At 44.5% G+C, this 144,179-nt stretch overlaps 1 protein-coding gene across 1 annotated transcript; it reads left to right on the forward strand.

The window, feature by feature from the left end:
- The first annotated feature begins 3,889 nt into the window (after positions 1-3,889).
- Positions 3,890-120,025, forward strand: Lamc1 (laminin subunit gamma 1). The gene is made up of 28 exons (XM_087906424.1): positions 3,890-4,647; positions 79,050-79,354; positions 83,577-83,707; positions 86,147-86,313; positions 89,343-89,531; positions 90,609-90,726; positions 91,038-91,136; positions 91,226-91,362; positions 91,747-91,869; positions 91,960-92,149; positions 92,566-92,678; positions 94,252-94,473; positions 94,589-94,777; positions 96,056-96,301; positions 96,759-96,912; positions 97,323-97,465; positions 99,010-99,188; positions 100,166-100,322; positions 104,764-104,969; positions 105,842-105,921; positions 108,272-108,409; positions 109,528-109,672; positions 110,540-110,689; positions 110,877-110,991; positions 111,999-112,198; positions 112,383-112,541; positions 115,080-115,179; positions 117,185-120,025. Exons 1-28 carry the CDS (start codon positions 4,236-4,238, stop codon positions 117,439-117,441), a joined length of 4,824 nt encoding a protein of 1,607 aa, XP_087762550.1. The 5' UTR covers positions 3,890-4,235; the 3' UTR covers positions 117,442-120,025.
- Positions 120,026-144,179: the final 24,154 nt, after the last annotated feature.

Below are 144,179 nucleotides of genomic sequence, written 5' to 3' on the forward strand. Positions count from 1 at the left end.
GAATGTGGAGGGACTGGGAAGTGAGCAGGATTGGGATGCGAAATTCCCAAAGAATCAATAAAGAATTATGTTATAAAAAAGATGTTTTGATTCTTATGTTGATATACCTTTTATTCTTCCTTGTAAGACCAGAGTCACAATTTAGGATAGCCTGGATTTGATAACATAGAACTGAATGGGACTGAGGAATCTTGTTCTTCTTTACCTGAGCTACATAAGGCCTCTTATCTTGTTAGGCTAGAATTTGTACCAAGGACACAGACAGGATCTCCAAACTAACCCAAAATACCATGTGTAGCTACTGTAACTTTGAAGAGAGAAATTTTAATTCTTTTTTAGTACCACTTTAATTCCTCCTCAATTTAAACTCCTATTTGATAACTTGAGAAACCTTGGCTGTGGAAAATAGCACTTCATTCCCCCTCATTCCTCTTATGATCTTTACACGGCAGAAGAAGGAAATCTCTGTGCACAGAGAGCCAGAGGGGCAGCCTTTGTCCTGTTTTATTTCTTACTTGGGGTCAGAGGTTACTTAAACCTTGTGGCTTAGTTTCTTCAATGCTACAGAGGCAATTGCATCCGGTGCTTCAGAGAAAATCTGAAAAATGAAAATAATAAATACAGGCTAGCATCATATTATTGTTATTAGTTGTTGTTGATGGGTGGCATTTCTAGACACAAAGAACAAGGCAGAGAGTGCAATGGCCTCCCTCACGTGTGGAGACAATGGACTCGGTGATGAGGTCCGAAGGACTGAAAACTGGAAGAGTCAACACAGGTAACTGTAAGGTGCTAAAAACCTAACAAAGGTACAATCTTGAAAGACCCGTACACATTTTAAATTAGTTTTTAATTATATAGTTTGCTCTCTAGACCCTTAGGTAGCAGACATCTGTTGATTTCTTTTCCCTGCCTTGTAACCTACTGGCAGCAGCAACCTTTCCCCTGAGTGGCTTTGTCCCAGTGGACTGATGACCAGGTGCAGTTGTTAAGTTTGATAGGGGTGGGCATGCCTATAGATTCCCAGGTGGTCAAGCCGGTGAGCATCCCCCCTTGAAGTTATTCAGATATATCCTGAAAGGACAAGTCTCTTATGCTCTTATGCAGGTTCTTTGGAAGGCTTCCATTTTGTATAGCCACATGCCTTGATCCCACCTGCCTTGCTGCCTGGAGTCACTTGTGACCGGGTATTAAAAGAATCTGAATTTTACAATCCTGAACTTAATTTTCCCTCATAAATAGCAAGTCTGTTAAGTATATAGTGGAGTTTCGAAGTAGTTAAGACTGTGTATTTAAAAAGAGAAGGCTCTGGAATCTTTTGACCAAAAACCAAAACACACAGAAGAAGAAGGAAGAGAAGGAGGAAAGAAAGAAAGAAAGAAAGAAAGAAAGAAAGGAAGAAAGAAAGGAAGAAAGAAAGAAAAAAAAGGGTGTAACTTTTTACATACATTTTTGAGGGGGCCAGGTGAGGAAGATAGGGTTTCACTGGCCTGGAACCAAAGATTCTCTTGCCTTAGCCTATAGTGGATGTAAGGAAATCTCAGTGAGGAGCCATCAAGTTTGTTTGTTTGTTTGTTTATTTATTTATTTATTGCTAAATAGCAAGTCTATTGATAACTGTGATGCCTCCAGGTACTTCAAATACTTTGTTACCATCCAACATCCAGTGTCCAGATTTCTCAAACTGTCTTCAAAATTGTATTGCAAAGTCTTTGGTTTATTTGAATCAATACTCACAAAATGATGACTGGCATGGTGGCGCATGCCTACAATCTTGGCATTGGGGAGGATGAGGCAGGAGGACTGATGTGGGAGCCAGGCCATCTGTACTATTGACTGTCTCATTCCCTGTCTCTGCCCCCACCCCATCCCCCAATCCACTTAATGAAACAAAGTTTTATCATCAAGCACATTGGTTGGATACAATTTATTTCTTAAAAAACTAAACAAAACAAAAAAACCAATACTTTGTTACTTTAACATAGTCCAGTGAACAACAGCATTTAGACTTTACTTCAAGGTTCCTTCATGTGCTTCACAAGTAACAGATACCGTGCTTGTGATGAAGTTGCTTGAACTTAACTTTGGACATCAGAAGCCAAAAGAGAGTAATGAAAAGGACACACACCAATTTATTTGGCGTGTTTAACAAGCGGAGACCTCATTCCTTCCAGGGATAGACTGGTTTTGCTTCAACCTTCTAAAATGTCATTATAGCTCCCATTTTTTTTTCTGCAAAGAGTTCCAAGGAGTAAAGAGTTAGAGACCTTTAGCACACATAATCTCTACCATCTCATCAAATGAGGCAGGCGGATGCATTCCCAAGTAGGTTCAGTATTACAAGTTTCCTGAACAGTAACCCCTACCCACCACAGTAGTCCATTAGCCTTAAGGCCCTCTTCATTAGGACTCGCGGCCCTAACCCTGACCCTAACAATCAATACCTATCGTTTACTTATTTTATTGTTTCATATGCGCACTACTCCTATCTTTAAAAAAAATTACATTTGTTTCTTTAGTTGTGTGTGTTTAAATATGTTGGCACACAAGTGCCATGGTGTGGTTGTGGAAGTAGGTATGTGTGGTCCCTGGGGATTGAACTCAGGTTATCAGACTTGGTGACAAGTGCCTTACCCACTGAGTCATCTTGCAGATATCAATATCTCTATCTTAAAAAGACTCCTGAAGCCAAAATCGTATTTATTGTTATCACTGTATTATTAAGTTAGAAAGTTTTTAAAAACGCGTCCAGAGCGCTCGATTTATGGGTCTGCTTTGCATCTTGGGTTGAAATTCCAGCAGTGTGCGGCCACACCCGGCTCTCAGCTTGGTCATTTTTACTGCAACTTCCCTTCCGCTGTCTGCTTGTTCTATCAGACCTGTAGGTAGTTCTGATGTGGGACTGAAACTCATGATCTTTTGGCTTGGGCTCTGCCAACTGAGTCATTCTGGCACTGACAATATTCCGTGACTCAGCAGGTCCGAAAAGGAGGATGTCAGAATCCAGATAATGTCGAGTCTTTTAAAGGCAAACTTGGAAGCACAAACACAGTGGAAGAATTTCAAAGCGAGTCTGCATATCCACGGGGAGAATGTCATTCCATTCCCAGCCTTCTCACTTCCTTCCTTGCCAGGGTAAATGACAGTTACACTTTAATTTAGAGCAAGGAAATCACGAAATTGACTCGGAAGCTGAGATTGGACCCAGCCCCTTGGATAACCCGGGATGTCTCTTCTCAGCGGGGTTAAGCGCTTGTTCGGCGCTTCAGGAGGCATCCCAGGGACTGTGGCGAGACCGAGGTCACGCAGGTCGCCGCACGATTGCGGGGTCATTCAGGCCCCAGCGCCAGGTAGTGGCTGGGCTATACCGTAACGACTGACACCTGGCTGGACCACGGTCCAAGTCATCGTGAAGTCAAAAGACGGATTCCAAGCCACCTCACCCACCCGCGTTGCCCTTTAAGAATCTCCTCTTAGTCCCCGAGATCCTCCAAGGCAAAAGATCCTTAGGACGAAGAACCAGGGGAAGGATTCCAGAAGGGTGCGGGATCTCCACCGAGGCCCCTGCCCTCCCAGCATGCAACGCCCCGGGTCCCACACCCCACGCCCCGCCCTCCCCCCCTTCACTCACACTCCCTCCCCGCCCACCTTGGGCCTCTCCCTCTTATACCCTCGCCCAGCCCACCTCTAGTCACGCCCATCCAGAAGCCCTCCTTCTTGCCCCCTCTCCTCTTCTATCTCGCGCCCCTCCCTCCTGCTCCCTCGCCCCGCCCACCTCGTACGCCCCACCCTCTTGCTCCCGCCCCGCCCACCTCCCTTCTCGGGCCCACCGCCCTCTAGGGCCGGAGCGCCAGTGGTTGCCCCTGCCGCCGCCGGGAGTCGCTGGGGAGGACGCGTAGGGCGGGGAGCCGCTCCCGACCCGCGTGAGCTGCCGAGGAGGCCGGTCTTGGGTTTTCTCCTCCGCCAGATCCCACCCCACCCGGCAGACCCCACCCCCTGCTCCTTCCTCCTGGGGCGCGCTCTCGGGTGCGCGCTCGGAAGTCGGGGGTCGGCGCACAGTGCGAGCTGCACACCGGGAGGCAACGGAGGCAGCGCGGTCTTCGCCCAGGACGCCCACCCATCGGCTTTGCGCCCGGTTCTCGGCCGCCAGCTCGGTCCACAGCCCAGCCTCGGCCCGCAGCGGAGGAGCAGCCTCGGGGCACCCCAGCCTTCGCCGAGGGCCCGAGCGTGGTGGGATGACGGGCGGCGGGCGGGCCGAAGTGGCCCTGCGGCCCCGGGGGCGGCTGTGGCCGCTGCTCGCTGTGCTGGCGGCTGCGGCGGGCTGTGTCCGGGCGGCCATGGACGAGTGCGCGGATGAGGGCGGCCGCCCGCAGCGCTGCATGCCGGAGTTTGTTAATGCCGCCTTCAATGTGACCGTGGTGGCTACCAACACGTGTGGGACTCCGCCCGAGGAGTACTGCGTGCAGACTGGGGTGACCGGAGTCACCAAGTCCTGTCACCTGTGCGACGCCGGCCAACTCCACCTGCAGCACGGGGCAGCCTTCCTGACCGACTACAACAACCAGGCCGACACCACCTGGTGGCAAAGCCAGACCATGCTGGCCGGGGTGCAGTACCCCAACTCCATCAACCTCACGCTGCACCTGGGTAAGCGGTGACAGCCCTGTTCCCCACTACTTCTCGTTCACGGCCCAGCTCCGGGGCTCCCTCCATGGAGCCGCTGGTCCGGCCCGAGGGGCCTGTCCAGCCGCGTGCTGACGGTCTGCTCTCCAGCGTGGGCCACACACAGAAATTCCTTTCTCCAACTTCTCAAATTCATCTATCTCGCTTTGAACATCCGGTGAGGGCCACCATGTCCCACTCTAGCATCTCTATTTTCTTACTCTTTTTAACCCAACCGAATGCTTATTCCGCTGATTATTTTCTATTTCAGCAGTCAGGATCTTGGACCAACACCCCCACTCCCCTTTTTCCACCTTGAAGTGCTAATGAAGCCCCCATCCTGGCAGGACCATCACGTATCATGCTTGCGTTAGAGTCTTGAAGGTCTACTTTAAACACTTGTCTTTAAAATGTTTAGCTGTCTCTCTCCTCTCCGGGGTTGAGAGTGATTGCTCTTAGCTCTGATAAGAATGTCTTTACTGCCGGTATTGCCTATGTGTAATTAAAGTAGAAGTTCACTTTTAAGTTACTGTTCTTTAGAGCTGTTCAGCCTTAATTAAGAGCTATTTCACTGCTAATCCTGGTGGAGAGAAAACAAAAAGGTAATGAAGACACTCACTGTAATTGCCGGGCAGTTTTGTTCCGCTGTAAAAAGCTCTCCTCGCCGTCTTCCCTGTTGCTTTGATCCAAGCAAGTGTGGAAACGTGCATCATTTTAGAATTCAGGAAAGGGGTGTATAGTGGGAAACTTCACGGCAGAAGCATGGATGGGAAAGGCCGATGATGGGATGGATCAAAGTTCCTGCTTGATCCAGGAAAGTTTTTCTTCGTTTTTGAGACGTACAAGCAAATAGAAAATTCCGTTGTCGTGTTCAACAGTGTAATAATGTAAGTGTGGGAAACGGATTATGGATGTGTAGAGCTTCCATTGCCAGTGCATTTGGAGCACATGAGTGGCTGGTACTAAAGAACTTCCAAAGAGAACAGATTGCCCCAAGCCTGTCCAAAGCGTGCAGAGCAGTTCTATAGAGCTAATAATATCTGGGATATTTGAAAGGGACATTTTGTTGGCAAAGGATTCTTTGATCATGGTTTTGTAGTTTTCTCCTCATTGCCCTCTAGCACACCAAACATTTTCTCAGGATTTCAGAGAAGGACTATGACTTAACAGAAAGTGCCTTGAAAAGTGTCAATTACCATCTGTGGGATAAGTTTTAGAAAAGCACTATTTAGTGCCTTTGTAATAAACACCTTTTTATTTGTGGATGAGTCACCGGGCAGATGGAACATTTTGAAAACAAGTTCATAAAATGAAACTGTGAGGCCTTTGCTTTTCAGTAACTAACTAAACGAATGAGTTGGGTTATTTTAAAGGCCTTGAAACAGTACAGAAGTGCAGAAGTAGAGTCTTGGGGCAGGTGCCTTTCTCCAGACAGTGGGAGACCTTCAGGGCTGCTCACGGTCTCGCGAGACTACTCTTTTAAGGAGCTTGAAAGTTGTTCAGTTGCCCAAAATGAGTTTTGCAATTTATGTTCAGTTATTTTTAACCTTTTACTTAATTTTTTTTTGTGTTCAATTCCGAATTCCCTTGAAGTCTTGCTTAATCCACCTTCAGAATGAAAAAACAAAAACCCAAAGAAAAGGCCTTGATGTTCCCCAAGTGCCTGAGATGCAGTTGAAAAGTTCCGAACAATGGATGTCCGTCTTGGCTTTCCTCTGCTCTAGGCTAAGGAGCGGAGGTTTATTTCAGGTGCTTGCAGAGGGATAGACTACACCCTGGTCAATTCTCTGTTTCCGAGACAGCGTGCTAGGGTTAGAGAGTAACAGGTTAGGTGGCTGCTGTTGGGAGCCAAATAGGCTTATTTTGGGCCACCTTACTAACAAGGTCAAAGGGCTCTTTCACTTCGTTCGGACATTGTATGCTAGGACTTGATTTTGCTGAGAAAGTCTTCCATTGGTTGCTAAATGGCATTCATAAGACAGGGTCTTATTCTAGCTTTCCTGGAATTTGCCCTGTCAATCAGGCTGGCCTGGAACTCACAGAGATCTGCCTGCCTCTGCCTCCTGACTGTTGGGAGTAAAGGTATGAACAACCATGCCCAGCAGGTTTACTCTTAAGAAAAATATTTACAATATTTTTATAGCAGTCTAGTCGTTGTAAACACGTGCTTTCCACATTTCAGTAGGATAGTGTATGAAGTCTTGACCGAACTAACTGTTCTTGTTCTTGGGTTGGGCATGAGGCCCTGGAGGAAGTGTGTGGGGAGGGAGAGCTTTACGTGTCATGGGGCTGATCTTTCGGGTTTCTGTCCTATCTTTTTTTTTTTTTTTTTAATGACCGGGTATATATGCATGCATAGATGCTGTGCTCAACAATTTCGGGCAAGTAGGCCAGGCCTGGCCATCAGAGTGTTTTGATAGTCAACGTATTCATTTCTTGACTCCAGTTACTCTGTGGGCTGTAGCTAACTAATTATTTCCCATGGAGTCAAGTACCATGACTGTTCTCTGCATCCATTAAATCTCTCCTCCAGTTCAAATTTCACATACCCTTAAACAAGTGATGCATACTGTGCCTTGCCCCTCCAGAGCCTGTGAAACCCAAGGGAGCGGTGTGAAAGAAGAGGCCCAGCCGCCGCTTTGCTGGCCTTCCTTTTGATGTTGTACTTTCTTCACCCCAAAACTTAAATCAAGTCTAGGGCTAGGTATGCTGGAGCACTCTGGGAGGCTGATGTTCAAGGTCAGCCTGGCATATACATCGCAAGTTCCAAACCAGCCAGAGCTACTAGTGAGACCCTGCCTTACAATTTATGAAGTCAGAGCACACTTAAGAGGCGTGCAGTATGCACATTTTGGCGATGATCACGAGTCACTTTTTTCGTATGAAAATGAAACATGATGAGATGTATTCAAATAATACATATAGCAACAAGCCATTGTGTCCTTAGTTGCTAAGCTCCCCAGCTGGGAGACCACCGATGGCAGGTTTTTATGTAACCCTTCATATACCAGACCGTATGATTGTTTTAACTGGTACCCTTTTTGGGGAGGCTGAATTGTATTTTAACATTTGACAGGTACAAATTAGATCATGTATCACTTCATGTAAAAATGGAGGAAAACCAGTATGGATTCTGACAGCTGCCATTACTTAACTTCCATTACAGTGACATAGGGTTCAGGGCACAGTGTATCTTTGGCCATGAAGAGTTGAAGTCGCTTTGTATTTTCTGCGTGTTGTGGAGGGAAGTCTCTGTCAGGCACCCGTTCCCAAAAAGTTCTGTTTTGCTTTCAGCTTACAGATCTTTGCTGAGTACTCTGTATAGGTTTCTTAGCTGCTGTTTAAAAGTGTAGCTTTTACAACAGATGATAATGTGAGTGAGTTTGTAGCAATACCCAGGGACCTGTTGAAAGCAGTGCTGTAGCTGAGGATTGGGTTTTTCTTAAACGACCCCTTTAGTTAATTTGATAATTATTGTGAATGGAAACTTGGCAGACAGGGTTTTGATCTTGCAAAAAGGTAGCCTTTTCTCATTCTTAAAACAATTAGGTTAAGAAACTGGGTTACAAGAGCAACCCTGTCAAAGTTTATGGAGCTTCCAAAGTTAGCATTGCACCCAATTCCCAAGCACTTCATGAGCTTTTCTAGGATGCTCTTTAATCTGTATGAAATGTCTTATGTGTATAAATCAGAATCAGCCCATAGGTGACTTGGCCCTCCCGTAACATGAAACAAACAGCAAATTTTCTGTTTCTCTCGGGAAAACCTTTGTAATATGGGCTCTGACTCTGTCGGGGAGTAGCTCAAGCTGGTGACTTCACTGTGGTATTTGTGCACCCTGAGGGGACACTATTTTAGTTTGTCTCACAAAGGCCTGATTTACATTTGCAGGTTCCAACTTGCGACGCCAAGGAGCTGTTCTTTAATGGCCAGTAGTTGAGCGGTTTTATAAACGTTGCTGATGGCTATTTCCTTGTTCTACACTTCATTGCTTTCTCTGCAAATTCCTTCTCCCATTTTTCTAAGGCACCCAGAAGAAAACGTATACATGAGAGGAAAAGTTAGACCTCTGAGGCATCCCTCTCTGTCAGTTTATCCTTGGCCATGTTGGTGTGGGAGGAGTACCGCTGGGTTATTTCAGTTCTAAATCCTTTTAGGAAGTTGGGTATGCTTTTTACCATGTACCCCCTCTCTGTGTGCATACATTCTCAGATTACTGCCAGATATTCCCACAAACATTTTTAAAATACCTAAGAAACACATACCTTAGTGCTTGATAGAAAGGTGTGGAAGATTGAGGGCCCTGCCCTAAGAGCTGATACTCTTCTCAGTGGAGTTTAAATTTGTAGTACTTTTACCATATGATAACAGGAGGGTCCTTGTAATAACTCACCGTTTCTAAAGCCTCCAGCTTGCCAGTGGTAATGTCATGCAGCTCCTGTAGGTGTGATCCTGGAAATCCTGCTGCAGCTAAGTCTTGGACACCTTAATGAATGAATTAATAGTTTCTCTAACAAATCTCTTTAAAATGTCTGGATTATTCCTTTTGAATAAAAGCTCACATGCAGAATGACTTGGAGACACCAGACTCCTTTGGTTTTCTTCCTTGATTTTCCTTAGGCCGTTGTTCCTTTTTAACTTACATTTCCAAATTCTTACACCTATGGTCCGTGAAGGAACATCTTTTAGTCTCAAGTCTTGTTTGCTACTTGTAGATGAAAGTTCAGTTTTAGGTTAGCTCTTTCTTTGGATCCAGTGACCTGGATACAGTTAATATGGGATGACGGGATGGAGCCATGTTTAAATTTACTTGTTGCCGTCTTGTCCAGCTCAAAGAGAACAAGTGTGGCCCCTCATTGAATGCCACCTGACTAGTGCCACATCTTGACAAATTTGTTTCAGTCTCCCATTTTGCTCCTTCTACAGATGTCTCTCAGTTTCCAATAGGGTTATGCCCTTAATGAAGCCATCATAACATGAAGGTGTGTCTGGTGCAGCTAGCTTCCTGGGCATCGTCCCTAGCACGGGTGTCCTGAGAGGAGTTGTTAACTCCTGTGGTTGAGTGGAGTGGTGGTTCTCTCCCAGGATCGGTTAAGGGTACTTACATTAGTTGTAGCCCAGGGAAAGATCAAGTCAAAATCCAAAGTCTGGTGTTTCCTAAATACTCATCAGTTATTCCTCACTGTAAACTCACAAAATTCCCAGTCAGCCCACCAGGAGTTGGGAACTGTCAGGATTGGAGTCACCATATTACAGAACGACCAGTTGATCCAAAGACATGTATCTTATCTATAATTTTTTAGTGAAAAGTTCCTCAGTGGCTCCTCAAGTTTTCTGACAAGATGTCCAAAGCCTTTGTCCTGTTGGGCCAGGTGCTATAGGCTCTGGACATTTTCGATAACTAGGTTTATCTTTTATCGCTTCTGTCCACAGAGGGCTGGAATTGGTTTGGAACACTTCTCCCAGCTGTCAGCTACTCAGGCAGACAGAAGTCCTTCCAGGTTTCTCTGCCGCCCTTTGTCTGTCCCCACTTCCTGGCCTGGGCTGTGCCTTCTCTCACACGGCCCTGGCAGTCTCTGTCGTCATATACCACCATCTCTTTCTTTACTTGCCCTTTCTGCCTCTAGGCTGCATTGGAAGGTTTTGTGATTTTGTTTTTAGTTTGAGGAAGGGTCTGGTGATGTTGCTCAGACTGTCCTGAAATGCCTGGCCTTAAACTTCTTCCTGCCTCAGCCTCCCATGGGGTTGAGATCACAGGTGTGTGCCTCTTCTCCCAGGTAATGGGAAAATCTTTGAAGAAAGTCTGGTACTTAGTCATCATTTAGTTAAGTACAATTAACCCTTGTTGATTGCTTGCTGTGCCTGAGCGCCATGAAAACCTCTGATGGACAGTGAGTCCTGGGGCCTAGCCCTGGCCTCCTGCCTATCTGTGGTCTAGATGAGAAATCTGTGTCCTTAGATTTGGGGTAAGAAAACCACAGCCCTCTGACCCAAGTCTATCTCAGGCCTGCCATCTAGTTTTGTAGGAGCTGTAACTTATACTTTTTAAATTGGCTACAAAAAATGATCAAAGAAATAATATTTGTGACTTGAAAACTACATGAGATTCAAATCATAGTATGCACCAAACTTTATTGGAACAAAGCTCATTTAATAACATTGTTTATGACTGTTTTTATTGCTACAAAGGCAGAGCTAAATAACTGGGACAGACTATATGTTCCTGCTTATTGAAGTTGAAGCATTTACTGTCTGGCCCTCGCTGCACAGTTTTGGTGACCTCTGTTTATGTTACAATAAGTTTTAATTGATAAATGCAAGGACAGAGAGAGTCCACTTGACCATTTGGGTGGAGACTGGGGCTCTTGTGTCTTCAGTGTCTCAGCAGCGAGTCTGGTAGCATGTTCAGTAGCTGTTGGTGGAGTAAGTGACGGGCTGAATTATGCATGCCCTAGAGAACTGCACATTAATTTACATTCTTCAGAGCAGCACCGTTGAGCTCCTGCGTGTTTTTATCAATGCCATCTCTGCTTTCCCAAGGCGTGTGTCAGTGTTGTATCTGAAATGAACTGTGGCACATACTAATTTTATTTCTATAACTTTGAAAGTGCTAAAGTATTGAAGTGATACAGAATTGAGAAAACTACATCATTTTATTTTTTCTTGCTTTTTGAGGCAGGCTCTCACTCTGTAGCCCAGGCTGGCCTGTAGTCTAGGCTGGCCTGTATCTTGGAGCAATCTTGCCTCTGCCTTCCACTTCAGGAACTGTAGAACTACTGTACCTACTTCGATCTGTCTTTTTTTTTTTTTTATAAGAGAAATTAACACATGACTTGAAGTCAGCAGGATTTCTATTTTATGTGTAGGAGTGTTTTGCTTGCATGTATGCATCTCACCATCTGTATGTACCTCTGAAGGACAGAAGATGGCGCTGGATGCCCCGGACCTGGAGTTACAAACAGTTCGGGGCTGTCGGCTGGGTTCTGGGAACCATACCAGGCTCCTGGAAGAGCAGCAAGTGCTCTTAGCTGCTGAGCCATCTCCCCAGGCCCCAGTCTGTATAAATGTGTATGAGAAAACTATTCATAAATGTTCACATGTAAATGTATAGTTTTGAAATTGTTAACTTTCTTCTTTTTTAAGAAGTGGTCATAAACAGGTTTTAGCTAAACATATATATGCGCCTGTCTTTTGTTGAAAGAGCTCCCTGTGGAGGGTTATCAGATCATTGGAGGGAAAAGGGGTGCTGCGCTGTCTCGCTTGCTTTACATGTATGGATTGGTTTGAGATTATTTAGAAGGCGAGCAGTCTGGGCTGTTGGGGTGATCTTGAACAGCTCTAGGTGCAGAGCTCTAGGCTGGGCAGGTGGACTCAGCTAGTTTAGAGCTAACAGGAGGTAGAATATAACCTGGCGTTGCTTGCCTCTAATCTCCAGCTGCACTTAATTGACGGCTCTGCCGCCATTCCCTGGGTTTTAGGGAGAAGTATCAAAGTTCAGAGCAGAGCTGTTTGTTTGTTTTTACTGCTCAAAAATCCCGAGACTTAAAAATAAGGGATGAGCCCGTCTTATCTTAAATGGTCAGTTTCAGCGTAGGGTTTCAAGATGGCCGTGCACCCGTGTGCTGTTGCCCTGTCTTGGTTGCTCACCTTGAGATTTGTAAGCAGGTCCTTCTGGGGTTTGCAGGCTCTTTTGTGTGTAAGATGATAAAGTAGATGCTGGTTCATTTGGACTTAAAATCGAGAGGCCCCCAGAAAGCTCACTGGAGTCCATCTGCATTTCTTCCTGTGCCGTCTTCCAGAGGCCAGCCGAAAATAACTGGGCCCAGTCAGTCTGGTGCCCTCGCAGCTACATATTCATGACATAAAATAAAGCCTCTATCTCTTTCTTGGACAATGCACACTCAGATCTCTTGTGGGAGGAACACCTCTGGTTGAGCTGGGAGGTGAACTAGGGATGTGCTTTGTTTTCTTCTAAAGCTCCAGGGAGTCCAGTCCCTCAGCTCCTCCTTTTATTCTGTTTTCCAGCTGTGGAGCCTCCCTGCTGGACTGAGGGCAACACTGAATTATTGTTTCGTTTCTTGGATTTTTATCACATCTTCTTGTTTTGAAAAAACTGGTGGAAAACTTAATTTTCGGAATAGGTCTTCTCCATGTTTCTTCCTCCCTCCCATCCTTCTCTCCTTCCTTCTAGAGAACGGGATCTTGCTAGCCCAGGCTAGCCTCAAACTCACTATGTAGCTGTGCTGCTTAGCCTGGCTTTGACTTTGAAGCTGTCTTCCTGCCCCTACTTTCCAGCTGCTGAGATTACAGGTGTGCTTTTAACTAATGCTAGCACATAATATATAGGTGATTTGTTCGTGGAATTAGTCTGGCTTAAGTAGGCAAGCACAGGATTTGGGAGAGCCAAGAGACATTTTTGTTCCTTTCTTTTCCTTCATCTGGAAGTTGCTGGCATTAATAGTGACAATCAATTTCTGTTGAGGAACAAAGGAGCCAGCTGATTCAAGTTGCCTCTGTCAGTTGAGGTTCCCAGGGAGCTGCTCTGAGGGCAGGCCTCAGAGGCAGAGCACAGGGGGTGTGCAGGGTGAAGGGACCTCTTGGTTCTCCTCATTTAAAGAAGGCTGTGATTTGGTTGATGTCCCAGGTGGTGTAAAATTGTAAGCTTCTGGTTGTTGACCCAGGTTTAGAGTCTTTAGACTTTAAAGATATATGTGTGATGTCCGTGTTGACCGCAATGTCAAGGATTTATTTAATTACTTCTTTTTAAATAATGGACTTTCTGATTCCCCGGATGAAAACTCAATGTTCTGCGAATATTCTCTGCTGTGAAGACTTCATCTTCTTTCCTTTAATCTTTACTAGGGTGTGACTTGTCATGGAGTCTGTTAGATGTAGTAAATCCAAGCTCGAATTGTGTGGCTTTCTTGGAGGAGCTTGTGATGCTTTGGGACATATTTCTAGTTACGTGAAGAGTTTTCCCCACTTGAAATGACTGAACTTGTTGCATTGGGTTTCTATTTGTTGGACAAAGACATTATTTAAATGGCAGCCAGGGAGAAAAAATTTATTTAAGGGTATTGTAATGTGTAATGGATACTGAAGACACTGAGACACTGTGTAACGTGCTTGAGGGGGTAAGACAAAAACATTCATCCATGCGAAAAGTGATTCAGTTGAACATTTAGAAAGTACTAGAAGTGCCTGTGGAGCACCTTAAGAGGCGAGAGAGAAGTCAGCCAGGGGAAGCTTCCTGGGTCTTGAAAAAAAAACCCAGTGGGTATGAATGAAGGGCTTTCCTGGAAGGCTGAATTATTTGAACAAGCTCTAAGAATAATCAGGTAACTGTGAAGGCATTGCTCACCTTGCATGGGGTAACGGACACGGTCTCTGTAGAAACTGGCTAACAGCAAGCAGAAGATTGTTTTTCAGTTGTTCTGGCTAAGAGCAAGGGCAGAAGGTAGTGTATTGAACCTTGTGCTGGCTGCCTCTCAGTTCTTCAGTCTCCAGAGCTGTCTCTGAAGAACCAGGAGATTTGTGGTTTTTCTGTGGTCACGCAGGTGGGTGTTGGTGGACTTCTGCGCTGACTGCTTTGCTTTATGTCCTCGTCACTCTGCCTCCTGAGAGCAGACTTGGCACACGAGAGGCAGTGGATTGTAGAGACCTTAAATTGGGCAAAGGACTAAGTATTTCACATCAGAGAGCTAAGCCTGGTATCTCTGATTTTGCTTGAAAAAGTCTGGATTTGAATTTTTCTGTTAAAAAAAAAAAGGAGGGCTTTGTACCTATTTGTGAAGGAGATTCTCTTAAAGGGGCAACTGTTAGGTTCGGAGAACTTTAGTTGTGTAATATTTAGTCTTATGTCACTTGGAATGTCGAAGGAATTTATTGAATTTCAGAATGAGGCCCTGGGTTTTGTCAATGTCTACTGATAGGAAGGGGAAAGCCTACCCTCTGCTATTCTGAAGGGTGGTCAGTAAACTTACATTATGCAGGGGAATGCCACCTTATCTACTTCCTACCTTGGCCACAACTCTTTTCTGGTTGCTGAGTTCGGTTCACCTGTTCCCTTTATCTGACATCACTAAAGATAAGGCCTGAAGGCGGCCTGGTTGATCTCCAATTCTTTTCTGTTTCTCCTCTACTCCCAGTAAATTCTGACCCTTCCCTGGTGGCTTTGTGTGTCTGTCACTCAAGTTTGCCAGCAGATCTAATGTGCTTTTTTATTGGCTGATAGAGAGATATTTGCTGTACCCCAGGACGTTTCCTTTGTCCCCGTGACCATCTTTCAGGCTCCAGAGTGTGCCATTCACCTTGATTTCTGTATATGCAAATTTGCCAAGCAGTCAACCCCCCCTTCTTTCTAATCTTTTGAGAGCATCACTGCACTAAGGTTCACTTAAAGGTTACTGTTGTTTTGTTTTGTTTTGGCTCTTATTCCTGAGAAGGGGTGTCATAATTTCCCTTTAGGACTAGTGTTTGCAGTGTTTTGTTGTTGTTGTTGTTGTTGTTGTTTTGTGTGCTGCTTCCTGTCATAGTCCACTTCCACTTCTAGAATTTAGTATTAAAACAAACAAACAAACAAGCAAATGCAACCCAACCCAGCCCAGTCCCAAATACTTCTAACTAGAGTTTTCCATGAGCTGGCTGATGGGTTTCCGTCCTGTCTCTGCCCCTTGTCCTTTCTGCCTGCTTTTCAGACCTATTTCATTCTTATCTTCGCACTTGGGTGGTGAATGTGGCTGTGCCACCCCAGGAGGAGCTCCGATGCCTTTTAAAGGCTTTGATCAGCCTCCTTTCTTGCTGGGATGGTGGCACTCCATGCTGCATGGGACAGGGGTGAGTGGTGAATTTAAAGCCCTCACCCCCTGGTTCTCTCCCCCCCCCAAGTTGGTAATATAGAAGCATAAACATATTCTCAGGGGTATTCTATCAATTTCTTTCTAAGAGAATGAAAATGCCCTAGTTTTTCCAAGAGAAGAGCTTAGAAAGGGTGTGTGAACGTCACCAAATGAGTTGGCAAGGACTAGGAAGTAATAATTTCCCTGCCTTCAGTTCACGTTGTAATTAAAGGCAGGAATAGTCTGCCTGCATATTTCCAAAATCTGTGACCATCTTAGGAATAAGTAATAGCACCTTGGCAAAGTAAAAATTAGTTGATTGATAGGGAATTTAAATTTTGTGGCCTTCACCTACAACATTTAGAACCTTAGTTTCTAGAACGTGAGCACATTCAGGATATGCGGTTGTTGTGGTTTAAATGTGTTTACCAAGTTCATGTGTTGGAAACCAACCCAGTGTACCAGTGTTGAAAGGGAGGCGGTTAGTTTATGAAGAGCTGCCATAAAGCCATAAATGGCCTCCTGTCTTTGGCGTGGTTGTAGGTTTATTATGAAAGTGAGTTTGGCTCTTCCTATCTTATTTTTGCTCTTGCTGCTTGATGCTTCCACTATGTTCCACTCCACAGAGAAGACCCTTACTAGGTAGGTACCAGCAGGCTTTGGGACGTCTCAGTCTCCAGAACCATTTCTCTTTATTCTAAATTACCCAGTTTGAGATATTCTTACACAGCAGAAACAGAAAATGGATCAAGATAATGGCTAACTAGAATAGTAATAATGAAGTTACAGAGTTCGTGAGGAATATAGGCAAATTCTGAATATGACTGTAATCCAGTCACCTGGAATAGAGGCAGGAGGATCACAGGTTCTGAGTCATCTTTGGCAACATTAGGAGCACAAGACTCAAACAATGACAGGAAGTCCTCAGGAAAGTTTAAACTCTTAGAAAAATGTTCAGGCAACTGGGCAGAGGTGGCACACGCCTTTAATCCCAGTCCTTGGGATGCAGAGTCAGGTGGATCTTTAGTTTGAGGGCAGCCTGGTCTACAGAGTGAGTTCTAGGATAGGAAATAGGTATACAAAGAAACCCTGCCTCGAAAAATAAACAAACAAACAACAATAAAACCCCCAAAAAAGTTTAGGCAAAGGATTCTAGTTTATGCTATTTTAACCTCTTATTGAAGAAATTGGGACTGGTAAGATAGCTCACTTACTACACAAGCCTGGGGACCTGAGCCTGATTCTTGGAACTTGAATAATGGTGGGAGGAGAGAACTGACTGCACAGAGCTGTTCTCTGGCCTGCAGACAGGCACACATCCACATGATGCACCCACCAATGCATCACGGAGACATACACAGTAATAGGTAAAAATCTAGGAAGTTAATGCGGGTGTAGTTGCCTCAGCGTGTAGTAATCTGTGGAGGCGTGTCCTCAGTCCTAGCTACTCATTCCATCAAATAGTCTGACGATAGGGCCAGTGACTGTGCTGGTCACTTGTGTGCCTGTGCCTTTAGGGGTTGGGGTAGAAGGGAGTGCAAAGTCCCCTGCCATAGGCGGTAAGATGCCTGAGAGAGGTGCTAGGAACCAAACCTGGGTCCCCTGAAGCAGCAGCAAGTGTTCTTAGCCTGCCTTACCATCTCATCAGCCCCTCGGCTTGTTTGTTTTGAGATAGGGTCTCACTATGTATTCTTGGCTGGCCCAAAACTCACTGTGTAGACAGGCTGACCGCCACCTCCTGAGTGGGATTAAAGTTGTGCACCCTCATGCCAGATGATTTTTTCTTTTAAGTACCAGATCATAATCTCATACAAGTAAGCATCCTGGAATTTTCCTTGCAATGTTCATTTTGGACGTGGGAAGAAGCTGGGGTCCAAGAATGAAGATTATGAGATGGGGAGTGATCATATATATTAGATGCTTTAAGCCTTTGTGGGAAAAAATGCTGTATTCAGGAGACTGCATGCCCAGATGGACTTTGTAGAGCAGTTTTACACAGGCTTGGAGTCTATAGGGAGTATCGTAGATGAACGCACGCAATAGAAAATTCACTAGAGACTACAGATTCTTAGAATTTTACAGACTATGGAAGTTTGTGGAAACATCTGTAATGCAGCTGTGATAAAATTTGTTTACTTTATTAAAATTGCTTTAGAATTCAAGCCTGTTTATTACTGTTGTCAATATTTTTACCACATGCCAAGAAAGAAGTCCGCGCTGACCTCTGGTGGACTTGGGAATCACTTTGAGAAGTCTTTGGTTTTAGGTCGCCTCCCTTGTAAAGCTGGGATGGATGTCCTGGCCCAGGCGGCGGTGGTGGATGCAGACTATGACGTGATGACTGACAAACCTTCCAGATGTCTGGAGAATGTGGACTTGTTGTCTTGAATCTGTATCTGTCTCCTGTTGTTACTTCATCGTAGCTGCCTTACAGAAGGGCATGAGGGCCTGCTTTTTAGATTGGGAAATAAAATGGATGTTAAAGTTTTTGGAAGCCTTTTAGTTGGTATTGGCTTTTCTGTGAGAGAAAGGAGATGGAGAAGCAGGCTTGGTCCCTTGGGCAGACTGTGGGTGGGGGTGGTGTTGAGGATGTGGCTGGAAGTAACTAGAAGCAGATTCATCCATGGCACTAGTGATCTTTGGTTATGAAATGGACCTCCAGTGCCTCAGTCAGCAGCCTGTTAGCCATGCCTGACTAAATAGTCCTTGTTTTTGAAATTCGCAGTTTGCCTGGATCCCCACTGTCTGTTTGGCCTCCTGCTCATATGCAGCTGTTTCTGTTCATACATCATTTTGTGTTTAGCTGGCTGGTTACTTCCTCAGTCCCCTTTATGGAGAATAATGGACACATGGAGCTTGAACACCCAAGTGTGTGGTTAATCAAACAGGAAGTCTCAAGGAAGCCCAGTAATGTTGTCAGAGAAGCTAAAGACAGGACCGGAAAAGCCATTCATGATTCTAGGCTTCAGACATCCGCAGGAGGAACATTTGACAGCTTCAGACATGGCATCATGAAACTTAGCAAGTGGAATGTTTAATGTAGCACTTGCTCCATTTTACTTATGCATTGGGAACATTAAGTCTTAATAAATTAGATAGAAATGAAGGTGAAGAAAAAAGAAAAAAGAATGTGGCATTCTTGGCTTTCAAGCAGGGAGGTAGCTCTGACCATGGGGTGACTGTGGATCTCAGAGGCTGTGGTTTGTCCTGACTGGACCAACAGGGAAGCTGCGTGCAGGATGAGTGAGTGGCGGGGGACTCTAAAAGCGGCTGGAGGTGATGGGCGGGTTAGAAGATGGCCTTCAGCATTGTCTGGACTGTACTGGAGGGATCAGAGGTAAAAACAATACAAGACAGGTGGAAACCGAGGAGAATGTAATGGTGTGGATGGCTGTAATCCTAGCAGGAGGATTTAGAGTTCCAGGCTGATCTGCACAGCTAGACTCTATCTCACGGAACCGAAGAGAAGAGAGAAACCACGTGGTCTAGTGGGAGAACATGCGCATCAACGGCTCCTGAGCCTAACCTAACCCTGATCCTGGGACCCTCTGTGGCAAAGACAGAGATGCCATGAGAGCGACAGAAACTCCTGCTACCTACAGACAGATGACGCCCCATGATTCCTACCAGTATTGAGACTCTTTTATTCTGTGATAGGTCTGACAGAAGTAGCCATTTAAATGCTAGCTTTCTATTTAACAGTGACATTAAATCGGGAAGCTACGGAAAGGGGAATCTGTGCTCATCAGAGTTCACATTAAGCACATGGGGTGATGCAGATGCGCAGGAGAGCAGCGTTGGGCCTGACTGATGGAAGGTGAAGCAGCCGAGTGGCGTGCCTGTCTCTGCTCTGCACTTCACACGGTGAGCATGTGCACACCGCAGAGGCACCCTCCTTCCTGACTCCTTCAGTTGGTGTGGCTGCCACCTCCATGCTGTAGTGGACTTCCAGCCCCTTCAGGAAGACCATTGGTTTCTAACTCTTCCGGCCTGTCCGAGCGTTTGCCATTATGATGTGCTCTGTCCGCAGTTGGTCTGACTCAGTTCGGTGGGAACGTTTCAGTTCTCTGAGATGAGAGGTGCTGTACGGTGTGCTCCTACTGGGTGGATTCACCGAAGCTAACTTTATACCCAGTGATTTCTTAGTCCCTCTAACAAAAATTTAGAAAACAAATATAAAAATATGCAAAAGGTCCTTCGAAATACTGGGGACAAGGCTGAGAAGCTCTGAGCTTAAATTCCTGGCTAAAAGTACCGTATAGAGGACTTGACCTGGGAAAGGCCCACTAACTGTATCCTCCATTGACCTTGTGTCTGCGGTGCATATATAGCGTAATATCCTTTGTCTGGTGGTCAGCGCTCAGAAAAAGCTTGTAGAATGGATGAATGAGATCTATGGATTCTTCTGGAGGACCTCAAGAATCTCCACAGAATGCAGGAGAGTGTAAGAAGCAGCCGTTTTCCCCAGGTGGAGTTTGCCTTTAGATAGGGTTGACTTTGGATGTCTATAATGGGATGGAGTGAGTAGCTTCCTGGTTAGCATGGCACTGTTGGGTAGACACTAAGCCTCTGTCCCAAAGATCCCCAACAATGAAGTCGTTTACAAAGACACTGATATTTGTTTTTCTTTCATGTGGTAGGACTGTGGTAAGTGCTCAGGGCCTCAGGGTAGCTCTGGTCTGCCAGGCGATCTGGGACTCTGGGACATGGGAGCTTTTTATGGTAATAATCTGCCATTCCTTACGGTGCTATCTTACGTATGGTTGGTTTTGAGGGCTAGGCGCTTCTCTCTTCCTAATAGGTCCACATTGTTAAGAAATGTGTGTCTAAATGTTAAGACTAAGACCTGAATGTGGCCCACGTCATTTGCACTGTTATGACAGGGGAATATATGAGGGGAATGAGAGCAGATTTTGGCAGACAGCTCTGCATGCCAGCGTTTCCCCCAGAGCTGTGCTTGCCAGCTCCTGTGCTGCAGCTCCCCTCCCCCCACGTTGTAGTCTCGCGGGCGGAGGCTTCTTCAGAGATCATCCTGTTACAGGACAGCAGCCAGCATGTTCTCAGTGAGCCCTAACAATCCTAGATCTCGGAGAGCCCCCCAAGGAAGGCATCCATCCTCCTCGGGCTCCCTGAGCATGACTCCCCTCCCTGCCTTTGCAGAGTTCACTTCCTTTTTTAAATTTAAAACTTGTTATTTATTTATTTTGAGAATTTTATATATGAGTTTTCCTCTCTCCAACTCTTCTTCCCACCCCCTCTCAAATTCACGGTCTCTTACTTAATTATTTTATACACACACACTTTATAAATACAACCTGCTGACCCCCAGTGTCCGCTGGCATTGGATAACCCATTCGTGGGCTTGTCCCTGGAGAAGGCTGATTCTCCCTCTTTCTGCAGCCGTCAGCTGTCTGTAGTTCTTCATCTGAGTGTGGGGCCTTGTCAGATTTCCCCCGTGCATGCTAGCACATTGGTTGGTATTGCTTTTTTCCAGGTCTTCTTTAGGCTATCCTGTTGTTGAGACATCGTGGGTGCAGCTTCCCGGTCATAGAAGACACAGTCTCGCAGGAGACCCTCTGTCTCGGTTTTCTGCCTCAGAATGCACCTTTTCATGTGATGTTTCCGCTCTCTCCTAGCTCCTCTTACTGGGCTGGTGTGCGCCTGAACTGACAGGCTGGCCATGGCATACACGTCTTGTGGAGCATATCTGTCCACATCTTGGCAGAATACCTCCATACAGGACAAGTCTTGATTTAGCCAACAGTTCGGATCCTGTTTACCTTCAGCAATGATAGATGAATCAGGGCTGTTTTAAAATCCAGATGTGTTTTAGAAACAAGATTCCTAAGGTGACAAAACACTACTCATTAAATCATTTGTTGGTCACATGACCATACAGTCTTATTTCTGGAATCTTAGAGTTAGAAACACATGAAATCTGCAAATGTAGTAAAATGGGTGTATATTGCTATATATATTGTATATACAATATATTTTGCTTGAAAAGTGTGTTCACATAAAATAAGATGATTAAAGACTGGGATAGTCTCACACAAGGACGTATTTTGCTGTTCAGCAATACATCTGTGTTTCCGAACTTTTTAAAATTTAGAGTCACATGGGGCTGGCGAAATGGCTCAGAGGTTAAGAGCACTGACTGCTCTTCCAGTGGAACCGGGTTCAATTCCCAGCACCCACATGGCAGTTCACAACTGTCTGAAAATCCAGTTCTAGGGGATCTGACACCTTCACACCAATGCACATAAAATAAAGTTAAATAAACTATAAAAAATATTTTAAAAAAAATTTAGAGTCACAGCTTAAGAGTCATGGCTACGTACTGTAGCATTTGATTACACAGTGCTAGCTGTGAGGTGTACCATTTCTATAGTTAGTGGTGCAAAAAAGTTTAACACAGAACCGGCAATTGATAAATTATCCAAACAAATGGATAAAATTCTTTAAAACACACTTCTGCAGGGCTGGAGAGATGACTCAGCAGTTAAGAGCACTATTGATCTTATAGAGGACCTGGGTTCAATTGTCACCATCTATATGGTGACTAGCAACCAAACTGTAGTTTCAGGGGATCCAATGCCCTCTCCTGACCTCAAGGTACCTGGCACACGTACATACATGGAGGCAAAACATTTATATGCATAAATAAAAGCCAAATGGATACTTCATTTTATTAATATTTATTTATTTATTTATTATGTATACAATATTCTATCTGTGTGTATGTCTGCAGACCAGAAGAGGGCACCAGACCCCATTACAGATGGTTGTGAGCCACCATGTGGTTGCTGGGAATTGAACTCAGGACCTTTGGAAGAGCAGGTAATGCTCTTAACCTCTGAGCCATCTCTCCAGCCCCCAAATGGATACTTTAAAAGGATGGAATTTATCATTTCTTTCTTTCTTTTCTTTTTTTTTTTTTAAACAGAATATCAGCATGCAGCCCTGGCTAGCCTAGAGCTGACTGTGCTGTGTTCAGTAGGATGGCTCTGAATTCAGAGATCTGTTATCCTCTGCCTCTAAGGACTGGGATTCAAGCTGTGTGCCACCATGCCAGATGAAAGGATGAATTGTAATAGATTTATTTGTCTTTTGGGTAACTGAATTACTAAATATAAAAATTATATACTTTAGGAGAAATATTTTTATTTCTATCAGACCAGAGGGTTTTTTTTTATTGTATTGGTTGTTTTTTAATGGTTTTGTTTTTACTTATTTGTTTTTCCTAGGATTTCTTTGTGTTCTATGACAGTCCTGACTGTCCTCGAGCTTGCTCTGTAGACCAGGTTGGTCTCAAACTCGCAGAGGTCCGCCTGCCTCTGCCTCATGAGTGCTGGGATTAAGGACATACTCCACTACCACCCAGCTGTTTGTATTTTTTTTTTTTTTGAGAAAGAATTTCACGTAACCCCGTCTGACTTCAAACTGGAACTCTCTATGTGTCTGAGGATGATCCTGAACTCCTGATCCTCCTGCCTCGATCTCCTAAGTGTGTACTCCCAGGCGTGGGATTACAGGTTTTATGTGTTGCTGGGGCTCAAACTCTAATACGTGGTAGGCAAGCCGTCTGCCACCTGTACAAGCTCTGTGTTAGTGTTTGTTTGTTTGTTTTGTTTTTACGAAGAGGAAGTTTCATCTCTAAAGCCCTGTATAGTTTTTGAGTGAAGCCAATTTTGTGATATCTGTGTACTCCGTTCTTCCCATTATAGCTTCCTCTTTCTCGCCATTAAACTTTTTTTTTTTAATAAGTCAGTGTTTCTAGGAACCCGAAAGTCTCCTTTCTCACCGATGACTGTAAATGCTCTCACCAGCAGTAGGTGCTTTTAGCCTGGTTGCTCTTTCTAAAAGATTGTGACCTCTTTGAATTGACATCTTTAAATTCTGTTTTCTGATCTGGCTTTCTTTATTTGCCGAGAAGCCTTTACTGTCCCTTTGCTCAGAACATCCCGTGTGTGGTCTTCTGGTCTTTATTGTCCCAGCTTCTTTTGGAAGGAGATCCCCTTCCCCATAAATCCTTACCCACACTCTACAAGTGTGAAAAAGCAGCTTATTTTGTCACTCATTGGTCACGTGGGCATGCTGTCGTCATTGAGGATCTCTTCAGTGTGTCTGAACTGCGTTATTGATCTTGTTTTCCTGTGCCTGCACTGGGGACAGGAGCTGCGGTGGGGCTGTTGGGCCAGTGGTTTAGAGCTCACCCAGGGCTTGGCTTGTGAAGCAGGAGGCATCTGATGGTCTTCCCTTGTCTTGGTGAATCACTAGTCTTCGTTCTAAACCTGACAGTGAAGCACAGGGGTTAAATTGGACAATTAAACATGTCCAGACCCTTCATATTTTGTCTCTCTTCATATTTTGAGGAGAGAAAGAGCTGCATTCATTAAGCTTTGGAGACAGGCCACAGAACGACTTTCTCAAAGCTGAAGACTCTCCTCTTTGTTTGTTCTGCTGCTCTTTGCTCCCAGAACAAGGAAAGCGCTGAAGCTAGCTGGAAACTTCTTTCCTTTAAGAAGCTTTTTTTTTTTTTTTTCCCCCAGGACCCATAGTGCCAAGTTTCTTTTTTTAGGATAGTAAAATTTCTAGGCAAAGGCTTTCTGTTTCTGTTTTATTGTCTATAAGTCCTAGGCACCGGGGGGGGGGGGGGGGGGGGGGGGGTGGAGCTCATTGGTCGAGTTTGTGTTTTATCTTATCATCAGGCCCTGGGATCAGTCCCCTGCACTGCCTCCTCCACCCACGACAGACGCACACACAGACTCACAAACATGTACATACACAGACTCACAAACATGTACATACACCCATACATTCTAAATTGGTGCCTAAATGTGCATGTGTGTATGTGTGTGTATTTTGAGACAGGCTTGGAACTTGCTATGTAGATCAGGTTGGCCTCTGCCTCCTCAGTGCTGGAATTAATGGCATGCTCACTATGCCCAGCCACCCAAATATGTATATTTTTGAAGTAAAGTTCACTAAAGATTTTCCATGTTATTTAAAGATTAGAACAATGTAGTATTTCCTTGTTCATTCTTAATCCTGATCACTAGTGACCCTGGGAATTATTCTTCACAGGGCAAAGTGTAGTCACTCACAGTGCTTGTCTAGTACTTACCGGCAGATCGACTCATCCCTGGAGTTCTCTCGACTTTAAATATATAAATATCTAATAGTGATCTGCAGTTGATTGTATGGCTCGTCAGTTTGTTCTTACAGATAATACAAGGTAAAATCATTTTTGCTCAGCAGTACAGTTTCAGTGCACAGGAATGTTTAATAGGACTGTGAAGGACTTCCTTACGGCTGGGAGGTGGTGGCACACGCCTTTAATCCCAGCACTTGGGAGGCAGAGACAGGCAGATCTCTGAGTTCCAGGCCAGCCATGGCTGTTACATAGAGAAACCCTGTCTCAAAAAATCAACTCACCACCAACCAAAAAAAAAAAAAAAGGCAACAGTACCCCCCCCCCCCTGCCTCCCCCCCACACAAAAGAAAGAATCAAACAAAAACCCTTCCTTACAAAGATGGCGCAAATTCTGGAGCACCCCAACCTCCAGTGGGATTTTGTGTTTCCTTCTAACATTTGAAAGAAGCTGGTTTTGTCATCTCTTCTTAAACAGCAATATACCACTTGGCTTTGTGCTTTATAGAAATACTACTGTATATGTAATCAAGGGTAAATTACGCCTTTACAGGGTTCACTTTCTACAGTTTAGAAAGGCAGCCGGTTCCCATGTCATGTCTGTCCCCTGTGACCGTCTGTGCAGTGAAGGTTGACCTGTAGCTATATCATCCTGCTGACTGGCCCTTGGATGAATGGTGCTGCCGTGGATAGCCTCCTGCATGCTCCCGGTACCCACCTACGAGAGTCTATGCAGCTTGGTGGTGGAGTCACAATAGTGGGTGTCTTCCCCTGGGTCGGTGCCTGTTTGCATGCCCACCAGCAGTATTGGCAAGCTTATTGGTCCACCCCTTACATTGAAATTCTTAAAAGATACCCATTCATTAGTATAAAATTATGTCATAGTGTTCTGCATCTAAAGTTTTCTTCCCATGTATTTCTTGATCTTTCCTGATTCTTTTCCTGTAGAATGTTCCTTCATGTTTTTTTCTCTTACTGATTTGTAGAATTCTTAAGATATTCTGGCTCTTGATCCGTTTTCAGGTATATATTGTGTCTATCTTATTTTCTCTGTTTTTGGACATTTTCTTTTCTTCTTTCTTTTTTTCTCCCTTCCTCCACTCCTCCCTCCCTTCCTTTTTTTTTTTTTTTAAGGCAAGGTTTCTCTGTGTAACAGCCCTAGCTAGCTGTCCTAGCTCTGTAGAAGTACTGGCCTCGAACTCACAGAGATCCGCCTGCTTCTGCCTCCGGATTCCTGAGATTAAAGGTGTGTGCATCACCGCCTGGCAGACATTTTCTTTTTTAAAAATTTGTTTTTTACTTTATGTATGAGTGTTTTGCTACAGTTAAGTCTGCACACCACGCACACATCCAGGGCTCCTAGAGGTTAGAAGAGGACTCAGATCCCTTGAAATTCGAGGTAAAGACGAATGTGAATCACCGTGTGGGTGCTGGGAATTGAACCCAGGCCCTCTACAAGAGCAGCAAGTGCTCTAACTACTTGACTGTGTCCTGTCTCCCTGGACACAGTTTCTTAATTTCAGTATGACCATTTTTATTAGTTCTCTGGCAGTTAGCCCTTTTGGGTCTTATGTAAGAAATCTTTGTTTCTTTTTGAGATCTAAGGTTTGGGTTTTCATTGTGTGCATTGTCATTATTGGCTAGGGCAAGTCCTTTTCAGATGTGTTCTATTTTAGAAAGCGCTTAGCTATATTTAGGCCTCTTCCCTGTAAATTCTAGAATGAGGTTCCTCAGAAACCTCTATTTGTATTTGATTTAATTCATACTGACTTTATGCCCATGTGTTTTGTGTTAGCATTTGGATACTATATTGAGCTTATTAACAAACATCTTATAATTTACAAGTTTTCAAGTGAATTCCAATAATATTTTATAATTTCATCCTTAAGTCTTGTTTTCTTTCTGTTGGATTTATTCCTAAATCCTAATGTATATATTAAATAGTAGTAAATAAATATATAAATTTCTAAATCCTAAATATAAATAATAATATTTATTATTTTTGAAAAGAGGAGCTGCCCTTGGTTCCCAGTTTCCTTTTCTTTCTTTCTTTTTTTTTTTTTTTGGAGGGGGGCAGGGTTTGAGACAAGATTATTCTATGTAGCTCTGGCTAGAACTCTGTCTGTAGATCAGACTGAGCTTGAACTCAGAGATCTTGCTGCCTTTGCCTTCCGAGTGCTGATATTAAAGGTGTGTGCCCCTATGTCCTATGGCTATTCCTGGGTACTTTTTATTGTTGACTTAATTTCAAAGTAAATCATACTCCTTTGTGGTAGTGTGCAAAAAAATGTAAATTTTTAAATATGGGTTTTAAAATAATTTGTTTAATTCTCTTGTTTTGATAATTTGTCTTTAGATTCTTCCAGGTGTTACATATAGGCAGTCATCCATAAATAATGGTTTAATATCTTCTTGCTAATCATTTTCCCTTTCGTTCTTTTTAGAACAGCATACAAATATCTGTGTAGACTTTCTTCTTAACTGAGGTGACTGTATACAGCTTTTCTAATTGGGTAGGTGTAAAGTTTTTGTTTTTCTTTACTTTTTAATTTTTTTAAAATTATTTTATTGATGTTTTGCCTGCATGTATGTCTGTGCAAGGATGTTTGATCCTGAAGTAACAGACAGTTGTGAGCTGCCATGTGGGTGCTGGGAATTGAACCCTGACCCTCTGGAAGAGCAGTTAGTGCTCTTAACCGCTGAACCATTTCTTCAGCCTGTTTCTCTTTTCCTTCCTTCCTTCCTCCCTTCCTCCCTCCCTCCCCTCCCTTCTTCCCTCCCTCCCCTCCCTTCCTCCCTCCCTCCCTCCCTTCCCTTCCTCCCTCCCTCCCTCCCTCCTTTCAAGAATTATTTTATTTTTAACTCTATGTAAGTGCCTTTGTGTCTGTGTCTGTGGGTCTGCAGCCCCATGCTTTTTCTTTTGAGACAGGGCCTCACTATAAGGCCCAGGCTGGTCTTGAACTTGTAGCAGTCCTGTGCTTCGGTCTTATGAGTGCCTGATTCTGAGAAATGTTTTCCAGTTACATCTTTTATGTAATTGCTGAGGCTTTATTTCTTTGTCTTTGTGGGATTCGATCAGGGTCTGATACATTTTAGCCTGGCCAGTGCTCTCTGCCATTGAGCTATACTTCTAACCTCTTACATTTGATTTATTTTAATTAAATTCATTATTTTATTTTTAACTTTATGTGTGTGTGTGTGCACATGCACGTGTGTGTGTACGCGTGTGTGTGTGTGCAGGCGCTTATTGAGGTCAGTCCCTTTGGAGTGGAGTTACAGGCAGTTGTGAGTTATCTGACACAGGTCCTAGGAACTGAACTCAGGTCTACTGCAAGAGCAGCAAGCACTCGTAACCACTGAGCTTTCTTTCCAGCCCCTAAGTTAACTTATTTTTGAGATGATGTCTTACTGTGCTGTCAAGGCTAACCTCAGTCTGAAGCTTCTCCTCCTAAGTAAAATCCTAGGGGTTTCTAGGTGAGGATCGCTGCACTTGGTTTGAGGACATTTATTTTGTTGTATATTATTTTTCTATAAGTTTCCAAATTTATTTATTTTTTTTTGTGAAAAGCTGTGGTGTTAACACAGAATTTCTTTCCTCTTAGTTTTCAATGTCTTGCTATGAAACCATTTTAGGAAATGCTTTTAAATACAAATTTCAGTGAGTTAACAGTTCTACAATATTAAATTAAGTGACATATAGCTGTTACTAACCTTTGCTGAAATATCTAGGTCGGTTTTTCATACTGTTTGGCACAGTAGGTGGTATTTTGGAAAAGTGCAACACTGCTTGTTGATAAAATTCATTGGTAATTTGCCAAAATCCAGAGCAAATCAAACTAGGAATTACCCTAGGAAACACTGATACAAAATATTTGAGTTTGGTTTGATGTTTATTATCAAGTCATTTATAATTTTAGAGTTTGATAAATTTTTCTCACTCTGAGGTATCTTAGGTTTTCATGCTCAATTTTTTTTTTATTTTATTAAAGATAGTATCTCATGTATCTCAGGTTGGCCTAGAACTATCTTATAGCCAAGGATGACCTTGTATTTCTGATCCTCCTGCCTCCACCTCCTGCGTGTTGGGACTACAGGTATGTGTCACCATTCCCAAGTTTTACTGTGCAGGGTTCAAGCCTAGGCCTGCATGCGTGGTGAAGAAGCATTGTATCCACCAGCTACATCCTCATCCCTGTGTCTTCGTATTTCACCGTGATTATTATGGTCTTAGGCTTTAAGTTCTGAAATCTTGTTTATAATCTGAGAAGCAATTGAATTTAAATGACTTGGCACAAATAGCGGTTAATCTAGGCTGGGTATGGTGGCAGACTCTGACTACAACTCTTGGAGATGCAGGCTAGGGCATCACGAGTTCAAGGTCATCTCAGCTACATTTAAAGTTGAGTCCTGTCTCTGCAGACAACAGCAAGAGAAAAAGAAACGGACAGAATTGTTGGCTTTGTAGAGACTTCTAGACAGTACAGTATGTGTTAGCTCCGTGTTAGATTGTAGGTTTGGGGGATAGGGAGGTTCATGTGTCCTTCATCTTTGGGTTTTAAAAAGTTCCAGAGGAGTATGCTACTGTCCCCTTGGGAGCAGTTAGGGGACAGATAGGTGGGGGATGGAGGAGAGAAAGCAGTCAGTCCCCTGTAACACATTCCATTCAGCTTCAAGTTCTCACAGGATATTGTGCCAGTAAAAACCAGAGTAGAACTACCTGAAGTCTAGAACATAACTTTTATTTTTAAATATAAATGTGTTTTTCCCATAACTTTATTATACATAATTTCCAATGGATGTGACTGCACACACACCTGTGTGCGTTCACTGAGCGTTTAGTTATCAGTGGAAGCAGCCTCCTCATGTGTGTTTGCGTGCGCTCACTGAGCGCTTAGTTACCAATGGGAACAGTCTCCTCGTGTGTGTGTGTGTGTGTGTTCACTGAGAGCTTAGTTATGATGGAAACAGCCTCCTCATGTGTGTGTGTGTGTGTGTGTGTGTGTGTGTGCGCGCGCGCATGTGCGCTCTCACTGAGCACTTAGTTACGATGGGAACAGCTTCCTCGTGTGTGTGTGTGTGTGTGTGTGTGTGTGCACTCACTGAACGCTTAGTTATGATGGGAACAGCCTCCTTCCTGCAGCACTGCTCCTGTTGGTTCAGCTGCGCTCAGCATGTGCCAATCCATCTGTTTTTCTAGCACTCACATGGAGAGTGAATCTGTATAATTTGTTCCTGCTGTCTCTTCTCTGAAAACTTTTTCGTATTTTTTTTTCTTTACTGGTGCTTTTAAGATAAGGTCCGTGTATCCCAGGATGGTGTGGGGAACTCATTGTATATCCAGGATAACTTTGAACTTGAGGTGACCTTCTTGCCTGTGCTGTGAGAGTATCTGCTGCTCTGAAAATTCTCATTCGTTTTCTTTTTAATGCGAGTTAGTTGAATTAAGTTTTCTTCACTGTGTTTATACATTCCCAGTATCCAGTAGTTAGCAGGTCACATTCATCAGAGCTGCAGCTCTGACTTAGCCTGTTAGGAAGCATTAATGATGGCTGCAAAGTTATGGACACTCCTATTGTGCATGAATTGGCCCGCAGCTGTCTCCACACACCCGTTATAGCGCATGCGAGGATGCAGCAGCCCTCGGCAGACCCACTGAGGGGATCGGCAGCTTGCTCCCTGATCTGGAGCCTAAGCTACCAAACCAAAGTGTGGCTACCATGTGCCTGCCGAGCTTGGGAAGACAGGGGTGTGCACTCTGAGTGTCCCCGACTGTGTCTAGCCTTCTTTCTGCTCTCACGAAAGTTTCAGATGTGCACAGTCCAGATGCCAGCTGCATGCAGCTAGGCGGTGTCGGTCAGAGCCTCATGAAGCAGAATCACCCAGCTAAGCCTTTCCCAGCTTTCCCAACTCGGGAAGTTGTAAGATGTAGACATGGTGGTTGCTGCAGGTCTGGGAACTTTAAAGTAATTTGTGGTACCAGGACAGCTGGTAGGAACGATTAGTAAGTCCCTGGCGTTGCTGGGCTGGGGAATCTGCCTTTATTCCTCTCTGGAAGGTTTCCTTTTTGAACCTGTGGATTTCCCTGGAGAAGTTGTGCTCTTTGGCTTCACTTGAGAGCTTTGGGAGGGGAGCCAGAGATGTCCCGAGGCCATGCATTTTTTTGTGTGAGAACTGTAGCTTGGCAGACATTTTAAAATGAGTTACTAGCCCAGGAATCTTGTGTCTGGGAGGTCAGGCTCTTTTCAGCTGGTATCCTGTACGTCTACCGAGTGGTAGACAGGTGCAGGGCCGTCGGCAGGGTGAGTTCTAGAAGAGCTGTCATTGGCTGTAAGAGAACACGCTGCCTGTCCCCCTCTTCCTGCTGTCCGTAGGGTCCTGGTCAAAACCCCTGCTGCCAGAGAAAACACTGGCTGTCTGTTGCTGCTCAGGTATTCTGGATTGAGGCCCCTCCACTCTCCTACTTGTGGTGACTTGTCCATGTTTGTGTCCTTTGTTCTCTTCCTCGGCCCTTTTCCCCCTCAGAGGCATGCCAATGCCAATCTTGTCCCTGCCATATGGCATTCTTATCCTGTCCATACTAAAAATGCTAGTTTCAGTTCCCTTACATTTTTTTTTCTGCTGTGACGTGCAGTTCACTTGACTCTCTGAGCGGGGGTCGTGTATTAATCCCTTAGCTGATTGCAGGCAGCCTGAGAGCAGAGAAGGGCCTGTCCATTTGTAGCACACAGCGGTGTTCATTAACTTATTTAGATTGAGTGACCTTTGCTGTGTTTACATTTTCTTCTGCAGACGGAGAGCAAAGCTGTGTGAGTGTTTGGAGGGGTGATGCGCACGGAGGCTGGAACTCAAGGAATGATTGTCTTGATCTTGTGGGTTTGCTAATGCAAACACAGGTGAAGGCGGCAGGAGGCTCGCACAATGATCATTCTGTTGCTCCAGAGGTTGGCTGGAGTTCTCAGGGATTCTGCTTCCTGTCCAGGAGGGCGAATGCCAGCCATTTCCAAACTTGTGTGTTTAAGTTTATAGGGTGAGAACACTGTAAGTCCAATTTCTCATTAGGGCTTTACAGCGCATTAAGAGTAAAAACTTGGAAAACTTAGTTCTTTTTTTTTTTTTTAATGTAGCCTAGGCGAGTCTGATCTATTAGCTGTGACTGCTGGCTTGAACTCATGACCCTCCTGTCTCTGCATCATGAGTGTTGAGATTACAGACACCTGACTCTGTTCCCCTCGTCCATGTTTTATTTTATTTTTGAGGTTATATCACATCATTTCTCCTTTCCCTTTCCTCCTCAAACCCTCTCATCTCTCCCTCCGTGCTCTCCTTCAGACTCATGGCCTCTGTCTTTCCTTAGTCTCTGTTTCGCACAGTGTTTTCTCCTGGTTTTTTTTTTTTTTTTTTTTTTTTTTTTTTTTTTTTTTTACAGTGCTCATTATATTATATTTTGTTTTACCTCTTAGCCAGTAATACGACTGGGACAAGTTTCTTAAATTGAGTCTTACTATTCCTATATGTCTTAATATTGCACTCCGGTATTTGCTGTTCTATCCCATACCTTTCTCCCTCCTCTTCATTTTTAAATGCTAGTCTTAAGCTCCCTCCCATCAAAATAAAACAAAGTCATGGACTAATTGAAAACCATGAAGTTAGATGACAGATGTGTGAATGGTGAGCGTCCCTCCTGGAGGTTAATCAGTTCCTTCAAGAGAACCGATACGCTTAAAAATTGCTGCGGCGAATCTAGGCAGGGCAGGCACTTACTGTTCATTTGTAAAATTCAGTCATCTTCAGCATCTCAGTGGCCAGAATTGCCAGGATGCTGCTCTCGGGGGATTTTACTGGGGCTAAGCCTGGGTAACAAACTAGAGATAGATAAATTGAGTGTTTTAGGAGTCTTTGCTGCTTAGGGGTTCAAGGTTAACTTACCTTACTATTGCAGGCAAGTTAATGCCTTGCTGCCGTTTCTCTTAGCTTGGTGTTCACTTGGTTGAAAGGCATGGAATTTAAAAAAAGAATTCAGTGTATACTTATACTGCATACCATATTTGTCTCAGATTCCAAAATCCAGTGTGTAAAATATTTGGCTCTGGGGAAAGGATAAGACTATTTTTAGCCTCCTAGGGCCATAGGGACTGTAGGGGTTCTTCGTTCTTTGGATGGGATGACAGACCAAGAGGAAGCAGCTCTCGGGGTCCCCGTGTGTGCTCTCTCCAGTGCCTTCTCTTCTGATGGAGTCCTGTGCTTAGCGAGAACCATAGCTGTGGAATGCTGAGAGACGCGCATTACCGTTGATAGAGATGCTTCAGCTCTGCTCTGATGTTAGGAGTCTCTTTTTCTGTCCTGTCAGCCAGCTCCCAAATAATTACATGGAGACTTATTATTAATTATGAATGCTCAGCCTGTAGCTTATGCTTCTTCCTTACTAGTTCTTATAACTTAACCCATTTCTGTTAATCTACGCGATGCCACATGGCTCGTGGTTGTTACCTTTGCTCCTACCTGTCCTGCTTGTTCTGCATCTTCTGGCATCTAACTGGAGTAACCCACATACTTAGATTCCTCCTCCCCTTCTTCTCTCTCCCCAGAAATCCCGCCTATCTCTCTTGCCTAGCTATTGATTTTCAGCTCTTTATTAAACCAAGCACAGCAGCACATCTTCACACAGTGTAAAAAATACCCCAGTATTTTTTAGACCCGTTGACACTTGCTGAGGGTGTCAGCCACAAGCTTCACTTTCTCTTGTGTGCAGTGACAATGGCATGCTCTGTAGCAGTGCCTCTCAACCTTCCTGTGCTGCGGCCCTTTAATATGGTTCATTGTGTTGTGGGGACCCCAACCATAACATTACTTGTGTTGCTACTTCATAACGGTAAGTTTGCTCCTGAGTGATGTCTTAGTTCCTGAGACCATCAGAAATACGTGTTGTGGATGGATGTGACCCACAGGTTGAGAACCACTGCTCTGTGGGCTCAGAGGGTTGATGGAATGAAATGAGAACTTAAAAGGTAATTGTGTTCGGCACAGAGCAAGTGTTCAATCAGTGATTATTTTTAATGACTGTAATATGCCGGAGAGTTTAATTGAGGGCATTAAGTGTCAGGTCATTGTCAAATTAGAATCTCTTCTATGCGGAATCAGAATGTAATAGTATTTTCACGTTTTTATGTTCCAGCCTTTTCCATAGCCAGGCTTGACGAACACTGGTGCCGACTGCTGTGTGGTTGTCCCCTGCTGTGAAGGGCAGTGTGTGGTGCTGTGGCTGGAGCAGGGGCTGTGCGGTAGACCCCTCATGTGGGCCCTGCCTCTGCTGCTTTTGTGACCTTGGATAAAACTTCTTGGGTATTGGGTTCTTTAATTTCCTTGTATAAAACATGAACTATAATATAATACTTCCCTTATGGGATTGTGAAGAAATGAACACCTAGCCAGTACCACACCTGTGCAGTGAAAGACACAGCCCTGCCCCTTTTCCTTTCCTCTAATACCTAGGTCTCATCATGTGTGGGCTCCTCATTTCTTTATTGTAAATGGTATGATTTTGTCTACTAGACACCATCTTCTAAGACCCATTTGAGTAGTTTTCAAACTTGAGGACACACACATACACACACACCCCAAAATATTCAGAAGCAAAAGATTATATACCCAGACTTATGTTTCATGGGCCAGAGAACCTCTTCTGGGTTTGTATGCCTATTTTATTTCAGTCCATAGATATATTTGAGTAGTTCTGTGTGTTTGTGTGTGTGTGGAACCTACATGTGACTATGCAGGTATACTCACCCATGCAGAGGCCAGATGAGTACTTGATAGTGTCTTCCTCTATTGCTGCTGTTCACCATATGAACTTGGAACAGGGTCTCTGAATCTGACGCTCATTGTTTGAACTAGGCTGGCTGGTCCGTGAGCTCCCAGGGTCTATCTATCTCCACTCTGCAGTGCTGGGGTTACAGGCACACACAGCCAGGATCTGTCTGTCTTACCCTGCAGTGCTGGAGTTACAGGCACACACAGCCAGGATCTATCTCTACCCTGCAGTGCTGGGGTTACAGGCACACAGAGCCAGGATCTGTCTATCTCTACCCTGCAGTGCTGGGGTTACAGGCACACACAGCCAGGATCTGTCTGTCTTACCCTGCAGTGCTGGGGTTACAGGCACACACAGCCAGGATCTGTCTGTCTTACCCTGCAGTGCTGGGGTTACAGGCATATACAGCCATGTTCAGGTTTTTACTTATGTGCTAGGGATTCTAACTCAGGCTCTTACATGTGCACAGCAAGTTCTCTTATCTAGAACCGTCTCACCTGCCCAATATTTGAGTAATTATGTTTATGATCATAAGACAAGATAAATAATCATGTTTACTCAACACACCTCTTATTTATTAGAGTCTGTGCCATTACAGAGCTTATAGCCTCAAAACAGAAATCCCTGGGGATAAGGAAGGTTCTAGAGTAGGGATGAGTTCTTGGGAGATACACTTGTATTTTTTTTAAACATTTACTTATTTATTTTGAGACAGCGTCTTTCTACATAGCCCTGGCTGTTCTGGAACTCACTGTGTAGACCAGGCTGACCTTGAACTCAGAGATAATGCCTGCCTCTGCTTCCCAAGTGCTGGGGTTAAAGGAGTGTGCCACTATGCCTGGCCTATTTTTTTTTTTTTTAAAAAAAACATTTCATTTATTTTGTATATGTATGGATACACTTGCCATGGCTCACTTGTGGCAGCCAGAGGATTATCTTCAGGACTCAGTTCCCCTTCTGCCATGTGAGTCTCAGAGATCAAACTCAGGACCTCAGGCTTGGAGGCTGAGCTGTCTCACTGGTGTTCCCTCCCCAATACTCCCCACAATGATATATAGTGCTTTCTTCTCCATTGAAGATTTTTCCTTTTATGTTTTATAATGGTGTGGCAAACATGCCATATATTTTTATGTGCAGTTGAATACCGAAGTAGCTGAATCATAAGCCAAGGTCACCTTTAGAAAGATTTGCTTTTGTTTGGAAATAATAGCAGACTTCATTGCTGTCTAAAAATAACTCAGTTGACGTCATTGGTATATTTGACCCATCTGAAAAGAGGCTCTCTCCTGTTCTCTTTTAACATGGGAGGACAGTTATTTTTTGTCTATGATGTTGTTTTCTAGAACCTGAGCTCTTGGTTGCTTTAATTCTCAGTATAGAAAGTTCTTGGAAGTGAACTTTTGATTTGAGTGGCTGAGAGTTTTGCTCACTTCTATCCATGCTTATAGCATAGGAATTTTGGGATGTGTGTGTGTGTGGGGGGGGAGACTCAGTTTTATATGCTTTGTGATTTTTGTACATCTTTAGTCTAGAAAGGCCTAGAGCCTTGAAAGGCTAGATAGCTTACATCTTGCATGCACTGCTTTTTGTAATAAAGACTCCTCTGTATTTAATTTTAGTTTTCTTTTATTAATTTTTCTTTTATATGCACGGGTGTTTTGCCTGTATGAATATCTGTGTACTACATGTGTGCCTGGTACCCGAGGAGGCCATAAAGGGTGCCAGATCCTCTAGAACTAGAGATCTAGATAGTTGTGAGCCGCTGTATAGGTGTTGGGAATTGAACCCGAGTCCTCTGGAAGATCAGCCACTGCTTTTAACCACTGAGCTGTCCCCTAGCACCCTTAAATCTGCTCTAGATTATTCTCTGCAGTTTGATAAGAGACCCCTATTGTTTTCTGTCCCCAACACATTCACTGAAGTGCAGGATTTGGTGACTTGAGAGTCTACTCTGAGAGGATTCAGGTGGAGGTTTCCCACTTAGTGCTTATTTTCCGATTTCTTATGGCATTTTCTTCTGTCTGGATATGCTTTTTCCTTAAATCTTTATTCATTCCAAGTCATCTTGTTAACCAAATTATCTCTGAAGACTGTTTACATAGACTTGAAGTGTTTCTTGTGTCTGAGGGTGTGGGCGTTAGAAGTACCTTCCAGAAAGCATCCAGGAATTTTTGCCCACCTACTTGGTTTCCCTGGAGGGTGAGAGAAGGTGATTAATTGAGTAAGGGGAAAACAAAAACCTACAGAAAGCCACCAACAAAGATCTCGTCACATTTGCATTCATTTTTTTTTTAAGACACAGCCTCTTAGCTACAAACTAAACAGCCAAATAAGGTGATATCAGTTTATCATGGTTATGACATGTGGAAGACAGCTCTCTTGGTATCTTATGACAGGATTTTTTTATTGTGTGTCTCTATTCATTTCAGCCTTAACGTGGGTAATTGCTGTTGACGACTCTTGCCTTACGCATTTTCTTAGAGTCTCTTGGAAGAGAAGCGTCGCATGTTTCAAGTCTTCATAAGCGGGGCATCTGCCTTTTGGGAGGCTGTGTCAGCAGAGCAAGAAACTTGCCAGAGAAGAGGGAGGTTTCATGGCTGCTGGTTTCATTAACTTAATCTAATTTTTCTGCTTTGAAAGATGTTTCTTCTGGTTTCTGGTTTGACAGATGTTCTAGAAAAATGTCAGTTGGATGGGTTTTTAAAATCATGTATTTATATGTACCTGTCTGTTTCCATATGCCATGGCACATGGGTAGAGGTCACAGGATAACTTGTGGGGGTTACTTCTCTCCTGATGTGCCAGTGACTTGGTCATGTGGATTCCAGGGGTTGAACTCAGGTCATCAGGCATAGCAGCAAGCAGATTTACCTGCAGAGCCATCTCCTGGGCCCTGGATGGGCTTTTGGTAAGTTATATCATGATGAATACTAGGCTGGACCAGCTCTTTTGCTCCATTATGCTCCAGCATTTGTGGTCTGTATGAAACACTTGAAATGAGAGGAATCTGAGCTCCTCAGCCAGTATAGGTCAGCTGATGACAGCCCTGGGTATAGAGGCAGGTCCTGCAGCCACTTGTAAGATAGACAAGAAGATAAAGAATTCGGAAATAGGTCAGGGAGAGAACAGGGGTACAGGTCCAGGTAGGATGGCGTGTGGCATCCTAGTGGAGGTTTCAGAATCTGCAGTTAGGTTGGATGGCAGCCACCATTTTCAGGTAGTGTACCTGAGAACCTGAGAGCAAGCTGTAAGAGGCTTTGTGTGACAGAGAGGAGTAAGGACGGAGTGGGATAGTGTGGCCGATGTGTGGCATGCTGGCCGGGACCAGAGCAGCAGCTCTGACTGTTTTAGGCCTCAGTGGGAAGGGAGGAAAAAGGGAGCCCGGCCTTGGTGGTGGTAAGGCTCTTGATTTGGCAAGGAGACTGCTGCGGAGCAAGCCTTCAAAGCCTCCTTCCTGTCTGTGTCCCTCTGTTCCCTACTAGACATTTGAGTCCTCGTAAATGCACCGTTTCTACACTGCTTCTACATGCCAGTCGTGTCCTGCAGCAGCGTCTCCTGGAGCTCATAGGACGTGGACAGTATTTTCATGTTGAGTAGCAATTTTCCACTTCCCTTGTTCCTTCATCCTCCTTAGTCATCCTTTAGTACTGAATTCAAGACTCATTTTTCTGTAAATTCTCTGGACTGGGGTTTCCCTTAATTCCCTGCTGGCGAGTCACCATTCCCACTGTGTTTTTAGAAGCACCCTGTACCTTGCCTTACGCAGTTACTTAGCTGTATCCTAACAAATTGTTTACATGCCTGACTCATTTAATTATCAATCCATTTCCTGGGGACAAGGACTAAGCCTTAGTCATCTTTGTGGTTTTAGTATTAGATTGATGTCAAACATAGAGTAGGGGCTCACCAGAGGCTTGCCCGACTGACTGAATGGGCAAAAAGCAGCAAGACATAGGTTATTCTAAGTGAAAACCCAAATACAGAGCTAGTGTTATTAAGTGAGACCAGAAAGAAAGATTTTTTTTTGTTGAGTGCTAAACTTAAAATGGGTATCATGAAGTTGGAGAGAGGGCTCAGCAGTCGTAAGTAAATATTGCTTTTGCAGAGGACATGAGGTTTCTTCCCTGTACCCACATCTCATAACCGCCTGTAACTCCAGCTCCAGGGGATCTTACGACCTCTTCCAGCCTCCAATGATATCTGCACTCGTGTGCATACCGACGTGTATATATAATTAAAATAATAAATAAATCTTAAAAAGCAACACAATCATTTTATGGATGGTGTTGCCTATGAAATGGAAGTGAAGTTAGGAAAGGAAGCCATGCTGATGTTTGGTAAGACAGTACCATAGTCGCACACCTCTGATCCCAGCACTTGGGAGACAGAGGCAGGAGGATCTCTGTGAGTTCAAGGCCAGCCTGGTCGACAGAGCAAGTTTCAGAACAGCCAAGGCTACACAGAGAAACCCTGTCTTGAAAAACCAAAAACCAAACAAACCAAAACAACAAAGCAAAAAACCAAATTAAACCATACCAAACCAAACCAAAAAAGTGCCATAATTGACAGAGTTACAGAAAAAGTGCCTGCAGTGCTGGGTGAGTTTGGATCCCAGAGTACTTGGCTAAGTCACAGTAGCAGATGTGAGTTCTTGAGGGCTGGGACCTGGGTGATGCCAATTAGAAAGGCAAGAGGAGACACATTCAGAACAGCCATCACAGAGCTCTGGAGAGTTGCCTCACGTTTAGGTTTGTCAGAGTGTGACCCCCCTTCCACAAGTAAAGCCTGTTCCCTCAGAGGCCTTTGATATTTGTGCGCAAAGACTCCACCCCAATCCGAGGTTCTGCAGAAGTTATGTCTAGAATATTACTTTTGTCATTAGAATTTATGATAGGGATGGTTCTTCCCCCCAACCCAGACTGCTTTCTGCTGGCCTGGAGCCCGGAAGGAAACTCAGGAAGGATCTGTCGGTTGCCTCTGCCTTTATGAGATGTTCCTATAGTCTCGTCATAGCACGGCTTCCTGGCCTTTTGCTGCTCTTGACGGTGTTTATTGGGGAGGAGTAGCTATGTCTTTTTCCTTTTAAAAAATACCTTTTAATGACTGCAACTTTTCAGTTTGTCTGAGATATTCCTGAAGGGCCCATTTCCTTGGCTGATGAGAAACCTCAAGACCTGCTCATCAGAAATCACTTTTTTCTCAATTTCACCACATTGAAAAGTAAATGATGGTGAATTCTGCCTCCCATTGGCATCTGCTGTTGTGAATACAGGCCTTGCAAGAAGGAGAGGGAAAGAGGGTGACGATTCCCACGGAGAGTTTATACTGAGTATTCATATTGCCTGGTGAATTTTAATAATTCCTTTATTAAGGAAACTAAGGCTTTTGGAAATTAATTTCTTGCTTGCGTCATTGAGAAGAGGCAGAAAGGAAGCCTGGCTTTTTGTCTGGTGTGTCAGTTGATCTCACTTTTGTCTATAGCAGTTCTCACACTTGTTAGTAGTGGATCTTTAATCCAGCGCCTCAGGCGTCTCAGTAAGACACGCTACAGACAGATGAGTTTGTGTGCGTACGTGTGGCACACTGAAGTTCAGATCGAGAGCTCTGTTTCAATCTTTAGTTGGTTTCATCTTGAAATTTTGTGTATGTTATTTGCGAAATACGAAGTTGGATGTCACTCGACTACAAAAACTGATAGCTTTTTTTATTGCAACAGTATTTGTTGTCAGAATATGCTGAAAGTTACACTATGGACCTTAAGTTAGTTATTATCGTATTACTGTGTGTGTGAGGTGCATGCATGTATCTGTATGCATTGCATGTGTGCGGGTTAGCGTATGTGCACTGAAGCCTGAGGCCGAGGCAGGAGTCCTCGATTGCTCTCTCTGTTGTCCTTTGACGTATGCTCCCTCTCCTGAACCTGGAGCTCCCGCATAGTCTAGAGAACCAGCTTGTCCCGGGACCCTCTACCCTGGGCGCTGGGATCCGAGTGCTGGTCCTCATGCTTACATGGCCGATGTTTAACAGCCCCTTTAATTTTGATTATCTTATCTTTTAACTTTAGGGCAATATTTTATTCATACTGACCCAGAAAACTTGAAAGATAGCTAGTAGATTTTGTTAGTTTGTTTTTAAACATTTAAAAAGATTTATTTTATGTGTATGTGCCTGGGTACGTATCCCCTGGAGCTGCCCTGTGGATGCTGAGAACCAAACCTCAGTCTTGTGCAAGAGCAATGAACACCACTGGGAGCTATCACCCCAGCCCCAGGAGAGTTTGTGCTAGATTGAAATCACTGAAGGGCTCTGGGTGACATCACCAGTTTTGGGGAACAGGCAAAGAACTGGTGAGTGCCTTTACATGTAGCTTCAATATTTATTGCTTGGCAGACAATAGTGTTTTAGTATAGGTAGCTGTTTTTACATGTTCTTGGTCATTAAAAAAAGAAAACAGTCTACCTGCTTTTCACAGAGTTTCTTTCAGGCTAGTAGAATCAGTTTGTCTCACATACTGAGTCCAAACCCTTTTCTCCGGTCCTTAGGATGGAGACTGGAGCTTGCTCAGCTCTCAGTAAGTTCATGCATAAGTTCTATATCAGAAACAGCTAATTAATAGAGTTTAGCAACCAGAGCGATTTAAAGACACAGTCCTCATTAGAAATAGCCAAATCAGCACATTTCCATGGGGCGAATAACAAACTCTTCAGCATAAAGAAAAGTAGGAAGTTTTTGGTCTGATTGTAGAAGCCCAGGAAGGTGAGCGTTTCAAAGATGGCTTCGTGAGGCTCCCAGTTTATGCGACACTGTCTGACTCTGGTGTTTGTTCCTGCTCACTAGAGCGCATGGCAGCAGGGGCTCTCAGTAGGGGCCACGCCACTCCATGTCTTTCCTAGTACGGCTTTAGACAGTACATCGGAGTATCTTGTAAATCTTCCTGATACTGTTTTTGCAGAAACATGTTACGAAAACAAGCAGGGTGGAGACAGGCACATCTGTTTCATCAAGGCAACTGAGTCATTATAGTTCAGTCAGTTTTCGACATCAAATGAACTCATCAAAGCACACATCTCTTGCCTGGACTCTTCCCTGAGTTGTAATGTGAGCTAATGCCATTCATTTTATTTCCGTAATAGTTTTTCTTATTTGACAGACTTGATGCAGGCGCCCCTTTGCCCCCTCTCCCACCTTGGATTAGCCTATTACACAGCTCCTTTTCTCAGTACAGAAATGAATGATGAAAACTTAAATTCTTATTGTCAGGTTTCAAGTATAAAGACATGGCCCACGAATCAAAATCTGTGTTCAAGTATCATGAAACGAAGTGGCCAACCTCAATATTCCGGAGTTTACTCTAAGTGTGGCAGGTGCAGTTTCTAGGTGAACAGGCACATTTGGCCTTTCCCTGACCTTCAAGTATGAGGCAATAACAGCCTCTGTGCTTATAAAGCTTTGCACAACTGGACATATCTCAAACCAAATTCTCATGATGATAAAGTAGAACCATAGCTTCCCCCAGTTAAACACACAGTCAACTATACCACATGGATGAAGACGTTTTCTCAAGGGCTGCAAAGAGCAAATTAACTTGTCTGTGCAAGTTATTGCATCTGATGCTAAGGTTTTATATGTAATACATTAAGTACAGGTATTAGGGTTCTCCAGGGAGACAGGAGCATAGGAGGAGGGAGGGAGAGAGGGAAGTTTCCTCCCCCACTCCAGTGGAATTGGTGGCTTGTGCCTGTGATTTGTAGGGCAGGCCAGGCAGACAGAAAATTACACTAAGAATTGATATATTGTAATCTTCAGTCTAAAAACTAGAAACTCAGAATTTCTGAGTTGCAGTTTGGAGACATGAATCAGCTTTCCCTCATTGTAACCAATACCCGAGATAATCGACTTATGAAGAGATTGATTTGTCTCAATTGCCCCTACTGCTTTGGGCCAGAAGCAGAGCATCATGGTAGGAGTACATGCAGAACAAGATCATTGACCTTTAGTTAGGGAACTAACAGAAAGGAAAGGACCTGGATCCCACAGTCTCCTTCAGCAATGGCCCCTCCTCCCATGACACAAAGATCTCTACAGAAATTCCCACCAACTTCTTAGAGCACAAAGCTGGGGACTAAGTGTCTGACACTTGTGCCTCAAGGGCCATCAAAATCCAGGCTACATCAAGGCAGAATACCTTCTGCAGCCTTGGTGCCTGTTCCAAGACCCTTGACTGATTGTGTGAGACCCACCTGTATGTGTTACAGAGGTTAATCTGCTTCATTCACTCACCTGATGTCAGTGATTGTATCTGAAAATAATTCACATCTACATGGAGACGGGTGTTTTCCTGAAGTGTTGGACACCACAACCTAGCCAGGACGACCTGCGAGTAACCACTCATCCCAGAGATACCGACAGGTTTCAGTTATAGGCTTGAGGCGTTGAAAGTTTTGAAAACTAGGTTCCGTTCAATGTCTGTGGAAGCACAGTGCTCCAGGCAGAGCGCAAGGTGCTGTCTGCTCTGGAACAGGACGGCCTTGCAAAGACGGGGTTTGGGTTCAGATGTCAGCGCTGCCACTCAGTAGCATTAGGAGTCCAGTCTTTGTTTCCACATTGACAAGCTGTTATTCTATCAGGCTGCTTTGGGAATTAAATGAGAGATGCTTTGAAAACTTTGGAATACAGTGACAGTCACCATAGTGACTGTAATCTCAGGTTTGTACCATGTTTCTGATTTTGACTCCTCTGTGTCCTTTACTTGGTAACCAAGAGTACCGCTGAGGACTCTCCGTATTGTGTATGGGAAACCGAAGTAAAAACACAGGATCTCTTATTTTATCATTTTGTCTAAAGAATAATTCAAAACTAAAATCATAGAGAGCGGTATGACCTGGAGGATTGCTCTGAGGTTCGTGTAGACATCCCACAAAGCCACCAGCCACACAGCGTAGCACAGAAAGCTTGGTTATGGTGTTTTAGTCATGATGTACAAGTTTCTGAGGTTGTGGATCATGGCTGTGTACCCTTTAAGAATATGAACTTGACTTTGGTTTTAATATTTGTTGAAATGGCTCATGAGTTTTTAGAGAAGCTTTAACTTGGTCAGATTATAGGTTTCACATCTAGGATCTTTTGTAGTGGTGATTGGCTCTGATATTGTGCTAAGAAACAGAGAAAATCATCTTTGATTTGTAAGATTTTAAAATTTTGTTGAATATTTTTGGACAGTGCACTTTTTATTTGTTTGTTTGTTTGTTCGTTTTTTGAGACAGGGTTTCTCAGTAGCTGTGGAGCGAGCCAGTCCTGGAACTCGCTCTACAGACCAGGCTGGCCTCAAACTCACAGAGTTCTTCCTCTGCCTCCCAAGTGCTGAGATTAAAGGCATGCGCCACCACCGCCTGACTACTTTTTATTTTTAAGAAATCTTGATGGGTGGTTTCTGGAGAGATGTCTTGCTAGTTGAAAAGCACTGGTTCTTCTTCTAGAGGACACCGGTTCCACTTCCAGTACCCACAGCCATCTCTCCTCCAGCCTGGGGGATCAGACACCTTCTCAGACAGGTGATACACAGAGTTGCATGCAGGCAAAACACTCATACACATTAAAAATAATTTTAAAAAATATTTTGAGATAGGGTCTCATGTAGCCCAAGCTAGCCTCAAATTGCTCTGTCTCTGACTGGTGCTGGATGCTCATTCTCTTCCTCCATCCCCGAAGGGCTGGGGCCATATGCTGATGTCACCTTGCCTGGTTACTGGCACAATTTTAAGGTATGCATAGTAATTAAGAATATGCCTCCTAAAGTTGGCCCCACTGCGCAGGGTGCGTTTCGGGTACTTGTTGCTGTATTTCCCTGACAATCTGCAGCTTGTCAATATGAGCTTAAGACAGTGTTGGGAGCACCGTGAGAAGGAGGGCTTTGGAAGGCCTGTTATGAATGTCACATGGGCATTGCTGTGATTAAATAGATGGCAGAGAGAGACTGTTTATGGTTGTTCCTAAAGTCAGAGATAAATCTCCCTGCAAGTGGGGTGATTGTATCTGTGTACCTGAGCCTTCCCTACATGGTGGGAGATGGACTTGGGTGTGTTTGGGAACGTGCTGAGAGGTGTGGTACAAAGTATTTGATAATAAAAATGGAATCTCTTTTTAGAAAGGGCTTTGCTGCAACCTTGTTGTCCAAGATGATGTGGCATTTAATGACTTAGCTTTGTTCTGTGTTTTCTCCTGTAAGGACAAAAATGACATTGGATGCCATTGTTCCAGTCTCAGCTTTTTAAATGAATTTAAGTGCAAGCTTATTACTTTCAGGTCAGTTAAAGCAGCACCTGAGAGATGTTACAGTCAAAAGAGAAATCATAATCTCATGTTCATGTGTAACATACAGGCAAAGTAAGGTAGGTACACCTGCTGAGGTGGGCACGGAGAAATCAGACCAGTTGTCTGGGAGGGTGACAGCAGCCACTCGTTCCTAAGAAGACCTACTGTGTTCGAGCCACAACTGTTCCTCGTCCTCAGAGCTACTCTGAAGTTGAAATAATAAGTTATGGCACGTCTCCAGCCAGAAGCAGTTCTCTAAAGCTGAACTGCCACGGAATCACTGGTTTAGTTTAGGAAGGTGCTTCCTTATCCTCCCTCCTCCCCCAGCAGTGCTTGGACAAGCACCCCGTAATTGAGCACATGACTAATTCTGCTGCGAGGTGCAGAAAACCCCGTACTTTAGTGGGGTGACTATAAATAGCCCTGTGTCAGTTCAGGTCAGGTTTTGCTGCCAGCGAGCTTCCTGCCCAAGGCCTTTGCTGCCTAACTTAAAGCCACAATACCAAAACTCACCTGATATACAGGCTTTTAGATTTCAGATTTGAGGCTAAGCAATCACAGACTAGCAGTTCTATTCTTTCAGTTAAGGTAGAAGTACAAAACACTGATTTTCCAAGTTTTCTGAGAGGGATTGAAGGTGTGTGCCCCCACCGCCTGGCACCTCATTGTGTTTTTAATGACGTGTATGCAATAGGTCTGTGCACTCAAGTGGTCATGCCCTAGAGGCCCGAGGCCTTGTGTCATGGTAGACTTGGAATCACAGGCAGTTGTGAGCCACTCACCGCTGGTTCTGGAAATTCAGCTCTTAGGCAGTGGCGGCTTGTGCTCTTAACCACAAAGTGCCCCTCCATTCTCCAGCTTTCCCCTCTTCCCTGAGCCTGTGTAAGTAAACGACTCACGATTCTCCCGTGTGTCACGGTGATGTGGAGCTTCTGTAGTACAAGAGAGATACCTACAAATGACCTTGCCTTCTCTCAGTACCTCAAGGTCTGGTTTTTAAAAGATACTCTATTAAGTTTCAGAGACCGAAAAGTAAATGCAAGCTTTCTGCTCCCCAGTTGCTTTGGATGAAATGTGTGGCCTCATCTCGGCCAGGCAAGAACTCTACTATGCAGCTATGTCCCCAGCCTTCCCCATCTGTTTTCCCACCTAAATCCATTTACATTTTAGATTAGTTCTAATGCAGTGTTGTCAAATATCAGCACTGTGAATGAAATCAGGTGTGTACTTATTGATTTTACAGCTCTTGATGTGTTTGTCACCATTCCACACACTTTCAAATGTTCTCTGCCACTTAGAGTTCCAGCCCACAAGAGTATTGTATTAGCCTTTTTTTCCTGCTAGTTTTCTGCAAATGATTTCTTAATTTTATCTGTTACAAATGCAAAAATAGTTTGGCAGTAAACTGGAAACATATTTACCGGTTTATAATGTAGAAACAACGCAGTGATTACATTTTAGCCGTTTTTTTCAGGGTTCAGAACATAGTTGCCAGTATTTTCCTTGGGTTTTGACTGGAATATATTTAACTATGACTGGTGTTGGGGTTTTTTGTTTGTTTGTTTGTTTGATGGGGCAAATTGGGGAAGCTCTGTTACAAGGAGAGGGTCCTTTGTTTATCCCAGCCACCCGGCTAACTTACACCCAAAATAACCACACAGAGGTCTATATTAATGATTGGTCTATATTAAACTGATTGGCCCATTAGCTTAGGCTTTTTATTAACTCTTATAACTTATATTGGCCCATTATTCTTGTCTATGTTAGCCACATGACTCAGTACCTTTTTCGGCAGGGCAGGTCACATCTTGCTTCTTCAGTGTCTGGAGAGGACTAAGGAGGAATGGGCTTCCTCCTTCCCAGAATTCTCCGGTTCTCATTGACCCACCTCTACTTCCTGTCTGATTGTCCCACCTATACTTCCTGCCTGGCTACTGGCCAATCAGCATTTATTTAAAACATAATTGACAGAATATAGACAACTGTCCCACACCAAAGTTCAAGAATGGCTGTTGGTGCCAGGCTGGAGATGCTGAGACCCTTTCAACCTAGATGCCTGATTCAAGTTGCTTTTCTTTGTTATTAATATTTAAAATGGAATCCTGTCTTTTATTTGTTTATTTGCTTCTTTTCTCTCTTTCTTTCTTTCTTTCTTTCTTTCTTTCTTTCTTTCTTTCTTTCTTTCTTTCTTTCTTTCTTTCTTTTTTCAGGGATGGGGTGTAGCCTTGCTCTCCTGGAACTCTCTCTGAAAATGAGACTTTATTGGACTCAGAGATTTGCTTGCCTCTGCCTCCCAAGTGCTGGGATTAAAGTCATATGCCACCTTACCCAGAGTTTCTGGACTTGAGTTCACTGTGTACCAGAGGATGACCTTGAACTTCTGATTGCCAGCTTCTACCCTGGGGGTCTAGGCCTGGCATAATGGACTTAGCTAATGGCGTGCTAGGTGCCTAGATACCTAGAGTGCTAGAACTTGAGCTGTAAAGATTAGGAAAATGCAGACAACCATGGCCTTTACCCAGGCATCTAACCACCAAGTCACAATTGCCTGTCAGCAGCAGCTATTTGGAGTTTGCCGGGCGAGCGTCTAGCAGCCCCTTGGCCCACGGAAGGAAGGTCTCTTTTTCCAATCTTGGTCTGCTTCCTGCAAATCCTGGCTTTGCTTTCAGAAGACTTCTCCAAGGGCCATCATCATTGGTCATAGAAATAGAAAGAGGTAAGGAGATTGTTTAGGTAGACAACACAGGCCAAGGTACCGAGTGAGGCCAGAAGAGAATGAATAGCCCATGTGAGTAAGCTCATTCAGTGCCCAGCACATCTTAGTGAGTTCATAAGTAACCGAGAGTGATTGAATGAGTGAGTGGATGAAGGAAAAGACTGGGTTATAGTAAGGCAAGAGGTTCTTAGACCGGTCGTTTTTATGTCACATGTTAAGGAAACTGTGTTTATGCTCCTCTGAGTCCTTTCAATATTGAAAGATTTTGGATACAGGAATGCAATGACCAGATTTTTATTTTCTAATTGCTACAAGTAGGTATAGTAATAATTAGGAAGATCTTACTCACTAGAAGTGATTAGGAGAAAAGGCTACCAGTCTTTGAAATAGTCAATTGATGTTGTTTATAATGTACTAGATTCTATAAGCTACAAAGTTGGAAGGACTTTTTTTCTCCCTCTTGAATTCTGTGGGGTCTTTCTCAGAATCTTCAGTGGGAGTTTTCGGTGCCCGGTGTTATGGTATCTGTGGCAGATTTCCTTCATTAGTATGTGAAGAATTGTAGGACAGGTGGAGGAGTTGTTGAGCAGTGGGCGGGGTGAGCTGAAAGAAAGAAGTCCCACAGATGAGGGCCTGCTGGAAGGTGGAGATGTGGGATGGTTGACCTAGCATCTGAGGTGGTCTATGGGTGTGTGGGAGACATTTGTTCTCACTTCCTGTTTCATCACAGCCTGCCACCTGCTGCGGTGTTATACAAAGTAACAGCACTGTTAAAGACTGGCTAGTTAGGGTATCATGTTTTGTATGGCAGGAAGCAAGGGAGGGGGGTTGTTTTTTTTCCCCAAAAGTTTGATCCAGAAAACCTTTCCCAAGCATGTTAGAAAACTGGTGTGTGTGTGTGTGTGTGTGTGTGTGTGTGTATGAACACGTGTGGAGGTCAGAGGTCAACCTCTGGTGTTGGTCCCCACCTTCTACCATGTCTGAGACAGAATCTGTTGTTTGTAGCTGCGTGTGCCAGGAAAGCTGGCCCACGTGCTCCTGGGGACTCCTCTGTGTCTACCTCCCATCTTCCTGCAGGAGTGCTGAGATTGTATAGACATGACTACCATGCTCTGCTTTCCCTGGGTTCTGGAGATCCAAGCTCAAGCACTCCCTTTACCCACTGACCGTGTCCCCAGGCCGCTAAGCTCAGAGCTATGAGCTTACAATGACATTCCTACTCTCTGCCATGGCTGATGCGTATTGCATGTCAACTTTGACTACTAGGCGGCTTCTTTCAGCAGGTAACACTCATAGAGAGTCACCTTTCCCTATGAATATTCATCGCATGTTTGTACTTTTTGCTGTTAAGTTTGGTTCCTAAGATGTACTCCTCCTCAGAATAATAGGAAAAGCATAAACTGTTAGTCTTCTGCTGCTGCTGGTACCCAGTAAATTTCAGCAGCAGAAGACTAACATAAACTAATTCTCCCAAGCACAGGAGGGCTGTGTTCCTTAGGAAGGGAGTGCACTCGGTCAGTAAGCTTTGTCAGACATGAGTTTTAGTGTTAACCACGGATTCATCTACTCAGTATGGCGTCCTTAACTAGAGAGGCACACAAAACAAGGGTTCATATTGATCTTTTGCTGGCAGTGCTGTGGCCAAAGACTGACAGGCACCTACTTGTGTATTTTCCCTAGGAACAAGGGGCTATGAATTCTCCAGTTCTATCTTGTGCTTTAGAAAACAAATGAGTGAGAATCAAATGCATTAGAATAGAAGCTTATTGGTCCTAGTTTTAGTTTAGGTATCTTGGTGATGGCTGAAATTTATTTTCTTTTTCTTTTGTTTTATTTTGAGGCTGAGTCTTACTGCAGCCTAGGCTGGCCTTAAACTTGTGGTAGTTCTCCTCCCTCAAACTCTAGGATTCTGGATTATAAGCATTAGCTCCTACAGCAAGTTTTTTTTAAAAGATTTATTTTTAATTATGTATAGTATGTGTGTGGGTGTGTGCATGCCAGTTCAGGTGCCCTTGGAGGCCGGAGGAGTCAGATCCTCCTAGAACTGAAATTTACAGGAGGTCGTTGGATGCCCAACCTGGGTGCTGGGAACTGAACTTCTTTTCTCTGCACAAGCAGTGTGCACTCTTAACCACTGAGTGATCGTAACTCTTCAGCCCCTAGCTTATGCTTTGTAAAATACAGAGAAGTACTAGGCTTTGAAAATAGTTTATCTCGTAAATAAGAATAAATCATAGTATATAAGTGGTTTAACTTTCTGAACTCTGTGTTGGTGTATGCATATGGTATGTGTACATACATGTCCCGTATGTATGGCTGTGCATACGTAAGCAGAGGGAAGAGAAGCCTGCCAGCTAGTGGTCCTGCTCCGTTTGTCTCCACGTTGTTGTGTGTGAGGTGGATCTCTCCCTGATCCTGGAGCTAGGCTGGTGGCCAGCAAACCCCGGAGAGCCTTCTGTCTGCCCTGGACAGTACTTGGGTTGCAGGCACCAGTGTGACCATGCCTGGATTTTTACGTGCTGGGGTCTGAACTTGAACCCTCACGTTTGTGGAACAAGTGCTCTTACCCACTGAGCCATCTCTTCAGCCCCTGAACTCTTGTCACTCTTCTGTTGAGGGGTGATGTCTGTGATATTGTGGCCAAAGAAAGCTTCTGATGTAGATGAAGTTCTATTACGGCTCATTCTGAAGACTGAGGTAAGGTCAGAAGGCATTTAATCCAAGCCGTCCTTGCAGAGCCTGCAAAGTGTTCATCGAGAGTCTAGGGCTCCAGAGTCCAGAGTCCTGAGTTAACAGCAAGGAGTTGTTCCTGGCAGTGGCTTTCAATATTGCATTCCTTTTACAAAGATACTACAACGATGCACATTTCCAGAGTGAAGTCTTGCCTTCTAGCACTTCTAAAACTGAGAACTTTGAAAGAATACCATTGGCAGATGAATGTCTTTCGGGTGGTGAGGTTAAAAGACATTCATTGTATTGTCATTGCCTAAGGGTTTCTTATAGTAGAATCAAAATAGCAGTTTTCCTTTTTAAATTCCCTTTGACTTTTGTCCTTCCTCTTTTCCTCATTTATATGAGGATGCATCTCTGTTCTAGACTTTAAGAACCAAACAGATTTGAGAACTTTAGGACTTAATTAATGTCTAATCAAAAGCACTGGTTATGGAGTTTAATATAGAAGATGTTCTTTGAAGACACAGAGAGCATACACCCATTGTCATTTTCATCAGCTTTCAAGGTTTCCCATGAATTTGGTGTGGTCCAGATGTTCAACTCTGACTTAACTTTGTGAACTTTTTTTCCATAAACATCACTAAATGTAAATTATCTTCCATAATCATTTTAATCTATGCCATATGTAATCATATGCCATATGAATGTGAAATCAGTACTGCAGCGTGGAATCAGTACTGCAGTGTGGAATCAGTACTGCGGCGTGGAATCAGGACTGCGGCGTGGAATCAGTACACTGGTGTGGAATCAGGACTGCGGCGTGGAATCAGGTCTGCGGCGTGGAATCAGGACTGCGGCGTGGAATCAGTACACTGGTGTGGAATCAGGACTGCGGCGTGGAATCAGGACTGCGGCGTGGAATCAGGACTGCGGCGTGGAATCAGGACTGCAGCGTGGAATCGATACTGCACGCAGTGACGATAGATGTTCCACCTTTGTCTCCAGTCACTGCCGCAGTGTCAGAATTCTGTGGAATTTTTCCTGCAAGAGTGCATTTGTTCCCTAAGTGAGGGGGCTCACTGTGGGCTCCTACATAGCTTTAGTGTGGGGTCTGGGCCTCAGAAAGACTCAATCGTGTGATTGAGAGTTGATCTTTAGGCTAGCTTGACCTTTGTGGAGCGTAGCAGGAGGAGGGGATTGAGTTCACTTACGGGGCCAACCCTTCAGTCAGGAGTACTTACTGAAACCCTGATAAAGCCAGCTCTTGAGGCTAGATGACAGGTCCTGGTTGCTAGGTGACATTGTTATTTTGGGAGGAAGATATAGCAGGTTCCATGACTGAGTGGCACACAGTTCTGCTGCCCCTTGCCCTGCATCTCTTCTGTGTGTGTCCTTTTTAGCAAAACCATACTCATAAATTTAAGTCATCACTAGTTATTCTAGTGAATTTTTGAACCTTTAGGGGTTGTGAGAACCCCTAGATTTATAGACTATTAGAAGTGTGGGTGGCCTGGGGACTCTTGAAGAAAGGACTTCATTGTGCAAAACTGGGCCTTAAATCAGTGGAGTTTCATGCTCACTTCAGGTTGCCCAGCTGAGATGTGTTTGTGGTAACAGTGAAGACTCGCTATTAGCTCATTCTGTGGTGTTTCATTTTGATAGATTCCGCCCAACCAATGATAGGCATAAAATAGTATTTTATTGTTTTATATTGTATCCCATTGGTTAAAAAGCCTGAGCATCTTTTGTTTGATGACTGTAGCTGTTTATATTCTTCTGAGACTCTGGAGTGTTTGAGGTAGTCTCATCTGTAGCCTAGGCTGGCCTTGAACTCTCAGCAGAGTTCACACCTCTACCTCCCAAGTGCTGGGATTATGGGTACCAACCACCACTCTCAGCTTAACTCCTATATTCTTAGTTTGTTTTTCTGCAAACTAAGTCTAGGTCTTCAGTGTGAGATCAAAAAGTTAGATGTCAGTCTGGCATGGTGGCACATGCCTTTAATCCTAGCATTCAGGAGGCTGAGACAAGTAATTCTCTGCCAAAGGCTAGCCTGGGAACCACATAGTGAGTTCTGGAACAGCATGGGCTACATAGAGAGACCCTACCTCAAAAAACAATACAGACAAATAAATAAAAAGTTAGATATCCTTACCATTTTCTTTTCATTTTAAAGGGAATTTTACCTTGCTATTATATGATTTTATTAAAGGATTGTTGTTATTATTACTGTTTTTGATAAATACCTTTTGTTAGATTTTAGGAGTTTTCTTTGAAATATTAAATAAAGTAGATTTTTGTTATTAAATACTACTGAATTTAATAAAAATCCCCTTTTCTTTGCCTACTGAAATGCTTATATACTTTTCTAATTTATAAAGATGTCAGATAGCATGTTTTTGAAAGTGTGAACTGACCATCTGTTTCTAGAGTAAGCCTGACGTCAAGACTGCGTTAGCTTTTTTACATGTTACCAGAGGGAACTTGGTTCTGTTTCTGATTATAGTCAACTAGATTCTTGAAAACAGTCTTTCCGGGGCAGAGGGGAGATAACCTGAAAAACTAACGAAATAGATGGGAACTTCTGGATATTAAACTCACAAAAGACAGAAGCCATAAAAATAAGCCATCGTCCATTTTCCAATTTGAAAATAAAATTCTTGACTACAAGAGAAAAGTTCTTACAGCCCCACAGAGCAGAGCGTCTGAAACACAGAGACCAGGGCCTTTGGAGCTAGGCCGTCCTGGTAAGTCCAGCACTGTAGCTGTCTCCAAGGCCCTCCCCTGCTGAGCAGAGGGTGGACAGGCCACACCAGCTTGGCTTCATCTGCAGTCTGGGGCAGTCAAGCCTTCAGCTTGCATTAAGGTGAGCCAGTCTGGCTTTACTCCCTGTGCATGGTATAAGAAACTAACTTTCCTCTGGAGGACCATATTACGTCTCAGATAATTTACACGTATGTGTTTTGTGTTTTAGCACAGTGCCAAACGCATAAGGCAAGTGGGTATGTAGCATAAAATGGTACAATAAAGTAATACCAGCAGAACAATAGGCAAGAAAAGACGATGACTCATATTCCAGGTATAAAAATTATTATTTTTTCTGTAAAAATTTTCTGTAAAAAATGTATTTGTTTATAGTATGTTTAAAGAAAGGAAAATTATGAATTTTTTTCGTGGAATTGAAAACAACAGAAAAAATCATACAGATTAGAAAACAGCCATGCAATTCCAGAACTAAAAATAAATTGCTGCTATGTTTAATCTGCAGGGCTTTTTTATTCACAAGTTTTGTTTTATTTTGTTTTATTTGCAAGTTTTGTTGGCCTGTAATTTTCTTATACTTCACCCTTATCTGATTTGGGTCAAAGTTGTATTGGCGTTACTTCGCATGTTGGAAAGGACTCTTTGTTTTCCTATTTTAATGAGAAATTTAATTAAAATTAATTGTGTAGTTATTAAAACTAGATAGGTACACGTAGTGTTAGTCATATGTGTTGCTGAATATTCTCGAGTGTATACACAGTTCTGATTTGAATACACATTGTTACTATGGTTTTGAAAGCAGTGAGTCCAATGCTTCTTAGACTTTAAGTTCAGGCCTATAGTTTAGGAAAAGCAAAAGTGTTCAGAGTCTGGTGACATTTGTGTGTGGGAAGCAAGCACCATTGACGCCACCGGTGGTTCATGCTGGCCTCACTAATGGAGAATAGGAAAGCCACAGAGTCGTGATTTGCTCAAGCTCCCACACTCTTCATGGAGCTGTGAAGGCCAGGAATAATACTGTTGTAGTCCATAGGGACCTGGAGAAGGGGGATGCTTTCAGTACGGATGGAGTTGAGCAGAATCCGGGGATTCATCAGTGAGAGTGTCAGCCCTATACAAGCCTCCATTGTCAGTCTACAAGAGGAAGACAGTATATCCAGTTCTTGATTCATCCACTTCCGCAGCAAACAGTTGGCCACTCCCTTGCCTTCCCTTCTCTTCTGTCGTCTGTCACAGTTTACCAGGCGAATGTTTTCCAGTGTTGTGAGTTCAATCATTAGTATTGAAACGTCATTAAAATTTTATAAAAAACTACTTGGCATTTGCAAAATCACTTATGCAAATTTAAAAAAATTGTTGCTTAGCTTATGTGTCATTGCAATGGAATTCCTAACAGAGTCATGTTCAGGGTTGAAGGACTTTTTCTGGCTCGCAGTTCAGAGGGTTTCTAGCAGGGTAGTGGGGAAGACAAAGTGGTGGCTCAGTCAGTGGCACTGAGCAGAAATGGATACTGGACTCAGAGGCTGGGTGTAGTCTTCAAAGACTGCCATCTGATCTGCTTCTGCAAGCTAGGCTCCACCTCCTTAAGGTCCTCTGGGCTCCTAAGATATCACCACCCACTGGGAAACATGTTCAGAACTTGAGCCTGTGGGGGCCATTGCTGGTTCAAACCATGACAGTATCCCAGCGTGTCACTCTTACGGTTTAGTACTTCACCCTAACAACTTAAACAGAAAGTTGCCAGTTTCTTTTATGGCAACTAGTTAAGGAAGGGTGGACTAATTTTGGTTGTTATCTAATAACTAGTTCTTTCAGGATGTCTTTTAAAGTCAAGGCCGTGCTTTGAGGGAAAGCACCCTTGTAATTATGAATGTCTGTACCTGGTGTAATTAAGAACTGCCAGGAGGGCAGGGTGGCTTGCTGTTGTCTAGAGTAGAAGAAAGGACTTCAACAATGAAAACAATCACAGACCTAATTAATCCTGCGTGTCTCTCATTGCTCACGTCTCAGGGAACTGGGTTGCTTTTGAAGTATTTGGCTGAATAATCATGCAGTTTTTTTTTTTTTCCACAGTGATCTGGGGTAGTCTTTGAGTCCTCTTGGACCGGGGAGACTTGAGTAGCCAGCAGTGTTCTTAAAGAAGCACCTTTCTGTGCTCCTCCTAAGGGCCCAGGCTCCTCCAGTGTTGCCTGAGCTGCCCACGGCAGCCCTGTCTCTTCCAATTGTCTTGTCTAGGGCAGTCAAGTTCTCAAATTCATTCAATTCTGGCATTATAGTTCTTTAAACTTTAAAAGTTGTGTTGTGTTTTTTGTTTGCTTGTGTGAGTTTGCATTCCCTTTTTGGGGGGATGGAATTGTAAATTTTAAATATGATTACAAATTATGAGATACTCTACAAGATTCTAAACAAGAAGCTTACATATCTCTTTATTGTTAACTACTCATAGAATCTGTGATTTTCAGCCTGCTGGTGACATGTTAATTAGACAAAGATGCACCATAGGGGATGACTGGTTAGTTTTTAAAGACTGAGCTGTTTATATTTTGTATGTATGAATGTTTTGTCTGCATATATATCTATGTACCACATGCATGCGTGGTGCCCACAGAGGCCAGAAGAGGGTGTTGGATCCCCTGGAATTGAAGTTGTGGATAGTTGTTGAGTTGCCATTTCAAGGCTAGGAATGGATCCCCAATCTTTTGGAAGTGCAACCAGTACTCTTTTTTTTTTAATTGTTTTTATTAAACTGTATATTTTTCTCCACTCCTTTCCCTTCCTCTCCTCTCCCCTTCAACTCTCTCTCATGGTCTCCATGCTCCTAATTTACTCAGGAAATGTCTTTTTCCACTTCCTGTGTACGTTAGATTCATGTCTCTCTTAGGGTCCTCTTTGTTGTGTAGACTTTTTTTCTTTATGTCTAAAAGCTACTTCTGAGTGAGTACATATTTTATTTGTCTTTCTGGGTCTGGGTTACCTCACTCAATATCATGTTTTGTAGATCCATCCATTTGCCCTCAAATTTCAGGGTGTCATTATTTTTTCTGCTGTGTAGTACTCCCTTGTGTAAATGTACCACATTTTCCTTATCCATTCTTCGGTCGAGGGGCATTTAGGTTGTTTCCAGGTTCTGTCTATGACAAACAATGCTGCTATGAACATAGTTGAGCTCATGTCCTTGTGGCACGATTGAGCATCCTTTGGATATATACTCAAAAGTGGTATTACTGGGTCTTGGGGTAGGTCATTTCCTAATTTTCTGAGAAATCACCATACTGACATCCAAAGGGGCTGTACCAGCTTGCACTTCCACCAGCAATGCAGAAGTGCTCCCTTTACCCCACAACCTCTCCAGCATAAATTGTCATCAATGTTTTTGATCTTGGCCACTCTTACAGGTCTCAGAGTTGTTTTAATTTACATTTCTCTGATGGCAGTCAGTACTCTTAAGCACTGGGCCTTCTCTCTAGCCCTGGAATATAGTTTCTTAAAACACACTTAAGCCTATAGGCTAAAATAATGAGCCAGGGTCCTCAGATTCCCAAATCTGGAGCCATGGTAAGAAACTTAAACCTTTAATGGATGAAGTAATTGCAGTGTGTTTTTTTGTTGCAGTTCAAATGCAAACATGAGAGGAAGGGGTTGATATAATACATATAAGAAACCAATCACGAGCTGTCTTAGCATATAAGGAATAGTGAACAAGGAGCCACGAGGAATAGAATGCTAGTCGCTGGCCCACTCTGGGAGAGAGGGTGCTCTAATTTTAGACTAGTATTCTGATTATTTTTAGAGGACTCGCTGATGCTTGAGAACGCCCTCCTTTCCTTGCCTTCCTTTCCCTTCCTTCCTTCCCCTACCCTCCTTCCCCTGCCCGTTTCTCTGCAGATGAAGCAGCTCTCTTATCCCTGGGCTGGTTTTCTGTGAACACTTCCCTGTGTAGATTCCTGCTTCAGTCTTTTTTTGACAAAAATAAACTTCATCAAAAGTTTGATCTTTCAAAAAGGATGATCCATCTCTCATCCTCTGCAAATATATTATGGCTTCCAGTTCAGTGTTTTGGGGGGACTCCTGGTGTGCAAATGAGTGGGGTCTCTGATTCTGTGCCTTCTCTTGGACTCTTTTCCTTCTGTTTGTTTTGTCCAACTCCCGAGTGTTAGTTTTTCTTTTATCTTTTTATTTAATTATTCTCCCTTAGAACCCTGTTTGTTTTCTAAAGAGAGACTAAAAGGGGAGTGGATAGGAGGGGAGGCGGGAAGGAACTAGGAGGAATAGAGAAAGGGGAAACGGTAATCAGGTTATATTATGTGAGAAAAAAATCCATTTTCATTAAAAAATTATGTGTGTGGCCTCTCCCTATTTCATGGCCTCTTAGTCAGTTTGGTTAACACACTGAGCTCTCTAGAATATAATCAGCTCCTGGTGAACTGGTAACAACAGAATCTCTAAGTTTGAAAGCTGTGCATCAGATGATTTCACCTAATGTAACTAACCAGCCTCATTGGTCTTTACAGTAGTGTCCTCGGAATTCTGCAAACAGAGAAATATTGTTTCTGCATTAAGATTTTCACGGCAGGATATCTCAGTTAGTCTCACTTAGTCCCTGGAAAATGTGGACCTTTAAAGATTTTCCCACCACAGATATGTGAGACACCAAGGTCCATCTTTTGCCTGTGTCCATCATCACTGTTGATCCACTTCTAGGGAACTGAACAGTCATGATATAGACACGTGCAAGATGGAGGTACAGATGTTCTTTCTGTAGCCCGTGAAGGGGTGAGGCAGGATGGAAAGGGGTAGAGTGGGTTAGGCTAAAATTGTTTCCCTGGAATTTATAGAGACAGCTTGATGCCCGTCTTCCCTCCGCTACCTGGCTCTCCCTTTCCCTGTCCCTCTCCTGTGAGTGCAGCTTTTGAGACCTTCATCAAATCTTCTGAGACCAGGAGTTTTTTGTTTTTTGTTTTTTAAAGACATTATAGCTAGTTAAAGCAGAACCATTGTAATGGCTTGGCTTTTTTTGAGTTTTGAAGTGAGAGATTGAACCTAGGGCTTGTGTGTGCTGAACCTTTGCTCTGTTGCCAGCCTATACCCTCACCCCAGTGCTGGCATTCTCTGAACTGTTTTAAATAGCGGAACTTCTGCTGCTAGACTCTATGGTGCTGTTTTAAATAGTGGAACTTCCGCTGCTAGACTATGGTACGATTTTGTTTTTTGGTTAGGTTTCAGTACAGTTGTTTTGTTTCGTTGAGACAGAGTTTCACTACGTAGCCCTGGCTGGCCTGGAACTTGCTAAGTAGATCAGGCTGGGCTCTCAACTTGGCAGAGAGCCATTTGCCTCTGCCTTCCAGAATTGTGGAATTAAAGGCATGTGCCACCATGCCCAGATCAACACATCTTTACCTCTGCTTAAAAGCTGGCCTTAGGACATTTGGCAGGAATAATGCTCCTAGATTTCAATTTTTTTTAAAAAAAATAATTCTAATTAAAATAGATTTACATCACTTTTCTCCTTCCCTTTGTTCCCTCCAGCCCATCCCAGGTACTTTTTCTCCAACTTCTCCCATACTTCCCACCCCAATGGATAGCTTCTTTTTTATTTTTAGTATTTCATGCATATATATATATATATATATATATTATGTACACATTTATAATATATATTTGTGTGTGCATGTATATGTATGCCCAGATATATAAATTCAGCTTGCTAGTACATTTTTTTTGGTGATATATATATATATATAGTGTCAGGGCTGGCCATCTACACTCAGGTTCTTTGTGGACATAGTTTTCCGGTCATTGGCCTACATCATGCAGGCATGTCACTGTTTTATAAGGCACCACCTCGGTGGGAGCCGCTTGTGTTTCCTCTAGTGGGGAGAAGACCATGCTCTCCTGTTGTAAACAAATTGGTATAGTGATTGCCATTTGGATCGGCTTGTTTCTGGGGTCTCTCATGGCAAGAGAGGGTCAGTGTAAAGCAGATGACTGGCGTGTGATGAGTGTGTGTACCCATGTATGTGCACGGGGGGGCACCTAATGAGTGTGTGTACCCATGTATGTGCACGGGGGGCACCTAATGAGTGTGTGTACCCATGTATGTGCACGGGGGGCACCTAATGAGTGTGTGTACCCATGTATGTGCACGGGGGGCACCTAATGAGTGTGTGTACCCATGTATGTGCACGGGGGGCACCTAATGAGTGTGTGTACCCATGTATGTGCACGGGGGGGCACCTAATGGAGGGGATTCGAAGGGCAAGAGCCTCCCACCACTCATCCTTCCGTTACTGTAGCCCGTCCAGAAACGGCTCCGTGCAGTGCACGCTTCTGCTCTATTGCCTCAGTGCTGCCGTGCGTGAGCTTCTTGGAAGCATGCCTTTCCTTTACAGAGCGGGAATGAAGTGAGGAGCAGAGGCGTTGTGGACAAGGCGTCCTTCCTCTGAGCGACTTGTCGTTGTTGTCTGGGAATAGTAAGTGACACACTGGACAGATGGCCAGCCGGCCTGCTACACTTAGTGTGCTCTATCTTCTGAGACTGGATGTTTGCTTGGTTAGAGACTGGTAGTTCTTAGGGAATTTCACTTGGGTTACCATCTTGTTCTTTTAGGTATAGCATGAAATCTATTGTAGTTGTATATATTTAAAAATTCCCAATATTAGGCTTTTTTTTAAATTATTTATTTCTCTTTAGGAGGTTTTAAATAAAGATTTCAGCTAACTTGGATAAATAAAATTTTAGTGATATAGATGAAATAATCGTGTCTATTTAAAATATTTATTAATCTTGTGTTTTAAATCATATATGAAGATTAGAATTTTCCACACTCAGGTTTTATGGAAACTTACATGTCTTTCAGTTCTTCATACGTCTTGATACCTATGACTGTTGGTCACTTTGTTATTAATATAGGTACCTAGATCATATTACACAATTTCTGTGAACACAGTGACATGTGCCTTTTAAATATTTCTGTTGAAAATACAAAAACTGAAAATGCTATCTCATGATGCACAGATGATTTGTATAACAGGGCAGAGGTTTTTGTGTTGTTTTAGGACAGGTTCTCACTATGTAGCCTTGACTAGCCTGAGACTTGCTGTGTAGATCAGGCTGGCTTGAACTCTGACTCCTGAGTGCTGGGATCAAAGATAGGTGTCACCACACCTGGCCCCAGAACAATGTTTCATTTTTCCTCCCTACATCTTTATTTGGTTTATATGTCTTTTGCTCTTTCTTTGGTTCTGCCATTGAGCCCTGTTTCCCCTTTTCATGTGTTTCTGTATAGTCTTTGTTGTTGTTGTTGTTGTTGTTTGTTTGTTTTCTTTTTAGCTTCTCACTGAATATTTAAGAACTTGGGAGTGTTTGCCTTGTAACACATTCTAAAAAGGTTGAGGACAACAGAAAATGTAAGTAGGCAAGGAAAGCATAGCATGCCTATATTTATTAACAGATAATCAGTAGCCGTATTTTATGCTAAATAACACCAAGTGTGTATTGCATGATAAGCTGAAAATTCTGTCTCTGTGGACAGCAGGCAGGGTGGAAGGCATCTCTGGAGAAGGCTCCCTTGACCTAGCGGGGTGAAATCACTGTGCAGCAATGCAGCACTGCAATTCTAATCCTCTTACATGCTTAAGTCAATAGGGTCTTTGTTCCACGCTGTGGAAGAATGCATGAGCCAAGTAGTAGTGGGAGTTCAGTTTAGCTCCGCTGTTTTGTCCATGGGTAAGTTTTCAAAATCATCCAGACATTTACTTTTCAAGCAAGAGACATGAGAGCAGAAAACATGTTCTTTTGTGTTTCTGAAGGACTTACTTTTCTTTTTGGGGTGTGTGTGTGTGTAGAGGCCAGAGTGTCAACTTTTGTTTATTGTTCCTCAAGAGGTATCTCCCTAGTTGTTTAAATTTTTAATTGTGTGTATAAGTGTCCACATGAATGTAGACACCTGTGGAGGGCAGAGGTGATACGGGGCATCTTCCTCAGTCACTTAACCTCTTTATTTACTAGGACAAGGATTCCCACAAAACCTGTTGCCCACTGTTTCTGCTAGTCTGGATGGCCAGCAAGCCCTTGGGATCCGCCTGTTTACCTCCCAGTGCTGGGGTTACAGGTTCTGCATAATCACTCCTGACTGATGTCTGTGTGGGCTCCAGCAGTCTGGTGCAGGCCCTCAGGCTTACACAGCAAGCACACTACCCACTGAGCCGTCCCTTCACCTGGTTCTTTGAGACAAGGTCACCCAGTGGGACCCGAAGCTTGTTGATGACTTTAGGTTGACCAGCCTGCAACTCCTGGAAATTCACCTGTCTCCACCTCCCCAATGCTGGGTTTGCAGGCACGTATCACTGACCTATCCATGTAGGTGGCAGAGATCTAACTCTATTTCTCACACTGTGCCTTAGCCCCTGTGTAGAACTTAACTAAGACATGACATGGCCCGTGTTCCTTGTGGTCATATGTAGATGGAAAATTGCTTATTTGGAGGCTGGGTTGATCCTTTGTGGGCGTGGAAGCCAAGAATTTTCTTTTCCTTATCCAAAGACTAGAAGCTTCTGTTTGAAGATGTGTTTAGTTGCTGGGAAGGCTTTAAACTTTAAAGTAGAATTTCTGTTGCTTTTGCAAATGGCTCACTGGAAGATCACCTGCAGCCAGACTCAACAGGGTTTGGCTCAGCAGAAAATGTGGATGAAAGCATTGGAGAAGTTTAGTTAAGTCTAGTGAAATTCATCTAAATGTTTTGCTTGATAGTATATGTTGTAGATTTTTTGGAAACTATGTCGTAGTTAAAATTCATTGTGTATGAGGTTTTCTTTTTTTCCTATGCTGGTATCAAGCCCGAGTTCTTTCACTTCCTAGTGAGCCTCCTCCCCAGCCTTCCTAAGCTGTTGTATGTGAGACAGAGTGCTGCCTGCTGCCCTGAGGCCCTGTCCAGCAGAAAGCTAGTGGCCTGGAGGTTGCTTCTCACCCTCTACAGTGACTTTTTCTTTCCATTTTGTGTTTTACTTGTGCCTTTTCTCACTGGGCAGTGTATTTAACTCAGGAACTCATTTTTACTCCATCTTGATGTCTTTATCTTTAGTATCCAACCAATTGCCTGGTACGTGTTAACATTTCAAAATATGTTTGTAAAAAGAATACGTCATTGAATGATCCGGGCAACAAACTATAGGTCTCTAAGTTCACTGTTTTCTTCCTATAAAAACACAACAGAAATGGCCGGGCGGTGGTGTCACATGCCTTTAACCCCAGCTCTCGGGAGGCAGAGGCAGGTGGATCTCTATGAGTTCAAGGCCAGCCAGGTCTACAGAGTGAGTTCCAGGACAGTCATAGCTAGAGAAACCCTGTCTCAAAAATCCAAACCAAACCAAAACAAAAAACTCAAACAACAACAACAACAGAAACATGACTCAACAAAGAAATGGCAGGGCCAAAATAAAAGTTCTGATCCCAAAACTCATACCCTGTGTCCTTTAGTATATACATGTGTCACACCTTAAAACTGCAAAATGTGAATACATGTCAGATTTTTTTAAAAAATCTCAGGAAAAAAGTTCCACAAGCATGAACTATGAAGAACTGACTTCTCAGTGAGCATCGTCCAGTCATTTCTGAGGTCAACATCTGACCCCAAGTGCTGGGTGACAGCCCTCCTTGACAGTGAAGAACTCCATGCTGCTACCCCGAAGGTGTGTCACAAGTTCATTGCCGAGGAGATCTGGAACCAGAGTCACTAACAAGAAAGTAAAAGATTGATTTATGCAGGGTTAGAAATCAGGGCCCCTAGGGGTGCCATGCTCATGAATGGAATCTTTGTAATTTAGCTTTGGGGAAAAGAGTATTTTCTTTGATACTGTTAAAGACAATTGCATACAAAGATTTTAGTTTAGTTTTTTTTAAAAAATGTCTGTATTTCTTTTTAATCCCTTTAAAAGGAGTTTTGAAAAGATGTCATCAAGTTTTATGTTCCTATATAGACAATATTTCATTATAAAGTTCTAACCTGTCCAGTGTGGTAGATGAGTCAACTTACCAAGAGCACCTGGTTTGTGACAAGGACAGTGCCTCCTTAGGGATTACCAAATGACATTTCAAATCATGGGTTTCGATTCATTAATGTCACAAAATCAATTTAGTGATCTTCAGGCCAGCATTTTCTAACAATAAAATGGGAAACAGAATAGTAGATTGCATCACAAGAGAACATTTTTTTAAAAATTAAGCTTGAGATTAGTTGTGTGTATTTGTCAAGGTTGCAATGCAAAGTCTCTTTTCTAGTGTGCATTGTTGCAAGAAAAGCTTGAAAAAAAATGCTATGATAAAAGATACCAAAAAACTTCAAGTTCTTGCTTTTTAAATAACCTTTGCTGGTGCAGAGAAGCTTTCTCAGAGGGGTTGGCAGTGATTTCTATGATCTGGGCAGTGAGTGACAATACAGATGGAAAGCGCCATGGAGACAGGCGGACTGTGAACTGAACCTGGAAAGACAGATAGGATTTGAAAGGAGTGGCTCAGAGCTGAGGTGTGGTGTGCGTAGGAACGAGAGCGAGACTGCAGCAGGTATCAGTGCACATCGAAGAGTTGGAGGACAGAAAATGAAGCATGATTGGTCAGACTTTGGGGTGCTCCGCAGTAACGTGCCTGGAGAGTTTGTGTTAGATCAGGTAGCCTGCACGATTCTGCAGCTGAGGAGTGATATGGTATGCTCTGGAATACTTTCCATCCCCTCCCCATCTCCGTGTGGCCATGGAGCTCTGAAGAGAAGTCGTTTATGTGGTTTTTGGATAACAAGTCTCTGGCATCAGATCAAAGAGAGCTGGAGAGGAGTCTGGTAGTTCCCCAGGATGTAAATAGGAAGGTCGAACAGGTCCCATTGTGGGTGCCTGTGAATCACCCTGAGCAAGAGACCCAAGGTGCTGTCTGTTTGAAATATGTCAGAGGACGGATTTGAAGAGCGTTTCTTGTTATCGTGCTGAATGTTTGCTCTCCCTGGAGAGGGAAAGCAGATAAAGGACTCATTTCTTAGTGCTGGCAGCTACCTGAAATATGCCATGTGGGTCATCTGTCAAGTGGCCTCTTTCCCTCGACAGAGCCTCCCTGCAAATTAGGGCTTAAGGAACATTTCTCATCTCTGGGAAGGAACATTTAATGTTTAATTGTGTGAGTCTTTTTCTACTTTACAATTGAAGAGAACTTTAAAATGGTTTGTGAAATGATAATGTTCACTAAGGAAAAGATGGTTGCTTTAATTAGAAAAGAAACTCAGTTTTAAATGGCTGTTTGGAGCATTAAACCCACTGATCATTTTGATGAACTTCTATTTAGAAGTCTTGATTATTGTTGTAGCAGATTCCCATGGGCTGTAAATGGAGGCTTCCCTAGGAATTTCTGCTTTTACTCTAAACCACTGAAAAGTCAAACGTGCTTGTGTCTAGGAGTGCAGTTGCTTACCTCTGCTCTCCAGAGATTGTATACAGCGTAGATGTGTGATGGGAGGGTCCTGCTTAACCACCTGGGAGGGATGGAGGGATGTGAGACCCAGAAAGGGACTTCTAAAGGAGCGTGTGGAGAGTCCCGCCTCTGCAGGAGGGCGCATGAATGAAAAGTGAGGGGTGTACTGGCCATGCTTATCTTATGAAGGCATCCCTTCACAATCGGTTGCTTGTAGAGGGGATGCCAGCTGGCTGGGCATTTTCATGATGTAAATTGTCCATCCGCTCAGAAGAGCCAAAGGACAAGGAGGCCTTGTGTGAAAGACTGAATTCCTACCCAAAAGGCAAGGGCGGGAGGTCCTCCTAGAGATCTAAATGAGATCTGCTCGCGGTTTCCACTTTATTTGCAGTTTTCAGCATGTCATTTTCCCGCTCTCCCGCCTGTGATTCCCTGTTTCTGCTCGGGGCTGGGAAGGACTGCATTGGGAAATGGCGCCTATTTTTCCAGCGGTATTGTTTTCCTTGTCTTCCTGCTCGGCTGGTTCATTTTTATGAGCTGTATTAGTGAGAGAATATCATTCACATTTGATTTTTGGGATGATAAGTTCTGTTTACTGTTCTTGTGTACGCTCATTTGCAAGAAATAAAGTGGCTTTCCTCCCATGAAATAGTAAATGCTTCTAGGTATCAAACGTGGCTAAATTGTCAATAATCTTAGAAAATTCTAAATAAACCTTCGTCTTCTGTAATACAAGAAAAATTCAGATGTATTGCATCAGATTTTAAAGAAGTGTTCCCTATAAAGAGTAGTTGGAGTTATAGTAGAAACATTTATTTTTGTTTTGTTTTTAAGCACATGGATTGAAAAACTTTTAAATTTTTTTCACATATTTTGATCATATTTTTTGCCTTTCCCCCAAGTTAGTTGGGCAGGGGATTCAGGGCCCTACCCATCTAATTTCTTGATCTTTTTCTTAAAACCAAAACCAAAAAAGCAAGAAGGCATATACACACATGCACGCACGCACACGCTTGAAGTCTTGTGTTGACCAACTGTTCTGAGCACGAGGCCCACCCTGTTGTGTCTGGAAGATATTTCCTTGGAGTCATCCACTGCCTCGGGCTCTTAAAAATCTCTCTGCTGCTTTCCCAAGAGCCTAAGCCTTGAACAGTAGGACATTCCAGTTTGGACTGGGTGCTCCAGAGTCTCCCACTCCGCTCATTCTTGTGGGGCTCTGTGCAAGAAGGAGCATCTCCAGTGATCAAAAAAATGCATTGATCTATCGGTATAGTGATAGATCATTAGGAGTCATTTTATTGCCATGTTCATTTAGCAGAAAATTAGTGGTAGGTTTTCACCTCAGACCCATGAAATCTTTGTTTTTATAATCTTGGATTTCTTAAATCATCTGTCAGTCACATAGTAAACATTTTAGGCTTTGTTGGTCATACAGTGTTTCCCATATAGCTCTGCCCTGGTCTCCAGTAAGCAGCCAGGGATGGTGTCACGCGGGTAGGCATGGCTCCATTCCACTGGAGCTTTTCTTTACAGAAGTAGACGAGCTCCAGCTAATCTCCAGGCTGTCTAGAACATCAGCTCTGACTTAGACTCTAAACTTATCTACAAGGAGCATCCCATGCCGAGTCTGACAGAAGGCAAACTCAGCAATGCTTCTAAAATGTAAAGAACATCCTCCCTATAGCTTAGGTGTGAGTGCTGTGTAATAACTGAAAATCGGAGGCTCAGGTCTGGACTTGCAGAATGTTCTAAGTATTCAATCTCCAGTTCTCCCCTTCTTCCTTAGCCCCCATCATCCTTCTTCTCCCTGTTCCCTCTCTCTTACCCTCCTCTCCTTTGTCCTGGGTTATCTGCTTGAGCGTCTTACACTTTGCTCTTAAACTCCCCAGATCTGTTTCTTTCTTTTTTAAAATAAACATCTGAAATTTCTTCTTTAAAAAGTCAGTATTTCCACACTGGCTTAAACCAGCAGAATATAGCAAACACCCTGCCTGAAAATGCCAACTCTGCCCATCTGAGACTGGGATCAAACAAGTCTAGGCTTCTAGACGAAGTAACTATTGTCTTACCTGCTGGAGAGTCCTGAAACAGAAGTTAACTCCTTGCTTCTGTGTCTGTTAAGAATTGCTGACAGTCTTAGACTGGTGTTACATGTCAGCAGTTTGGGGGTTGGGGTGGAGAAGGAGCTTGAGGGGACGAGAAATCTCACCAGTGTTTGCATGTAAAGGATATCACCATGAAATTCCAGACATTTACTTTTCTAAACACCAAATGTATTTTCTTTATTGGCCTAGGAAGTAGAGCCTTGAGGAAATCGGCCCTGGATTAAGATGCAGTGGAGGTTGCATTCAGATGATCTAGTCGCTCCAAGCCTGTAGATACTGAGTAACCAGCTCCTGTTGTGTTTACCACCTGTCTGCAGTGCATCCTTGTTATACACTTTGCCTTGAAATGCATGGCCTGTGAAAACCCAGGGTAACACCGTGTTCCAATACCCTTTCCTATCTAACCCGCTGAAGGTGTGAGAACTAAGATGAAGGCTCTGACAGTAGACGGGAGCCTTGCTTCTGTCGCGTCACAGGCAGCGGAGAGGGGAGAGGGTTTAAGATCACAACTCCAGGCTATAGTTCCTCATGGCCGGGAAGTAAGTGGCAGGACTGGAAGCAGCTCGTCACATCGGCAGTCAAGAGCAGAGAAGGAACGATGAATGAGTTCATGTTTGCACATGCATAGCTCACTCTTCTTTTTTCATTCAGTGTAGGACCAGCTCATGAAATGGTGCTGCCCACATTCAGGACGGGAGCCATTCCATCAGTTAACTAGGTCAGGAAAGTCCCTCATAGGCACACTCTTAGCTAACTTAAAATAGATAGTTCCTCACAGAGGCTTCCTTCAAAGGTGACTGTAGATCACAGCAGGGAAGGCGTTCTCAGACATAATTGCACATAAAAGTCATGGTGTGTTTTTAAAAAAGTGCAGATTTTGGATATAAAATGAAATTTCTGGAAATGATACTTAAGAATTTGCCTTTTTCAGAAGTTTTCTAGGTGATGCTGCCAGTTTGGTGCTTTACTGAGGGCCAGGAGCTGGAACACACTGTAGCTGGTAAGCCCGGTGCGGGCTGAATGGAAGGAAAGGGCTCTCTGCAGGGCGTGCCTGGAGGTATCAGTATTAAGAGCACCTTTTGGTCTTGCAGGGAACCCGGAGTTTCCTCAGCACATAATGTGGCTCACAACTATCTTCTGATGCCTGAGGGCTTCTACATATACATGGTACACATACATACACATAAAATTAAGTAATTTTTTGAAGTCAGTTATGGTTACCCTGGGATGTCTGTTAGTCTTTTTTCTCTTGGGATTCTTTGATAATGCTGTCCCCATGGGCTTCACTCTAGGCCAGGATGAGTCTAGTTCATCTGTGCCACCAGGAAAGCTTACTGTCCATTAAAACTCCATCCACACTGAGTCATCCCATCAGCACAGACATATATCTTATTAAAAGCAGTTTCTGAACCAAGGAGATGGCTCAGAGGGAAAGGTGCTTCTTGTTTGGGACGTACATACTGAAAGGTGAGAGCCAACAATCATCCTCTGACAGGTAGACACACACACACACACACACACACACAAACACACATCTTAAATTTTTTTAAAAGAAGTTTTTTCTTAGTTCTCTTTTTAAAATTTAATTACTATTATTTATAACAGAATTGCTTGGGAATTGTCTTTAAGCTGTCTTCAGTCTGTACCCCATCCCGCCCAGCCCAGCCCAGCCCAGCCCATCCCGCCCAGCCCAGCCCAGCCCAGCCCAGCCCAGCCCAGCCCAGCCCAGCCCAGCCCAGCCCAGCCCAGCTCCACCCAGCCCAGCTCCACCCAGCCCAGCCCAGCCCAGCCCAGCCCAGCCCAGCCCATCCCGCCCAGCCCAGCCCAGCCCAGCCCAGCTGTTCTTTGTTGTTTTTATCTAGCCTTCTACCAAACCACTTCTCAAGACAGTAGAGACTTCCAGGTTGTAAGGTCTAGTGGCCAGTGCTCAACCTCCATCTTTCTGAATCTTTCAGAAATACTTGACTCAGATGATTTCTCTTGTTGAAAAACATAACAATTAGTTATCCAAATGGTCAGCCCTGCAGCCATTTACATATAGGTAAATGGTAGAGATTGAGCAGGGTGTATTTGTGTATTTATATGTATTTAGGAATGTATATCTGCACACTGTAATAACAACTAATGAAAAAGAGGTCATGGATTTGAAAGAAAACAAGGGAGGGTTTGAGGAGAGGAAAGGGAAGAGGGAAATGATAGAATTATATTATTACCTCAAAAAAAGTCTCCTTTTTTTAGTTGCTATTTCTCATGAGTCTTCTTTGCTAGGTCTTTATTCCCCCATATCTGAATGTTGTTGTGTCCCAAGTCCCAGTGCTGTCTGCCCTCACTTCTGTATCTATTTGCAGACATTTTTGTCTAACTCCGTGGCTTTGAATACTGATTGTTGATGACTTCAGATTTCTCTCTCCTGCCTATATTTCTCCCTCAACTTCAGACTTGTTTCTTTCTTTCTGTGGTAGTGGAGTTTGAACCAGGGCCTCAATCATGCCAGGAAAGTGCTTTACCACAGAGCTACACCCCCCAGTCCCAGACTTTTGTGCATTAATTGCCCACCTGACGTTTCTATTAGGCGTTTCGTGGGCACCTCGAACGCATACCCACCAAGCTCCCAGTTTCCTCAGCTACCCCTGCAATTGTTTCAGTAAGCATCAGCTTTGTCTGTTTGCCAAAACAACTTGTGCCTCATATCCAGTCAGTCAGTAAGGCTCATCTACCCACCCCTCAGAATGTCTGTGTGTGAATGTATGTCTACAGTGTGTCTACAATATGTCTACAGTATGTCTGTCTACAGTATGTCTACAATATGTCTACAGTATGTCTACAATATGTCTACAGTATGTATGTCTACAGTATGTATATAGTATGTCTACAGTATGTATGTCTACAGCATGCCTACAGTATGTCTACAGTATGTATGTCTACAGTATGCCTACAGTATGTATATAGTATGTCTACAGTATGTATGTCTACAGTATGTATGTCTACAGTATGCCTACAGTATGTATATAGTATGTCTACAGTATGTATGTCTACAGTATGTATGTCTACAGTATGTATGTCTACAGTATGTATGCCTACAGTATGTATATAGTATGTCTACAGTATGTATGTCTACAGTATGTCTACAGTCACTGCTTGTCACTGCCACCTTCCACCAAGCTGTTGTCCTCTCTTGCCTAGGTTATTGCAGTCCCTCCTCAACTAGTTTTTTTTCTTTCCATCCCAACTAGATAGTGTTTTGCCAGTCCAGTAGCCCCAAGTGAGCCTTAAAAGTAGCAGGCAGGAACTAGTGAGATGGCTCAGTGGCCAGAGGCACTTACGCACAAGACGGTTGACTTAAATTTGAGCCCAGACCCCACAAAGTTGTCCTCTGACCTTTACATGTATACTGTAGTATGTATATACCTACGTTCACACTCATAAACAAAATATGAATTGAGTAAAATTTAAAAGGAGTTGAGCATGTTTCTCTAGTACATTTTCATCCCATTTGTGGTAGTGGCCTCCAGAGTTCTGTATCCTTAGCCTGTCCCCTCATTCTTTCCACTTTACTCATGCTGACCTCCTGACCACTCCCTAAAGCTGGCTGGCAGGCTCGGGGCATTTGCATTTGTCCTGAGAATGCTCCTCATCCAGGTGTTGAGTATTTCACTCAAGGTCTGTGCTCAGACATCACTGGACCTGTGTTAGTGAGGTCACCTCTGATAGTGTAGTGTCAGATAGCATTCCTCCCTCCATATCTTCTGTCAGTCATCTGACACACGTGTGTGAGTGCTCATGTTTGTGCTCACGTGCGCGCGCGCGCGCGCGTGTGTGTGTGTGTGTGTGTGTGTGTGTGTGTGTGTGTGTGTGTGTGTGTGTAGGCTGGAACCCACCATCAGATATCATTCCTCAGGAGGGGTGGGTACAGCTTGTCTTTTGAGGCACAGTTCCTCACTGGCGTCTGGGACTTGCTGACTAACCTAGGCTGTCTGGCCAGCAGGTTCCAGAAATCGGCCTGTCTCTGCCTTCAGCGCAATGGGATTTTGTAAGTGCATGCTTTCTTGTTTGGCCTTTCATGTGGGTGCTGAAGATCAAACCTGAGTCCTTGTACCTCCTGACCGAGTCACCCCTCAGTCGCATCATTGCTGTTTTCTTATTTTATCTCTTGCCCAGCCCTGCATCCTGCTAGATTGTTAACCCCGCTTGTTTGGCACCACGTGTATCTCGTTTTCTGCTTGGTCTCATGCTTAGAATATTGAGTAACTGGCACATATTAATGTTGGCTGCTGTCTTTGACTTAATGGGTAGCTGTGGTAAGAAATTAAAACACAACCATGAAAACTGAGAAAGCCGTTCTGTAGTTAGCCACATATGGTTTTGTAGGACTTTATTCTACTGGTAAGAGATACAAGCAGAACGTGATTGTGGGGAGTGGAAAAGGGATGTGCTCATTGGAGCTACAGAAACTGAACAGTAAAAGCTTAGGAGTTTTAGTCGTTTGTCACAGTGAGCTTGGGGTAATTAATCCACCCAGTAAACAGCTGATGAAGCAATAAGGCTGCACTGTGTAGCCTGCTGTGGCTTTGTGCATTGTGGGGAGGGGATAGAGTTGGGCTTGGCCTCTACTACACTGCTATCATTAGATGCTGGAACCATTTTTACAATCAGACTATTTTCTCATGATTCTTTTGCCAATATTCACCTAATCTGCACAGAGCTATAAAGACCTTCCCCAAAATGCTGATGTCTTCTTTCCCACAATTTTACATGTTCAAGCAGTTTTACTTTTGCTTACTTTCTTTCCATAATAAATTTAATCATTGGCCTTCCCTGCCTGCCTTCCTCACGTCAGCTGGTTCCCACAGCTAGAACTTGGCCTGACTTAGCAGAGTGAGTAGTGTTTTTTTTTTTTTTTTTTTTTTTTTTTTTTTTTTTTTTTGCCTGAGTGTGGATGAGTGGGAGGGAAGTTGGGCCTCATTCCTTTAGCTCAGCTCAAGGATTTCAGGCATGTTGTGACCCACTAGCCTGAATCAGGGTTGGTATTAAGCCTTGTAAGCATGAGGTTCCAGTTAATAAGCCACATTCCCAGTTCTTGGCCTGGACTTCCACATGGTAATCTTATCTCATTTGGTGAAGATGTAACACGAATTGGCAGAGGTACCCAAATTAGGATAAATTTACCCTAAGTTTGGTAATGGAAAATGTCAGCTTCTGATGGCAATTTGTGCCGGTTCTAAATGACCTTCTGAGCATGCTTGATATTCTAGCTAAGCATTCTCTGTGTCCACACAATGACTGTCTGACGAACGTGGCCGCATTTAATAGCCGGGTTAGTCACATTAGGTTGGCCTTTGAGTCTGCTGAAGAATATGTAGTATTTGGGGGATTCTGTCCTTTGGCAATACAGGATATCTTTTGTGTTTTTTTGAAGTGTAATATTCTGGGTTAGTGGCCTGATAGTACCATGTGGTATTTGGGGGGTATGAAGGAAAGGGTAAAATTGTGTCCCTTACCACAATTTGAGTTTGATACTTTATGGCAAAATCTAATTCCTTAGAAATTGTGAGGTTTTTGTCTGCAAAACTGTGTTCTTATCTTTAGCTTTGCACTGACCATTGTTTTCACAAATTGCTTTTGATGTATAGAATCTTACTAGCTTTTACGAAAGAAATCTTAGTCATCTGTCTCCCTGTATTTAGGCTATGCATTTGGTGTGTCTGTGGCACAGTGTGGCACAAATGCGGAAGGAAGCGTTTACTGCACACACTTGTAAGATACGACTGCGGAAAGCCTGTACCATGCATTGGGGAAGAAGCGCTTTCTCAAATTGAAAGCTCCCTTGTGTTCATTGTATTAGGTTTAGTTGACAATTACTGTTTGCTAAAAAACGGTGAAGTTGATTGTTCTCGTTTGCAAACTGGTAATTTAAGGGTACTTTCCGCGGGTCTGTGCACTTTTCTGATGGCATTTGGCCAAGTGACAGAGGATGAGACCATGAACAGTCACTGAAATTCAAGGGAAGAAGTCGGTTGCTCTGCTCTCTTCCTCTTCCCCTGCTATCTCTCTTTCAGCATTCTGTTTAAAACATGTTGTTGAAGGCAGAGGAAGGAACTCAATTCTTCACTCAGGGCCTCAGGACTGAGATTTTGGTAGTAGGGATGACTCTGCTGAACTCGCTCTGGTCCCCTCAGCACATCCTGGATGTATTTAACTGTTCTAGCGCTGTCTTGTCAGCTGGAACATCGCAGGCCATCCCTGACATGGCCCTGGGCTCTCTGGATTGGTGTGGCTGTGTGTGCAGTCATCTCTGAGGAACAATGACAGCTGGTATGCAGCTGGACATGCTGTCCTGGGAACTGTGTTCTAGCAGCACTGGAAACGTTTTCAAACAGTTGCTTTCTGTGTCTACTGATTGTGTTAACTGTTTGGAGAGCCCCAGTTAGTAGCCTAAACATACACCATCTCTAATTGACTTTGTTCTCCAGCTTCAGGAGTGTTGTGCTCCTCAGTCTGACTTCAGGGAGCGTGCTCATTTCCTGGTTTCTGGAGAGTGAGCCTCTCTAAGTTCAGGGGCCACCCGTGGCAACTAATTTGATTCTTTAAAGGGAAATTGTTTTGTTCTGATTCAAGCCATGGAAGGAATTTTGGAATCCTGGAAAGTTCTGTACGGCCACTGTCATTCATCACTAAACTGTAAAGGCGGTTGTTCCACAAGGTCCTCATGGAATTCTTCTGAACCCACATAACAGAGAGACGTTTATGTTCCCCAGCAGTCAGGAAGAGCTTCTCCCTACTCAAAGAGATTAGAAATACTTTACCACGTAGGAGGCCGGAGCAGAATTCCTTGGCTTGCCCTGCTGGAAGCATGGCTGGATTCTCATTGTTCAGGCAGCCCCTCCTCTTTTTGTTCCTTCAGGACTGGAGGATTCAGAGCAGAAAATATTAATTAATTTTGAGAGCTCCATTCTAAACATCTACACTTGAGGGGTTTTTTTGTTTTGTTTTGTTTTGTTTTTTTGGAATGTGGCAGGGGAGGAAAAGGCTGTAAAACATGCAGAAGCTGAGTACTGTCTGCAGGACATGTGGTTTTATCCATGGTTATCTTCCTGTGCCTAAACAGGAGGGGATGTGTCCAGAATGGCACTTACTATTTCCCATATCATTTGATCTGGCTTCTGTACCTTAGAGCCATACCATCTAGTATGGCTTGCTCCCGTTATGAAGTGATAGCACCGCAGCGTCGCTGGAAATCAGAGAACCTGGACTTAGGTTCTATCCATCTATCAGTTAATTGGCTCTGACTTTGCCAGTGTGGAATGAAGAGATGGGCCAATATGAGGCCGGGGTGTGGTGAGATAGAGGGAGGGCAGGCAGGAGGAAGGGGAGACAGGCGTGGAGGCGTGCAAGTGTAGCATACAAGTTAGGTTTTCCAGTTCTCCATCCTCCATGATCACCGTTACTTCAGGTCACACAGATGGTTGCATACCCTGGCCCTCCATCCCATTTCTTGACCATGTCTGCTGTGTGTGTGTGTGTGGTGTTGGGGTTGAGCCCAGGGCCTTTGCATGCTAGATGGGTATTCCTCTGCAGAGCTATGCCCAGAACTCTTTGTTTGGGTCTTACAGTACAGCTCAGGGTCTTCACGCCCCCATCCCGAGTTTGGGATTGTAAGGTTGCACACCACACTGGATATGTTTCTTTGTTGTCCAAACTAGATTCCAAATTCCTTGAAGCAACTTACATTTCTTATCCTTTTGTCCTTCGGGTATATCAGTAAAAAGGGTGCTCTAGGCTGTTGGAGGAAATAACACCTCTGCAGAAATATTCGTACAGAGTTGTTGTCTTCCACCCTCTTCTCAGTGGCCAGTCTTTGCCCAGTAAGGGTACTTGTAGGAGGTCAGGGGCTAGTCTGCAAGTACCTATTAAATAAAGTGTCTGAAGAGGGCCCGCACCATGTCTCTGTGTACTTGCTCTAGCAACCTGCTGAGCTGAATTCACTACCTGGAACCCAGTGAGGGAGGAGAGAACTGACTCCCAAAAGGTCCCCCCGTCCTCCACAGGTGTTTCCACATTCACTGTCTCATGCACAGTCATAATAAATGCATTTAAAAAAATAAAGGTCTCTGAGTTTTTCAGCTATTTCTCACTCAACTTCCCCAACTGGCTTTGCCTCCTACCATGAGTACAGGTACCCTTGATCCTAACTACAAAGGGGACACATTATCAGAACTCTGTCACAAAGTTGCTTAAATTTGTAAGCAGACAGAGCTAGGAGGCAGGTCAGCCCCTAGCCCCCAGCCCCAGTAGAGCCACAACCAGCACTGGATCCTGATTTTGTTTCGCAGCCCGTGTCTTCTGTCTTCCCCCACTGTGGTCCCCAGCGCTGCAGCATTAAATATGTACCCATTGTTCCTGCTTAAAACTGAAGAAAGAAAGACACCTTGCCACAGTGACCCTGCACCGAGTGTCCTCCCTGCCTGCTGCTGCTTCTCCACCGTGTCTAACAGGCTGACAGGCTCCCTGCTTTAGTCCACTCTCCACCCTCCGTCCCAGCACCGCCATCCTTGCACCTGGAGCTCCTTTAAATGCACAGTGAACTTGGTGGCATTTCTCTAGGTGGTGTCTTACTTGACACTTGACCCTTAGCAGATTTGTGCACATGTGCATATACTCATCCATGTTTGCGGTTGGGGGAGCCCTTGTAGGTTAGTGTGTACACATGGTAGTGTTGCCCATTGTGCATATCAGCTGTTCTCCATCACTTTCCCACCTTTTTCTTTTCCTTTAAAAAAGATTGTGTCTGTCGTCTGTGAGAAGGTATGTTGCATGTGTGTGGATGTCTGAGGGAAGCCAGGAGAAAGCTTGTGTCCCCTGGAGCTGACAGTACTAAGTTCTCTGATACGGGTTCAGAGAACCAACCTCAGGTCAGCTGAAAGAGCAGGAAGTGCTCTTAATGGCTGACCATCTCTCCAGTGCCTCTACCTCCTGCTTTGAGATGGGGTCTTTCACTGACTCTGAAGCTCACTCATAGACTGGACGGAGTGGCCAGCAACCCCCAGGGACCCTCCTGGTCCCACTGTCATAGCACTGGGATTGCAGGTGTACAGAGCCACACCCAGCTTTTGATGTGGACCCCAGGGCTCTGGACTCAGGTCCTCATGCTGAGAAGGCACTTTTACTAACCTAGCCATCTCCCCAGCCCAGCTGGTAGCAGACTTTAATGCTATTGATGACCCCTCTTCAGAACCTGTTTTCCTGGTTCCTACTCTCCCCGTCACTTCCGCACTGTTGTTTTGTTGTCTCATCTGTCTGTGCTTTAAACTTGGTGCTCCTTGGGGTGATTATGGAAACTGGCTCTTAATGTGACTCACTTGCTCTTTGGTCTCTATCTGCTCCTTAAATCTTGGTATCTACATGCTCAAGGGTCCTAAGTCTTCATGTCTAACTTAGGTAAATACTTCTGGTCTTTCAGGCCACTCATATCCTGTTCCCTTATAGAGATTTCCTTTTGTCTAGGGGACCTGCAGGTACTCCAGATCTAGTGTATCTGAGATGAGCTCATCCCCCACTTTTATAATCTTGGTGAGTGGCACCTTTTACTGTTTTCAAATTGATGTTTTTGTTTTTGTTTTTTTCCAAGATAAGGTTTCTTTATATAACAGTCCTGGCTGTTGTGGAACTCGCTCTGTAGACCAGGTTGGCCTCGAACTCACAGATATCCTACTGCCCCTGCCTCCCAAGTGCTTGCGCCACCACTACCCAGCCATTTGGTGACTTTTAAGCTAGAAAAGTAAATATTATCCTGATCTTCCACTTCATGGGATGGGGAGCATCTGCTCTGGTGAGGAGGTGGAGCAGGGTACAGTGAAGGCGATCTTTAAAGCCTCCTGCCTCACTGTCTCCTGCCGTGCCTCTGCTGGTGTCGGCTCCCTGCGCTTCTCTGTAGGTCCGTGCATTTCTCTGTAGTTCGTCATCTCTGTTTCATGTTTAGTCTGTCTTCTTTCCTGGAATATTGCCACATCTTAAGAAGATGTCCTTGGGCTGCACATGGTGGCTCACACCTTTAATCCCAGCACTCTGGGAGCAGAGCTGGAGGCCAGCATGGTCTACGTTGTGAGTTACAGGATAGCCAGGGCTGTATTGAGAGGTCCTGTCTCAAAACAAAACAAAAAAACAAAATCAACCAGCTAAACAAACAAAAAAGAAGTTGTCCTTCATCCTTATCCCTTCTAATCTCCACACTGGCCGTAAAGCCAAAACCTGACCATGCATTTCCCGGGGTAAGGCCTTCACTGGTGCCTGTTGACCGTATGTTGAAATTGCCTTCGTCTCCAGCTGTCCTCTGTAGTTCTAGCTGCCCTGCAATTCCCATTCCTCGGTGATTTCCCCTCTTCCATACATGCCATTCCTTTTTTCCTTCTTACTTTTTGATTTTTCAAGACAAGGTTTCTCTGTATAACTTTGGAACCAGTCCTGGAACTAGCTCTGTAGACCAGGCTGGCCTCAGAACTCTGAACTCCCGAACTCACAGAGATCCGCCTGCGTCTGCCTCTTGAGTGCTGGGATTAAAGGCATACACCACAACCTCCCGGCTCATACAGGCCGTTTCTTTAGCTAAGCCACTGTCTATTTCACTAAGCATTTCTTGGTTTTTTAAGTAGATGCCACTCCCCTCAGGAAATACCCACAAACCTGGCTTAGGTGGCTTTCATCCATGCCCCTCAGATGCGATGCCCCACCTTTGTGATAGGACCACTGCTAGGAACCGCCCTCCTTTGACCACAGTGGTTAGAGCGTGACTCTGGGGCAGTGTACGCGGTGGTCTGGACCACAATGTGACCTCATGTACAGGCTTAGTTTAGAAGGTATTTGCTATAGGTCAGGCTGCTAACAAGCAGTGAGATGTCAGGAAGGTGGGGAGAGAAGGAGAGTCAAGGTAATGTGTAACCCACAGATTAGCAAGTAACCCCATGAGCATCCCACGCTACCCGCTCCTGCGCTAAATCGACTGTTTGCTCTGCTAGAATGTCAGATAGGAAGTTTCTGGAGTGTCATGTTTTGACAGCAGAGACAATGCAATGGTTCTTCCAACAAAATTGTGTGAATTGTAGTGTGTGACCTGTGTCCAGGAAAAATGCTGTACCTCTCCTGAGGGGAGTTCTGTATTTGTGTAGCTCTTTGGTGAGTACACTTACTAAGTCGCCCCTGGGATTAATACAAGCTAGGTCCTTGTATTAATAGGTCTAAACCCTTGGTTCAAGAGTTTTCTTCATAAACTTTATCATAATATTGCTTTATACCTTGTAAAACTTTGTAATGGGTCAAGGATGTGTAAGAGTGGATGGGGCAGGATTTTCCTCATCTTTACAAAAGAGAAACTGCTACATCAGAAATCAGATAGCTAGTGAGTAAAGGAGCCAGGTTTCTTGCATGCATTCGGCTTTAAGTTCGGTTGTGTTATTAGAGTATTCTCATTCTCTCTCTCTCTCTCTCTCTCTCTCTCTCTCTCTCTCTCTCTCTCTCTCTGTGGGCAATTATTAAATCTCTTCTATGATCTGAACTAGTTGAGAAAGCCAGTGTTAGTGTAGATCAAGCTGGGTTGGAGAATATAGCCTGGGCTCAGAGGAGTCTCTTTCCCAGCGTCTGAGAAGGTTCTCCATAGGAGAAGGTAAGGGTAGTTTTTCCTTCTAAGAGATGATTGACTTGTGGGGAGTACATGCAAGCTCCTTGAGAGCAAAGATGTTTTTCTTACACATCCTGTGCCCAGTGTGCACGGGACTGAATGTGGACTGAGCTCAGCAGTCCTGACCCATCTGTGGTCCTCGTTTGTCTCTGGTCTAACACAGAAGTAGCAGAGCATAGCTGGTGGAAGGATAGGCCTAGTGAGTGCATAGGTGCTGATTAAATAGTTGCATATTGTCTGAGGACATGCCATCCCAGCCATTGGCCATGCTCGGACTGTGCAGGGACCCGCCTGACCCCGTGACCGCTCCTAGAGAGCAGGTAGTCCCTTGACTCCTTCTGCCCTTTGTGCCTCAGAATTGCTTCTCATGTGTTCTCTTGTGAACATCCTCAGATGCCTCCTCTTGAAGATGTCTTTCTCTTTCTTCTTCTGTTTCCTTATTGAGCTTTCCTGTTCATGTCCCAAACACTCTCCTTCCCACTGGGGTGGATAAGAGAGTAGCTCTGTGGACACTCTTCCTGCACCAAGAAAAGCGTTGTAGTTAATAAAAAATAAGGTTTGTCAAGTATTGAAAGTACCCAGAAGACTCATTTTAAAAGGCCTCAGACGGTTTTTAATATCTCTTAATTAAGCTTTCACAGGAGCAGCAGCATTAAGAATAGGTGGGATTTTTAGTTTCATTTTAAAATTCATTAGTACTGTCCTTACATCACAAGTTCTCACAACCAACGTTAGGAAGCCGACGGCGCTTTGCACATTGTTTAGACAATGTGCAGGTTTACATGGCCCACCAGGTTCAGCCACTGTGTTGAGTGTGCTGAGGTCTCCGTGGTCTAGTTTGGAATAGAGGCGTTTCTTCTCTTCCCCCACACAACTTAAGGACTTTGGTGTCTCCTCCACAGGAAAGGCTTTTGACATCACTTACGTGCGTCTCAAGTTCCACACCAGCCGCCCGGAGAGCTTCGCCATCTACAAGCGCACTCGGGAGGACGGGCCCTGGGTTCCTTACCAGTACTACAGCGGCTCCTGCGAGAACACCTACTCGAAGGCCAACCGCGGCTTCATCAGGACAGGAGGGGACGAGCAGCAGGCTCTGTGCACTGACGAGTTCAGTGACATCTCCCCCCTCACCGGGGGCAATGTGGCCTTCTCAACCCTGGAAGGAAGGCCGAGTGCCTACAACTTTGACAACAGCCCTGTGCTGCAGGTAGGCGCTCACGGGCGGGGTGGGAGCCGGCTGTCCTCCCTGACTGAGTGTGGAAATTATCTAAGTGAGCCATCACGTGGGCAGCTAGGTTTCATGCTGTGTTCATCTGTGCTATCTATGTGAGAAAAGCCTTTTTCTCCCCACCGCCTGGGAGACGCTGGTCCTGTATACCTCCCACTTGAAAACATATCCCAGGCTTAACCTTTACAAACAGAAACAAGCTTTAATGTTTTGTTTTTTTGAGACAAGGGCTGAGGTGGGCCTTGTGCAGTTGGGGATGACCTTGGACTCCTGACCTCCCAGCCTCCTCCCCAGTGCAGAGTATAGGTGCTCACCACCACACTCAGCTACATTGCAGATTGTATTAACACTGAGCAGTTCTAACTTTCGTCCCTGCACTTCAGGAGGGAGTGGTTCACTTCTGACTTTTTCAAGAAGATATTGGTGTAGGGCTGGGAATATGACTCACTTTGTAGACTGTTTAGTTTCCAGAACCTCCTAAGCCAGGAGAGGTGGAGGCAGGAAGATCAGAAGTTTAAGATCATCTCCAGCTCTGTCTCAGGTTCAAGGCCAGCTTGGAATATATGAGATACTGTCTTTAAAAGGCTCTAATTTTTTTTATATTTTAAAGTTTGTGTATGTATGTGTGAGGAAAACAGCAAAGGGAAGCTGGTTCTCTCCTTCTACCCTGTGGATCCCAGAGATTGAACTGAGGCCATTAGGTTTGGTGGCAGGTGTCTTTACCTGCTGAGCCTTCTTTCTGGCCTGCACCTTCCCAAAGTAAGCAAAATAAGATAGTTGAAATAATCTTCCCATTTTTCTTGCATTTTATCCTAATTGCTCCTTGATTTGACACACACACACACACACACACACACACATTTAAATTAGCAATGGGGAGCAGCCGATGCAAGCTATTTAAGTACTTAAGAATGCTTCCTTGCCACACAAGGACACTTTGTTTGTGCTGTTCATCATCACTATGAGAACTCTTTCTTCTTCGCCTGAGAAGTTGAGTTCTAGAGATGGGAAATATGTTAGGGTACTTTGGTACTGTGCTTAAACATCACATTAGAAACTTTTCCCTGCCTTACAGACCAAATCAAAGATTTCTTTCACCAGTTCGATGCACGTTCCTTATGCACCCTGAAATGGATTCTCTCTGTGTGGCTCAGCTTTGTTTAAACTTTCCACATGTTCTGGTGGTGTGGTTCTGGAAAAATGGGAATCCCTGTGTCATTCTTAGTCTGTTGATTCAGACCCCGAAGTCACACCTATTTAGACGGTGATGTTAGTGTCTAAATGGGGGTGGTCTATATATACTCACTGACTGAGGAGGGAAGGAAGGCCTGGATGGGACTCTGCAGATGCTGTGCCAATTTCGTGGACCATCCTGTTCTTCTGGGCTTTCCACTTCCGAATTCTCACTCTCTTTCTCTGGACTTTATTATAATTCCTATTTTTACTATAATTACTAATTATGTGATGTGAGAGCACATGTGTACACTGTACTACCCACGTGTAGGTCAGAGGACCACATGCAAGACCATCTACCATGTTGGCTCTGGGGACTGAACTCAGGTCATCAGGCTTGGCAGCAAGCTCCCCACCCACCGCGCCATCTTTCTAGCCCTACAACTTATTCTTATATTCAAGGACGCTTTCTGGTTTGGTTGTATAGTTTAGGCATAGCCACAGATGAGAATATGTTTTGCTGTGTATCCAGTGCCCTACCCACTGTGCTCTTTTAGGCTGTCAGGAGATGGTGAATATGAAAGTAAATCCAATTATTTACCAAGGCCTTTCAGGAGAGAGTTCCTGGTGATGTGGATAAAGTAAATGGCAGAGTGGATAACTGATTTGGATAGATGGAATGGCTAACACTGAAAGAAAACCTTAGGAAAGGCGATAAAGCAGACATCTGCTAGCCTGTTTCTTTGTCCAGTTGATTGTGTTTCCTGTCCTGGAGAGACTGCAGTGGGACCAGTAGGAAAGAGTGGTCCTCTGGCTCCCCCCTCCTTGCCGCCCGCCTGCCCATCAGTGTCTCCAGCAGCTCCCCTTGCCGCGCGCGCTTCAGCCTATCTTGAGCAGCTCCCAGCAGGGATTCTGCTGTTAGCTATTCTTTATGCCATAGAAACTAGTGAGACTCTGTGGTAAGAATGCTTTGGGCGTCTGCATAAATTTTGTGAGTTCATTTCATTGTGCAGTAGCTTTAACTATGTGTGTCTGGATATAAGAGCCCTGGCTCTCATCACTTGAGGCCAAGTCGGGTGAGCAGATTTGACTTCTAGCTGATAAGAGTAAACTGCCTTTTCCCAGATGGAGGAGGAGACCGTCTCAGGTTCCACTGGCTGAGTGTCAGCCTGTATTAATTTGTAGCTCTTACCATCTGCTGTGCACTTAGTTCTGCTGCAATGCAGCAAGCGTGTTCTCAGCCACAGAGACTGAGTCACGTTCTGACGTCTAAATGTTTAAGTCTTTTCAATCTTGTAACTCTGTGAGTTGGATATTGTATTGTCTTCCTTTTTATAGATGAGGAATCAGAGCTGAGGAAGGAGGTAAAGTGCCCCACCTCACAGTGTTCAGTGGCAGAACTGAGGCTGGGGCTCTGCTCAGTTGACCTAGTGGCACCCTGGGAGCTCTCCATCTTCTTTGTAGAGGGAGCTATGGTAGAGCTGAAGCCTGGAGGAGGTATTAGAAGCTTTAAGAGGTGTGCTTAGCTGTTTATGTATGGACAACTAACAGATTCCTGCCATTGTGGCCTTGAGTGGGAGTTGTTACTGAGTTCCAAGATTGGATACAGTGAAATCATCATCTTCTCCTTTCTAATTATAATTGAAGCTTCACGGAGATTAGTTTTTTTATGAGCCTTCCCTGTTGCCAGGTGTTTGGCATAGCTTAAGGCAGTGGTTCTTTATCAGGAATGGGCCTGCTGATCTCCGAGAGCCCTCTGGAAGCACAAATGCCTGCTTAACCACCCCCTGGCTCGACACAGGTGTGAGGATGATTCTGACACATTGTACCTAAGTCGGTCTCCTGGACTGGAGTAGAAGTGCTATCTTTGGTCTGAGCTCACTCACCAGGCAGGTCAACTGAGGACTGAATCTTTCTTTTGCCCTGTGATCTTCCATGTTGAGAGACCAGCCCAGGCTTTTCACAGAGAGGGCATGAATAGCCCTTCTCGAGCCTCTGTTTGTGTCATATTGACTGCTGTCCTCTCTGCCAAAGCCAGCTGTACATCCAAGCCCAGAGTCAGCATGGACGGGAACTGCACAGGGTGTGGCCCTGGCAGGCCGGTCACTAGGGGTCATTATGATAGCAGTGTGCCACATGTGCAAGCAAGCACCTGATAAAGTTAGCTAATCGAAAGGGCATTTATTATAAGGGCTTAGATACCCTAAAGCCAGGGGTGATAGCGCAGCCTTTGCTCTTGCTGCTCTATTAGAATTGCTATGATATACCTTCAATTTGATCAGATGCAGATTTGTTCACTCTGTGCCAAGTGTGAGGGACACAGCACTGAATAAAATCAACACAATTTCCTACCCTTGTGATCCCTTTAATCAGGTGTTGCAGGCAGTGTTGAGATGGGGGACATAAACAAATCAATGGGGTGATGATAATTTTCAGATTGGCCGGGGAAGATCTAGCAGGCGATGTCGCGGGAAAGATGCTGACGAACACAGAACTAACAGCATTTGGCTGGTTTGGGTCCTAGTACTCACAGATTACCTGTGCTTTGATGGCCTACCTGCCCCACAGCAGTGGGATTCAGGCCTAGGAGCCAGAACTGGATGGGAAGCAGTGCGTAGGGACACACGTGCTAGAACAAGAGTGATCTGAGCTTGTACTCCTGGCTGCATCTCAGTTGTAGACTGAGAAGAAGCAAGGAGTGGAAGGTCCTCCCGGTCACTGGGCTTCAGATGTGTGTTTCGTTCAGCCCTTTCCGTCTCCCAGGGAAGAAGCCAGCAGTGTCCTCGCCTTTGGAAACTCCAAGTGGTGTAGTGACTGTGTAACTGCAGAAGAGTCACGGGGAGAATATCAGGGAGTTAAAGTTAGCAGTTTGGTATTACAATGATTTAGCAAAACAGGATTTGTGTTAACATAGGAACTATTTAGTAGAAGATTTTTTCAAATGTGTTTCTCATCTTTAGTCTCTCTACTTCTCTTTATGTGTTCATTCATTCATTCATTCATTCATTTATTTTCCCCTTTCTGGCAGGAATGGGTAACTGCTACTGACATCAGAGTAACACTCAATCGCCTGAACACTTTTGGAGATGAAGTGTTTAACGACCCCAAAGTTCTCAAGTCCTACTATTACGCAATCTCAGACTTCGCTGTGGGCGGCAGGTGGGTAAACAAGGATTGGAACTTTGATGTAGAATTGTTTATAACTTTATTAGCATTTAGAGACCATGAAGATCTGGAAAGGCAAGCTACAATTTAGAAATTTTTTTCTTATCAGATCTTATTCTGGAAACTAAGCAATTGGGTGTTCTGGAACCTTGTTAAGTCCACACTCATTGACCCTTTAAGTCCAGAATCTGATAATAGAGTCTGCTGAGCTGGTGCCTCAGGGAGGAGTCTTGACTTTCTCGGATCTTACAAATGAGTTAAGAGCAATCTGTAAATATGGAAAAATTCAAATGCATCCCTAATCAGCAAACTCAAGATGTCCTAGTCTGCTTTCTGCTATTGTGATAAACACCATGTTGGGGGAGGAAAGGGGTTTATTTATCTTACAGGTCTCAGATCACAGTCTATCAGTGAGGGAAGTCAGGGCAGGAATTCCAGCAGGGCAGGAGCCTGGGGCAGGAACTGAGCCTAGCTGGAAGAGTGCTCTCTACTAGGCTGTTCTTCATGGTTTGCTCAGCTTTCTCTCTTATATGATCTAGGACCACCTGGGGCTAGCACTGCCTGTGGTGGCTCGGCCCTCCCTCCTCACAGACAGCTACCAGTCAATCTGATGGAGTCTTTTTCTCATTTTGGGAGTCCCTCTTTCCAGATGCCCCATGCTTATGCTAAGTTCATAGAAAAACTAACTAACCAACACACAAAACTTGATATTTCCTGATGCTCAGGTGACATTATAAGTGGAAAGTCAACATGCAGGTCCCCTGGATTGTGTAAAATTACCTTCAGGCCATGAAGTTTGTGTTGTGACTTGGTCCCACTCTCAAGATATAGCAGTCTGTTTTTGAAGAAAAAAAAAGAAAAAGAAAGAGAGAAAGAGAGAGAGAGAGAGAGAGAGAGAGAGAGAGAGAAACCACAAACTTTCCTTCCCGGGCACTTGGAGTGGGGGTTGCTCAACTTGTGCTAGTGTGCCCATGTGTTCTAAACAAACATGTCATGAGGAGCAGGTGGCGTCTGGGTGGGTCTTAAATAACAGGTAGGAGGTGTCTGGAGTGAGTGCAGGAGGATGGGTGTATTTCAGCAGAGCTCAGGGAGTGTAACTTCACTTGATGGGAAGAAAATCTCTTTGCAGGACTATAAGCCAGAAAATGGAGTTATGGTCATGGACTTTCTTCCCTTGTATTGCCCATGAGATCTCTATGAAGCTATAAATCAAATCTGGGTTAGGAAGATGAGTGCTTGGTGAGAGCAAGAAGTGGTGCATAGTTGTGAAGCCCATTACTCTATACGCTGGCCTGCAGAATCAACTCAAAATGTTTAGGATCAGTGTGCTAACAGGGTAAGGGCAGTGTGGTTGGTGGAATTTCTATTTCTGCTTTGATGCTGTATAATCTGGATATTAAACAACAAACTCCTGACATTAGGCTGCTGACAGATCAAAAGGGATGCATTTTGCTGTGAAGGGAAAATTACCAGGTCTTTAGTCAAAGATGCTCTCAAGGTCTAATGATAAGGAGAACGGTGGTACCATCACTAAATTTAGAAAGTGGACCAACCTGGAGAAGATGATACATTTAGTCTTAGACTTGTGGAGTTTAGGTTATAGGGAGACATTAAGTTTGTACAGCCACTTAGGACAAGAGCCTTGGAGAAGGATGGGAACAGGGTTCTAAAACCAGGACTGATCTCTGCACATTGAAGATGATTCCAGTGTGCACAGGCATTTTTAGGTGGTAGTTGGAGCTACAGAATCACTCTTTAAGGAAGCAAAGTAAGAGAAATGTCTCTGCTCCAGCCACATTCACATCTCTGAGAGTTTCCTTGGGTTCTTATTACTGTACTTGCCTCTAGGGGGATCCTTCAGCGACCTCTGCCCTGGAGAGCCCAAGGAAATAATCTGTCTACTGGACATCTATGGGGAATCCATTGTTAAAGTCAGTGTCTCACTTCCTTCAGTGAGAAGCATTAATCATTAGGGTGAATTTTTGCCATATGCTTTAACTTAGGTTCTCTTTAGTTCTGTATGCAGAAACTGGGCAATTCCCAGTGGCTCTGAGAGAGACTTTATCATGTCTGTCTTACAGGTGGGATTTAGGCACACTGTTAGTGGCAGGGAAAGGTTCCAAATCCAGGTGACCTGGTGTCAGACTTTATGTAATTCTTAGCCACCGTCTTCTGCTGCTTCCTTGACATTAGGAAATATCCTGCTGGTGTTCTTGGAAAATATTAGGGACTTTCTTCTGTCTAGTTAATGTTCCATAGTGTGTGTGTGTGTGTGTTTCAACTTATCCTTGTGAAGTTCCTCAGTTTATACTTTTGAATGGTAAAATTCAAAGAATTCTTAGGTTGCTTCTGGTTTTTTGTATACACACTCCCTCTGCGTTGTTCCTAGGACCTTACAGTGATCCTGTTGTTGGCTACCCCTTCTCTTTCCAGGTGTAAGTGTAACGGACATGCCAGTGAGTGTGTGAAGAATGAATTTGACAAACTGGTGTGCAATTGCAAACATAACACATATGGAGTTGACTGTGAGAAGTGCCTGCCTTTCTTCAATGACCGGCCGTGGAGGAGGGCGACCGCCGAGAGCGCCAGCGAATGCCTGCGTGAGTGCCGCTCCTGTAGCCTGTCCCTGTCTTCAGGGTCATCGCTGGAAGAAGGGATGGGTGACTTCCTCACTGGTGGAGACTCTGAAAGGCACTGCTGGAGCAGGGGACTAAACCACACGCTCACCAGTGGGAAGTGATGGATGAAGGAAGTTGGTCGTGAATAAACCCACATGGTTTTGTTTCCTTCATGAACATCGGCTAGGGAACAGTCACCAAGGCTCAGGAGTTTGCATAGATTCAAATACTGGGTCAGTGTGGCACCTCTTAAATGTGACCTCTGTGATCATTGTGGCCTTTTAAAACCAACCATCCCTCAGTATTCACGGGAAATGGGTTCCAGAGCCTTCCTTAGATACCAAAGTTCATAAATGTCCAAGCTCGCTGTATAAAATGGTGTAGTGTTTGCGTGTGACCATGCACCCCTCTTCCACACTCATCATCGTCAGGTTACAGATGGCATACAATGCAAATGCCATGTGAATAGTTGTCCTATATTGGGGAGTGGGGACAATAAAGAAAAGTCTGTACATACATCGAGTACTGACGTCATCCCCCCATGCTCTGTTGACAGCTGATGGAGTCGGTGTGACTCTGGGTACAGAGCACAGTCACTCCTCATCCGTGCTCACTCACGTAAGCAGCCAGCTTGGTTAGCGTGTGTCAGGTACAGTGAGTTAATTCGCAAAATCATTTTTCCTTTATCTAAAGAGAAAAGTGGAAAGAACTTACCCAACCACGGCCTGGAAATCTGGATGACTTTGGAAGGAGGGATAAGTCCTGTGCCCTAACAAAGGTCAAAATGAAGAAATTAACACTCACTTAGCCTTCATAATGCCATGGCTTGTTCTGAACAGACTGAGAGGGAAACTCAAGGAGAGTCATGATTTTCCCAAGACTTAATACAAACCAACTTTAAAGCAACCACAGTATTCTTATGTCTTTCATCAGTGTGGGAATCAAAGGAGTAAGAAAAAGGACTCTCAGAATGTAAAGCAGTTACCGTAGCGCCTTGAGAAGGCCCCACCTGCTTGTTTACGACTGTTTTTGTTGAGCTGCCTTGAGCAGAATTTATTGCACATCTTTCTTTTCTCTCAACAAATCCCAGAGCTACTGACAAACTTTACAGCTCCCTCTGGCTTTTCCCAGCATCCAGTGAGCTCCTCCAGTCCCATCGCCACGCTAATGTAATTGGATGTTGTAAGATGAGGACTGGTGTAAGAGCCATGAAACACTCCTAAAACATGTCATCTAAACACACGTGCGTTTGTAAAGTTGTGTGCATATGGATGTCATATTTCTGGTTTATGCAGGAAATAACAACCAAAATAATGTTTACCACTAGGACACGAAGCAGCTACGGTGGTTAATGGGCTTTGATAAGGAACTCACCGAATTTGCCTCCCTCCATAGTCTCCTCAGCACTAACCATTCAGTGTGAAGTAGTCACATGACTATAGCCAACCATTTAGGACACTGGGGCTAGACAGAGAACAATCCAGCTGTCTTCTCTCATCCAGCTGTTAATGAGAGAGGCACAGCTCATGCTGTAACTTCGGGTTGGAGCAGAGTGGGCATGGAAATTGTTCTGCTTCATGATCTCGGCACCAGCCCACTACTCAGCAAGGCTGGACTGACCACAGGGTGATGGAGGGCAGCTCAGGGAAAAAAGAGAAGTAGTCAGTGAAAGGGGAGGGCACTATACAACAGCTCCTGAGAAGGGGTAGGCACTGAAAGATGACTTAATAAAACTCCAAGTCTCGGGGCCAGCAATTCAAGTTTCTAAAAATGTTTTCAGTTGTAATTCTGTAGCAACCTATATTGTACAGAAAAAGAAAATATATATTCAGATGTTTTTTAAAAAATGATAGCTCTCTCATAAACCAAGCAAAACTTTGTTTTTGTGTGATGACCAAGAACTTACATATGCTTTGGACAGGTTAAGTCTGAGAAAATCATTTTACTATAAACAGAAATAAGAACTCTGTGACCACAAATATTTATTTGTTTATTTTGGAGACAGGATCTCACTGTGTAGCTCTGGCCTGTAACTCCCCATGGAGACCAGGCTGACCTCAGACTCATAGAGTTGCCTTCTGAGTGCTGTGCACCACGCCCGGCCAGTTACTTATTCTTAAAATATTGTTGTGTTTAATAGATGATCTAGTTGGAACTGTGGTTCTGCAGCAGATGGATCTGAAGGGTCTGAATTGCCCTGTAATTCTGCTTCCCTTGTCAGGCATGCTCATTTAAACCTACATGTCTCATGATCCCTAGTCTACATAGAGTAATCTGGCCCTTTGAAAGCTAACGTCTTAATGTGTTTGGATTCTTGAGGAAAAGATGTTAAAGCTGCATAATAAATTAGTACCTGGTTTTTCCTGTGACTACTACAAGTAGAGGACACAGAGTTAGAAAAATGGGCCTGTGTTAGAAAAGTGGCCCAGCTGTTAGCCCAGCACTGGGGAGACAGCGGCAGGCAGATCTCTATGTCTTCAAGACCAGCCAACACTATATAAACAGTTAGAAAATGGATCATTTGACTCGGCTCTTATGGGTTAACACCTACTGGGAGACAGGTTCTTTTCTGAGTATATGTATATGATTATCCTTTTTCTATAAGGGTGGATATTTCCTCGTAAGTGATGATCAGGCTATCTAAAGTTGGTTTTCTACTTGGTTTTCTTTAAACAATGTGCCCGGTAGTTGTTCTATATTACCTGCCACAGAGATGTAGGGAATTGTGATTTGATTTTCTTGGGGTCTTTTAAAATGTTTTCTTAAAGGTATGCAGGTCTTGGGGGGCCATAGTGATGACTCAGAGGTCAAGAACTCTCATCCTCTTCCAGAGTTTCTTTCCCAATAAAGCACACACTGGGTGGCTCACAACTAGCTCCAGGGTGTCTGAGACCTCTTTGGGCCTCTGTAGGCATTCCCCCACACACACATGGCATTCATTCAGATACACATGTACATTTTCTTTTTAAAGGTATACACATCTGATATAACGTGCATGTTTTGACCTATAGCCTGTGACTGCAATGGCCGATCCCAAGAATGCTACTTTGACCCTGAGCTATACCGTTCAACTGGACATGGTGGCCACTGTACCAACTGCCGGGATAACACCGATGGTGCCAAGTGTGAGAGGTGCCGGGAGAACTTCTTCCGCCTTGGGAACACCGAAGCCTGCTCTCCATGCCACTGCAGTCCTGTTGGTGAGTAACAGGAAGGAGCCATTCCACTGGATGCAGTAAAATGGCACAGGAGTCCCCCGAACCCAGAAAAGAGCTTGGCATCCTGAGCATGTGCACAGTTAAGGGCGGCAGTGTGTATGTGCGCAGTTAAGGGCGGCAGTGTGTATGTGCACAGTTAAGGGTGGCAGTGTGCATGTGTGCAGTTAAGGGCTGCAGTATGCATGTGTGCAGTTAAGGGCAGCAGTATGCATGTGCACAGTTAAGGGCGGCAGTATGCATGTGTGCAGTTAAGGGCAGCAGTATGCATGTGCGCAGTTAAGGGCAGCAGTATGCATGTGCGCAGTTAAGGGCGGCAGCATGCATGTGTGCAGTTAAGGGCGGCAGCATGCATGTGTGCAGTTAAGGGCGGCAGCATGCATGTGTGCAGTTAAGGGCGGCAGAATGCATGTGTGCAGTTAAGGGCGGCAGTATGCATGTGTGCAGTTAAGGGCGGCAGAATGCATGCTGTTCTAGCCTTCTAATGCCTCATCTTGCTTCCACGCCTCTCCTTCACTATGACGAAGTTGAACTTTCAGATAATTTTCTATGTGTATAAAAGAAGTAGTAGTTCTGTAAATAATTAGCAGCTGGGTCATAGACCATCTGAACTTTGCCTGAGGGAGGCTTCCCCTTGTTAATGATTTTGTTTAGTCTAATCTCCTCAGAGGGCTGAGCTGTGTCCAGCATGTTAGTGTGTGTCTAGAGACACACAGTATTTGGTCGCTTGTGCTTGTTTTTTTTTAATTAGGCTAATATTTTGTTGTTTGTGCTGATGTATAGTGAAATTCTAGATGAGAATTTGTACTTTTGTACACAGTGTATCCCTGGGGACTGTTTTGTTCGAGAGTGAGGTAAAAAACTAAACTCTTATGGCTTATGAAGCTATGATTCACAGAGAGCTCTCGTTTGGAATTTGGTCCTTGTTTTCTCTGAGCATCTAGAGATTACATATTGGCCATCAGGCATTGCTTTTAGCTTCTGCTCGTGTTTCTTTTGACACTGATTTTACGTCCCCATCTGTCCAGATGTGGAATTGAACGTGAACTCGTTGAATCTTAGGTTCTCTCAGCACACAGTGTGACAGTTACGGCAGATGCAGCTGCAAGCCAGGAGTGATGGGTGACAAGTGTGACCGTTGCCAGCCTGGATTCCATTCCCTCACCGAGGCAGGATGCAGGTAATGTTTTTAGAACCAGAGACTGGTCCTGAGTCTATGCAGGAAAGTGGGAACACACTTTCCCAGCAGGGATGGCCAGCAAGCTTCAAGACTACCATGGTGATGCCCCTGGGGTTTGGAGAGTACAGAGCTTTTAGTGGGTTAAGTTACTGTGCAGTGTTAGGTCTCATGGGCGATGACTATTCTCCTCTGAAACCAAATATAAAAGTAACAGGAGTTCACTCTGTCCTTTACGTAAAGCTGTTGGCTCCAAAAGTGGGTCCCTTTCCTCACTCTTCCTTTCATTGTTGTGTTCCGTTCCCGCCGAGCAGGCCGTGCTCCTGTAACCCGTCCGGCAGCACGGATGAATGTAATGTCGAAACAGGAAGATGTGTCTGCAAAGACAACGTCGAAGGCTTCAGCTGTGAGAGGTAGCTCCATCTTTCTCCAACTGTTGTTCTCAAGGTGTCAGATTCCGGGTGAAAACGGTGACTGATGCTGCTGCCTTCATCTCTTTCAGATGCAAGCCTGGATTTTTTAATCTGGAATCATCTAATCCTAAGGGCTGCACACCCTGCTTCTGCTTCGGGCATTCCTCTGTGTGCACAAATGCTGCTGGCTACAGTGTTTACGACATCTCCTCCACCTTTCAAATTGGTAATTCAGCCCTTATTCAACTCTCGGGCCCCTGGAGCTCAGAGACCAGTGCTACATGGGTAGTTTTTGAATCAGTAACTTGGGGGGGGGGGTTGATACTAGGAATGTTTGATGTTATTTAATGTGTATTTTTTTTCTTGTGTGGCCCTGTAATGAAAACATACATATGGTTTTAGAGCACTGCCTGTAGTAAGCAGTTGACTACAAATGTTTCATTAAAAATACAGCAAAAGGTATCTTTCGGGGATAGCATATATATAGGTCTGGAGTCAAAATTTTTTATTGATGATTTTCTCTATATAAGGTGCAGTGTCATATTTTGTGGGTCTGCATATAGGATGCTTGTCATGTAAACATGCCTGTGTCTTCATTCTCTACCTGCAGATGAGGATGGGTGGCGTGTGGAACAGAGAGATGGCTCGGAGGCATCTCTTGAGTGGTCCTCAGATAGGCAAGACATAGCCGTGATCTCGGACAGTTACTTCCCTAGGTACTTCATCGCCCCTGGTAAGTGAGGCCGGAAGGCAACGTGGATGCCTGGGTGCTTCTCTTTGTCATGGTCTCACATTCTGACTCAGCCTGATGTCTGCCTTTCAGCCAAGTTCCTGGGTAACCAGGTTCTGAGTTATGGGCAGAACCTCTCCTTCTCCTTCCGAGTGGACAGACGGGATACTCGCCTCTCTGCAGAAGATCTCGTGCTTGAGGGAGCTGGCTTGAGAGTTTCCGTACCCTTGATCGCCCAGGGCAATTCCTATCCTAGCGAGACTGCTGTGAAGTACATCTTCAGGTGAGACAGTGCTCTCTGTCAACTCAGACCTGACAGCGGAGAAAGAAAAAGTGGGGTTTTCTTGTTTGTTTTATCTGAGTTGATCTGGCCTCAAGGTGTGTGTTAAAGAAAAACTTCTGGGCTAGAGGTAGTGGCTAATACCTGTTGTCCTAGACCATTGGAGGTTGAGTTAAGGGGATTGCCAAGAGCTTAAGGCCAGCATAGGTTACATATCAAAATTCTCTGTAAAAAAAAACCCTTCTGGGTTATTGAGATGGGCCTTCCTTTATCTTCTCTTCTCTAGTTGTCTGAGAAATTGGAAATGCACTCCTTTATTTGGTTAGCGTGTCAGTGTTACCTGCAGTGGCGTCACTGAGCAGAGCAGCCTCCTTGCAGACTCTTCTTATAGAGGTTATGTGCCCTTTCTTTCTCTCCAGGCTCCATGAAGCAACAGATTACCCTTGGAGGCCCACTCTCTCCCCCTTTGAATTTCAGAAGCTCCTAAACAACTTGACCTCTATCAAGATCCGGGGCACGTACAGTGAGAGGAGTAAGTTGTGATACCGTTTAGGAATAATTAAGATGGTGAGGTAGGAAGACTTATGGTAAGGAAAAGGTCCTGTTCTGATATGTTCACACTGATCCAGACTGTTATCACCTGTGTATTAAAATGCACATTAAAACCATCATCAAGGATCTGGAGAATATTCAGTGACAGTATTACTTTATAATTAATAAACTAATTGAAATTCCATTATATGTAGATTTTCTTAAAGTCTGGTTCAGCTTGCTTAATCTTCATTTCTTTTTATTTACTGCCATGTAATTATCAAGTGATTTGAACTATTGGCTAAATTATGAGAAATCATATACTAGCCAGTGAACATTTGCTTTAATTTTATATAAAAGTTTAAAAATATGTCTTTAAGCATTTACTAATGAGGACTTTCCCCCCTTTGGTAATGTAAAGGTTGCAGCTTGGATGTCTTGGGTTTGCTTGTTTTTGAGCTTTCTGCATGAATGTCCATATAAAAATGTCTTATGAGTAATTACTAATGTGGATCTGAGCCCTTGGAAGAAGTTTGAATTACAAATGTAGATTGTGTCTACATTTTGGATATTTACTTTTAAACTTAGAAATATGGCAGAAAACAAAGAAAGGGAATGGGATCCTAGAAACACAGTTGAGGACTGTGCCCTGAGGCCAAGGGAGGAAAAGAATTTGGAGAAGAAAATAATTGGAGATTGAGGACAAGACCACCACCAGGTTTTAGGTGGGGATTGAGAAGCCACTGGGTTTGACTCTGTGGTGAAACTGAGTGGCTCAGAGGAAGATCGCTGGACTCCCTGAAAGGTAATTTTGAATGAAGGACAGTAAAATAAAGAATATTCTCTTGAAGTTTGGCTGCAAGAGAGAAAAAGAGATGAATTATCATTTAGGAGTAGGAGCAAGATTGAAAGAAGAGTATTTTTAGGCCAGGGAGCTGTAAGAATGTTTAGATATCAGAAGCACATCATAACTCATGATCTGACTGGCAAAAACCAGAAGCATATTAAAAGCTACGTTCAAGCCAGTACTCTAAGTATCCTTTGGCCTAGGTGGTCAGTTTCCACGTGAATTATATAAACAGAAAGTAATGCTCCATGACATGGAAGGAATGTACTTTAAGCAAAAGACTGTGAAGGACTCCAGTAGAATAGAATTAAAGGGAAACATGATAGTATCTCCAAAGCCCATGTTTATACCCTTAGAACATTGCCACTGGTTCTGCTAGATCAGATGGACCATCGTCTAACTCAGTATAAGCCTTAGTTGTCCTTATGGGAATGGAAGCGCACTCTGACATAACGGCTTTGGGGTTATTGAATATATGTCAGAGCTATATAGTCTGTGTATGTGTGTGTCTATAAGTTTGCCATACCTCTCCTCCGTGTGCTTAGCATCCTGTACCACCTGGTTGTCTTAAATGCTATTTTCTGGTTATCATTTCTGGTTAATGACATCAGGTCATGGTCAGTTTTGTCTGGACTCTTGGGTCTGACTCTTACACGTTGCTGGCTCTTCATAAGCATTTGGACCCTGGAAAGCACTTCAGTGGTTCTCTTTCCCACACCACAATCAGGTGCTGGATATTTGGATGACGTCACCTTGGCAAGTGCTCGTCCTGGGCCCGGAGTCCCTGCAACTTGGGTGGAGTCCTGCACCTGTCCTGTGGGGTATGGAGGGCAGTTCTGTGAGATGTGCCTCTCAGGCTACAGAAGAGAAACTCCGAGTCTTGGACCTTACAGCCCATGTGTGCTCTGTACCTGCAACGGACACAGTGAGACCTGTGACCCCGAGACAGGTGAGAAGGCCCTGAGGCACTGCTGAACCCGAGGGTCCTTTGGCTATTAGTAGTGGCACCCATTGATTAACATGTCACGTACCTAATGACTTACCTTGATTTGTTTCCAAAATAGGTGTCTGTAACTGCAGAGACAATACAGATGGCCCTCACTGTGAGAAGTGTAGTGACGGATACTATGGAGATTCAACCCTGGGCACCTCCTCTGACTGCCAGCCTTGTCCCTGCCCTGGTGGCTCAAGTTGTGCCGTTGTTCCCAAGACAAAGGAAGTGGTCTGCACGCACTGTCCAACTGGCACGGCCGGTGAGTGTGCCCTGCTCATACCCGCTTCAGTGTTCTGTAGAGATGTCGGCGTTTGCACGGCCTGCCTCAGCTGTCCTCACAACCTGGGAGGGAGAAAGGTGTAGAAACAGTGAGGGCCACATCCAGGGCTGTGTGGTGAGACACAGGTGGGCTGCGGCTGCAACCCAGGCTTTGGGACTCCAAATAGAACTATCACAATACTGTCATCTCTCACAGTGTGAGAACCCAAACTGGCCTTTAGCGTAGGCTTGTCTGGAATTGTTAATGTGAAATAACAGTTTTAAAATTATTTCTTTAAATCATTCTTTCGGTATTTCAAAGTTGGTCACAACCCCTTCCTGGCTTCCCTTGTCTCTGCTGTGAGGGGCAGAAAGACAAAGCCAGGGCTGAAACAGTGTATCACCCACTCAAAGCTGTATAAGGAGTACAGGATTTGAAATGTGATCCTAAACTTTAAAGTGAAAGGCAGGCTACCTTGTGTCTCTGTTGTAGTTTGCTATGAGCAAGTTTTCAAGCTTTTGAAGTATAGGTCATGTGTGGAGTAAGTGCATTATCAGCATGGCTGGAATGCTGCCCTTGTGCTCACGTGGAGATGGCTCTGAGGGAGCCTGGTGCTGCCCGCAGCAGGGCCAGAGGGTCCCTCATTCCTAGTCTCCTGCGTTCTGCATTCTGTTTTCTGTCCTACCTCACCTCCCGTATCTTTTGCAGTGCTCAGCTAGGGATGGTGTATGACTTTTAGAAGATAAGAAAGACCCTGCTCACCCTGTTGTTTGGAAAACTAAAAGCATCAAAAGTAGTGCTTCGTCTTTCCCAAGTTCAGCCAAAGCCTGTGTAGATGTGCTCTTTGTTGGGAATATAGAGGCTGGTAAATCCTGAGCCTGTCTCATTTACCAAGAATTTTAACATGTGATCTTGGTTGTCAGAGAATTTGAAATGAAGTAGACAAACCAGGGACCATCCTACTGAATGAGTATGTCAAGGCCACTCCACTGATCTGGCCCAGTGTTAGGGCCACAGCCTGGGTCTCTTGATAAGGCTTTCTATGAGGAAATATGAATTCAGAAAACTGTGTAGCACTCTAGTGTTGCTTTCTCCTAAATGAACGGCTCCTGTAAAGCTGGCGTTTCCTTCTGGACTGGCACGCTACTGTTGAGCCAGTGTGTATGTAGCCAGGCCCTTGTATACCATGGCCAGACTAGACAGTATGTCCTTGTTGGTGATTCACAGCAGGAATGCCTCAGGCCTTTCTTCCTTAACCTCTGATTCTCTCGTTCCCAGGCAAGAGATGTGAGCTCTGTGATGACGGCTACTTTGGAGACCCTCTGGGCAGCAATGGGCCCGTGAGACTGTGCCGTCCATGTCAGTGTAACGACAACATAGACCCCAATGCTGTTGGCAACTGCAACCGCCTGACAGGAGAATGTCTGAAGTGCATCTACAACACCGCTGGCTTCTACTGCGACCGGTGCAAAGAAGGGTTTTTCGGCAATCCCCTGGCTCCCGATCCTTCAGACAAATGCAAAGGTCAGCCACCACCAGATTCAGGCACACATATACCTCGATGTGCAAATTCGCCGTGTGTCTCTTTCAGTACAGACAGAAGTTTGCGCAACTGCAGTACTGGCCTGTGAAAATGCGGTGTAAACCACTTGCACAACTTAAGATCACTAAATACCGCATTAAAAAAGTGAAAGAAACAGGAGAATTCATTTTAATATATTTCATTTAACCTAATATAACCACTATTTTATTGCTTCAGCTGATAATTAGTTGAAAACTGTTAATGAGATAGGTATTCTTTTCCTACTGGAAATTAACAAAGCCAGCGTGTGTTTCAATTGATGGCACATCTGTCCAGATTACCCAGACACACTGTATGTGACTGGGCGGCTCCTGTACCTGACAACACAGGCCTAAAGACCTGTGCTGTTGTCCCTTGTGATTTGCATCTGTGTTTTCTCTGTCTTCCCCCTACCCCCAGCCTGCGCCTGCAATCCCTATGGTACCATGCAGCAACAGAGCAACTGTAACCCCGTGACCGGGCAGTGCGAGTGTCTGCCTCATGTGTCGGGCCGGGACTGTGGCGCCTGCGACCCTGGCTTCTACAACCTGCAGAGTGGTCAAGGCTGTGAGAGGTGAGACTTCGGAGCCTTTGGAGAGGGGAGAAGTGACCTTTTCTGTCTGTACCATAAGAAGTACAGTTTCTCAGGTCACAGTTAGTGGCTGACTTGATGTTGTTCAGGAATTGTTTTGAGGGCCTTACATAGGAAAAGCACCGCCTGAGAGGACAGAGGGGGACAGACTCGGCAGGACTGTGGCCTGGGAATCTCTGTCCAGTTCTTGGTCAGTGCTGGTAGGGTTTCAGAATGGAGCATCCTGGTGCAAGTGAGGCTTGACAAAGAGCCCTGAGCAGCACTCACAGAAAGGACTAGAACCTTAGGGACTTAACGTTCTACCTAACAGTCCTTAACACCCTGCCTTTGATAGAGAATGTTGCTTACAGTTTGCTTTTCTTACCTTAGAAATGTCTTGTGTTTCTTTTCAGGTGTGACTGCCATGCTTTGGGTTCCACCAATGGGCAGTGTGACATCCGCACTGGTCAGTGTGAGTGCCAGCCTGGCATCACTGGTCAGCACTGTGAGCGTTGTGAGACCAACCACTTCGGATTTGGCCCTGAAGGCTGCAAACGTAAGAATGGTGACTTGCAGTGCTTGAGTTGGAGTATCCCCCAACTCCGGCTAATGCTGTAAATACAGAAAGAACCGATAGCCAGTTAATGCCATAAGCACAGAGAGAACCCCCATAGCCTGTGTGGCCATCAGTGGTGGCTTGCAGGCCATGTCTTCCAATTCCAACTAACGCTCTAAACACAGAGAGAACCCCATAGCCTGTGTGGCCATCGTGGAGATTATTCTGTGGATATTATAAGATGCTGGAAGTCAAGGGCTTTTCTGTTTCCTTTGTGACCACCTTGTTAATGTCACCTTTTGTGAGTTTTTTATACTTCTCTTTGCAATCTTGTTTTCTAAAGAAAAAAAAAACCTCCTGAGCCCTGAGCTTGCCTACTCTGCCTCATGAAACTTGTTTATTGATCACATTATCATTGCAGATAAGGGAACAGTAATGGGTTCTGTTCAGTATTTGTTGACTCACTGTGCTTACTCTCCACCCGTGGGGCCTTTTTGGTTTGGCTGGATATAAACATCTGCTTCTCCTTGGCATAAACACTTGCCTGGAAATCAGAACAGTTTGGGTTCTTGTTTTCTGAATTCCTTCGTTTCTCCTGTGGAATGCAGCATAAGTCATTGACTCAGCTCAGTGAACAAAGTGAGAAAGCAAACTGAAAAATAATGCAAGAGAAGTGTTAGCATTTGGGGTTTCTTATTTCTTAGAGAAATTTAAGCTGTGGAAAGATGAAAGTAGAGAGGAATTCCTAAAGCGTATGAAAAAGAACACTACTTAGTTTAATAATCACCATATGTATGTGTCTGAGTATGTACACACACACACACACACACACACAGTTTTTTTTTCCCCCTTCCCTAAGTAGCCCAGGCTCGCCTCACTTCCCTTTCCTCCACTTCTCAGAAGCACATTCTCTACCATTCTGGTAATTCTGTAATGACTATGTCCCAAGGGTAGGGAGATGGCTCAGTGGATAAAGTGCTTGCCATACAAACAAGGGAACTGAGTTAAGATCCCCAGCACCCACATAAAAAGGTAGCTGTGCATCTGTACTTGCAGTGCTGGAGCAGGTAGATCCCTGGAGCTCATTAGCGAGCCAGTCTTCCCTGTTGTTGGGAACTAGGCACAGTGGCACACACCTTTAATCCCAGCATTCGGGAAGCAAAGGTAGACAGATCTCTTGTGAGCTGGAAGCCAGCCTGGTCTACATAGTGAGTTCCAGGCCAGCCAAGGCTACATAATGAGACCCTGTCTCAAAAACCAAATGACAGAAGTAAGGCAGAAAGTGATAGAGGAAGATAGATACCCAGTGGTGACCCCTGGCCTCTGTGGGCACATGCATGTGTGTGCACAGATGAACACATACACCACACACAAAAAGTGTGCCCAAAAGGGTGCTCATTTTAATTTACAACTTAAAATGTCTGTCTTCTCTGCTCAATGGACTTACCTATTTAAGATCTCATAAATGAATTTTTCTAAGTGCTTAGAATGATGTTACAACGAGTTCAGATGAGAATTGTCTTAATTGTCTTCTTGTTCTGTAGCTTGTGACTGTCATCACGAAGGGTCACTTTCACTCCAGTGTAAAGACGATGGCCGCTGTGAATGCAGGGAAGGCTTTGTGGGAAATCGCTGTGACCAATGTGAAGAGAACTATTTCTACAATCGCTCTTGGCCTGGCTGCCAGGAGTGTCCAGCTTGTTACCGGCTGGTGAAGGATAAGGTAAGCTGGCAGTAGTGCATTCATTCATTCATTCATTCATTCATTTCTCATCTATTCAGAGGACACCAAGTGGACACTCAGTATACTCTAGGCTCCAGAAAGAAAAATGGTGAACACATTTGTTCTGGTCTCTCTTCTCAGAGGCATACTTTCTAGTTAGGGGGAAGTGACCAGAACTGCGTACATGAGAGAACCCCGAGATGAGAGGCTGAAAGAGTAGGGATGGATACCATCTATGGGAACTGGGAAAGGCCTCTGCAAGGAAACTCTTGGGAAGTGAAAGCCGAGGGTGAGGAGAGGGAGCCATGTGAGGAGGAATGCTGGGCAAGGCGTGGACCCCGGGAGCTTCTGGATCCTGCCCTGCGGAGGAACTTGGTTGGTGGCAGGTTCTATAGGACTGTGTTGACAATAAGTGAGGACTTTAGGAATTATTTCCAAATATGACGGAAGTGTCCAGCGGTCCATTTGTACTTTCAGAGGAGTGTCCTGACTACCACAGGAGGAGTGGTCACCAGGGACAGGATAAGGGAGAGCCTTTGAGTGGGTGGGGTAAATAGGTGGGGTGAGAGAGCAGGGTAGGGAAAAAGAAGACTCAAGAAAGGGCCTTGGACCTTGAGGTTTTCACTTTATGTTGCTGGAGATGCTGTTTACTGGGAATCCCCAGGGAGGACAGGTTCTGGGTTCAGTTTGAGAGGCCTGGCAGAGCTCTCAGGTGCTCGGGGGGAGCTGGAGAACCCTTAGTAGACTGTGTGTGCAGGGAGAGAGTGGTTCTAAGAGTTTGCTTTGGAAGCCAGCGGAAAAGACAAGCCACTTCTGTCTCTGCTGTCTGTGTGAGCAGGCGTGTGTGGGGTCACAGTCCTTCGACTTCTGCCTGTGCTGCCTGTGTGAGCAGGCGTGTGTGAGGGCACAGTCCTCCCACTTCCGGAGCTCCCCGTGACCCCTGCAGCACCCACGCCAAGTTCTCTTGTCCTCCTCAGGTTGCTGAGCATCGAGTGAAACTCCAGGAGTTAGAGAGCCTCATAGCAAACCTCGGCACTGGGGACGAGACGGTGACAGATCAAGCCTTTGAGGACAGACTGAAGGAGGCAGAGAGAGAGGTCATAGACCTCCTCCGTGAGGCTCAGGAGGTCAAAGGTATACATGATCATGCTGAACGACTGATTCGTTTCTAGTTTACAATTAATATGGTTTTTATAAAGTTCTCAGTTTTTAAACTACTTGCAGAATATGTTTTTGCTTTTTAAGTTTTATTTTAGACAGAGTCTCGCTGTAGCTCAAGCTGACCTGGCACTCAGTATGTACGTTCAAGCTGGTCTCAAACATGCGGCTGTCCTCAGCCTCCTAAGTGCTAGAATTACGGGCAAGAACTGCCTGCCTGGCTGTAAGTTATTTTATTTTAAAGGCAACATTTCAAAAATGACCTATAGTCTTAATGCTTTAAGATGAAATAAACAGGGATAACTTCCCACTATATCAAAACTATTGGTTGTTCAGGTTTGAAGTATTTTATGAATCTGTTCCTTTACATACAAAGAGTCTGAAGTTTAAACTATCATTAAAGTCAAGCATTTTTAGGATGTTTGTTTCCCAGCTACAACTTCTGAGGAACACTTTTTTTATTTTAATCTCCCACTGTTCTAGTGGGTGAGAATTTAGTTGGTGTATGGCTTTATTTTCTTCACTGTGACTATGAGAACAAAAAAGCAAAACAAAACAAAAAACATGGTCTTCAAGCATTGGTTGAACAACTAGCTACTGAACATGCAACACTTGGTATTTGTAAAAAAGAAATCTTAGAAATCAGTGCCTGTGTGTGAAAACGTTTGTCTGTTTAGCACGCTATGTGTTAGCATTACATACTAGTGCACATCGTATGTACCACGCCTATCCTAAGGTCTTCTGCATGTGCTATGACAAGATGGAAGAGAGAAAGGAGATCAGCCTCAAACTTCAAGGATAGATATTTTAAAACATTCTGCTGACTTTCAAAGAAAATTGTTTTTAAAAGCTTTAAAGTTGAAATATTATTTTAAATCAAATACTTGCTTTTCGGATCACTTTAAATTTTTGGTTTTAATTCTTACTCTGAATTAAGCTTTTTTTCTAAACTTTTTACAGTGGTTGAGCGCCTATAGTAAGCCTGGTGTTGAGCTCGGCCCCAGTAGTGGGAAGGTGGGCAAAGCTGTTCCTGTCTGCAGGATGCTCACCATCAGGCGGAGTCCCCTGTGTGTCATGGGACAAGTGTGTTCCCAGAGGCACATAGTAAATGTTCATTAAAGTTACCATGCATGGGGCAGCAGTGATCAACTCTGAGTTTATAAATATATATATTCACTTTGGAGTTACATGGAGAAGTCTGCCTGTCTAAAAATTTAGATCAGAAACTAAATAGATTGCTTTTTTTCTTCATGTAAATATCGCTAATGTATAGAGTTTTAATTTTATATAATTATTGAAACAGGGAAGGAAGTATCTGGACATATTTTGTTTTGGCAAATTTGTTTGATTTCTTTTTTTTAATGAAAGTCCACAATTTGTTTCATGTGAGATTATTTTTTAGAAATTAAAAAGGAGATGTTGGTGGCTTATTATAATGTTAGATGCATCTGCGTATTTGTTTGGGGGTGTTTGTTGATGTCATTTTAAGTGGTACACGCTGCCTAGGAAGAATGGACCACCCTCCCATTTAGGATGTTCGTTGTGTCAACCACTTTGGCATTGTGGTTTCCACTGACATGCTCTATTAGAACAACAGATTCTCACATTATTTGGTGTACTCTACCTTATAGGGTTGGTTATATTCTGACATGCCAGTTAGGCTAACCACAGCCTGACAGCAAGCTCTTGGCCAGTACCACCAATGTACAAGAGTAGGCCCAGGGCCAAAGAAGGGCAGCAAGCCTGGGCACTATCATTCTACGCTACTTGGTATGGCCGAGCTGCTGACCATGTCCTCTGCCACAGTAACCACGTATTTTCCTGTGCCCACGTAGACAGTCTGCTGGCCGGAAACTTCACCATACTTCCCAGCACCACGGGCAAGCTGGCTGCACAGTGGTTTGTTGCTTCCTCCAGCCCTAGGAGCCTCCCATAGACTGGGGTAGAATTGTCTTTCTGCGGTTCCTCAGCTGTGGAGTTCCCAGCTGGCCTTCCCTGCGTAGGTTCAGACTAGCCAGGAGTGAGAAAACCTTTGTACTGTAAGGACTCCCTTGTAGTGGAACCCAACCTAATCTGCAGATCTGAAAGAAGATGGCATGGACGGTTCAGGGCCGACAGGTAGACACAGGAATTGCAGGACGGCTGACGTGAGCAGTTAGTGTCTGTTGTCTGCTCTGGTGCCATCGAGAACTGGACAGCGAGACGTGGCTGTTGGCTCCTCAGAGTCTAAAGCAGTGGCTCTCAGCCTTCCTTATTTTTAAGTAATACACTGAACATAAAAATTATACATAGTCATAGAGTATTAATGTTTTGGAGTGGGTACATATATGCATCACACAGAGCTTAAATCAGGTTAAATATCTACTTCTCAAACATTTATTATTTCTTCATGGTGAAAACTTTCAAAACCCTTTCTTCCAGCTTTTTTAGCGCTGATTTTCCTGGTTGCCCGCTCACTATTCAGCAGCGCATCAGGACTTCTTAGAGCTCTCTAAGGCTCTGCCCACTGCCCACCCTCCCCCTCCCCTGCCTTCTGCTGCATGCTCACACACTCACACTCTTTTGTTCCCGTCAGCTGTTTTACGCTTCCACATCTGGGTGAGGTCCAGTGGCCCTCTTTGCTCTGTGTGTGTATTTCGCTCACGAATTATCGTCCTCCATCTATGTGGTTGCAGATGGTAGGATTTCGTTCCTTCTCACAGTCACACCGTCTCTTTGTGTTTATGGACCGTTTCACGAATCAGTGATTGGTAGACCCATTTGTTGTTTTGACTGCTTGGCTACTGAGAAGAGTGTCTCAGTGATGGGGTTGCAGGTGTCTTCTTGACATCCCCTTGCATGTGGGATTGGGATTACTGGATCAGGTTGGTTAGTGCTGAGTGTTTTCCAAGATGGCTGCACTGACTCCCGTTCCTGACAGAGCCCTTCTCTGTGCCCTCAACCAGCACGTGTTCGCTACAGTCTCTCTGGTAGTAGCCGTACTGACTGAGGTGACGTGGTCTCTCATTGAAGTTTTGATCGAATTTCCCGATGATTGACAGTGTTAAACATTTTTCCAGCTACCTGTGTGTCATTTGTGTGTCTTCTTTTGAGAAATATCTGTTTATGTGTGCTGCCCATTTGTTAACTTTTTCCCCTTTTCGGTAATGAGTTTTTAAGTTCTTAGGGCTGCCAGGTGCGCAGCTTGTACTTCCTGTCCCTCCAACTTGGCTGTCTCCACGCTCTTGGTGGCTTCCTTTGCTGTGCAGCCTTTCAGTTTGATGTAATTGCATTTGTCTAGTTTTGCTTTTATTTCCTGTGTTTTTGGGGCCTTGTCCAAGAAATCCTTGCCAGTTCTAGAGTCCTGAAGCATTTTTGTTTTCTTTCAGTAATTTCATTATTTTAGGCTTTCTATTCAAGTGTTTAGTGGTGTTTATAACTGGGAGGGTTAAAGAAAGGTACAGCTTCATCCTTTGTGTGCTAGTCTGCTTTTCCAGTCCCATTTATTGACCCAACTCTCTCTCCTTTTCCTGGTGTGTATTTAAAGTCTTCTGAGAGCTAGCTGGCTGCAGATGTGTGGGTGTATTTCCAGGCTCTCTTCTGTTCCAAGAACTGGTCGATTTTAAATAGAATTTGAATGTTTGCATGTTAATAAAACCTCCTGACATACGAGAATTTAATACTGGCAGCCTTTATATTTGCACAGGTTTATAATTATCATTTGATTTATTGGGACCCAAGCATGAGGTTTAAGTTCAATGGAATAATAAAGTGCAGTTTGAGGGACTCCGTTGAAGCAGAGATCCAGTTGAAAATTGCATACGTGTGCTGGGACAGAGGTGGAATGGGGAGGAGCAAAAAGTTTACCTAGTTTAAAATGCAAAGAAGTTGTGTTTGCCATACGTTAGTGTTGTTCTGTTTGATTGATTTTGAGTAGTCAGGGTTTTATGTAGTATCCCTCCATTCCATGTAGACTAGACTGGCCAGGAACACAGAGAGCCATCTGCTTCAGCTTCCTGGATGCTGGAATTAAAAGCGTCCATCATCACACCTGGCATCTGCTTCAAGTGTACTTGTTAATTTGTAATGTGTCAGGCTTTAGGGCTGACAACACTTCAATGTTATGCAGTTGTGATTAAATCTGACATAGTATGAAGATCCATTTTCCTTTCCTTCATCCATCTGCATGCTTGGTTGTCTCTGCTTTGCTGACTTTTGTGTAAGATTGTAGACCCAGTGATGGACAGGAAAGGGAGAAGTCCCCTGGGACAGACAGTGAGGTTGGGAGTCGTGCATGCATGCCAGGGTACAGTGGAGCCGTCACCTCTGCTGGGGGTTGGGGAAGATGCTGTTGTGATAATGAAGACACAGAGCGCCCCAGCTTCACATGGGTGACGTGATGGTCATTTACAGGCTGTCTGTCTGCAATGCCTTTCAGATGTAGATCAGAATTTGATGGATCGCCTTCAGAGGGTGAATAGCAGTCTACACAGCCAAATTAGCCGACTGCAGAATATCCGGAATACTATAGAAGAGACCGGGATCTTGGCTGAACAAGCACGGTCCCGTGTGGAGAGTACAGAGCAGCTGATTGAGATTGCCTCCAGGGAGCTCGAGAAAGCAAAAATGGCTGCTGCCAATGTGGTGAGTGACTCTGAAGTTCCGGTGGGTAGGGTGGGTTGTTGGGAAACTTGTAGGAGGTCATTCTACTCCACTGAGAATCTGCCGCAAATGTGTCTTCATCCTCCTACCTGGCTCCCTGAAGCAGGAGAGCCATGCTGCTCATCGTCACTGAAGCGGTTCTGGCAAAGCTAGCAGAAACAGCTTAAAACAGGAGGGGGCTACTTGGCTCGTAGTTCCTCAGCATGGGCAAAGGACAGCTGTTGGTAGTGGCAGAAGCGTGTGGTGTCTGCTCACACAGCAGCCAGATCCAGAAGCCAATGGGACAGAAGCGGAACAGGCTATTCCCCTAAAAGCCTATCCCAGTGACCCACCTCCTAAGTAAGCTTCCATAGCTGCCCCTAAACACCAGCTGGGAACCAGGCTTTCCAACACAGGAGCTTGAGAGGGTCATCCCAGGTTCTAACCTCAACAATTGTCACAAAACAGAAGGACCTGGATAGAAGCAGAGGGATGTCTAGGTTTTTTCTCTCACTTCCCTCTTCTGCAGCACTCAAAATAGAAATAGTTTCAAACCAGAGGTGCTGATAAGAACTAAAGAAAAAAAAATATTTTGCATAAGAATTAACAAAAATTAAGTCAAGCAGTGGTGGCACACACCTTTAATCCCAGCACACAGGAGGCAGAGGCAGGTGGATCTCTGTGAGTTCAAGGCCAGCCTGGTCTACAAGAGCTAGTTCCAGGACAGGTTCTAAAGCTACAGAGAAACCCTGTCTCAAAAAACAAAGCAAAACAAGCAAACAGAAAAAGAATTCACAATAATTAGTGTTAATACTTGCTTTATTGAATTTAGACAATTCAGTCTTTTGAAAATCCATGTTTTATTTCCTCGTCAGTCAATCACTCAGCCAGAGTCTACAGGGGAACCAAACAACATGACGCTGTTGGCAGAAGAGGCACGAAGGCTTGCAGAGCGGTAAGCTGTAGCATGCTGCGGGGTTCAGACGCAGTGCCCCAGCTGACCTGTGCATGCCATCCCCTCCCGTGCATGCTTTTCATTGTAGGTTTGCCCTCACTCTAATGTTACAGCTCTGCATACTCTTTCTCTTTCACTTTGAAATTGGAATAATTTATCTTAAAGTATTAGAATATACTAGTTTAGAACAAAATTATATTTACATATATCACAGATTGCAACTTTTTTAGATTTTTTTCAACTTTAAAGCCTTCAAATTTATAGATTTCTAAGGAACCCAATAGAAGTTATTAACTTAAAATTTTTACATTAGTTTTCAACAAATATTTAATTTTCAGTTCTCAATAGAAAACACTTAAACTCATTGCACATTTGAAAGTAAGCCAAAGAACACTGATCATTTCATTTCTGGTTTGTTTGCTTTTTAGACACTTTTAAATTTATTATAACTTCTTTGGAAGGCTTTAAATTGCATAAGAAATTGACTTTTTAAATGGCTAAAATGTAGGCAACTGTGAGAGCAGACATCTTTGTATGGAGTCTCAGTACAGATACTCAGTGCAGAAGTCAGAACTGTCGACTCTGTCCAGAACAGTGGCACTGCCGCCTCACAGGTTCAGGTTGCATTGACCTTAGCAGGTTCATTTCTGTTCTGGGTGAGTGTGAGTTTGTGAGCCATGGAATCACCTTTGCAGAACATTCACGGTTTTATGGTTTTACTGTTGGATTTTCTTACTAAATTAAGAAGATAGCTGAAAACATGGAAGCTCCCAAGAAATCTAGGTCCCGGAAACTTACTGATGTGATGGGCTTCATGTGAGGATGTAGGATGAAGTTTTTTTTGCCAAGGAGAATGGCCACATAATGGGTGTCATAAATCAACATGAACTGTTAGAAGTGAAAAGTGTATTAGCCTTGTTACCCAGCTAAGATGCGTTGCTTGGCTGGAGTCTCTATTGACTTGTTCATTGCTATTTGGTGTTGCTTTTTCTTCCAGTAATTAGGTCAAATAAGAAAAGTTTGAAGACAGGATGTGTAGAGACTATGCAGTAACTGTGTGGAGACTATGTACTAATTATGTGAATACTACGTAATAACTGTGGAGACTGTGTAGTAACTGTGTGGTTACTGTGTAGTAACTATGTGGAGACTATGTACTGTGTGGAGACTATGTAGTAACTGTGTGGAGACTATGTAGTAACTGTGTGGAGACTATGCAGTAACTGTGGAGACTATGCAGTAACTGTGTGGAGACTATGCAGTAACTGTGTGGAGACTATGTAGTAACTGTGTGGAGACTATGTACTAACTGTGTGGAGACTATGTACTAACTGTGTGGAGACTATGTACTAACTGTGTGGAGACTATGCAGTAACTGTGTGGAGACTACGTAGTAACTGTGGAGACTATGTAGTAGCTGTGTGGAGACTACGTAGTAACTGTGGAGACTATGTAGTAGCTGTGTGGAGACTACGTATTAACTGTGGAGACTATGTAGTAGCTGTGTGGAGACTATGCAGTAGCTGTGTGGAGACTATGCAGTAACTGTGTGGAGACTATGTACTAACTGTGTGGAGACTATGTACTAACTGTGTGGAGACTATGCAGTAACCGTGTGGAGACGACGTAGTAACTGTGGAGACTATGTAGTAGCTGTGTGGAGACTACGTATTAACTGTGGAGACTATGTAGTAGCTGTGTGGAGACTATGCAGTAGCTGTGTGGAGACTATGCAGTAACTGTGTGGAGACTATGTACTAACTGTGTGGAGACTATGTACTAACTGTGTGGAGACTATGTACTAACTGTGTGGAGACTATGCAGTAACTGTGTGGAGACTATGCAGTAGTCCAGCAGACTGTACGATAGTCTGGTGTTTGTGTTGCTGACCAGATACACGGTCTGGGTAGCCCAGTGCTGTATGTAAATTACTCACACTGGAAGGTTTCCTCCCTCTCTCCCCTCCATGTCCTCTGAGACATTTTCCCTCTGTAGCTCATTGGCCTGGAACCTCCTGATCCTGTGCCTCAGTGCTAGGGTTGTGGGCAGGATCTACCTCAGCACAACAACTAAAAGCAGTTTTTCTCAGAAAAATACACATTTGTCCCAGTGGAGTTTTGTGCCATTTATTTACTAGAAAATACTCTTCTCAGTTACAGAATGCATTTTGTGAATTTAGCCACCTGAAATGACTGTGAAACTCCAAATGGGACTTTCTAGTATTCCTAGATCTCTCTCCATACTAGTATATGGAAATATAACCAAGTAAATGTTACCTAAATTTTATTTCTTTCCCTACTGAATTGTCTTGTTCACGGTTTATTTTTAATTTTTCCCCCTACACGTACAGCCACAAACAGGAAGCTGATGACATTGTCCGAGTGGCAAAGACAGCCAATGAGACTTCGGCTGAGGCCTATAATCTGCTTTTGAGGACCCTGGAAGGAGAGAATCAAACTGCATTTGAGATCGAAGAGCTTAATAGGAAGTGAGTGTAACTGGGAGTGGCTCCCCGTCTGGGGCTGTGCAGAGCCAGCGCCGTGGATTGGGGATTAGGCTCATGTGTGTGAGGTTTATCACACTTTCAGAGTGGTGAGTGGTCAGGGCAGGGGATGTGCGGCCACTCCAGCAGGCGATGGGAGCTAGACTAGCCATGGACTTAAGAGACTTCATATGTGGAGGCCGAAGGGAAGAGAAGTTAGAATAAAGCCAAGAAAATGTGCTGAGCTGCCGGCCTTTAAACGGTCCAAAGTAAGAATGTATAAAATATATCAATTGAATATTTGTAATCTGAAAGATTAGGGACCAGAAGTGTTTGGGACATTGTGTGTGTGTGTGTGTGTGTGTGTGTGTATGTGTGTGTAATGAGATTGTGAATGAGACCCAAGTCTAAATACAAAGTTCATCCATGTTTGTGTATGTGTAGCCCGGCATTTACCTACTATTTGTAGTGTGTCTGCTGTTTGATAGTAGCCATCACATCGAATCAGGTATGAACTTCTCATGTTGTATTATCAGTATTATCAGTGCTAGAAATGTTATAGAGCTGGAATTTGGGTTTTATGAATGCTTGGTTTATATACAGTAAGCTAAATAGAACTGAAAAAATGAAATGTAACTTTTAGCTAGGGTTGTTATCAAAATGAGAGCATTGGATACATCAGTTCTATAAAAGTACACTGGTTCCATTCCGCGTTCTACTTGCTACACGCTATGGGAACTAGACTGAAAGTTTAAAAACACAATTACAGACAGAGACAGACAGGCAGGCAGGCAGACAGACGGACAGACAGACAAGACCATGGGGACATCCTTGATACAAGAATGCCAAGAATGCCCATTTTATTGTGCTCAGGGGCAACTTATATAGGGCTCTGGCCACACCCCGGCTCTCAGGATCTTGCAGCTGCAGGCAGCTCAGAGCAGAGGAAAACAAGTTGTTTACAAGAAACTCAGGGTCTGTTGGTTTGCAGCCCCCAACACAGTTCCTTTTAGGTTTTTGGAGCTGTTCCCAGGGAGAGTAACTAGATTGTATCTGATTAATATTGAGATGTTAATAAAGCAGGTTTTGGTTTTTTAAATTGAATTGCGCCGTTTCTTCCTTAGGTATGAGCAAGCAAAGAACATCTCTCAGGACCTGGAGACACAGGCTGCCCGCGTCCATGAGGAAGCCAAGCGGGCAGGTGACAAAGCTGTAGAGATCTACGCCAGCGTGGCCCAGCTGACCCCTGTGGACTCCGAGGCGCTGGAGGTATGTGTGCAAAGACTGGCCACTGTAGTCCCTGACGCCCCTGTACCTCTAGTCTGGGTAAGAGCCTGCCCTGCTTCTTCCTTCCAGACCTCCAGCTGGCTCACTGGTAAAGGTAAATTCTATTTTAATTATGCAAATATAACTTAGTAAGATAAAGAACTATAGACATGAAGGAGCAAGGATTTCTTGGTAATATGAATACTTCCTCTAGATGTTTCATATAAGTCCAAACTGTGATATATTTGAGTTAACTTGAAGCAGAGTGTGGCTGGAGCCTTCCTCCTAGGCCTTGTGTAACAGAGACCTAGAGAGCAGTAAGGAGAGCAAGCCTGCAAGAACTATAGCAGCATGCCAGAGCAGGTAGAACATTCGGGAGTTGGTAATGTTTTATTTCTTCTAGCGATGGTTTCTCACCCGAAGTCCCCATATAAATATCTTTAATACTAAATTGAAATTGACCATCTTGCTCCCTGTATCTGAGGTGTCAGCTGGTTTCCCAAGGTTTGGGTCTCTGCAGATGAGTCTGTGTGTGTGCAGTGTGAAATAGACGGGGTTGATATGATGGCTGACAGAGGCCCACAGCTGGGGGAGGGGGGTAGGGAGAGTTACTTGAAAGGGACTTATAGGAAGATATGTTCTGTGGGCCTCTTGTAGGAAGATGTGTTTGAGCCGTGGGCGGGCAGAGCTGTGAAAGCTGATCAAAATACAGGAAACCTTCGGAAATCACTAAAGTATACTTGATTAAAAAAAAAAAAATCCGCAAACTCTTGACCCCTGCTGTCTTTCTGTCAATTGAGCCTTAAATCTCACAGTGCTCCTAAGCATCCTTGTCATTTGTTGTGATCATTGCCTACATGTTCGTCACAGAATGAAGCAAATAAAATCAAGAAAGAAGCTGCGGATCTGGATCGTCTAATTGACCAGAAGCTGAAGGACTATGAGGACCTTCGGGAAGATATGCGGGGGAAGGAAAATGAAGTAAAGAACCTTCTAGAGAAGGGAAAAGCTGAGCAGCAGGTTAGTTTGATTTGCCACAGGCCGCATTTCTGGAGGCAACAATTTAAACGACTCAAGGGTGAGCCGCGTCTAGCGTGCGGCCTCTGTGTCTGCTTCAGTCTCTAAGCTGTGGCTGTGAGGGGCTTGTCTGCTAGAGGGAAAGGCCGGCCCGGAAAGGTTTGTCCTCTGACCTACCATGCATTTGCAGACGGCCGACCAACTCCTAGCTCGAGCTGACGCTGCCAAGGCTCTGGCTGAAGAGGCTGCTAAAAAGGGACGAAACACCTTACAAGAAGCCAATGACATTCTCAACAACCTCAAAGGTATGAGAGGGCCAGGGAGCAGCAGCGTCTCTGCCTGTCCCCCGCAGAGCCGGTCAGAGTCACTCTTCCATTTGTTTGTAGCATGCTTCCCGCTGAACACAATAGTGTGCTAAATCCTATACACTGGCTGCTTCCATCCAGTAGTTAACTGTGGTCTGCTTCCATACTTGGTTTAACCTCCATGGTCTGCGTGTGTGTGTGTGTGTGTGTGTGTGTGTGTGTGTGTGTGTGTGTGTGTCGGGGGGGGGGCTCTGTGTGCACGTGCATGTGTAGACCTCAAGCTGATTCCAGGTATCTCCTTAATGGGTTATTTGAAGCAGGATCTCTTGGCAAATCTGGAGCTTGAGTATTTGAAAGAAAAATCAGAGTGCCTCTGTCATTTTACCCTGGCATTCTTGAGTCAGCCATGTGTAGGAGGGTGGTCTCGCATTAGACTAACTTGCGTCCCCACAGTCTACCTGCTTAGCTGACTTCAGTGATAAATGGAGATTATCTTTTTTTTTCCACCACTGATATCTAATTCTTTGTTTTGGAGAAGCACACCCGCCCAGTTCACCGAGGGGTCGATTTGTGTTTGGTGAAAATAATCACAGGTTCTATAAGCATAAGAGTTGCAAGTGTAGCTTTGGTGTCAGGGTCTGTTTGAACCCCTGTTCCACAGATTAGCCTCTTGGGTTGCTGGTTTCCCATTCGTCAGCAGAGTGTCATACTGCACCCGACACACAGTAGACCCCCGAAGACACCGACTGAAGCAGTGGTGTGCCAGGCCTATGTGGCAGTGGCTTTTCAAGTAGGAACTCTACTCAGAAACCGATGTTCAGGCCTGTGACTAGTCCTGAACCCTTCTGCACAGGGCTGGGTGTGTTCTGCCCTCTCTGAGGTTCAGCTCCAGTTGTTATTCTTTGTTTCCCCAACAGATGTTTGCTGCGTATAAAGCAAAATCCAATTGCAGTTTTGTTTTCTTTTCGGCAGTTTAATTCAAACGTGTGCCTTGAACTCCTTTTTAGATTTTGATAGACGTGTGAATGATAACAAGACAGCTGCAGAGGAGGCTCTCAGGAGGATTCCCGCCATCAACCGGACCATAGCTGAAGCCAACGAGAAGACACGGGAGGCACAGCTGGCCCTGGGCAATGCTGCAGCGGATGCCACGGAGGCCAAGACCAAAGCCCACGAAGCAGAGAGGATCGCCAGCGCCGTGCAGAAGGTAAGTGCTTCCCTCTTCGCCAGCCCCTGCTCACACATCTCATGCTCTCTAGACCCGAGTCATGCAGAGTTTTTTCTCTGCTGTAGCAAAACAGATTATAGGAGGGAGTAGGATGTGCTCTAGGAAGGGAAAGTGGCTCTGGGGTCTTTGGTTTGCTTTGGTCAGCAGTTCCTTCTGTGCCTAGAATGCCACTGGCACCAAGGCCGACGCCGAGAGAACCTTCGCAGAAGTGACGGATCTGGATAACGAGGTGAACGTTATGTTGAGGCAGCTGGAGGAAGCCGAAAATGAGCTGAAGAGGAAACAAGACGATGCCGACCAGGACATGATGATGGCGGGGATGGTAAGAGCGCCCCGTTGTTCAGAGGCACTGGGAGACACCCCCCCCCAAATGCCTTTTCCATGTGAACTTCAGGTTTGTATTGCATTTTCTGGTCAAGAATTGGGTCAGTAGCTTATGTAGAAGACAAAGAATTTGGCTCCTCTGCCAGGTATTGGTGTTGCACAATTGCCCTGTCCCTAAACCACTCAGTTAGAAGCAAAACATTTCCCCCACAGCTGGAGTTTTAGAACACTTAAAAAAAGCCGTGTGTGTGTGTGTGTGTGTGTGTGTGTGTGTGTGTGTGTGTGTGTGTGCGCGTTTAATGTGGCTGAGTAGGTGATTCATACATGGGATAAAATTAAAATTGTTTTAAAAGGAGAATGCAGTGAAAAGCCAGTTTCTTCCTGAGTCCACCCAGCTGCTCTCTCACTGGGGCAGAGGCCAGATTCTTCTACAAGGCATCTGAGGAGCGCTCTCTGCCACTGCACGGAAACACACCAGCCTCACACCAGCCTCACACCCGCTTCCCTTCCGCACCTCTGTGGTGACTGTGCACAGCAGGCCACTGTGGCAGAGTGCTTTTGTGACTGACTGGTACACGGGAGAATGAGGGGCTATTTTTCTTCATTCAGTGTTCTGTTTTGCATTAGAAAGGACTTACGGGGGCTAGGGTGTGGGAATAGCTCCTGTTTTGAGTTGTGGTCACAGGGTCGGTGAATATCGTCAGCTTGTTTGCTCACACCCTTGCTGTGTTAGGAAGAGGCCTAATCTTTCCAGGCCCCCAAAACAGGGCCTTTTGCTGTGGGTCATTTTTACCTTGAGATAGAAAGGACAAATCAAGGTCTAGTGAAGTGACACCTCTCTATGCACCCAGCTGAGCTTTTGGTTTTGTTTTATGAGACAGGGTGGTCTCCCTCTGTAGCCTTGACTAACCTGGAGCTCGCCCTGTAGACCAGGATGACTTTGAGCTCATAGAAATCTTCCTGTTTCTGTCTCCTGTGTGCTGGGATTAAAGTTATGCACCACCACAACTGACTAAAACAGCTGAGTTTTTAAACTTTGTGCTGGATTATCCTGCGATTTTAATGTAAAAATGAGGCTCAAATGGAAATTACCATGAAGCAAACACCAATGTTTCTCTTATGGCTTCTCTTTTTAAAATATATTTATTTATTCCATGTGTGTGCATGCACGCACACCGTAACACACGTAGCTGTCTCAAGACAGCTTGTGGGAGTTGGTTCTTTCCTTCCACCATGTGGATTTGGGGCCAAGAACTCGGGTCATCAAACTTATTGGCCACTTACCCTTTGAGCTATCTTGATGGAAGCATTGTATTTAAAGCATATTGAAAAAGTAGAGAATACATATTTATGAGTTCCAAAAAGGAATATGGGTTTAATTCGAAGGGCAGAAAGAGAATCCACTTTGTTAGTTTTGATACATAACTTCTTGGGATCAGTAAGCCATGCCCTCATACACTATTCCTTTTGTATTTAGATAGTTTTGAAAGTCCACCATCCAGTGAGTATTGCCTGGGTCTAACATTTTTTTCAACCAGAAGGGTTGTGGTTCTTTCTGGAAGACCACAGGTTAAACAACAGAGTTCTGTGTCCCAGTCCCAGAACGGTCTCAGAAGCCCATGTGGCACCCTGAGAGCAGCTGCAATTTGAACTGAGTTAATCATTTATTTGTGAAAGCTTTTTCATTTTTTTCTGCTTTTAAAATTTTCACATTGTTTTGAGCCCTAAATGTTTCCTTTGTTTTGACCCCAAAACAAGGAACAGTAATTCCTGGTGGGGCCTGCAAAGCCGCTTGTTGTGTGCTGTTGGCTGTTGGTGGGAGCATCTGCTTCCCGACGCGGAGACGCTTCCTTCTCCACTGCTGCTTCCTGTGACTCATGCCCAGTGTGTTTGTTCAGGTTTCATGGAACTTTCCCAAATGTATTTACCTTTGGATGACTTTGAAAATATCCTTTGTATTCCGTGTGTGTGTGTGTGTGTGTGTGTGTGTGTGTGTGTGTGTGCAGTTGACAGAGAATTTTCAGAAAAGCCTTGCTTTGCTTATGAAAACTCTCCAAGAATAGGACATCTCTAAATAACTCAATCTGTACTTAAAAAAAATAACCTAATTCTACCTAATGCATTTTACCATGTGTTTGCCCTAGGTGTTCTGGAGTGGAGGAAGTGAGAAAATGAGATAGTGTCATTCCTCTGAACGCATATGTCAGGAAGGGCAGCCAGGCACAGGAGTATATACCTACAGTCCAGCACTCGGAAGGCAGAGACAGGAGACTCTTTTATTTGAGACCAGCTTAGGTTACATAGCAAGACTGTCCAAAAAAAAAAAATCATAGGAATTCTGATTGTTCCGTGCAGTAGAAATAATATCCTCCACCTGAAGAAAGACACCACCCCAAAACCTGCAGAGGGTCTGTGACTCAGCACTTGGAAAGGGGGGACACATCTGAAAATAGATCTGCTGTCTCACTAAGGGAAATATTTAGAGAAGATGAAAACACGGAGTCAGGGGTAGTCATGCTGTTTACTCTCCCCGCAGGCTTCACAGGCTGCTCAGGAAGCTGAGCTCAATGCCAGAAAAGCCAAAAACTCCGTTAGCAGCCTCCTCAGCCAACTGACTGACCTCTTGGAGCAGCTAGGTAAGTAACAGAAGGCTCGTCCCTGCCGGCACCCAGGGCTTTGTGCCGTTCTCAGGGTCTGATGCCACTGACTCTGAGTCCACTTAGCCCGGAATCCTCAGAAGCACTCGCTTACTCGTCAATATTAACGTTTCCGTTAGCTCTTGCACAGTCAGGGCTGCCGTACCCAGTGTCTTGTCTGGCAGCACCTTCTGAGGTCAGCTGCAGCAGCACAGCATTGCCAGGCGGCCAGCTCTAGAGTGAGGAGGAATCCGGACTCTTTGCTCAGGTGCTTTAGGTGCCATCTCCGGACGCTGCCCCGACTAGGACACCCTGGTCTTTACATTTGAAGATGAGTGCTGCCAGCCAGGGGTGTCATTGATGGCCAGGGTTCATCGTGCAATTAAACAGTCATTTCCCTTTAGTTCCTCCTGCTGGTGGGGTTCTGTAAGGGGTTTGAAAGGCTCCATGGTAGAATAAAGAATTCTCAGATCCATCACGCAGAATTCTCTCTGAGAACAGTTTGATGAAGTGAGAACTTTAACACTAAAAGACTACTAAAAGTTTTAACAAAACTTTGTTTGTTTTATTTGGTTTCCATGGAAATACAAGCACACTAAACCCTCCTTTTAATCTAGTTTGGTAGAGGCAGCTCTCCTTTTAGGATCCATAACCTTTTGTCACCAGCCTCCATTTTGAAGGAGTAATATAGCCTTTGAAGACTGGGGATTGTTTTGTGTTGTTTGTTTTCCGAGACAGGGTTTCTCTGTGTCTGTTTCTGGAACTCGCTCTGTAGACCAAGCTGGCCTCAGACTCAGAGATCCAGCTACCTCTGCCTCCCGAGTTCTGGAATTTGTGTGCCACTGTTTTGTTTAGTTTTTTTTTTTCTTAAGACGAATAATATTTTTTTCTGCCTCAAAGATCAATAATAATAAGTTATGTGCCAGCAGATGACCCTGAAATGGACGTAAGCTGAAGAGAGAGAAGGGAGAAGAGGCAGACTTTGCGAGCAGGGAGACTGGAACTAGATTGCTGGCTCTATCACCTAGGTTTTAGGTGGGCAAATAAATTCCTGGCCATCTGGGAGTCAGTGAGCTAGCTAAACTGTCTCAGGAGACTGCTTCTCTCTGTTTGTTTTTATTTGCTATGGAGCATCATCTTTCAAAGGGATCTTATTTTTTCTTACTGAGTTTAGATTGAGGCTTTGCTGGCGTTATCTCAGCATTTCAGCCTTGGCCATTTGCCATTTTCTATTTTCCTAGTAAGGTCTAACTTTTACAAAGAGGAAGTGATCTCCAAACCAGCGCATCTTCTCTGGAACCTGGGGGTTGCAGGCATATGCTTCTATCTTAGAGATTTTTATATTCTTTGATGATACTGAACTGCCCACAGATTACACATATGAACTGTCAAAGAGGATTGGGTGTTACCAAATGGCTTTCTTAAGCATAAGCGAGGTCTAAGATTTGGTAGCTGTGCATTTAGAAAACGTTCCGTGAGGGCTGAAGAGATGGTTCTCCAGAGATGGAGTGGGTAAGGCACTTGCTGCCACGCCTGACAACCTGAGTTCAGTCCCTGGGACCCACATGGTGGAAAGAGAGAACCAATTCCTGCAGGTTGTCTTCTGACCTCCACATATATGTCTTGGCATTCATGCAGACACACATGTACACACACACGCACACACAGAGAGAGTAATAAATAATAACAATAAATATTTAAAACTTAAAACATTCTGTGAAAACCAGTGTTCTCAAGAACAAAACTACGACTGTTCTAGTATTAATGATCCACTCTGCCTGCCCTTGTTGGCCAGGCCAGCGCTGCTTAGACCTTGAACACAGCACACACAGCACACACAGCACACACAGCACACACAGCACACACAGCACACACAGCACACACAGCACCTTTGAGTCAGGGCAGTGCTAGCCTTAGTTTATGACAAAGCAAGAGGCTCTTGGCGTCATGTTCCAGTTCTCAAGGAATGAGCCTGTTCTCCTTTGTGTCCTTCCTGACTCTACAGGACAGCTGGACACCGTGGACCTGAACAAACTGAATGAGATTGAGGGCACCCTGAACAAAGCCAAGGACGAAATGAAGGTCAGCGATCTGGACAGGAAGGTGGCTGACCTAGAGAATGAAGCCCGGAAGCAGGAGGCAGCCATCATGGACTATAACCGAGACATAGACGAGATCATAAAGGACATTCACAACTTGGAGGACATCAAGAAGACCCTACCGTCCGGATGCTTTAACACCCCGTCCATTGAGAAGCCCTAGTGACGAGAGGGCTGCAAGGCAGTGCCCCCGGAAGGGGAGCCCTGGGAGGCCACAGTGCCTTGACACAAAGATTACACTTTTCAGAACCCCCCACTTCTCTGCTGCTCTCCATCACTGTCCTTGTGAACCACAAAAAGTCGGAATTTAAAGAGGAGCAGGTTAAACATCCTGAACCAGGAACAAAGGGTTTGGCCTAATAAAGTCTCTCTTCCATTCACGTCAACCCTTTACCCAGCAACCTTCCCTTGTTTGCCTGAGGAAATGGCATCCTCCAGGGGCAGACCCTTCCCCTTCCCTCCTCTCAACACCAGCAGAACCTATCTCCGTTCTCATGTTTCTATGAAGGAAATGTTTGGCTCCTCGTCATAGCATTGAGATGGCCAGTATGCCCCGTCTGTGGATAAAGAAAGTGCCTCCGCATCTTCAACCTCCTCTTTAAACAAAAGGAAATAAACATCCTGTGCCAAAGGTATTGGTCATTCAGATGCTGGTAGCCATCCACCAGTCATGCTAGCTGTTGAGTGTAGGACACTGAGCCGTCCTGGGAAAGACTGCACTTAAGTGTTGGTCTCCCGGAGAGTATGGCTCAAAGACACTTAGGATCTCTCCCGTATGAATTGACCAGGAAGATAAACTGTTTCCAAATCCATAGGCAGCTGATACAAAGTCTGGATGGGCAGCTTGCACTCACCACTACACTAGATAACTTTTGATATTTTTATAAATGGGACTTAATGCAGAAGAAACAGGGATGCGATAACCACTAAATTTTTTTTTTTTCCCAAACCTAATTCTTCAAGCTTTGTTAGTGTGTTAGTCCTGGAATTAGTGTTAAGATATCCGTCAAACAGTTGGTCTCTAAGATCTTGACCAATGGAAGAAAAGTAAATTCCCTCCTCCCCAGATTTTCTGGAACATGAGGTGTAGCCAGTCTCATTAAGACTCCATATGTGCTGTCTTCTTCTCTGTTGGGGAGAGGTGTAATGTTTGCCCTAAGCTTGAATTCGCTTTTTCTAACGTTCTGTATTTAGAACTCTTCAAAATACATCATTGTTTGCCAGATCCTGGTGGCAAATGCTATCGCTCAGTGTTTCACACAGCTGCCAACACCATCTAGTTCCTGCACTTTGTGGCTCCACCCACTCTCAGTCTTTCCTCTGTATGGAGCGGGAAGAACCTTGTGTGGCATTTCCTAGTAGGATTCTCAACCTCAGATCCTCAGCTCTGTGGTTTTCTTAGGACCACACTGTGACAGTTCCTGCCACATGCCCCCTTTCCTCCTGCCTACCTGCCTCTGAGATTCATATATAGCCTTTAACACTATGCAATTTTGTACTTTGCGTAGCGGGGGGGAAAGAAACTATTATCTGACACACTGGTGCTATTAATTATTTGAAATTTATATTTTTTGTGTGAATGGTTTTTGTTTATCATGATTATAGAGTAAGGAATTTATGTAAATATTCCCAGGCCTCCCAGGAGGGCACTGTCAGTTCACGTCTTTGCTTGGATTTCCCTCTTGCTAGCACAGGGAACCTGTACACCCCCTCCCTTCCTATGGTCTCCAGAGTCATCCCTGCTCCCCAGTGTTTTGCTCTGCCTCCGCCTCCGCCTTGTGTTTGCAGCACCTTCATTGTCTGACCATAATCTCAGCCTGCTCACCTCCACAGCCAGACCCAAGAGGGCACTCGGGCGCTCTCCCCTGTTGCCCTGATCATCTGAGCTGTAGCTCCATGCTGTCCTCCATGCCTGCCCCAGAGCAGCCACCAGGTGACAGGGCAAAGTAGTTAGGAAACTTACGGATGGGACTCTCCCATTCCTGAGCGGGATGGGTCAGTTTTGTAGGGAGCATGCGATGACTGAGCACTTTAGGGCGCCAGGCACAGCCATGACAGGAAGAAGACTGTTCAGTCTGTCTCCACCTCTGCTGGGCATATGGAGATCACCAGAATGCTCGGCTTGGCACCCCTGAGGTTCCACTCTTGCTCCTCCGAGGTCTTTTCTGCCACAGCAGAGGCATGGCTCTTCCTCACCAAGTTCAGTGCTGATTGGCTAGTTCCTCTGATTACATGCTCGCCACCTAGCAGGTGCATGTTGGTCACAGTTGCAGGAAAATGGCTGAGACAGACCACCATCATCCGTTGGGTCAGCTCCACTCCAGCAGGGCTTAGGCCCTGGTGGGTGGAGTGTTTGGCTTGGTTCATCCTTTCCATCTGTGTGCTATATTTTTAAACAGAAGTTTATTTTTAAAAATGAAAGTTATTTACAAGATAATACCTATTAAACTCCTGCAGCACGGCCATTGTTTTAATGTGTAGTTTCAGTGATCTGTATTTTATGTAATAGAATTGACAGGATGGCTGCTGGGAAATGCCGGGTGTCACACAGAATAGATTGTTTTATCTTTTCCCTCTGGATTCCAACTGTGGCCCTTTTAAATGTGCCTTCACTTTAGCTGTTTGCCTTAATCTCCACAGCCTTCCTCTTCCGGGAGGTTAGTAAAGCGCAACACTTGGCATTTTCTATGTTTAAAAAGAAAGCAGTATTTTATTTATAATAAAATCTGAATATTTGTAACCCTTTATATCTTGTGTGGCCTGAATGCGGTGTGCGGACATAAAATGTGTTAAAAGCTGTAACAGGTGGGTGACTGCTCGTAGCGCCTCGGACTGCCATGTCTTCTTGAGAACCAGCCAGTGCTGTCTGCTTTTCATTTGTGCTGAGGGCTGAGTTTAGGTCTTCCAGCATGCGAGGCAAACACACTACCAACTGAACTACATCCATCCAGATTTTTTTAATCTTTTAAGACAGGGTCTCCCTGTAGTCCGATTAGGCATTGAACTTGTGATCTTCCTGTTCCTGCCTCAGCCTCCTGAATAGCTGGATCACGGGATCACGGGATTGCACCACTAGCCTCAATGTTTTGAGGGTGTTGTTTTTTGTTTTTTACTTCTTCAAATTGTGATCTTCATTGTCATCTAGAATTAGCAGGTTTTTTGTTTACAGAGCTAGACTAGGTGTTATTCAACTCTTGTAGCACAGACATGGCCCAAGACCAGAGACGCAGATGAGGAACCTAGATGTGCTGCGGTAGAATCCGGGCGATCTGGCTCATGTCTGCAATCCCAGCACTTGAGAAAGGATGCTTTGGATGCTTTGAGGCCAGCCTGGGCTACAGAGAGAGCTTGGCTCATTGAGTACAGCACTTGCAGTAGAAGCATGAGTCTGGAGTTGAATCTCTAGAACCTTCCAAAAGCAGGGCACAATGGCATACATCTGTGATCTTTGTGCTCCTACAGCAAGAGGAGAGACAGGAGAATCCCCAGAAGCTTGTACCCAGCTAGCTTGCCATATTCGTGTTGAACAGCAAGGGAGCCTGTATCGGACAAAGGTGGAGGGCAGGGACCAGCACCCAGAGTTGACCTCTGACCTCCGCATGTGCATGTATTCACTTGCACTCACATACTGGAATGCATGCACACACGCACACAAACACACATAAATAAATAAATAAATAAATAAAAAATATGCCATGGGCCTGCCAGCTACTTTTAATTCACTGAACTTGAGTAGCAGTGTGCATGAGAGGCTGCCTTTCTGTCCATAACTGTGTCTAGACGAGAAATGCTCTCAGACTTGCGGTAGACTGAAAGGGAAGAGAAAGCTGGCTCTATTAACGGGACAGGTGTGTACCTAGCTCCAGCCCCAACTGGAGACCAGGTGAGACATTTTGGAGCTAGAAATGGCAGGAAGGCTTGGGACCTGCAAGTTCTCCTCCCTTTAACTCCCGAGTCCTCTGTTTGTCTCTCTGGGTCCCTCTGAGTCTTGAGCCTCCTTTTCTCAAATCCTGTTCTGGTCATAGCAAGGTCCCTGAAAAGAACCAGCAGGCTCCTCTCATTGGATTTCCTCAGGGAAAGTTTTGGAGGCACTATTAGCCTTTGCCCAGATAGTTGTGTGCGCCCCCTTCTGATTCACAGGGTCTGATTGAGAGAGGAAACCCGAATAACTGTGTTCTTCTCTAGGGTTGCTGTCTTGGTCTTTCTTAACCTCCTCTCTGCCTGTTCCGGTTGCCCCCAGACACTTTTCCCACAGATGCCGCTCTCTTCCCGACATTGCCTCTGTGTGAGGTTAGTGCGGGGTCAGCAGAAGCTCGGCCTGAACAGGACTGTCTGAGAGCTGGGCTTTCCAATGGTGGATTACAGCTTCTGGGCTGCTGAGCCAGCACCCAAGAGAAAGCCTCAAGAGGCAAGCTGTGATTTCCATGATTACACGTTCAGCATGGCGAGAGTGTGTGCTGAGACTTGATGCCCTCCTTGCTACATGCTTTGTGCAGTGCTGTCTCAGCGGGCCGGCCCAGACCAGCAGGCCTGGCCCAAGGCGTTAAGTACTGTCACCCAGGTATCAGGGCTCTGTAAGCATCTCCAGGACCCTGTGTTTCAGAAAGTGACTTCATGGGGCTGGAGAGATGGCTCGGTGGTGAAGGAGCATGCGTTGTACTTGCAAAGTACTGGGGTTCAATTCCCAGCCCCCATGTGGTAGCTCACAAGTACATGGGACACATGTACATCCCTGGGGTTCAGAACAATAAAACTGTGTACTCATTGCTGTAATTCCAGCACACAGGAGTTTGTGGCCAAGCTGGGCTACATAGCAAGTTCTAGGCCAGCCTGGGCTATTTAGCAAGGCTGTCTCCAAAATAAAGATTGGTATAGTACTATTAACTTAGATGTGGGTTTGTTTGTTTGTTTACCTATTTTTTGTGGGGTTTGGCATATTTTTTTTGTTTGAGATAAGGTCTCACTATATAGTTCTGGCTGCCCTGGAACTTAGTCTGTAGACCAGGCTGGCTGGAAACTCACAGGCTGAAATTAAAGGCATGCACCACCATACCTGACTCTTTTTTTTTTTTAAAGCACTTTTAAATATCAGTCTTTCTCTTCTAGGCCCACTTTTAAAGAATAGAGTTTGAAACAGAAAACAAGAATGTTCCACATTTATATTCCAAGTTACAGTCAAGAGGTGTACACAGTTCAATATAATTATTTTCCTCTCATTTCCGAATGCATAGCTTGTTACTTTAGACCACATATAATGTCTATTTTGCTACTTGTTGCAATAGCCTAAACTTCCAAATGAGGTTTTAAAACTTTTCATCCAAATATCCATGTCAGTCATAATATACAGGGATTTGTTAAGTATTCGTGAGATATAGAAAGTTAACTTAGGAAAGACTACGCTTTTAAAACTTTCTGTTATAGATTCAGACTTAGAGAAAAATGTTAAAGGAGATAAACCCTCTAAAACACCAGACTTCTCGGAATCCCCAAACGTTAACACCTCACTTTGCTTTAGCCCTCCCTCTTCATTGCTTTCAATTTCTCAAGCATTCTTTGAGAAAGAAAAACAGAATCATTTAAGAGCACAAGATCCAACACTTCTCTGCATGTTGCCCAGTGATAGCGATTCTCATATAAATCCAGTAGGATTGCTAAAATGGGGACACTGGCATAGATTCCACACCATTTAATCCACACCCATTATTCAGATGTCACCAGCTGTGGTAGGCACAAGGCCGTCCCACAAAGATGCCCTCATCTTAACCCCTGGGATCCGTGAGTGCCTGAGGTTACATGGCAGAGAGGAATTGAAATCACTAAGTAATTAAGTTGATAGGAGCTTACCTTGGGTTATCTGGGCATTGTCACGTGGCGTTTGTTTCAACGATGTCCCAAAGGTTCCTACAGTGAAAGAAGGAGAAAAGGGGGTCAGGGCAATCTGTCGGGGACTCTGCCTAGCAGCGTGGCCTTGATGATAGAGGGCGAGGAGCGTGAGTCCCAGCAAGGAGCTGGAGAAGGCAAGGAGTATGGAAGCCCTGGGACAGTCATAGGACATCAACAGGGATACCAATGAATCATGGGAAGGTCAACTTGTGTTTCTAGGCAATGTTCCGAGTCCATGTGTGAGTGTGTGTGAGCACATGCAGGCTGCTACTTGTTCCACCAACTTTAGTACATCTATGGCTGTCAGATGGAGACTCTCCTAAGCCGTCACTTTCTATGCTTGTAAATTTATAGTTTATGGTGACATAAAAGCCTTTCTTCTTCCTTCTTTATTTACATTATTTTAGCTCTGTTTTAGTAGGGTTACTAACTGTTCTTGATAATTATTTTGATTCTTAATGACCCTGATTTGGCCTTCGCAGGAATACCCTGTAGCTAGTTCCTGTGATCTTCCTGGAAGCCCCCACCATTCTGTGTGTGTTCTTACTTCTGGCACATAAAGATAGTTCAGGAAAGTCTTGTGTTTTTCCTCACCTAGTCCTGGACTTGGTCATTTCTACAATGAGAAAAACTAATTTGAAGTGTTTTGTTTTGTTTGTTTTTATTCTTTAAAAAATCCAATAGGAACAGAAATAACAAAAGACATTTCACTCAAATGAATGCAAAAACTCAACAATGAAACCCTGTCTCAAAAAAACAAAAATAAACAAACAAACAACTCAACAATGAGGGGTCTGGGGAGAAAGCTCAGTGGTTAAGAGCACTCACGGCTCCTCTCGAGAACCCACGTTTGCTTCCAGGACCCGGGGCTCTGGTGCTCTCTTCTGTACTCTGTGGTTCCTGCACTTACACGCATGTATCTGTACACAGACACACATATACACACATGTTCCTACACACAGACACACATATACATGCATGTACCTACACACAGACACACATATACATGCATGTACCTACACACAGACACACATATACATGCATGTACCTACACACAGACACACATATACACACAGCTTTTCAAAACTCAGCAATGATACTACATTTTGAAACCAATTTGTCAGTAGGTATATTGCCTCTAGGAAACCTTGCTTAGTCTCTCCCCATAGATGAATCTGTTTTATGCTTTTTTGACAAATATTTTGCTCTTAGAGCCTAGTACCCTTGGGTTTTTACACTCTGATGGAGTCAACTGGAAATTTTATTTAAGTAGGGAGGATAGCAAAAACAAAGAACGTAAGAAACAGTGCAAACAAAAGCAAAGACACATTCCGTACAAAACAGAAAGACGCAGATGCACGGGGATATATGCTTATGTGTGTGTGTGTAAATATGTATGTGTGTGTGTACCCATAAACATGCAGACATATGTCAAGCAAATGCCCTCATTCTAACTATGTGAAGTCTGTGAAGCACAGATCTTACCTTTATGAAAGAGAATGTGTTTATCTGTGGTTCTCAGCCTGTGGGTCGTGACTCTTTGAGGTCACATATCAGATATGTACATTACAGTTCCTAACGGTAGCAAAATTACAGTTATGAAGTAGCAACAAAAATAATTTTATGGTTGGGGGCCACCACGACATGAAGAACTGTGTTAAATGTCTCAGTATTAGGAAGGTCGAGAACCCCTGGTCTAGAGGAAGCTTGGAGGTGGTGATCCAGGTACAAAAATACTCAGGCAGAGGTTGTTAAGTGCCGCTGAGAAAGCCAGTCAGGGTTTCCCTGGCTCCCTTCTTTCTGCGAACCTAAAGTGCGAGCCCTAGCTCTGTGTCTACTTCAGCAGCGCCTGCTGCTTGCTGGGTTCAGCTCAGGCGTCCACCGCAGAAGAGTCTCCTGTCTTCCAGGTGTGAGCATCTGTTGCTCCCTGCACAGTGTGATGCTGCCGTCTCACAGGGCCGAGGGTAACAGGGCGAGCTGGGGTATTTGAAGCTTTTACTGCCCATTTGAGGCCTACTTACTGGGTCCTACAGAGGTCTTGCAAAATTCTGAAACAGAAGTCAGTTACCAAACTCTGACTGGCCTATTGATGTAGTCCTGTTTTTGTTTGTTTGTTTGTTTGTTTTTGTTTTGTTTTAAGACAGGGCCTCATCTAGCCCATGGCCTCAAACTTGGTGTGTAGCCAAGGATAGCCTTGAACTAATGCCTGATCCTCCTTCCTCTACTTCTAGAGAGCTGGAATTATATGTACGTTCCATCATGCTAATTTATTCTTTACTGGAGATTGACCCCTCCATGTCTACTAGGCAGACACACTCTAGCAACTGAGCTACCTCCTTAGTCCAACTGCCAGGTTTTATCAATCACTTTTCAGCCAGGCATGGTGGTGCACACCTTTAGTCCCAGCACCCAGGAGACAGAAGCAGGTAGATCTTTGCCTTTAGTCTGAGGCCAGCCTAATCCACAGAATGAGTTCCAGGACAGCCAGGGCTACACAGAGAAAGCCTATCTTGAAAAACCAAGAAAGAAGGAAAAAAAAAGGAGAGAGAGAAATAGGAAAAGGGAGGGAAGGAGGGAAGGAGGGAGGGAGGGAGGGAGGGAGGAGGGAGGGAGGGAGGGAGGGAGGGAGGGAGGGAAGGAATAAATTCCCTCCTGAGGATAAGAGTTACTCAAAATCTATCTCAAGAGAAGTTGACCCAGGACAGAATAGACTGGGTTTTTATGCTTCATCCTTACCATATGGACCATGACTTGACTGGTTGGTTTTTAATTCTCAGAGCATGGACGAAAAGAGAGTCAGATCAGTTTATGTAGGGTATGCTCTTGAAATAGGGAAAGCCACTACACTTGAGCATGTCCAAGGAAGTTCTGCCTGCCTACATCTCCTGCAGCTAGGAGGGCACAGACTTAGACAGCAGTTCCTCTGACAGGTAAGGATGGGCACTTGCTACAGCTAGGAGCGCATGACTTGATAGAGGAGCTCACCCGGTGGGCAGGAGGTGAGACAGTACACAGAGCTTACCACAGGCAGAGCAAACTGTTTTGTGGGGCCTGAGGTTTGTACAATACTGGGGACTAGGAGATGGTCTGGCCCACAAATCATATGACCTGAGTTCAGATCCCTGGAGCCCACATAAACAGCTGCATGTGGAAATGCACATCTGTAATCCCAACACGTCTTTGGGAGATGAGAAATGGAGACAGGGAGATCATCCAAAAGCTCCAACTACCAGCAGAAACAGCCACAGGACTAGCTATGGAGAACTGCAGGGTGGCAGTGAGAACAGCAAAAGAGGCCGTATTACAAGGAAGATGAAAGGTAAAAACAGATGCCCAAAAGTGGTCCTCTAACCTCCCCATGCACAGACAGGCTTAATTTCTGCGTGCTCTCTCTCTCTCTCTCTCCCTATCTGTACAAATACCATGCTACACACACACACACACACACACACACACACACACACACACACAAAAGCACACACACACACTGGGCAGAAAGAGGTCCAGGCACTGTATTACCTCTCAGAGAAACCCCTCTGTGAAGTTACTATCTGTGTTTTATGCTACAAGGAAGCCGGGTCTTTGTTCCCCCCCACTCCCGCATCTGTCGGCTTCCGTCATTGGGTGTGTACATGACTGTACTTCCCTTCTGCTGCAGACACCTCAGCCACCGTCTAGCCAGGCTAACCTGTTTGGTGTGCTCATGGGATGACGATGAGGGTGTGGCTTGGAGCTGAAGGTGGCCCGAGGCTACAGAATCAGACCTTTGCCAGGGAGGAATAGGCACCCCCAGGCACATGCTCACTGGCACTGTGGTGAACCGCTGGACTGGGCATGAAACCAGTCCGTCTCAGGAATGGAAGAGGCAACAGTGGATTATGAAAAAGAGCACTTCCTAAACAGGAAGTCCAACTGCCCTACCTTCACCTCACTGTGGACCAGAAACAGTAGTTTGGGTTGTGTACAGGTGCAGTGCCGCCTCCCCCTGCCCCCAGCCAGCTTGGAGCATCCCCTGCACACAACAGAACTGAACAGGAGGCACACCCGAGCTGGACATGGTGCTAGGTTCACTTTTATTAAAACCAAACAACCACAACTACAGAACAGTGCTATCCCAAATAGCACCGTTAAGAGGATGGGACTCTTAAGCCAGCTGTGCCGAGGCTCTTTGGTTCTTTTACTGGAGCTGGTGGGAAATCCAGAAAGACAATTCTGTTTCGTGTTTCCAGACCCCGTTACACCAAAGGCTCAGGGCTACCCATGAGACAGTTATTCTCCATAGTAACGCCAGGGAGAATATTCTAGGCAGAAGTCACTGAGAGAAAACACTGGGTTTTATTTTGAAATACATATTATTTTGAAAATAATTGCACATATTATTTTATATATTATATTATTTGATATATGTTATATATTATTGTGCATATTATTTTGAGATATATGCATGTTATTGTCAGAGAGAAGATCCTATATAGTAGCCAGGCTGGTTGAACTCATTACAACCCTTCTGTCTCAGTCTCCCCAGTGCTGGATTTTTCATGTGCCGTCATGCTCCAATGAAAACACTCTTTAAAGACTAGGGCATCTTGATTTCCTTTTACTAAAGAAAAAATATTTTTACAGTTGCTGATCAGGCATTAAAATAGTACAAGCATGCCCACCCAGCATGGCAAGAGTCCTTCTATGACTTTGGAGAGGCTGGCCACCTGAGAGCAATTAGCTGATTTTATCTAGGCCCCCACCAATGCCTGAGGTAAGAGAACTCTAGTCTGTTTATAGACATATCCTTATGCTACATAAATCTGCAGCAAGTTTTCCTTAATGACTCCTAAGTGTCTAAGAACGCACAATGACAACTCCCTCTGAAAAGGCACTGTGAGAGGCGATGTCTTACTTGATGGGACTGTTGCAGGGTCCAGACCAGACCAGAATCCCACCCAGTGGACCAGAGATCACAGTGAATAGGAACAATAAACGGGAGAGATGAAGGATACAGTCATGGGAAATGAAGTCTCCTAGAACAAGGCACATATTGTATAAAATAGTGAAAAACTATTTTATAATCTCAATGTGGGGCTTAGTATTATTCCCATCATATAGATGAGAAAAGTAAAGAACAAAGAGGCACCATTGTGTGCCAAGGTCCTAATGTGGAAGCTATGGGAACGTGACTGGGGCCTTGAGGGGTGGGGTGCGGAGTGGGGCACGTGTTGTAGGACCCTGGGTCCATTATAAGAACTCGGGCTTTTCTTCAGAGTGAGATGAATGCCACAGGAAGCCACGATGACGAGTGAAGACATGACCTGAGTAGGCAGGCAGCTGTGTTGGCAGAAACCGAAGGAGGGCGCAAAGGCTGGGAGATGAGATCAGAGCTCCAGGTGACGATGGTGGCGGCAGGAGGAAGTGGTCCAGAGCTGCCCGTCAGCTGAAGCTAGAGAAGCAAGGTTAACTCTGAAAGAAGAAGGGCCAAGAATGATTCTCAGTGCTGGTGTAGTTAAATACACACATAAGCCCGTATATTCATGCATGCATTCATACAATTCAGAAGATTAGACTGAGCGACCAATAGAATGAAAACTGAAGCGGAAGTCTAGGGGCCTAGAAAGCAGGAGCTTGGCCTTGTACATTCCCAGGAGGGGTTAATGACCCATCCAGGGGGAAATTGCAAGCCGGTAGCTGAATAGAACGGTGCAGAGAGCAGAAAGGCCGCGCAATCAGTCCCCAAACAGTCTTGAAGACCATCAGGTGGCATGTTCAAACTCACAAAGCCAGGTGGGAAAAGCAAAGGTGTGACGGCAATACAGGAGAGGAAAGGGTTAAGGCCAGAGCCTTGGGTGCCTGCTTAGTTCTGTGTTCAGAGAGGATGAGGGAAGGATGGAAAGGGGTGGCCTGTGAAGGAGGAAGAGCCTATGAGCTGGAAACCAAGAAGGCATCTTAAGGAAAACAAGTGATCAGTTGCGTCAAAGGTTGCTCCTCAGTGTGAGAGGATGAGGGGTTTGAAGTGGCTCTTGGGTTTGCACAGATGGAGACCTCAGCAAATGCAGCTTGGGTGGGGGAGTAGAGATGGTTCTAACTGCAGTGGTGGAAAAGGTCTTTTCCTGTTATTTGCTTGTTTGTTTGGGGGACAGAGTCTCAACTGTGTAGCTGTGGCTGGCCTGGAACTCTCTATATAAACTGACCTCAAACTCACAGAGATCTTCCTGCCTCCACCTCTGGAGTGCTGGGGTTAAAGGCACAAACCGCTAGGAGAGAGTTCTTGAAGTCTATTTGGTTTCAAGAATGATGAGATGCAGACGTAGCGGCATATATATGTGATCCAGCACTCGGAAGGGCAAGGCAGGGAGATTCCAAAGTTCAGGGGCAGCCTGGAAATTACAGTATGGTACTGTCCAAGGGTGGGAGAGCAGAAGGAGAAAGAAAAGGCGAGGAAGTGGAAGAGCAGATATGAGTACGGCTTGTAGTCCCCCATTATCTTGAGATATCACTGAAGTTGGGGGCCCAGCGTGAGCACAAATCCTGGAGGTGGTGACTGACCCTGAGGTTGGGAAGGGGCACAGGTAACCGTACTGCCTAGGGATGATCACAGAAGGGAATGGCCGAGGGTAGGTGCGGTCACAACACTAGGGAACATAGTTCAGCAGGCACACTTTTCTCTCTTTTAATACTTGAAGGGACTTCGGTGACTCAGAGTGTAGTTTTGCTTCTCAAATGAAGCCTAATGAAATCTTTGCCTCCTGGAAACCCACAAGTCGTGAATGACACATCATGACGCAGCGTGGCTCTTAGCATCCTGTTCGCCAGTACAACCGGAATGCTTGGTGAAGCTGATGCAGAGAGGATGACTTTGAATCCCAAATGAACACCAGCGTACGTCCCAGGGGTTGGCTGGTGAAGTATATTTGAGTAACTTCTGCTAAGCCCAGTGCTCAGGAGAGAATATTGAATCACCGGATTTCCTCTTGTGGTTGCCCTGTGCATTTGGCTGTACCTCTTGAGAAAGTTGGGAAACGATGTGCCTATGAAACATTAATTTGATTGGATTTTTCTCAGCCAGTTTAGAAGAAAAATATCTTATGACTATAAGCTCCTTTTATATTTATGAATACAAAAAATATAATCTTATTTTTTTCAAGAAGAGCTGTCCTAACTTTCCAAGTGAGGACCAAGAGTTAGCAGAAGGACGAACAATATTGTGTTAACTGTGCTGCTGCAGAACAAAACACAATGGTTAAGAAGGACCCAGATACAAAGTCCCCTGAAAGATGACAGTAGGCATTTGCTATGTGTAATGGGGACACAGACACACTTTCAAGTCTACTTGTGAAAGTGAAGAGCCACACTTTAGAGAAACCACTCATAGGGGTTTAGTTGATCTGAAACCACACCTTGACCCCCATGTCTTTTTCTTCAAAACGTCTGTTGAATTAAGGTAGTTCTCTCTTCACCGTGCCCACAGGTAGAGGAAATGTATGGGGTTCTGAGTCAGTCACAACCATTCTTTTTAAGAGTAGCCTCTCCGTTATCTCTGGGTCTCTTTTGTTTGAACTGTTTGTTTGTTTTTCCTATTCTTCCTTTTCTTGCCCCTCGCTCCCACCTTCTGTTCATGCTAGTCGTTTATATTTATGTGCACTGGTGTTTCGTCTGTGTAAGGGTGTCAGATCCCCTGGAACTGGAGCTGCAGACAGTTGTGAGCCACCATGTGGGTGCTGGGAATTGAACCCCAGGTCCTCGGGAAAAGCAACCAGTGCTCTGAACCACTGAGCCATCTCTCCAGCCCCGCTTCTGTTCATTTCAATGACCTGAGATCATAGGTCAAAATGGAGGCCTGGCTCCCTCAGGTGAGGGTGAACGCAGAGCAAAACAGGACAGGGCAGGAGTCAAGGCTGCCACTGCTAGGGGATGTGGTTGATATAGACCAAAGGATGGCTGGATTTCCGAAGGGATGTGTCCTGGCCCCTGGAATGCTGTTCCTTGGCAGTACAGGAGTGAAGGCACTCACCGGCCACAGCAGGTGTCGTTTGCTTGGGGGTTAGCCTTGGAGACATGTGCAGTGCTGTCTACTTCCGGAAGCCCAAGCTTTTAAGAAAATTCTTTTTCCTCTTATTTTTTAGGTGAATAGATGCTTTGTATGCATTTATGTCTGTTCCACAGGGCTGCCTGGAAGAGGACACCGGATTCCCGGGGACTGGAGTTACAGGCAGTTATGAGATGCCACGTGGCTGCTGGAAATAGAACCCTGGTCCTCTGGAAGAGGAGACTGCTCTTAATCCTGTGCCATCTCACCAGCACCCTTTGGAAGAAAAAACTGAATCACTTTCACAGAAAAAGAAAAAGGAAGAAAGGAAAGAACGGAGGAAGGAAACCTGGTTAGAATAGAGATGATGGTTAGATCTAACCAGACAAACATAGAAAGAAATTTCACAGGTACATCCCACCATAATCTCCCAATTCCCCTTTTTCTTTCCCTTTCCTGACCGTTCCTCCCTCCCTCCTTTACTTTTTACACAGTATCTCACTACACAGTCCCAGCTGGAACTTGCAATCCTCCTTGGGCTTCCCAAGTGCTGGGATTGCAGCAGGCATGTGCTAGCATGCTTGGCCTCTCATTTTCTTATAAATGAACAAACCCAAACATATTCTTTCTAATTTTAAGCAGATTCTCTCGAAGGAAAAGCTCAAGCAGATTTTTAGCCGTTTGGCAAATTACAGTGACGCCGAGGTGTGGTTTTTCTGCTCAGGTTGCTGTTGGCGTGCGCTCTAATGCTAGGCCCACGCGTGTTTTAGGAGCAGCATGAAGATAGTCTCCTTCCTGAGCCGACACAGGACTCCTGCCAAAAAGGGTGCCGATGGCCTGAAACACCGAAAGCACATTTTCAGACAGGCAGAGGCACCAGTTCAAACTCGCCAGAGATGCTTTTCCACCTGGCTCATAGCTATTCATTTATATTGGTTCTGACCATCCTACCTGTTTGGTTGTCTTAATTCCTTATTCATTTTCAGGTCTTTCCATATAAGGCTAGCAAAGGGATCGCTGACTCCGAAGCTGTCATTTGGGACAATTAACTAAAAGATTAATTTAGCTCTTAGACGCCTGTGTTTTGCCATCTGTGTTCTCCCCATGCCCAGCTCCAAGGTCCTCCAAACACTAATGCTTAATTATGGAAAATTTCATCAGTTTGGAAGGCATTGGCTTTAGATTTGTTTCCAGTGGTGTTCAGTAAAGCTAAAATCGGTTAGTCTAGCAAAGATGAGAGGAGGGGAAAAAATGATAAATTTCTCCTGCAAAAGAATCACAAGTAATTTTATGCAGATATTCTGCCCTCAAGGAGGTGGGGGGATGGGCCCCACTCTCAGGTGTAGGATCATGGGGGGTTGGAGTGGGAGAGAAATAGTTCAGATGACAGAGATGAGCCCCACAGAAAGTCACATGCCAGACTATGCCTGCTCTATAACAACGGGATGGCAAGGACACTTAGTTCGTCACAATGGTGACAAATTCAGAGCTGTCCTAACCAACAGAGAGCTAAGGAGATGAGACACCTAACATCTCATGCTGTCCTGTATGGGATTCAGGGCAGCGTAGCTCAGCGGTGGAGTGCAAGCTTAGAGTGCTGGGGTCCCAGGTTCAAGTTTCAGCACACGCGCAGGAAATACATGGAGTTGAGAAAATGAAGACAATTCTAATGCAGCATGCCTTTGGTTCCAGTGTTGGCTTGTTCATCGTAACGTATAAGGCATCTTAATGCAAGATAGGCCAGGAGACTGAGTATGCAGTATATGGAACTCTGTCTTATATCCTCAGGGGCTTTTCTATCCATGGCTGCTAAAATGGTAATAATAAAGATTACACGAGACTGCTTGACAAAATCCTGTCATCTAAGCTACTCTAAAGACTGAGGCAGGGGGATTGAAAGTTCAAGACCTAGGCTGCTGCAAAGCAAATTTAGCCCAATCTAAGAAATTAAACCAGTCCTTAACTCATAATGTTTTCATTTTAAAAAAGGATCAGGGGAGCAGCTGAGGACATAGTCCAGGAGTAGAGCACCCTGCTGGCATTCAGGCGGCCTGGGTTCGATTCCCGGTGTGATAACTAACCAAACCATTTTCGAATTCTCTTTAAGAAAATGCTACGCGGCTGAAAGACACAGGGAGTCTGGCCACGGATTGGACAGTTCTGGGTGCTCAGCCTGTGGAAGCTCGCTGTACTGTGGACAGTTGGCACTCAAGTTCCCACTTCCCCGTGCTGGACCTGTTCTGTCCAGACCACAGCTGGCCCCGTGCGAGCCGTGCTCCACGTGTTTTCTGTCATCGTCACACTCGCCAACCCTGTGAAGTCGGCAAGGGTTTTATCAGCATCGTTTCATCACCGTGAAAACGCAAACTAGAGAGGTTCAGGACTGCGCTCAGGTCTGCCTTGCCTAGAAGAGCAGAACTGGAATCCTCACCCCAGACCCGACCCAGAGCCCTCCCATCTTCTGTGCAGACCCCTTCCCCAGTCCCTCCTTCTCTTGCTGCTATCTGGGTGAGTGGGGGATATCGTCCGCTCTACTTCAGGAGATGAAAAGCAGAGTTTGTGACCCTGGTTTTGCTATGCTGTGTAGGCTCCAAACTGGAACAGTGGAGGTGGGTGGGGGCAACCCAACCTAATTAGAGCGGTGGGATTCTGCTGCCAAACCCCATTCCTTGGTCAGTGCTAACTCTAAACCTAACTGGCATCCACCTCTTGTCTTGGAAACAACCTGACCTGGGGCAGTTTCTCTAACGAACACCAGCAGATCTGCAGGTGTGTGTATAAATGAGGCTTAGAGAAGCTCAACAGGCTTCCCCAGCCCTGGGTTTCAGGAAGGTTAGCTCCCTTCTGTTTACAAAATAAACTGGAAGTGTATATGCCGGTCCAAGAGTGGAGAGGTAGGTCCCCTTTCATGTCAGCAAGAGTTTTTAGAGACTTGCATGCACCGAGTTATTTAAAACAGCAACCTCAAGCTCTGCCTTTCCCACAGACTTCCTTAAGTGGAAAGATCACAGTTTAATAAAGATTTTTAGAGGGATTAGTCCATGGAAAAGGTCTATTATATAACTTCATAAGGAAAGAGGCTGAAAAAACAAAATCTCCGTTATGACTTCCCGCTGAAAAAGCCCAGGTCAGTTCAGACTTCGCGCAGGGAAGGTACTGCCTCTAGGACGCGCCATGCTTGAAAGACTCTGGGCCAGGGCATGGGGTGCTTGGGACAGAGACAGGCTGTTTTCTCCCCACCCCCGTGTGTGTGTGTGTGTGTGTGTGTGTGTGTGTGTGTGTGTGTGTGCCTGTGTCTGTGTCTCTATCTCTCTGTAGTCTCTTTCTCTCTCTGTAGTCTGTCTGTCTCTCTGTGTGTGATTCTCTCTCTCCCTCTGTCTCTGTATCTCTCTGTAGTCTCTCTATATAGTCTGTCTCTGCCTCTCTCTGTGTTTCTCTCTCTCTTTCTTTCTCTGTAGTCTGTCTCTGTCTCTGTCTCTCTCTCTCTCTCTGTCTTTCTCTCTCTCTCTCTGTGTGTGTGTGTGTGTTTCTGCTTCTCCACAGCATTTTCCCATATACCTCAGGTTGCCTTTTAAACCACAACCCTCTGTCTGCCTCTGCCTCCTGAGTGCTGGGATTACCACTGTGTGCCATACCCAGCTCTTTTTTCTCTTTCGCTCACTTTGTTGGTCTGTGTTCCTAATGTTTCCACAGTGAAAAAGTATTGCCTCTCTCACAATGAAAATAAACTAGAAAGGCCAGGCCAGCAGACAAGGCGGACTGCTATTTGGACAGGGAGTTTATCTTCTGGAAAATCATTGTGGGAACATGTGGAGGGGTCATTATACCTGGACAGACTGGGCATCGCCAAGCAGCCCTTCCTGATTCTGAAGGCCATTCCCCTGAGACAAACCTGATACCCCCCAAACAATGTTGCCCTAATTCTAGGATGATTTCTTTTGTGACGGCAGCAGGGCTCTGAGACATGCCACCTAACACCTGGTACGTTGACAATCTCGCAATCCGTTTTAGTAATTTGGTTCCAGGGTACAAGAACAAAACCCCAACTAAACCAAAACAACAACAACTGAAGATGATTCTAGAGAAAACACAGAGCTGAGGCTGAGGCTGAAGCAGAGGAGCAATGCAGGTCCTGACTCCAGTTGGGGGCTGGGGGGGGGTGAATTAATTTCAAAATCAAGAGCCTTTATTCCAAAGCTCGTTTGTCCATTGCTTCTTTTTAAACTCTTCCTTGAAAAGAACAAGAGAACGAACCACCTTCAAGACCTGTGTTAATCCCACACTACATCCTTCCCTTGTTGCACAGTGCCTATAACATCTAGGGATTTACGCAGCAGTTCTGTATGGTCCAGGTTAGCCTAAGGCAGGGATTGAACAATCTTCAGCTGCACCATGTATGCGGCCATATGGTCTCTGCTGCAGGTACTGAATTCTTTTGAATACAGAGCAAATGTATTCCACAAGGAGTGGAAGAGGATGGTCATGTTTTAATAAAGATTTCCCAGAGCGTCTGTCAGGCAGGATGCGGGTCTCTGGCCACAGCTGATCAGAACCATTCTTTCCCTCTATCCCAGGGGTCTGGAGACCCAGGCTTAAGCCAGTCGGTACAGAGCATCCTCTAGTGGGATTACTGGTCCTGAACCGTGCATATGATGGACGGCCCATGGAGGAAGGGGAGAGGCTTTTGTTTGATGTTTGTAGACAATGTTTGATGTTTCCCACCTAAGTGAACAAGGGAGTGTGGAATCCTGAGGACTACCAGCAAGCAGCCTGTGGTCAAGAGTGGAGGCAGCCTGCCTTTAGGATTTCTGTTAGTTAAATACACATATCCCAGCTGACATGAGACTTTAAAATAAGTTTATGATTCTCAAAGTTTGCAAGTACTGACAGGAGTTAGAACATATACTGTCATTAAATTTCCTCCTTGTCCTGAAAAGTGATGAAGAAAAATCAGTACGGCTCAGCAGGGTACGGTGGTGCAGACTGTAATCCCAACAGGAGGAGGCAGGAAGGTCGCAAGTTCAAGGTCAGCCTGAGCTACACAGTGAGCCTTTGTCTAAAACCAATAAACACAACCTAACTAGCTAACCAGCTCTAAGCTAACCAACTTGACAGTGGTTGATCGTGGTGGTCAGATTGACTGCACCTGGAATCACCTAAAGTGCAAGCTGCTGTGGCCACTCCTGCGGGAGCCATTCTTGATCAGATCATCTGAAGCGGGAAGATCCACCTTACATGTGGGTAGCACTTTCTGTGGCAGCCCAGAGAAAGGGACTTGCTTTGTGCTTTTTTTTTTTTTTTTTGACAGGGTTTCTCTGTGTAGTTTTGAAGCCTGTCCTGGAACTCACTTTGTAGACCGTGTTGGCCTGGAACTCACAGAGATCCACCCACCTCTGCCTTCCGAGTGCTGGTACTAAAGGCACGTGCTACCGTTGCCGGGCAACCTCCTCACTTGAATGGCAAGTTCACCTACCCTGCCATTGCAGCATCCTCTCACCAATATTAAAACCAACTTCTTTGGAATTCTACATAGACCGAAGACCAGGAGATCTCCAGGACTCCTCCAGGCTTTCTGTGCAAAATGGACAACCAAGACACCCAGCTTCGTGGGCTGTATTCAACCCTGCCAGGTTTTAGGCCGCTCCAATATGAGACAACCACTGTTGGACTACCTAGATACATCCTGTTATCCAGTGTAATAGCACACACACACACACACACACACACACACACACACACACACACACACACACATTCTATCAGCTCTGTTCCATTAGCGAAGTCAATCAATACCAATTAACTTACTAAATATACTGGTATAACTCTTTTTAATGAAGAGCAATTAAGGATGTTAAGTTTTCGTGAAATGACCTTCATGAAACTGTACAGACGCACTGGGCACTAGGACTTCTTTCTCTGTCCCTTTCCCATGTCCCCTCTCTCTGAGTCTTTAGGGCAGATCTCATAGGTCTCATCCCTTGCAATATTTTTTTTATCTATCTATCTTCTATCATCTATCTATCTATCTATCTATCTATCTATCTATCTATCTATCTTCTATCATCTATCTATCATATATAATCTATCTATCATCTATTTGTCTATCTATCCATCATCTATCTATTGTCTGTCTGTCTGTCTATCTATCTTTGTGGCATAGGCTGTCCTTGAGCTCACTACAGAGTAAAGCTTGGCCTGCTTCCACCTCCTGAGTGCTGGGCTAACAACCATCCACTACCACACCTTTTGCAATCTTTAACTTCTAAACATAAGGTCATATTTTTCTTAAGCATCACCCCATTTTGAAATATAATTTTTCTCATACCATACTTATTTCAGTAGCACATCATCTTTTTATATTTATTTTAATCTCCCTTCATTGTAAAAATGCATGAGTTTACTTTATTTTACTTAAAATCAGAAAACTTGGGCTTTAGAATTAGTTTTTCCTCTAATAAGGTCAAATCTGTATAGTATTAACTCAGTAATCTTGTTAACATTCTTCAGGGGTAATTTAGATAAAATATAATTTCCCTCATCACATTAATGTTTAACATACACTAAAGAACTGTGAGTGATTTCAGTTCATAAAGTAAACAGCAAACATCCGTAGTGTAGGCGGACATTTTTTTCCCACCCACAGGTTCCCAAATAACCAAAAAAGAGACTTAATATTACTTATAAATGCTCAGCCAATAGTTCAGGGTTGTTACTATCTAATGCTTAATTAGATAAATTAATCCATAATTCTTATGTATCCTCTGCCACGTGGAGGTACCCTCTTTCAACACTGGACGTTCATCTTGCTTCTTTCTGTGGCTCTCTCGACTTCCCTCTGATTCTACCCTCCTTCTTCCCAGCATGCTCAGTTTGGCCCTTCTGCCTAATCTTATCCTGTCCAGCTATTGGTCCGTTAACTTCTTTATTAAATCAATCACAGCGACATATATTCACACAGTGTAAAGGGATATTCCACAATATAGTCCCATTCATTCCAACAGATGATCCTGAAGGTTTGCTTAGAGAGAGGCTTCGCGGCCGGAGCTTGGGGCTGCTTGCTCACATCTTAACCAACCAGCCAGGGAGCAGAGACAAGAGGCAGCACCTGAAATAGGGCTCTGCTACCACCCACAAGGCCTGCTCCACAGTGACCTACCCCTGCAAGGCCCTACCTCCTAGAGGTCCCACAACTTCTCAGAAACATTGTCGCCAGCTGGGATAAAATGTTAAACCCATTAGCTAGAGGGGACATCTCACATCTAAGCCATAAACACTTACTTGTGAAGAGATTTTTCTATATAGAACTCAAATAATATATATATATATATGTGTGTGTGTGTGTGTGTGTGTGTGTGTGAGTGTGTGTATGTACATGTACATTTTTTAGCATAAATAAAATCCATTCTAAATTGACCTTAGGCATATAAGATGTAATCAGTTCTGAGCTAAGGGTTGCAGAACAAAGTAGCTACTTTCTGTTGACTTTAACAGAGCATCTATGTAACTTCCAAGTGATGGAGAGTTTTCTGTCTTACAAGGCACATGCTGCTCTTCTGGAGGACTCAGGTTGATTCCTAGGACCCACGTGGCAGCTCACAACTGTCTGTAACTCCAGTCCTAGGAATCTGACACCCTCTCTGACCTCTGTAGGTAACAGGCATGCACACGGTGCACTTACATCCATGTAAGCAAAACACACACACACATAAAACAATAAAATAAAACTAAAAAAAATAATTAAGTAACTTCTAAGGGTTATATGTAATAGAGGACTATTTATAATTTAAATGAATAGAGATTATGTTAATGAGCAAAGACATTCATAGTTTTGATAAAGCAATGCCAAATTTCATTTGTTGTCTTCATACAACAAAAATCAGACCATTAAAACAATTGTAAAAAATCATTCAAACCAACAATAAATTTACCTAAAATAATTAAATCCTCCAGGCAGATGTATCACTTTGGTTTAAGTCGTCAGAATCACTGAATTAATTAAGTCTCTTAAGAATTCATCCAAATAGACAATTTGAGTCTGGGCGAAATTTTTAAAGTAAAAAAGTGTCTCTAGATTCTCCTTTGACTGTAGCTCTCTCCATAATTGCAGTGCAAAGGGGCAGTTTCACCTTTGAAACCAAGTCAGGTCCAGTCTTCCACAAGGCTTTCTGCAAAAAGCACCGTCTGGGAATGTTTGGGGATTTCTGTGCAGCCCAGCCCTGGAAAAGTTGCACCCAATGATATAGCTACTAGATCCTTGAGTTCTTACAGACTGCTCAGGCTCCTTCCAAATGCTAAAAATACCTTCCAGTTATTTTAAGGACTTAAGTGGAGTTGTTTAAATACAGCGCTCTAACATCTGGGTTAAGGTATCAGACTCAGAGAAAACCACTCAAGAACCGACTGGATAAGGTAAAGGATGTTGCATAAGATCTGACTTCATTTTGCATCAGGGAGTGACCGGAGGTAACGTGGGAAGGGAAAATGTATCCTCAGTAGACAGATCTTGTTTATTGTTGATTTCAGGGAGGACAGTCCTGTAGAACATCATGTATGCAATGGAGATCAGGCATTTCTTCTTTTACTTGATATGTAATTCAAATTTTTCACTGTTGTTGGAGAAAGATATATTTATCCAGTGAAAAGCTGAATTGTTTTGATACTGTAGCCTAATAGTGACTCTAGAGCAGTGGTTCTCAATCTTCCTAATGCTGTCCTTTTATACAGTTCTTCATGTAGTGGTGACCCCCCCCCCATAAAATTATTTTTGTTGCTACTTCATAAATGTAATTTTCCTATTGTTATGAATTATAATGTAAATATCTATGTTTTCCGATGGTCTCAAGTGACCCATGTGAAAGGGTTTGGTCAACCTCAAAGGGGCAACAAGCCACAGGTTGAGAACCACTGCTCCAGAGTGAGCTATTGATATGAATTTGTGAAGGAGCCTGACAACCCCAAATAAGAATATGAATGGCATGTGCTTTGTGGGGACGGTGGCAGGGAGCACACTCTTTCATGCCTATGCAGGCCTGGGTACATCAGTATCCGGTACAGTCTGCCTGGCTTTATCAACTGTCAACATTATTGCTATGAATTTAAAATGTGTCCAGTGTTTCCTATTTAAGCAGAGGATTGGACTCTAACTATGACAGAGAGTTTCAGACTTAATCATTCAAGCTAAGAATTGTGGAAATGCTTTCCATTTAAATTTAGAAAATATCCTTTCCACCTTCCCTGAGCCGGGGCGGGACTCTGATGAAAGGGTGGCCCACTTCCAGCTCGCCTTGCCAAGCTTGCAGACGGTCAGTCCTGACCCCATACATACACCATGGAAACAAATGGGAGAACGTCACCCAAGTGAAGTTTTGGCTCTCTATCAGATCTGTAGCTGGGGCCCAAAAGGAAGATAGTAGAGGAACCATCAGCTCCTGGTGGGTGAACAACTTCCAGTTGGCTAGTTAACACCCCAGACGGCTACTCAGCTCCTCGCCAAGACTCTGCTCGTCCTCTGGATTGGTTTTGTCTCTTCCTAGGCAAGTCTTCCTGTGTCTCCTCATTAGCAGTATGGAAAATGAATATCCCTGTTTGAAATACATCAAAAGAGATGCAAATAAGGGATGTGTGTGTGTGTGTGTGTGTGTGTGTGTGTGTGTGTGTGTGCTTCCCTGGCCAAATGTACCAACTAGCCAACCTCAGACAAAGAGACGCTCCCCTTGGGCTCGGCTCTGGTTTCTGGAGCTCTGAACCTGCTGCGGGCACTCTGTGTGTGCCGCTGCACCGAGTGGAACTGTGCCACTTCGGTTAGGGTTCTGCTTGAGGGAACATGGTTTCCTGGAGCCCGGCCAACCTCAGGGAATTTATGCAGCTGATCCAGGAAACACTGAACCGTTTCCTTTTAAGGGCATTTTCCTTTACCCATTAAAAACCAAGCCAGAATTAGTTTTTTTTTTTCTTCTTCCTTTTTTTTCCCTAACCACTGTATTTTTACATTTAAAACTTTAATACAAGTGACGATAAAGTTAGAACTTTCCTGGGGGCGACTATCTGCGGGGCAGGGAATTGGGGCCCACAAGTCTGTCTCTATAGCTGGCATGCTCATAGCCAGTGCTTCAGTTTTTATCATAAGTGAGTCTGAAAAGCAAGTGACATGCCAGGCATTCCTTCGGGAAGTTAACTAAGGTAATGATGGAACCTGAGGCAAAAATCAGCATGTCACCTGTAATTCTCTTTGGGGCTCTGGGGCCTGGAGAGGTGACAGTTCTGTAAAATGATTTACACTGCATTATAAAAAGAAAATTCCCTTGGGTAATGACCGAACCGAAAGTGCAACAATAACAGACAAAGGGGACTTCCAGGACTCAGCTGTGCAGGCCACGCCCAGTGGGAATGCCCCAGAACCTTCCAGTACTGTGGCAGCTTTAGGAACAGGAGGCAAAAATCCAAGTGGCAGCTTCTGGGGAAAGGAGAGTCCAAGATGCAATTTCCGGAAAAGGGAAGTCCAAGACGGGTTTGAAATTTGTACCCCTAAGGAAATATTCCACAGAGGCATGGCTACCTTTAGAGGTCGCCAAAATGGACAGGTTTCCAGAAGCGTGTGTGTGTGTGTGTGTGTGTGTGTGTGTGTGTGTGTGTGTGTGTGTATTCTCCTGTAATTCCCAGGTGACATTTCTCTCATAAGGACTGAGCTGGCTGCTTAGAGCGCCTCAGATCAGTGGAGCTGACTTCGTCTCTCTTACGAAGACGCTGGCGTGTTTCTAGCAATGGCTTTGCCCTTGCACATTTGAAGTCAATCTCATCCCAATGTTCAAATTCATTTTTTTTTTTTGAGATTCCCCCGTCTTTTGTTTTTGTTTGGTTTTTGAGACAGGCCTTCGCTGTAGCTTTGGAGCCTGCCCTGGAACTAGCTCTTGTAGACCAGGCTGCTTTGAACTCACAGAGATCCGCCTGCCTCTGCCTCCCCAGTGCTGGGATTAAAGGTGTGCGCCACCACCACCACTGGGTTCTCTCCCTCCTTTTAAAATAGCCTTATTTTTTACTTTTAATCCAGTGTCTGTGTCTATGTAGGTATTTGTGTGAGTGACAGAGCCCATGGAGGCCAGAGGTGTCACATAGGTCGTAAATTGCCTGACATGATGCTGGGACCCAAACTTGAGTTCTCTGCAAAACCAGCACTTTCTTTTTTTTTTTTTTTTTTGGAAAGTAATTTTATTAAATTATAAAAGTTTCCGTTTACGCCCCTCTTCCCAACACCCTCCCACTCCCCCCCCTCCCTCTCCACCTCCCTCTTTGTCCCTAAGGGCAGTCAGGGTTTCCAGCCCTGTGGGAAGTTCAAGTTCGTCCCCCCTCCCTCCAGGTCCAGGAAGGTGAGTATCCAAACAGACTGGATCCCAAAAATCCAGTTCTCTCTGGCTCCACCTCTCCCTTGAGTATTGCTTTACTGACACAATTTACATACAATAAGTTTACCAATTTTTGAAGCACAGGGTATGTAACTAATAGGTAAAACATTTGCCTAACATGTTCTATCCTCAGTACAGCAAAATTATTAATTAATTAATTAATCAAACAAGCCAAACTTGCTGACATTAAGTATACATTTAAACTACATGAGTGTGTGTGTTCACCTCTTCAGATGTATGTATGGTGTGTGTGAGTGTATTCAAACGTGGAGGCCAGAGGATAACCTGGGTATCATACTTCAGATGCCAGCTAGTTTGTGTGTTTGAGATAGGGTCTCTCACCTGGAGCTTGCCTATTTATCTATCTGGCCATAGAGTCCCAGGGATCTGCCTGCCTTTCTGCTCCAACCCTGGGATTACAAGCACTTTACTAACTGAGCTATCTCTAAAAGACCTAAATGACTTTTGACTGTACGTGTATTTCAGATTCTGTCTTTCATTCCCAAGCAGTATCCTCATGTGCCATTACAGGCATTCCCTGTGTGCGACAGCTATACTCTGCTTTCTTGCACTGTGAATTTTGTATTTCTATAATTTCCTAGAAATGGAGTCACGTAGATTCTTCTGTCTGCTTTCTTTCACCTGGCACAGTGCTTCGAGAATCATCTATGCTTTCCTGTGGGTTGACGGTTCATTCTTTTCTACTGCAGGGGAGTATCAGTTTGACCTTTGTCTGGATTTGGAAAAAAAAGATATATTTATGTCGACAGAAAATCAAATAAGTTTTGTTGTCATTTTGAGAATCACATACTAAGCTTAATCATAAAAACACAGTGGAACCAAATAATGACATCTTGAATTTTGCAGGCAAATGGATGGAGCTAGAAAACATCATTTTGAGTGAGGTAACCCAGACACAGGAAGACAATTATCACATGTACTCACTCATAGGTGGTGTTTTAAACATAAAGCAAAGAAAACCAGCCCACAAATCACAATCCCAGAGAACCTAAACAACAATGAGAACCCTAAGAGAGACATACATAGATCTAATCTACGTGGGTAGTAGAAAAGACAAGATCTCCTGAGTAAATTGAGAGCATGGGGAACTTGGGAAAGGGTTGAAGGGGAGGGGAGAGGCAGGGAGGGGAGCAGAGAAAAATGTAGAGATCAATAAAAATCAATAAAAAATACAGTGGAATCTATCATCTCTTTATATTTTGCTTAAAATGTGGGAACTCAGTCCACCATAAATAAGTTCTAAATGGAAACATTGAACCTCAGGCAAGTGAATCTATACATGAAATTTCCAGCTTTAGGGAAGCATAGAGGACTGGGCCTATTGTCCTAGGAGGAGGTGGGGGCGGGAGCATCAGGAGTTGAGGGGTGTCCTTCCTTATACAGGGAGTTCAAGGTCAACTGGGGAACGGGAGTGGAGCAGACAGCTGCAGTGGAGTAAAAATGCAAGTTAGTTAACAACTGAGTAAATAGGGGTGATCTAGACATGAACTGGGATAAGAGGGCCCCTGAAGGTCAAAGTTAAAATCAGTTAGCAAAAGCGGCGCTTGCTAGTGTACAAGGAAAGACTGGCTGGTGCTCTCCAGA

This window comes from Myodes glareolus, chromosome 5, assembly GCF_982192425.1.
Source record: "Myodes glareolus chromosome 5, mMyoGla1.1, whole genome shotgun sequence".
Lineage (NCBI taxonomy): Eukaryota > Metazoa > Chordata > Mammalia > Rodentia > Cricetidae > Myodes > Myodes glareolus.

What these genes read in the sequence shown, in the direction of transcription:
- Lamc1 (XM_087906424.1), top strand. Translation starts at nt 4,236, where the DNA reads ATGACGGGCGGCGGGCGGGCCGAAGTGGCCCTGCGGCCCCGGGGGCGG. An exon ending in GAAGGCTTCAGCTGTGAGAG is followed by an intron (nt 91,137 to 91,225) that starts GTAGCTCCATCT and finishes CATCTCTTTCAG; the next exon opens with ATGCAAGCCTGGATTTTTTA. An exon ending in TGGCCCTGAAGGCTGCAAAC is followed by an intron (nt 97,466 to 99,009) that starts GTAAGAATGGTG and finishes CTTGTTCTGTAG; the next exon opens with CTTGTGACTGTCATCACGAA.